The sequence below is a fragment of the Prionailurus viverrinus genome, unplaced genomic scaffold, assembly GCF_022837055.1.
Source record: "Prionailurus viverrinus isolate Anna unplaced genomic scaffold, UM_Priviv_1.0 scaffold_67, whole genome shotgun sequence".
In the NCBI taxonomy this organism is placed as follows: domain Eukaryota; kingdom Metazoa; phylum Chordata; class Mammalia; order Carnivora; family Felidae; genus Prionailurus; species Prionailurus viverrinus.
This window is the reverse complement of record NW_025927629.1, coordinates 557,690-698,739: the sequence shown is the minus strand read 5'-3', so window position 1 is coordinate 698,739 and position 141,050 is coordinate 557,690. Positions and strand designations below refer to the sequence as shown.

The 141,050-nt window shown below is 50.1% G+C and overlaps 4 protein-coding genes and 1 long non-coding RNA gene across 6 annotated transcripts; 3 read left to right on the top strand and 2 right to left on the bottom strand.

The window, feature by feature from the left end:
• Positions 1 to 36,517: 36,517 nt before the first annotated feature.
• Positions 36,518 to 43,629, bottom strand: LOC125159851 (tripartite motif-containing protein 10-like). Its single transcript, XM_047848521.1, has 7 exons — positions 42,824 to 43,629; positions 41,763 to 41,858; positions 41,027 to 41,257; positions 40,487 to 40,509; positions 40,103 to 40,218; positions 38,435 to 38,467; positions 36,518 to 38,081 (listed from the first exon to the last, which is right to left on the bottom strand). The coding sequence occupies exons 1-7, from the start codon at positions 43,250 to 43,252 to the stop codon at positions 37,564 to 37,566; spliced, it is 1,446 nt and encodes a 481-aa protein (XP_047704477.1). The 5' UTR covers positions 43,253 to 43,629; the 3' UTR covers positions 36,518 to 37,563.
• A 2,382-nt stretch (positions 43,630 to 46,011) lies between these two features.
• On the top strand, positions 46,012 to 53,088 carry LOC125159839 (tripartite motif-containing protein 15-like). Its single transcript, XM_047848506.1, has 10 exons — positions 46,012 to 46,329; positions 46,519 to 46,576; positions 46,806 to 46,999; positions 47,498 to 47,593; positions 48,558 to 48,767; positions 49,532 to 49,554; positions 50,586 to 50,698; positions 51,057 to 51,089; positions 52,168 to 52,369; positions 52,926 to 53,088. Exons 1-10 carry the CDS (start codon positions 46,084 to 46,086, stop codon positions 52,966 to 52,968), a joined length of 1,218 nt encoding a protein of 405 aa, XP_047704462.1. The 5' UTR covers positions 46,012 to 46,083; the 3' UTR covers positions 52,969 to 53,088.
• Positions 53,089 to 62,051: 8,963 nt separating this feature from the next.
• Positions 62,052 to 84,491, bottom strand: LOC125159838 (tripartite motif-containing protein 26). Of its 2 annotated transcripts, XM_047848505.1 has the most exons (9): positions 84,311 to 84,491; positions 80,358 to 80,388; positions 74,330 to 74,797; positions 74,137 to 74,232; positions 72,426 to 72,656; positions 69,706 to 69,728; positions 69,191 to 69,306; positions 67,771 to 67,803; positions 62,052 to 67,409 (listed from the first exon to the last, which is right to left on the bottom strand). In XM_047848505.1, the coding sequence occupies exons 3-9, from the start codon at positions 74,765 to 74,767 to the stop codon at positions 66,727 to 66,729; spliced, it is 1,620 nt and encodes a 539-aa protein (XP_047704461.1). In that variant the 5' UTR covers positions 74,768 to 74,797; positions 80,358 to 80,388; positions 84,311 to 84,491; the 3' UTR covers positions 62,052 to 66,726. The 2 variants fall into 2 exon arrangements, with proteins under 2 accessions (XP_047704461.1, XP_047704460.1); XM_047848504.1 differs by lacking the exon at positions 80,358 to 80,388 and having other exon boundaries at positions 84,311 to 84,488.
• A 2,150-nt stretch (positions 84,492 to 86,641) lies between these two features.
• On the top strand, positions 86,642 to 102,195 carry LOC125159842 (uncharacterized). Its single transcript, XR_007149937.1, has 3 exons — positions 86,642 to 86,695; positions 87,801 to 88,222; positions 100,452 to 102,195. It is a non-coding gene; the product is annotated as an uncharacterized LOC125159842 (long non-coding RNA).
• Positions 102,196 to 106,812: 4,617 nt separating this feature from the next.
• Positions 106,813 to 122,457, top strand: LOC125159840 (tripartite motif-containing protein 26-like). Its single transcript, XM_047848507.1, is given in 8 exon segments — positions 106,813 to 107,379; positions 110,540 to 110,634; positions 110,858 to 111,040; positions 116,271 to 116,293; positions 119,425 to 119,483; positions 120,905 to 120,937; positions 121,563 to 121,988; positions 121,991 to 122,457. Coding segments are annotated over 6 exon segments (807 nt in total). The 5' UTR covers positions 106,813 to 107,379; positions 110,540 to 110,634; positions 110,858 to 111,007; the 3' UTR covers positions 122,224 to 122,457.
• The last annotated feature ends 18,593 nt before the right edge of the window (positions 122,458 to 141,050 follow it).

The window sequence follows — 141,050 nt, the reverse complement described above, 5'->3', positions numbered from 1 at the left end:
GGGGCAGGGGCCATGAGTCAGAGACACCAGGCGGAACTGGCAGGGGAAACCAGGAGGGAGGCAGCCGCAGAGGGTGACCCAGAAAAGCCAACCGAGCCGGAGGGGCCCCACGTGACACGCTGTCCCTCCTCTTCCCGGGTGACCTGTCACCAAAACATCACTGGCATGCTGCTGGCACCCGGCCTACCAGTTAGGGCAGGCGCCTCTCCCTCTGACTTCCTGAGGAGCCTCGACGCACCCCGCAGCCCTCCACCCGGCTCTGCACGCACCACCCGCCCGCGGGTCTGGGGGCAGCTGGCCCGGTCCTGCGGCCCCTCCCCGAGCCCCTCCCGGAGCCCCTCCCGGTGCTGAGCGTCCTCGAAACCCAAACTCGGGCTGCGAGGAGGACGCACCTGCACCGCCAAGTCCCGCGCCCGGCTGGGGGGGTGGGGGTGGAGGGAGGGGGGACTCAGGAGGGGTTTTAATCAGGCGCGCAGGTTCACCCCACCTAAGAGGGCGGGAGCTGCAGACAAGTGGGCCCTGAATCAGGGCGCGGCAGGGCTCACCAGACTGGATGGACAGACCCGGACCGCCTGTACAGGGACGGTGGGGGACGGGGTGGAGACAGGGACCTCGGACCGCCTGCACCGGGACGGTGGGGGAGAGTGGGGGACCCTGGACCGCCAGCACGGGGGACAGTGGGGGGATGGGGTGCAGACAGGGACCCTAGACCACCTACACTGGGGACGGTGGGGGACCGTGTTGGACCGGGTGGAGGCAGGGACCCCCGACCACCTGAACCGGGACGGTGGGGGATGGGGTGGAGACAGGGATCCTGGACGCCTGCTCCGGGCCACTGGGGGCCCAGGGGGTTGCCCAGGGTTCTGTGCTGCGAGGGTGGGGGCAGCATTCCCGCAGGAAGTGACGAGTCTGGTCCTGGAGGGACATATTCTCCCAGTGGGTGGCAGGACAGGGTGTGAGAGGGCTTCAGGGTGAGACCCAGCAAGGAGGGTGTGTGCGAGAGCTCCAGGGAGCTGGGTGTGTGACCTGGGTTGTGAAGCTGTGATGGACTTAGTGAGGGGGGAGGGGGCCTTAGGACTAGCGTCTGTCCTGGGTGTCTGTCCTTTGTGCTGGAGGAATAGGAGCTCGAGGGAAGGAAGCAGACATTCCCTGCGTGTTCCCACGTGCCGGGAAGCATGCAGAGTGCTTTTGCATACGTTACCAAATCTAATTCGTGCAGCAGTTAAACACAAGGAAGACCTATTTGACACGAGATAATTTCTAAGACCCATGTTTAAAAGACAAGCAAGTGCAGAATTGTTTTGTGCGCTGAGCTGCGATCCGTATTAAAGACACATACACACGGGGAGGATTTTGTTGAGGGAGCGGGGAGCATGGAGTTGGGAAGGTCCAGGAGGTGTGTCTGCGGCCCGCGGGCAGCTCAGCAAGCTGAGATCCGGGGTGTAGTGAGGCTGGGGTCCTGCCCTCTGCCCTGGGCTGCAGCTCAGACGAATGCTGAGCTGGTCCTTCTAAACTTAATGTTGGCCCGGCTCTCCTGGGTAGGGTTCAGAGGTGGTCTGGCTGCAGGGGTAGTGTGGGACGGGGGAGAGAGGCAGGGAGGTGGGGGGGCTGCACCCGCTGGGCTGTGGGAATGGACTGGAGGAAAGGGGAGGAAGGGAGGGTGTGGTACGCTCTGAGGGAGGGGTGGGCAGCGGGTCTCCATGGGGCTGGCGGGAAAAACAGGAACACAGAACACCAGTTATTTTTCAGGATGTGAATCAAAGTTACACATGCACATAGAAAGTCCACTAACTAGAGGGGCCAGGGAGAAAAACTAGCAGCCCACCCCATCTCCACCACTGTAGCTCTTAGTTGATTTTGCTTTGTGGGGTTTGCCTGTGTGTCTGTAAACGCTGTAAATGGTCTTGCAATTGTAGCATTATCTATTGATTAGTTTTAATAAAAACGACAGCCTTTATTGTTAACCACCAACCTCTCTTGGACCTCTCTCAGGTCCACAAACAGACCTCTTCATCATCTCCACCATACTCATTTTATAGCTATTTCAGTAATACACATATGTAAACTCACACATATTTCCATCATATCTCCATATGTACACAGATAGCTATGTAAATGCACAAATATCCTGAGGGACCACATCAAACGCGGATTCAGGGAGACAGTGGCTGAAAGAGACTTTCATTGTACATGTCTGGTGTAAATTCTTTATAAATGAATGTATACATTAATTGCTTGTTCCGTAAAGAAACAAAACCAGAAAAAGAATCCATACAGCATAGTAAAAAGTAATTATCATTACCCACAGTTTACAGATGCAAAAACAGAAGCCCAGAGACTTAAGTCATTTGTTCAAGATCTTAGAGCAAGTGCAACTGGCAGAACCCAGATCTAACCCTCCAGGAAGAGGAGGAGGAGAACAAGGTCTGGGGCAGGAGAGCCCTGGTGCTGGGAGTGCAGGAGAACCCCAGTGCTGGGGTGGGAGGGGAGGGGGGCAGGAGAGCCCTGGCACTGGGGGGAGGGGACGGGTAGGGGGGCAAGAGAACCCTGGCGCTGGGGGGAGCAGGGGAGGGGGGCAGGAGAGCCCTGGCTCTGGGGGGATCGGGGGAGGGGGGCAGGAGAGCCCTGGCTCTGGGGGGATCAGGGGAGGGGGGCAGGAGAGCCCTGGCACTGGGGGGAGCAGGGGAGGGGGGCAGGAGAGCCCTGGCGCTGGGGGGAGCAGGGGAGGGGGACAGGAGAGCCCTGGTGCTGGGGGGGGGGACGGGTAGGGGGGCAAGAGAACCCTGGCGCTGGGGGGAGCAGGGGAGGGGGACAGGAGAGCCCTGGCTCTGGGGGGATCAGGGGAGGGGGGCAGGAGAGCCCTGGCACTGGGGGGAGCAGGGGAGGGGGGCAGGAGAGCCCTGGCACTGGGTGGGGGGCAGGAACCCGCACTGAAGAGACCCCAGCTCTGGCAGAGAGGGAGAGTGCAGGAGGCAGTCACCAGAAGTGCTGATCTGAAGGAGGCGCGAGTGCTCCCAGATGGAGAAGAATCGCTAACAGGGAGAAGCTCTGGACTGGAGGACGAAAGGTCATGGTCCGTGTCCTTAGACAGCATCCCCAGAGACCTCAGGTGCTGGGCATCTGCGGTGAGTCACTGGATCCCAGAAACTGATGGCAAGGGTGAGGTCATCACCCCAAAAGGCAGGGAGCAGAGACAACAAGGCTCTTGGGGGCCGGGGAGCTGAGCCTGTCTGGTCAGAGGCCACTGTCACAAAACCAACAAAGAATTCATATCTAATAGGTTTCCCTCAGGGCTCAAATGAGTAGCTGTGGGAGTCATTTGGGAGGCTGTGATACCAGGCAGGATGACAAAGAAAGCATTCTGGCCAAGAGGACCGATTGCCTGCAGAGTTTCTGCCCTGGGAGAATGGGAGACGTCTGCAGAGCAAAAATCCTGCCCAGGCTGCAGCCAAGGCAGCTGGCCTCCCTGCTCATGGCCTCCCCTGTCCCCTGTCCCCTCCCATGGCTGTGGTGGTGCTGACCAAGATGGCTGAATGCAGAGGGTCTGGGTTGGGGGTCAGACACTTTGCAGATTCACTTGAGACTTGCTCTACTGGAAAGGTATTTTACCTTGAAAGGAACTCCTCACGGACACGCACACACCCCAGCCGCCCGTATTTGTCCTTTCCCTGCTCCCCACTGAGGAGGAACAGAGGAGCCCCGCCTGACAAGTCCCAACAAAGCCTGGATCCTACAGCCCTGTTGAGGAGGAAGATTCTCCTGTGCCCTTGAAGGTCCTCTGGCTGGACTGAGTCAAACTGACCTGAGACAGATTAACAGGAGAAAACGAAATTCAATCGTGTGCAATGGGCTTCCACACAGACATTCAAACTCCAACGACAATGAGGCAACATGGAGCTTCTGTGAGCTAAGTTGGGGGTCAGGGTCTGAGGATACAAGGTGGGGAAGGACCTCACAGGAAGGTGGTAGATATTTGGAAAACCAAAGTTTGTCTTTTCAAGCAGATAGGTTTCTGAGATAAAGGGAAGTCTCAAGCTCTCCTTTCCCATGTAAATTTAGGCAGGTGAGGACAGGAAGAGAGTTTTTCCTGCATTTTGCTGTGTTTTGATGATTTTTAACTCAAGATAACGTTCGTGCCTCAGCAGCCCACCTAGTGGCGGCCTGCCCTTGGCCCCTGCACTGGAGAGATGCTGGCCAGTTGCCTGTGCTGTGTGTTCTGTCTTGCCGCTAGGAAAAATAAGCCCAGCTTGTTTAACTACGGGTGTGTTTCTGGAGGTCTTTGGCGAGAGGACATTGGTAACGTCCTGGGTTCTGTTCTTCATTCTTGCCCTCTGGGATCCACGTTGAGAGTCTGGACCTAGGCCATGTGGGCGAAGATGGCCAGAAGTGCTGTCACAAGGGACAGAACCAGTTATGCATTCACTCAACAAGTATTTATGGGCCACCCACACACACCACAGACGGTTCCAGGTGCCAAGGACAAGAGGCAAATAAAGTGGGAGTCCTGATTTTGGGGGAACCTCTCAGATGGTTGTGATTCATGGAGATAGTGTGGTGATTGAGGTAAGGCCTGGGGGCTGCTACATGCTCACGAGGAGGTGCCCCTGAGCCGGTCCAGTCAACAACCCTAGCGGGATGTCAGGAAAGGCTTTCTGGGGACGATCTTGTGAGAAGGGACAAGAGCTGGTCAAGGAGACAGCACACAGCATGGGGAGCGGGCACTGTCACATACAGTCGATCTTTTTTGTTTTGTTTTGTTTTTAAAATTATTTTATTTATTTTTTTAGAGAGACAGAAAGAGTGAGTAGGGGAGGGGCAGAGGGGTGGGTGGAGAAAGAATCCCAAGCAGACTCCACACTGTTAGTGTGAAACCTGGTGTGGGGCTTGAACTCATGATCCATGAGATCATGACCTGAGCCAAAACCAAGAGTCGGATGCTTAACCGACTGAGCCACCCAGGCACCCAACAGTCAATTTTACTTCAGTGAAATCTAGGAGGCCAGTTGGGGGGGAGGTCCAAAGTCAAATGCACAAGACAAGGCACAGACGGAAAAGACCGACTTTCATCTCTTCCACCTGCCCTTTCCTCCCCCCACAGGTAACTGTTAGCCTTTCGATTATATTTTCACATATAAAAAAATAAGTGATGAGGGACCGTGGAGAGAGCTGAGGGCAGAGGGCAGGCTAACAGCACCCCCCCCCCCCCAAGGTGGGACATATGTGATATTCCTTGGACACTCCCAGCTACCCAAGAACAGGAAAGGACACACACACACACACACACAGACACACAAATGGTTAAACTGATAAGAGTCTCCACCAGTTTACCAGGAAAAGGCAGTCCCATCACAGCCTGAAGTCCAGGAACCCCCTACTATCTTAATGTTGATGCTTTGCTAGAGGGAGAAACAACCTTAGCTTGACCATAGCTGGGCCTCTGGTAAGTCTTGAGCTTGTGAAAGTCTCTTTGGAAACTTCCCTTTTGACTTTACCTCCCCCAAGTCGTATAACCAGCCCTTCTACAGGACCCAGTGCAGCTCTCCCCGCCCACGGGTCCTGTCCCCGCGCTTTAATAAAATCACCTTTTTGCAGTAAAGACGTTTTCAACAATTCTTTCTTGGCTGTCGGCTCCAAACCCCACGAACCCTCCATCAACCCAAAACCTCATCAATAAGTATAAGCAAACAAATATGTATATTTACATCTACCTAGGGATCTTCCCCCCTCCCCCCCTGCCTAGTTTGTTTCTTTTTCCACTTAATATATCCTGGGGGTCATCCTAGAATAAAGCATAGATACTCTTCATTTGCAAACTGGATAGACGGTGAGGGGCAGCTCAGCCGATTGGCCTGGAGAGATCTTGTTCAGCGTCAGATCCTCAGGAAGGTGGAGATCCAGCTGGGCCAAAGCTGCTTTCAGTGTGGCATGGGGACCTGGGGAAATGAGGTGGAGGAGGAGAGAGCGAGGCCCGGGTCTGCTGTCCAGTCCTCTGCCTGCCAATCAACCAGAATGAGGCAGGATGCTCTCTCTGGGGCGGTGTCTTCACCCGTAACCCCGATTTCCATTTGGGTGGCATCCAGCCTGCGCAGTCCTATTACAAGACACGCTGCAATGAACGGCCTTGTGTGGAGTCTTCGTGCATTTCAGGCTTTCCTGTCGACACAGGCATCGTGGGGAAAAGGGGATCGGAAGGACGAAGCAAAATTTAAGGCCGGTCAGAGACGTCAGGCTTGGCCGGGGAAGCGGGAAGAGTAACCTCCCTTAAGGGGCTCCCGGAAGCCTGGCTTCCACCCTGCCAGCGATGGCACATCCGGAAGTGAGGGGACCGCGGGGAGGAGGCGGAGAAATAACCCTAAGGCTCAGGACTTGGGGACACCGCGAAACAGGAGCCCGCGAACGGGAAGGAGCAGATGCAAGGCCGCCTCCTCGCGCGGGTGATCCGCCCGGACGCCCCGGGAGATCCCCGGAGGGCAGGCCAGGGCGGGAACCTGCGACCCCCGGGCTCCAGCACCAAGAAGCCCCGCCCAGAGCCAGCCAGAGACCACGCCCACCATGCAGGTCCCGCCCCCGGCCCTCGGAGCTCCGCCTCCCCGTCTTGGGGCAGGAGAGCAGCGGCGGGCCTCGAGCGGGGTTGGCAGGTGCATCCGAGACGCGCGAGGACGGAGGTCCTGAGCCACTGTCTTCAGACCCTGGGAACTGACGCGGTCCGGGCGAGCCGAGGTCGCTCCCAGAGTTCTGGGGGCCGCGGCGTGAGGAGGGGGAGAACTGGGGAAGCCCTGGGTCCAGTGGTCCAGTCCCCTGCCTCCGAGCTGCAGCCGGGAGGGGCTCTCCCTTTCCAGTCACGCTCCTCCCCTTCCTTGACATCAGTCCCTAAATTCATCACGGACGGGGGGGGCTCCCCGCTGGTGGGGGGTTCGTTCCAGCGCCCAGAGCTGACCTGTCTCCTGTCTTCTGTTCCTTCCCCTTTTCCGGGGATCCCTGATTCGCACACGTAACACGGTATCTGGGGCTCAGACTTCCTGAACGCCAGTACTTTTCCCAGGTGGAGCCCCGCAGAGACAGGGATGCGTGCAGGGCGGTGCGTCCGCCACTCGGCCGAGCGCGCGGTGATTGCGTTTGAGCGCGGAGTCCGCGTCTGCGTCCACCTTCCTCAGGGCTTGAGCGGCGGGGCTGCAGCCTGGGTTAGGGCGTAGGAACGGGGCCTCGTCGTGCCTCCTGCAGCGACCTCACGCCTTCTCGCTGCAGCATTAATACTCCTCTGCCGGCTGTGAGGGGCGGGGCGGGGGACGCAGGGTGTGACCCGGGCCGTAGGGCTTATGGCCCCAGGCCCGGCTCCACTGCTGCTCGGTAAATCACTGTTTGCACCGAGTGAGGGTTTGGCTAAGCCGCCGGGGCGCACCACCGCCCAAGCAGTGGAGGAGCGCCGGGGTCGTCTTTCCCCGCTGTGCTCAGGCCCCCCCGGGTCCCTGCTCCCTCCCGGCTCCGCAGCCCGGGCTAGTCCCCACCCCCGCACAGCCGGGTCCCCGCTCCGAGTCCTCACGCCCGCCCGGGCTCCGCAGCCTCGGCTTGTTCCTCCCCTCTACCCCCCACGCTCCCTGAGCCCGGGTCCCCTCCCGGAAGGAGCAGGGCTGGAGGGGTGGTCTTCCCAGCAAGGGAGGCCCACCGGAGAGGACGGAACGGGGACTTGAGAGGTGGGGTTTGGTGAGAAGGAAAGGAGGAAAGAGGGGTCGGTGGGAGCAAAGCAGTAGAAATGCTCCAGCGCGGGGAAAGTGCCGCTGAGCTCCACGCGCAGCGCGAGGGACGGAGGTTTCCCGTCTCCGGTGGCGGGACTGTCTCCGATGGTTCGGCAAAAGCTGCTGTTCTGGTGGGTCTCCGTGCCCTGAGCTGTCCTGACTTCACACCCGGAGGGCCTTGTCCAGAAAGCCGGCACGTGCCTGACAGCCACTAATCCTACCGACTCGGAGCTGCCCGCCCCTCCTCCTTGTCCCGCCTTCTCCTCTCTTACCCCAGAGTGAAGGAGTAAATGTATACGTTTCTCGTAAAGTTTGGGATTAGTCACTGTTTGGGGAGTTGCTTAAGTTTCAAACAATAAAGCATATCCGTGTGCCCGTTCTTCCCAGCTGGCTGAGGAAAGCGCACGCACCCAAATCTCGCTTTCCCGGGATCCTCGAGACAGAGTTCTTTCCCCAAATGGCAGAGACAACCACCAGCCCCCAACGCACAGCTCCTGATGTGGTTTCTTCACACTTTTGAAGAGCCTGCCTTTCTCTTTCTTCCTATCAGCGCGGATGTGTGTGTCTGTGGGGAGAGCTGAAATGAGACGGAGACAGTCCCAAGAGGCTGAGCGGGGCACCCAGGACCGCGTAGCAGGGCCATGATTTGCAAAGCTGTGGGCAAATGGGAGCTGGATTTCTCTTCCTTTCGCTCTTAGTGGACCAAGAAGGGAGACAACACTGAGAGATGTCTTCTTTGCTTCTCTGAGTTACCTGTCTAGCCCAGCACTGTCCAGTAGAAATACAATGTAGGCCACAAATATCATGTAGAATTTTTAGTAGTTCTATCAACATAAAGTAAAAAGAAACCGGTTTTGAAATTAAAACTGGGCACCTAGATGGCTCAGTTGGCTAAATGTCCGACTTCGATTCAGGTCATGATCTCACGGTTCGTGGGTTCAAGCCCCGTGACCAGCTCTGTGCTGACAGCTCAGAGCCTGGAGCCTGCTTTGGATTCTGTGTCTCCCTTTCTCTCTGCCACTCCCCACTTGTGCTCTGTCTCTCTCTCTCTCTCTCTCAAAGATGAATAAACATTAAAAAATTTTAATGAAATTAATTTTAACACTTTAAAAATTTATTTTCAGTAATCTCTACACCTAGTGTAGGGCTCAAACCCATGACCCCGAGATCAAGAGTTGCATGCTCTTCTGACTGAGCCAGCCAGGAGCCCCTAAAATTAGTTTTAGTTATATATACTATGTAACCCAATATTTTAAAAATATTGTCATTTCTACAGACAGAGTGAGAAATCATTGTTATATTTTACATTCTAGTTCATACTAATTCTTGTGAAATCTAATGTGCATTCTTCACTAACAGCACACTTGAATTTGGACTGGCCGCGTGTCAAGCACCCACCTGCAATTGTGGCTAGTGGCCACCCAGCTGGTCAGCAGGGACTGGTCCCTTCCTCACCATCTGATAACCAGTGAGAAAGTGCTGAGGACAGAAGTGCTTGGGGGCCTCACTCTTTAGCTTCAAAAGAAGTGGCTAGGAGTGGGGTCTGGTGAGAGAGGGTCCCACCCCTAAAGCCTGGAGGGCAGTCCATGTGGGCCCCCCCCCCCCCCCCCCGACATCCATGGGGGACCACTTTGCCTATAAGGTCCAGCCCCCCCACCCCCACCCCCGCTGGGTTCCCATCCCCCCATCAGGGAGCACTGTGCCTACAAGGTCCAGCCCCTCCTCCCCCCCCCATTTCCCATCCCTGCCTACAAGATCCATCCCCCACCCCCACCCCCTGCTGGGTTCCCATTCCCCCATCAGGGAGCATGGTGCCTGCAAAGTCCAGAACCCCTTCCCCCCATTTCCCATCCCCCAACAAGGAAAACAACCCTCAGACTAGGGGTTGTGGAGCCTGGACCAGGTGAGATCACACCTGGAGGGTGGGCAGAAAAACAAACCTGGCGTCTTGGAGCCTACCGCACCCCCCCCCCCCCAAGTGTGAAGTGGCAGCAGCATTGCCCTGGCCGTCCTTTTCCTCAGGCACGTGGGAAGGCTTTTGTGATATTTCCAGGGAGAAAACCGTCCAGCTGAGCTGGCTCCGGGCTTAGACCAGCACACTCCTTACAGATATTGAACTGGTTACACACCCAGACTAGTTTTTAAAAAAACATCTGACCAAACATCCAAGGCCCAAGGCATCCGCTTCTGTTCTGGCTGATTTCTGTTTTCCTGCAAGGCTGGAAGAGGGATTTCCCCAGATTGTCAGTGACTTTGACTCTATTTTCTCTTTTTCTGTAGGAAGAGACAGAGCTCTGCTGTGCAGCAAGGACGCACATGTCACTTGCTGGAGATCACACAGTCCCCGTCGTCGTCGAGGGTCCTGGGAAGGCAGGGCCCAGCTCCTCTCTGGTCCCCCAAGAGCCACCTGCCCAGGCAAGGGTGCCTCTGTGGCTCTCACAGGAGTCAGGGAGGCAGACAAATACAACATGATGGAGACAGTATGTAAGAATGCCTGAAAGGAAGCAGGGGTGCACTCGGCAGAAAGCTTGGCTTCAGGAGCACCTGTCATTATTACCAGCACATAGGAATCACAGGCCAGTTTCTGTGGGATTCCAGAGGAATCCCCTAGAGGAAGGTGAATGGAGGAGACAGACTCTTCCTTACCTGTGCTCCAGGCTCTCTGTGATAGAGACTGAGTTTTTCTCCAGGTCACAGGAACAGGGTGTCAAGGTGAAAGCCTTTGTTCCTAGGAAGGTGTGGCTAAGCTGGAGGGTGAGATCAGGGGATGGGGCACAGGGGAGGGGAAGGCCGAGGCGACAGGGGTCCTGGGTGGGGAGGTTGTTGGGGGTCAGGAGGCTAGCAATGGGGGGCCATGAGGTGGGGTGCAGGGAGATGGAGAAGGGGGCCAGGAGCCATCCAGGTGAGCAGGAGCCGTGCAGGAGCTGCAGGAAAATAGGGAATTCTCTCTAGCAACCAGCCTACTTGCTGTTATGCTCAGCTTAGGTGCCCCCTCCCGCCCCCCCCCCCCCCCCCCCCCCCAGTATCTGGCTGCCATGTAGGGGATGTTGTGAGGGAGGAGAGTGCACTGGAGGGCCAGCATCCTGCACAAGCCACGTCTCCTATTCCAGAAGAGAGACTGGCAGTACTGGTCTGATGGCTTCAAGGAGGAAGTGCTGGCCCTGGGGGGGGGTGGGCAGTAGAGGGGGAGCCCCCGCCCCTCCACCCACCTGAGAAGATGTGCCAGCGGGAAAGGGCTGAGTGCTGGGGACCAGGTAGGGGTTCGGCATCCAGGGTGGACTCTGTCTCTGGGACTGGACCCGAGGCAACACTGGGGCTGGGTCCGCACGACCCTCTGGGAACAGAGATGGATTTCTGGACTGGTGACAGCGGGGGGCAAATTCTAGAGGGTTCCCAGCTTGATTTGTGCGGCAGGGTGGTAGCCGCGAGCCTGAACACTTGAAGGCATGGTTGCTGTGACGTGGAACCAGATTTGTAATGTTGCCGGATTTTCAGTAACCACCAAAACTGACTCAGTGCCACCCACACACGTCTCCACTAAAGGCCAGCCTACTGATCGGGTAGGACTATATGTAATTGCAATCATTGGATCTGGGTTGAGGTCCGCTGGTGTAAAATATATACCAGGTTTCAAAGACTCGGTACCAAAAAAACCCCCCGAGATCCTAAATATTTCATTAATATCTTAAAAATATTGGTTAACCGGTTGAAATGGTAATATTTGATATAATAGGTTAAATGAAATATTTTGTTACAATTAATTTGGCCTGTTTCTTTTCTATCTTTTTAATGTGGCTACTAGAAAAAAAAATGTTAAATCACATGTGTGGCTTGCAATATAATTCTAAATTACATACATGGCTTGCAATATATTCCTAAATTATATATGTGGTGCTCATTCTACTTGTAAATTGCACACACGGCTCACATATATCTCCTGGGCTGGGCGGGCAGACAGCTGTCCTGCCAGGTGGCCAGAGCTCCCGCCTGTGACCAGGGCTCTCCCAGGAGCAGCGGGCTGGCAGCCAGCCCTTCTGGGCCTTCAGGGAGTCAGTCAGCTTCCTGACAGGGCTCAGCTGCTCCCGTGAAATTACTAGTCTCTTTCCCTTCGCTGCCTCCTGAGCCAGCCAGTTCACCCTGACAGGCGGACATTCTCCTGCCTTAGGACCTGGTGCCTGACAGGCGGACATTCTCCTGCCTTAGGACCTGGTGCCTGACAGGCGGACATTCTCCTCCCTTAGGACCTGATGTGGCAGCCGCTTGTGTCCTGTGACAATTGCTTGCTTCGCGGGTTCCTGGCTGGGCCTGTGCTCAAGGAAGCCGGACACTCAGCAGACGAAGGGGTGGCCTCACAGGTCCCTCCAGCACATGGGTTCCATTTTCCAATTGCATTGAGTTTGCACTGGGGACCGTGCCCATCAGTGTGCTGGGGCGGACCTAGAGGGAAGGAAAGTCAAGGAGGAGGAGGAAGTCATTAAAGGACTTGTTGTGTGCTCGGTTTTACTTTTAGGTTGTTTATATTTTATGATTTTCGCCTTTGAGGACCTCAGTACCCAGTACTTAGTATCTAAGGGTCTAGTGCTCACATTTCCAGAGGATTTTCAGTTTGTAATCTGCTTTCCCACAAACCCACAAACCGCTGGAAAAGAGGCTGGTGGTTTCACAGAGTCCTCATTTTCTAACGGGGGAGCCTCTCTCCAGTTAGTGGGGAGCTGTGAGGGGCAGAGCTGGGTCCTAACGATGGTATTTCTGATTCTATGGCTGGCACCGGTATCCCCGGGGGGAGGAGACTGAGGCAGGAATACAAGACTGGATGTGGAAGGAGCCATACCCTGACCCACTCGGCCACCATTCTCTCTGCCCCTCCCAGCCTGGCCCTCCAACACCGCATCCCGTCCCGGTCTCTGAGTGTCCATTAGGGGGCTTTTCCTATGTGGCCAGTGGGACAAGGGAGCCCCTGGGACAGGGAGACAGGGGGACCCACAGCCAGTTCTTCTACCGTGAAGACCTTAATCCTTTCACCTTCATTGGACCGTGGCTTTTTCCTTTTCCTGCAAGTCCTTGAACTTGTGATATCGGCCCTGTGGGGAGAGAGTTTGGCAGGTGTGCCTGGAGCTCTCTGGGCTTCATTGCAGCATCTGACCTCCCAGGATGGTGCTGAGGCTCACCAGGGGGAGTCCAGGGCCATTGCTAGCAGAGCCCCCTTGACCCACAGGCGACGAATGTTGTCAATTGTAACTAATTCGTTATGGCTAATGTTTGGACGGTGCTTTGGGATTACTTGGAACCTCCACAAACTGCCCTCATTTATCACACCAACAATCTGGAGGGTTGCTCTGGCCCCACGTGCAGGGTGAGGTGCTCCACTCTCGGGGAGGTGAAGCGATTCCATGAAGGTCACACGGTGAACTCAGGAGTCTGAACTCGAGCCCAAACCTTCTGACTCAAAATTCCACGTCCTTCCCATTCTCCATTATGCCTTGATTTCAACAGGTCTCAGTTGTCTAAACTCTGACCTGTGAGCCATGGAACCCTGGTCTGATGGGGGTTGGGGAAGGGCTCACTGGCTTTCCTGTAACACTGACTGCTTCTACCCAAGCTGTGTGGTCCTTGGACACGGCACACCTAACAGAGGAGCTTCTGGTGTTTGCCCAGAGCCTGTTTCTTCCTGGCTGCACGACTGAGGGCTCCAGGGCTTGGATTTGCTCCAGCAGATTCGCCAACAGCATCTTCTCAGAGTCATAGGACTGTCTGAGACTCCCCATTCTGAGGGATGCATCTGAGGAGGAAATGTTTCCCGTTGGAAGGACAAGGGAGCAATCATCTCCTGGTGCAGCAGGTAGAGCAGGGGACTCACCCCGCCCCAGCCCTGGGGGCAGCCTGCCTTCCTTGGGGATTTCCCTCCTTCCCTACTGAGGGTCTGCGCCCCATTTTTGGTTTGGTCTGTGTTTCCTCCTGCTTCTCAGCGCCTCGCTGATCCCCACTGCCCTGCCATGTGGCGTGTCTGGACGAGGAAAATACCAGCCTCACCAACCCTTCTCCTGCCCTCTGTGTTGAGGGAAAAGGGCCCCAATCAGAGCAAGAGCCAGAAGCCGAGGCTTTCAGAAATGTTATGAAAAGGGAGAGAGAGAAGAGACATTTGTTTTCTTTGAGGTTTAACTAAAGCATCTTAACATCTGTATAATATTTTACAGTTGAGACTCACCCTAACTTCTGGCCCCTGGAGGCAGAATTTAACTTTTAGGTAGGTTTTGCTTGACTGGCATCATGATTTTAAAACTAATGATAAGTTGGGGGGTGCCTGAGTGGCTCAATCAGTTAAGCTTCCCACTTGGGCTCAGGTCATGATCTCACAGTTTGTGAGTTCAAGCCCCGTGTCGAGCTCTGTGCTGGCAGTGTGGAGCCTGGAGCCTGCTTTGGATTCTGTGCCTCCCTCACTCTCTGCTCCTTCTCTGCTCATGCTCTGTCTCTCTCTCTCTCTCTCTCTCTCTCAAAAATAGATAAATGCTAAAAAATTTTTTTAACAAAAAATAAGTAAAATAAAAATAAAAATAATGATAATTTTGGGGGCCACGAAGGCCCAGTCCGTTCAGCGTCAGACTCTTGATCTCGGTTCAGGCTGTGAACTCAGGGTCGTGAGTTCGAGCTTCACGTTGGTCCCCACATTGGGTGTAAAGCCACTTAAAAAAATAAATTAAAAAACGATAATTTAAGTGCCTTTAGAGAAGGTGGCTATTTTCCTCATGACTCCCTATTACCTCTTGTCTGCCCAGGCCCTGAAGGCATTTGACTTTTTTTCTCCAGCTTTATTGAGATATAATTGACATATTATATCCTCTACGTTTAAGGTGCACAACGTTACGATTTGATACACGCATATATTGTGAAATGTTTATGACAGATTAATTAATGTTCTTCACCTCACATAATTAGCATTTTGTTATTGTTATGGTCAGAACACTAACAATGTGTTCTTGCAGCAACTTTCAGGTATAAGGTAGATATTGTTGGCTACACTCACCAGCCGTACACACATCCCTGGAATTTACTCATCTTCTTTTCTTTTCTTTCTTTTTTTTTTTTAGTGTTTATTTAGTTTTGGGAGAGAGAGACCGACAGACTACGAGGGGGGAGGGACAGAGAGAGAGGGAGACACAGAATCCGAAGCAGGCTCCAGGCTCTGAGCTGTCAGCACAGAGCCCGATGTGGGGCTCGAACCCATGAACGGTAAGATCATGGCCCGAGCCAAAGTCAGACGCGCAACCGACTGAGTCACCCAGGTGTCCCTACCCATCTTCCAATGGGAGGATTGTACCTTCCCACCGACATCTTCCCATCCCCCAGCCCCCACTCCCACCCACCAACCACTGCCTCTCTGTTTCTCCAAGTGTGATGTTTTTAGGCTCCACATCCAAGTGAGACCATACAGGATTTCTCTTTCTTTGTCTGAAATTTCGCTCAGCACAAAGCCCTCAAGTTCCATCCATGTTGTTGCAAATGGCAGGATTTCCTTCCTTTTTAAAATGGCTGAATAATATTCACATATACACACGCATGTAGATCATTTTTTTCGAGAGTTCTGTACATTTTGCAGTGCTCACCACTCTAGGTATAGTCACCATGTGTCACCACACAACGTTTTTATGGTGTCATTCACTATGTTCCCCATGCTGTACGTCTCGTCCCTGTGACCCACTTACTTTATAACTGGGAGTTCGTGCTTCATAATCCCCTTCACATTTTGTCCATCCCCCCACCTCCCTCCTCACTGGCAACCACGAGTTTGTTCTCTGTATTTACGAGTATGCTTCTGTTTGTTTTATTTTTACAGCGTGTAAGTGAAGTCATATGGTGTTAGTATTTCTCCGACTCCTTTCACTTGATGTGATACCCCTAGGTTCATCCCTGTTGCTGCAAATGGCAAGATCTCATCTTTTTAGTGGCTGGGTAACATTCCATCAAACACACGACATCTTCTTTATCCACTCATCTGTCGTGGACACCTGGGCTGCTTCCGATATCTTTGCTATTGTGAATGATGCTGCAGTAAACGTAAGAGTGTGTATGTCTTTTCCAATGACTGTTTTCATTTTCCTAGGGTAAATACTCAGCAATGGAATTACTGGATTGTATGGTGTTTCTATTTTTAATTCTGTGAGGCACCCCTGTATAGTTTTCCACACTGGCTCCTGCCAACATGGGAGTCTCCTGTAGGCAGCATTGATCACTGGGTCTTATTTATTGATCCAGTAATGCCACTCTGGGCCTTTTGATTGAATAATTTAATCTGTTTCCACTTAAAATGATTGCTGATAGATAAGGAATTAGTATTCCCATCTTGTTAATTGCTTTTTGGCTGCTTGATAGCTCCCCTTTCCCTGTCTTGCTTCCTTCCTCTGTAAACCGATGATTTTCCACAGTGGTACACTCTATTCCCTTCCCTACTACAAGTTTTTGTTCTGTGGCTACACTTAGGCTCACTTGAAACATCTTATAGATGTAACAGTCTAGTCTGTTTCATCTTATAATATCAACTTATTTTTGATATTTTTTAAAAATAACAACTTATTTTTGTTCACACACAAAACTCTACCCTTTACTCCCCCTTCTATGTTTTTTGATGTCACATTTTGCATATTTTAATATTGTGTATCCATTAACCAGTTACTGTAGTTCTAGTTATTCTTCAATACTTTTGTCCTTTTAAAAATTTTTTCAAAATTTTTCTTTTTAATTTTTAAAAATTTACATCCAAATTAGTTAGCATATAGTGCAACATTGATTTCAGGAGCACAGAGCCTGATGCAGGGCTCGAACTCACAATGCGGGGTTTGAACTCACAAATCATGAGATTATGACCTGAGCGGAGGTCAGACACTCAGCCGACTGAGCCACCCAGGTGCCCCAATACTTTTGTCCTTTAGGGGCACCTGGGTGGCTCAGTTGGTTAAGCATCAGACTCTTGGTTTAGACTCAGGTCATGATCTCACAGTTTGTGGGATCCAGCCTCATATCGGGCTCTGTGCTGACAGTGTGGAGCCTGCTTGGGGTTCTTTCTCTTCTCTTTCTTCTCCACCCCAACTTGTGCTCTCTGTCAAAATAGATAAACTTAGAAAATAATACTTTTGTCTTTTAACCTTTATGCTGGCGGTAAGTGGTGAACACACCGCTGTTACATTGTGAGGATATTCCGAATCTGACTATGCCTGCATCTTTCCCAGCGTGCTGTACGCTTTCATATGTCTTCATGTTACTCACTAGTGGTCCTTCCTTTCTGCCCTGGGGGACAAAGCCTCTGGTCAAAAACCTCGGTTCTACATTTATTCATATGGCAGGTCTCAAACAGTAACAAGCATGAGGTCATTTATACACATCTACAAACACACCAAGCACTGCATAGGGCCGTGGTTTCATGTGTACGTGACGGAGGCACAGGTGCATGCCTAGGCAGGCACATGCTCAGTGCGCAGGTGCGTTTCCTCTTGGGGACAGAGGGAGAGGAGCAGAGCCTCCAATTTATCTCTAACATTTCATTTTATTTGACAAAAATCTAAAGCAAATTTGGCAAATGTTTACATTTGTTAATTCTAGCCTATGGTTACAAGGGTGCTTATTACTATTTTCTATTCTTCTCCATATTTTTTTCCAAAATAAAACAATTTAGTTAAAAAAGAAAAAACATAAGAAACGAATACAGGATATAAATATATATTCAAAGCAATTCTTAAATTTTAAAATAAAGAAGTTCAAACTCCCTACTACTCAGGAAAATACAAACAATGAGATACAGACATAATAATGAGATAAAACTTTGTACTCCCCAGATTGGAAATTTTTTTTTTTAAACTTCCAAAGCTGTTAAGGATGTGGGGGTAAAAGAGCCCTTCATACATTGCTGGTAGGAATGTGAATGGTCACTGTCTTATATCAGAAAGCATGAAGGCAAGTGATATAAAATGCAGTCAACTGGCAACTAGAAAGCATGTTATCGGAAAAGTAAAATGTAAGCCAGATTCCGAAAAGGGTTTCAGACTCCAGGTAAGTCAAGGACTGTGGAGGAGTAATAAGGTAAGAGGACAGAGACTCCCTGCACCTGGTTTCCCTAGGAGAGAGAGATTGTGCTTAGTTGAAAATAGGAATTAGAAATTGAAATAAATAAAAACATCTCTGTTTAAAATACATTGATGATTAAAATGACTTGGTAGATTGAGTGAGGTTATCATATGACCCCGCTTAACAGGAGTACAAAGTTTAAAGTCCTCTACAAAAACCAGGCCTGTTAAAACAAACAACAGAGAAAAACAACCCTAAAAATAAATGCATGGAGTAATGAAGACCATTTGTAAGTAATAGTTAATGCATGCTATACAACATGGGCCTGAATTGCTCACAAACAAGATCAATTATGCAATTAAAAAAAATCCAACAAAATGTGATGTTCCTTTTACTCCCTTGAGAGACCCATTAAAAGATATGAGCATAAACGTAGGGGCGGCTGGGCCAGTGCAGGTGGGGAGACACCCTGGCAGGCTCCCTCTTGCTGGGAGAAACACCCAGCTGCCTGAACCCCCTGCCCCAGGTGCAGGAGTGGGGCGGGGGGTGAGGGGGAGAATCCAGAGAGACCTCGTTCTCACTTGACTCATTTGTTCATTTTTTTTTTCAGTTTTTAAAATTAAGTTTTTTATTTTAATTCCAGTTAGTTAACATAGTGTTATGTTATGTAATATTAGTTTCAGGTATACAATACAGTGATTCCACATGTCCATACAACACCCAGTGCTCATCACCAGAGCATCCCCATCACCCATTCCCCCCCATCCCCCCTGGTCCCCCTGGTGACCCCCCTGGTCACCACCAGTATGTTCTCTGCAGTTAAGAGTCTGTTTCTTGGTTTGCCTCTCTCTCTTTTTTTCCCTTTGCTCATTTGTTTTGTTTCTTAAATTCCCCCTATGAGTGAAATCATAAGAGTTAGTATCTAAAATATGTTAAGAACTTATACAACTCAATACCTAAAACCCAAATAATCCAATTAAAAATGGGCAGAAGATGGGGCACTTGGGTGGCTCAGTTGGTTAAGCATCCGACTTCAGCTCAGGTCATGATCTCGCAGTTCGTGGGTTCGAGCCCCGTGTCGGGCTCTGTGCTGACAGCTCACAGCCTGGAGCCTGCTTTGGATTCTGTCTCCCTCTCCCTCTCCCCTGCTTGCACTGTATCTCTGTCCGTCTCAAAAATAAATAAACATAAACATTTTTTAAAATGGGCAGAAGACATGAACAGACATTTCTCCAAAGAAGGAATATAGTGTTTCAGTCATTGGATTGGCCTACATGAGGGCCTGGTTAATTAATTTCGTGTGTCAATTTAGCCAAACTTCAGTACCCAGATATTTGGTCAAGGCTAGTGTAGATGCTGCTGTGAAGATACGTTTAGGTGAGTAAAGCAGATGAGCCTCCCTAGTGTGGGTGGGCTTCATCAATCAGTTGAGGTTCCCCTGGAAAAGAGAATTCTGCCTCCAGGTGCTACATCAACGGGTTCTGGGGGCTCCACCTGCCGGCCGGCCCCACGGAATTCCAGCCTGCCAGCCTCACAGTGGTATGAGCCAGTCTTCTAAAGCTCTCTCTATGCATCCTGTTGGCTCTGTCTCCCCGGAGAACCTGAACACAGTCTGTCTACCCTCCATAATTATGCTATTTGTGCAATATATGACATCAGAGAAAAGTGGTCAGAAATATAAATATGATTGCAGCTGAGGATCTAAACAGACCCCTGTCAGAAGACATCGGACTGTTTTAGCTTTTTGTACCACAGAATTGCTGTGCCTGGATCCCAGCACAGAGACCTTTGTAATTCCCCACTCTGAGAGCCACATCTTGACAAAGACACCCACAGACTGGACAGCCTTCCAGGAGGAACCCAGGACAGTAGCTGGAAAATCCTGTGGTGGGAGGTGTTAGCAGAGGGGACTCAGGTGTGCAGGACACCTGCCTTCTGAACGCTAGGCTGGTGCCGAGGCCTGCCTCTCCCATGGCCTCCACACTTCAGATCTTTTTGGGCTGAAATGCACCTGGTGAAGCCCTAACCCTACTACTTCTCCATGCAGCTGCCATCTGGAGGCATGGTAACACCGCCAGGGTGGGCTCTAATCTGGTCTGACTGGTGTCCTCACGAGCGAGGATTAGGACACAGAGATATCAGAGATGCCCCATACAGAGCAAAGTCCATGTGAGGACATAGCAAGAAACTGGACAGTGGCAAGCCAAGGGGAGGGGCCCCAAACCACACTGATCATGGACTTGTAACTCCCACAGCTGTGAGACAGTAAGTATGCTGCTTGCACTGCCCAGACTAACTCCTGTATGGCTCGGGAGCCGTCCTCTGTCTCACCCCCAGCTCTGAGTTCCCAGGTCCTCACCAGCGTGTGTGTGTGTGTGGGGGGGGGGGGCGTGGGGGGGGGGTTCTCCCCACCTCTTGCACCTCCCTCCAGACACATCACAAACTCTCCATGCAGGCAAATTCACGACCCTCGGGTGGGCGGGGCCCTGGCAATCTCTCTGGGCTGCGTGCTGGCAGCTCGTGAGAACATTCAGAGAAAATGACTGTGCACCTGATCACAGGTGTTCAGCATTTCCACGTGCCAGACGCAGTTCTAAGCACTGGTGACATCACCCACCAGGGACAGCCAGACTGGGCTAACCAGACGCCACGCACGTTAGAAGATAGTATGGATCATGGAGGAAAAGTAGAGCAGGAGGGGGTAGGAGGTAGGGGCCCAGTTTCCAGTAGAGCGTGAATCAGGCCCAGCGGGTACTAACTACGCGACACCCTGTGGACAGTTAACAGTGAGATGTCACAGCTGCCCCTTCTGCTTGGCGGGTGCACAGCTAACCTACACTCTTCTGTGCTGTCCACGTATATTGCAGTTAGCACACTTGCTTTTACAACTAGACAAACCCTCAATATTCCTGAAAAACCAAATCACCTCCTATTTCTTCCAGCACGGAGTCTGAAGTTCTGCTGGTGTTTACAGGCCACCAGGGGCCCCTGCCCTCCACCTGAACTCCCTCTCAGGACACACTGCCTTCTCCAGTCAGACAGATATTCTGGACCCACATTTGACAAGTAGGCTTGCCAGATCTTGCACATAAAAGCGCAGAATGCCCAGCTAGCTCTGAATTTCAGGTGATAGTGCAATTATTTGAGACATACTTATACTAAAAAATTATCTGAAGTTCAAGTTTATCTGAGCATCCTCTCTGTACTTTATCTAGTGACACTAAGTAATCTTCCTTCCCCATTGGCTGGAGTCATCTTCTCCATCTTCCTGAATCTTAGACAAGCTTCTCTGCACGGTTGCCTGGGGGTGGGGTGAGCATGGGGGTAGTTAGGGGGCCTCTCCTGACCTTGGCCTAGGACTTTCCTGTACATAAAGAATGTACCTTTGATCAGACGCCGCTGACCCTGGAGAGTCAGGTAAAAAGGTTAATGTTTCCAAAGGGTCTGAAATTCTCTCCGGAAAAGAAACTCTTCCAGCTATCTTGAGGTCAAATGTCATTTGTCAATTTTGTTTTAACCCAAGTGTCAAAATTTACATTTTATTGGTTTGCTTTACATGTTGGATAACTTAGGGGGGCTTTTAAAATGGACAGCTTCTGTTGCAAACAAGAATGCCTCCCTATTTGTCTAGCTTACTCTTTAAAAAAAATTTTCAATGTTTATTTTTGAGACAGAGCATGAGCAGGGGAGGGGCAGGGAGAGAGGGAGACACAGAATCCAAAGCAGGCTCCAAGCTCTGAGCTGTCAGCACAGAGCCTGATGCGGGGCTCAAACTCACAAACCGTGAGATCATGACTTGCGCCAAAGTTGGACGCGTAACTGCCCGAGCCACCCAGGCGCCCCTGTCTGGCTTACTCTTGGCTTCACAGTGTCCTGGTACCCATTAGCTCCCTAGGGACCTGATTGCCCCTTGCTGCTGGTCCCAGGTCAGTTTCATGGTCCAGTTTATGAAATCAACTTAAGACTTTCTGCTGAGTCTGCAGGGGCAGGTTGACCCTCCCCCTCCCCGGTCTCCAGCGATATCTCTGGCCAAGGTAGCACAGGACAGCTGCTGGCCCTGGCTTCCCAGACACTCCCAACTTAACATCCTGCATCACAACAAAACGTGGGAAAGGTGGCCCGGCAGCTGTCACAGGTGGGGAGGCAGCCACACACCACACACAGGGTGGCAGTGTAACCCTGCCCAGAGCCCAGTCCTGGGAAAGTTCTCCCTTTAACACTGAGCATAAAGGTTCTCACACGACCTTGTTTCCCCATCTGGCCATCGTCAGCACCCAAGCTGGTGCAAAATCGCTAATTTTTGTTGCTATATTAAACTGAGACATTTTATAGAGGGTTAGACAAAAATCTTCAGGCTATATTCTTAAGTAAAAATACAACAGTGTTTACTGTGCAAATTTTCCTTAATAAAAGGGAGAAATACAAATATATACTTGATTCACTCCTTTTATAAAGACACAATGAGAGGACACACAGGAAACTAATAAACGTGTTTCCCTGTGGGGCAGGGAGAGGGTCATGGCAGAGGTGTGAACAGAGGCGGGGTGGTTGTAAATTTTTTGATGTACATCTTTTCATGTACGAATTTTTTAAAACATTTAAAAAGTACTTATTTTGAGAGAGAGAGAGACAGAGGGAGAGAGGAGGGAGGCGCAGAGAGAGAGAGAGAATCCCAAGCAGCCTCTGTGCTGTCAGTGCAGAGCCCAATGTGGGGCTTGAACCCATGAACTGTGATATCGTGACCTAAGCCAAAATCAAGAGTTGGTCACTTAACTGACTCAGCCACCCAGGCGCCCCTTGTGTATTAATGTTTGAATCAAGTGAATGTATATAACCTTTTAAAAATTAAATTACATCGTAAAAATTACATCGTATGTTTCATGTTTTTGGTTATACCATTTTTGTCGTGAGAGAAGCTGAACTGGAAATAGTCAGCGACTCTCTCCACGTGGCTGTGATCTTTCCAATTCCTGGTCACAGATGCACCAGCAAGGCCACCACACTCCGTTCCCATGACTGTATGACGGTTGTGCCCGGCACAGCCTGTCTTGCTCCCCTCGCTAAATCTGCTGTGCATCTTGTAATTCCTAGTTCTCTGCTGGATCTTTCCAGCTTGGCCTTTATTTCCTCCACTATAGCACTGTCCGTGTCCAGTGACCCCAATGTCTGAAGTCCTCTGTGGGTCTCCTTCTCTTCTCTCATTTCTGCTTCCCGTCCTGCTGGTCTCTTCCCCTCTGGGGCCCGGTGATTTCCACCTGTGAGCTAGATATGTGAAAACGTATCTGTAGAAATACTAGGCCTACCACACTGTTTCTTCCCAGAAAGATGTTCGTTTTTGACACTGGCAGTCTAGAGTCGCCTTAAACAAGTTCAACACGACATTTTGGGGCCTGGGACTTCTAGCTCCTTCAAAGGCTGCCGAAAATACAGCCTGGGAAGTCCACAACCTGCAGAACCAGCAAATGTCCCAGAAGCAGGCCCAAGCGCCCGGCTCACCTCTACAGTGCCCTTTCCTTCCCCAAACTTTCCATTTTTGCAGTACTCTGAAAATATTTTATCCAGATTCTTTAGTTGTCTGCACTTACAGGAAGCGGGAGGTGCTCAGTGCACCCCTGGCGGCCGGCGGAAACGGAAACGCTTCTGATCCAGGCCTCAGGTTTTCTGGCGCTTTGTCCTCCTGTGGAGCTTCCTTTGGAAAACCTGTTTTCTTCAGTAGTCAAGTCCGCAGGGACTTTCCTTGTGCACGCTTATAGCCCCACCCCCACCCCGCACCCCCGTCAGGGCTGGGACTCATTTCTCGCTTCCAGAAGAGCTGGGCTCGGAGATGTCCTCCTTCCCAGGCTCAGTGCATAGGCTGGAACCCAAAAATTCTAGCTTCAGTGCAACACCAGCATAAGGGGATGCCCTGTGGCACCAGGGCCCCTGATAGGTCTCAGTTTGCAGACCAGGACGCGACACGGAGATGGGAGCTGAGCCAGCTCTAGAGGCAGAAAGAGGAGCCAAGCAGGACACACGCAGTGGTGCTAATGATGCATTAAAAACCTGTAAGTGAACAAAGATTTCCGCGGGCTTCGTGTCTGAGCAAAGCTTTTCCATTCCATCGGTTTGGGCCCCACGGTTCCTAGGGCTCTTGATAAATGGGCCAGAACCGGGGTGAGTTGAAAGGCTGAGGTCCTGCAGGGCAAAGTTCAGAGGCCCGTTTCTGAGGCTGCCTCTCTTGTGGGAAATCAAGTGTTAATCTTTTCCAGAGTCACTTACGGAACTTGCTTGGTGACCACCCTCAGGGCGCTGGGGGGCGAGTCTCTCTGTCTGGAGGGTGGAGACCCAGGTTCACAGGCCTGCGGCGGGCGTCGGGCGGGCCAGGGGCTGCTGGCCCGTCCGGTGAGCGGCCGAGTGTAGGGTGGCCGGGTGGCCGTGGTCGGGTGACCGTCTGTCGTTGGGGGGCTGTGGTCGGGTGGCAGTTGGGAACGTTGGGGTTGTTGGGGCACGGACCGCCTTTGGGCGCGCGCGCGAATGAGCCAGGAGCGCGCCCTCCGCGCGTAGGGGACTGAGTGCGTTTAAAAAAGCACGACGGATTTGGGGGCAATCCTGATCATATTGCCCCACTTTCAGTGGAGGTAGAGCGTTGCCTGGAACTTGGCAGGTGCGCGGGTAGGACGGCAAACTGCGGGGAGCGCGGGCCGGATCGTGGTGCTGGGGGCGCGCCTGCCTCTGCGGACCCGCCACCTGCCGTCGCACCTGCTGCAGCACCTGCCTCTGCGCACCCCCACTGCACCTACCCGGCCGCGCGGACCCCGCCCCCAGTTCTGCGTTAGGGCCTCGAGTCCGCGGTGCTGGCTGCGTGACACTCACCATCTCCCGACCTTCGTTGGGGCGGGGGGGGGGGGGGGCGCTCCAGGTTTGTGGGCTGGAGCTGACACATCGTTGGGCCTTTTCCAGAAAAAGGATCCAAAAATGAAAATATGTAAAATTAGGAGCTAAAGTACATATTTACTTGCAATGACGACAGATTACAAATATTAAAAAGCTGACTACAAACATCAAAGCATCCACAAAAACGCTTCTAACTGCCGACCATGCCTATATTTTCTGTATATTGTTAACTCTATGCCTTTCGATTCCATCTTTATTTAACAACAGTTTTGTAATACATTTTCCCTGACGATTTCATATAGAAATATCTGAAATGTAATTTCATTTTATGCTCGTCTGTAGGCTGGACGTGGGCCTGACAGCCCCCAGGACTGAGACTATATGGTTCCCCTGGTTGAACTAGACATTTGGTGAGAAATGTCATCAGGCTTTGCATCCCTGATAATTATCCTGCAAATATATGTATATTTTATGAGACTTTTGTAATCATGGTTTTTAAAATTTAAATTCCAGTATAGTCAACAGTGTAGTATCAGTGTCACGTGTACAATGTAGTGTGATTCCACACGTCCACCCGTCACCCAGTGCTCCTCACAACAGGTGCATCCTTCTTCCTCATCACCCACCTCCTCTCTGGGAACCACCAGTATGTTCTCTGCAGTTAAGGGTCTGTTTCTTGGCTTGTCTCTCTCTCTCTTTTTCCTTTGCTCATTTGTTTTGTTTCTTAAATACTGTACATGAGTGAAATAATACAGTATTTGTCTATCCTGCAAATATATCAAAGCCTGGAAATTAGTACATGATTCTGTCTTTCTCTTCCTCCCTCCCTTCCTCCCCCTTCCCTCCCTGCCTTCTTCCCTCCCTTCCTTCCTTCCTTCTCTCCCTCCCTCCCTCCCTTCCTTCCTTCCTTCCTCCCTTCCTTCCTTCCTTCCTTCCTTCCTTCCTTCCTTCTTTCCATCCTTCCTTCCTCCCTTCCTCCCTCCCTTCCTTCCTCCCTTCCTTCCTTCCTTCCCTTCCTTCTCTCCCTTCCTTCCTTCCTTCCTTCTCTCCCTCCCTCCCTTCCTTCCTTCCTTCCTTCTCTCCCTTCCTTCCTTCTCTCCCTTCCTTCCTTCCTTCCTTCCTTCCTTCTCCCCCTCCCTCTCTCCTTTAGTGGTTATTTTTATCCTATTAAATTTGTTTATCATAAAAGTTACATATTCTTGGTGATACATTCAGACAACACTGTAAGGTGTGAAGTAAAAAAAAAAATCTTCCTGTTTCCCAGAGGTAACCATTGTTAGTTTTTTGTGTATCATCTTTCCAGAAAATTGCGTGTGTGAATCTACTCTTTGGAACACACACACACACACACACACACACACACACACACAGATTTTCTAATTTTTTTTCTAACTCATTTTTGTCATCTAAAAGTGCATGTTGGAGGGGTGTCTGGGTAGCTCAGTGAATGTCTGACTTTGGCTCAGGTCATGATCTCACAGTTCGTGGGTTCGAGCCTCATGTCGGGCTCTGTGCTGACAACTTGAAGCCTGGAGCCCGCTTCGGATTCTGTGTCTCCCGCTCTCTCTGCCCCTCCCCTGCTCGTGCTACCTCTCTCTCTCTCTCTCTCTCAAAAAATAAATACAACATTAACAAAATTAAAAGATAAAATAAAAACTAAAAGTACATGTTGGATATTTTCCCATTTTTCTATTAGTACATAAAGATGAATTCTTATGAATTCTTTTTCAACAACCACATGGTATTCACTTCTATGAGTGAACCACGAATTGGCAGACATTGAGTTATTTCCAGGTTACTGCTTTGTTTTGCGGTCACATGGGATGTTTCAGTGAATATCCTCCAACGTACGTCTTGGAACATCCAGGATACATTTTGGTGACAATGTGATGTAACTTCCAAGTTCTGATCATTTTTTCCCACCACCTTTTCTCAAATAACCCAGAGTTCCCCCCTGATTTGAATGCCAGCCTCACAGTATGCTTTATATTTATATAAACGTGCATATTTTCTCAACTTTCTATTCTCCTCTGTTCTTCTGTCTGTTCCTGCCTGTGTGCCAAACCATCTAAACACTGCATCTTTGTAATGTTTTAATGTCAGGTGGGTCTTAGAACCCTCAGAATACTCTTGTTTTTTAGACTTTTCATGGATATCCATTGTGCTTATTTTTCCCATTAGTTTTAGCATTATTTTTACAAACCTGCCCACCCTCCAGCCCCAATCCAGTGAGCACTTGCTTGGATGGAAAATCGACGTATTTTCACTATTGTGCCTTTCTATCCAATAATGAAAGATGAATATCCAAAACCTTTTGCACACTTGACTTGTTGAGAACATGTTATAATTTAGGGTGAGGAGTCCAGATTGCAGGTGAAGGTGGAGAAATCATGCAGAAGCCTGAGGCCAGGTCTTGGCTGCCGACACTATTTCCTGTCCGTGCAGAGCACAGGGAGACCTCTCCCACCTACTGACCAGCCCGGTGCAGGATGGAAAATCTGTTCGCTCACCAGTGGCCCGTTCAGCTCCGTGCTCTGTGCAGCGTGCCGTGCTGGTGTAGGAAGTGCAGACATGATTCAGAATCCTCGCCCTCAGGGTGCCTTTACATTAGGACAGGAAGCCCGAAATAAATAACAATGTTTGTTCACTTGCGAAAGACAAATAAGTTCCTAAAGTGTGTTAAAAATGACAACATATTCTGGGAATAGAGTGAACAAGACAGATGCCGTCCCTGCTGCTGGGGCCCTTGCAGCTTGGGGAGGGAGACAGACACAAAAGCTAGTGTTTTTTGAGCTGTGAGGAAAGCAGACAGGGGTCTGAGATGGAGTCATGGGTGACCCACATTAGCACGGTTGGTGAGGGCCTCCTGGAGAAGGTGACTCCCAGCTGAGACCTAGAAGAAAAGCTGACCAATGGGAAGACCAGGCATGGGTGCAAGTCCGGAAAAGCCTTGTTGTATTTGAAGAATTCGTAATTAGAGTTTGAATTTACAGGATGTCCCAATAGCACGGGGGTGGATGACGGAAGGAGAAGGAACAGAGAGCAGGTGAGAAGGAAGCATCGGGTCATGTAGGACAAGTTGAGTGTAAGCTGGGTGTTAGATTTGGAGTTGGGTATGAGACGCAGGTCTCCAGAGAGCCTGGGGCAGAGTCCCCAGGACCCAGCACGGGATCCACCAAATGAAGGGCAAATTCAAGGAAATTGATGTGATATTCCCCAAGAGTGTCTAGGGAGGAAGAGCCTGCAGGATGAGGTCTTGAGAAGAGTTCCAGATGCTGAGAGAGAGAGAGAGAGAGAGAGAGAGAAGAAGGAGAAGGAGAAGGAGGAGGAGGAGAAGGAGAAGGGGAGAGGAGAGAGAGGGAAGAGAGAGAGAGGGTAGATGTGGCAGAGTGGGTCAGACAATGCTGAGTGCCAGGCAAGGGCAGGAGAGGGTCAGCGTGGGGGTTGTTCTGGGACAAGGTACGCGTGAAGGGTTCACCTCCTTAGTGCCGCAGGGACAGTGTTTGCGGTGTGGGGTGTGCAAGGTGTGCAGAGCAAGGAGGAGGATGTGTGTGTAGCTGAGGGAAGAGATGCCAGGGAGGAGTGAAGGAGGGCTGGCAGGTGTATGGACCCCAGTGTGAGCTGTGAAACCAGGGATTCCGTGTGTTCATAAGGCCAAGTGAGGACGGTTTGTCCAGGGACGGGCTTGTCTGGAAGGGGCAGCCGCAGAGGCGGGATAAGGGATCCCAGCAGGGCCTGGCTGTGTTTGTGGGCGTCCTTGCACAATCCTGAAATCAGGCTTCACTGTGACCTTCACCTGTCTCTGTTTCTTTGAATGACGTTTTGTAAATTAAACAGACGGTGACCGCTTCCCTGTGCGGCGTCCGTGCTTGTTGGAGCCCTTGACGGCCGCCGGACTGTGAATATTGTTGGTGAGGCTTTAATCTCCAGGTCGACACACGGTCTACACTTCACCCTGAAACCAGGGCACCGATGTTACGTGACTGCATCAAAGTCGTTTGTCTTTCGGGTAACAAACTGTATTTGCTATGTCTAACTTCCATTCTTCTTATTCTGGTTATTTCTTTTCTGTTTTATTGCGTTCTGGGGGCAAAAATTTTAGAAATTTGTATTTAAATCAGTTCTATTCTTTTAAAAAAATGTCATCACCATGTCCTATCCAGAAATTTATCTCAATGATTATACTGTTCTGTTTCATTTCATTTTAGAGATTAGTCAACTCCTGGGTTATTTGGAATCCAACATACTGCGTTATGTGACTTCATGTTAATTCTTCTTTGTGCTGGTTTCCAGCTGTCCCCGAATCGTTTCTGCAATAGTGGGTCTTTTCCACATCAATAGTTTGGCATAAATTAAGTTTTTATCGTAGCAGGATAAATTTTTTTTTAACGTTTATTTATTTTTGAGGCAGAGAGAGACAGAGCATGAACGGGGAAGGGGCAGAGAGAGTGGGAGACACAGAACTGGAAGCAGGCTCCAGGCTCTGAGCCATCAGCCCAGAGCTCAACACGGGGCTCGAACTCGTGGACCGCGAGATCGTGACCTGAGCCAAAGTCGGACGCTCAACCGACTGAGCCACCCAGGCGCCCTGGGATATATTTTTTTGTTCCAGCCTGTTGATTTTTTTTCTGTTCTGAAGTGATTATGTAGTTTTGATAATTGTTGCTTTATGGCATTTAAAAAACTTCAGCAGCATCTTTTCGTGTACTCATCTTTCGTAGATGGCTTCCCAGCAGAGGAGTTTTCTGACGCAGGCTGGCAGGTTCACAGAGAGACGCTCACTGCAACTGGCTCTGCATTAACCTGTTTGCATCAAGAATTATGACTTTTGAGGCCTCGTTTCACCTTTGCAACCAATAGCAGAGTATGTTGTGAAGCGTTTTCCTTTACTTTTCTGAATCAGATGTTAAATTGCCTTTATTTAAACCTTATATTGGCAGTACTTGTATATCTTATAAGGTTTATTTTTAGGCAGTTGGTGTTGCAGATTCAAATGAGAGTCTGTTAAGCTCGTATTTCCCGGAAGCTAATTTCCTGACATTTTTCTAGACGCACGACTCTGTGGACATCATCAGGTTTCTTCATCAACACCTTTTCCCTCATAAAACGTAATGAGTGATTCCATTCTTTAAAAAAATTTTTTTTGTGTTTATTTATATTTGAGAGAGAGAGAGACAGAGTGTGAGCAGGGGAGGGGCAGAGAGAGAGAATCCGAAGCAGGCTCCAGGCTCTGAGCTGTCGGCCCACAGCCCAACTCGGAGCTTGAACATCTGAACCATGAGATCATGATCTGAGCCAACGTTGGACGCTTAACTGACTGAGCCACCCAGGTGTCCCCATGGATGATTGCATTCTCATCCATATTTTGGGACACTTTTGGCCTCATAAGGAGCATACTCTTTTTTTTTTTAATTTTTTAATGTTTATTTATTTTTGAGACAGAGAGAGACAGAGCATGAACAGGGGAGGGTCAGAGAGAGAAGGAGACACAGAATCCGAAGCAAGCTCCAGGCTCCGAGCTGTCAGCACAGAGCCCGATGCGGGGCTCGAACTCATGGACCGCGAGATCATGACCTGAGCCGAAGTCGGCTGCTCAACCGACTGAGCCACCCAGGCTCCCCAGGAGCACACTCTTTGAAAGGTGGTAGTTTGTTTTGGCTAGTGTATCAGGAAAATGTACCTTTGGTCTGTTAAGCACTTCTTCTGTTACACATTTTGTGAGTAAACCTGTTGGGAAGGAGGTTCAGTATTGCTAGGTTCTCATTTTTCATTACTATTCAAGGCCCTTTTCAGTCAGTTTTTTACTGTGAAGCCACATTTTATCTGAAATCCGGTAGGATCACAAACCTTTACAAAACATTCATTATGACAAAAGAGGTGTAGCACTAATTCCTCTATTTCAATCTGTCCTTTTCTCTCTGAGGTATTTTTAGGAAAGCAAACGTTTGTACAATTTTGATTTTGATTTTTTTTAAGTTTATTTATTTTGAGAGTGAGTGAGTGCGCAGGGAGGGGCCAAGGGAGAGAGAATCCCAAGCAGCCTCCTCACTGTCAGTGCAGAGCCTGATGCGAGGCTTGAACTCATGAACCGTGAGATTGTGACCTGAGCTGAAATTAAGAGTCGGATGCTTAACTGGCTGAGCCACCCAGGTGCCCTCAATTTTGATTTTTAATGATAATGAATGCATATTCATGTGACATTCACCCACTAAATATTTATTTTTGTTTTTAAAATTTATTTATTTAATTTCAAGTTAAATAGAGTAGTATTGGTTTCTGAAGCAGAACCTAGTGATTCATCACTTAAATATTACTTTAATGTAAAAATTGGATGGTTCCATTAAAAAAAGAGAACTTTACCTTATTCATTTGAACATTATAAATGGTAGGTCTATATTATCTTTGATTATTTCATGCATTTATCTTTATTACTATCTTTGCTTCCTGTTTTCATTCATACAGTGTTTGTATGTGACGTCAGACTCTATTAAATTTAAAGTGCACCAGGAGGAGAGACTGTGGCTTTTTGACCTGGACCTTGGGGACAGTCAGGCGTGATTCCAACAGGGAGGGGCAGATAGCGCTCTTGGCAGAGGGAAGGTGAGGCCACAAGAGTGTGTTTAGGCAGCACACACAGTTCCTGCGGTTGGTGGGGAAGCACTGGGAACGGACGTGGGGGCAGGCAGGTCCCCGAGAGCCAGGCCGCGGGGTTAGGAGCTCTGGCTTATCTTTGGTAACGAGAGGCCCTTTGGAAGAGAGGATAACTCGGGTCAAGATGAAAATGGGACTGAGGTGTCAGGGGCGATGGCAGCAGATGATGAGTCCAGGGACAGAAATACAGAGACCGCACAGCACAGCAGTGGGGGCGATGGCCTGGCCGATCTGAGCCCCCCATGGTGCCTGAGAGACTTAGCTCTCGGCTGGAAACATGGCGTTGACAGTTTGGGGAATCAGGATGAAAATGGAGGGCATAGGCTGGAGATAGAGAAGCCTTAGTGAAGCAGCCCAGGAAAGCCTCCTTTCCCAGAAAGGAGAAGAAGGAGCTGGGCAGTGCTGGGGGGATGGGCGTGTGGGGGCAACCGGGTGGGACAGGGGACAGTCACCTCCATGAGTGGGGAGGCCTGGGAAGGAGCCCCCGGGGCCCTCATTCCCGGGGAGCCCGTGACCTTTGAGGCAGAGGCTTTGAAAGAGCGTCTGAGGAGGTGAGGCCCAGAAGGTGGGCTGCGAGGGTGGCCAGGGGAAGGTCTGTCGGCTTGCTGGAGCTTTCCATTCACACGGACCCCTCCCCACCCACCTCAGCTCCGCTCTGCCATCCGCGGGTGACACCCAGTAGCATCCCGGTCACCTCTGCCCACTGCCATTTTCCGTCTCCCTGTTTGGACATCTCTGCCGACCTCTGGACCTTGACCTCGATTTCACCCACAGACTCTACCTCTGAACTCCCACCCCCACCCGCACATCCCTTCTTCACCAACGCAATGAGAGTTTACAAGAAGAAATGAGGCCAAAAAAAAAACCCCAAAAACAAACAGTAAAGATAAAAGGCATTCCTCATAAACAGGCGACAGGAACAAAAGAATCTAAAATCTATTTTTCTGACCTCGGTGGGAGGATGTGGTAAATGAAGCCACACTCTTCAGTTAGCAGCATACCCTTATCTCCAGCCCACAACTGTCATCTTGTTTTACTTGTTTTTCTGCTTAATTACCGTCCCCTGCCCGTGGCAACTCTTTGCTGGATTTTTACTTGTAGGTGGCTTGGAAAAATGTACTTTTGCGTGGCGTGCTGAATTCACAAAATACTGCCATAGGCTCACCTATCTCTTGTGTTTCCACTCTGCACATTATTAGGGTCAGCCCACGTTCTGCATGTCACATGGTCCCCATGTCCACGAGCATCTGTCACCTTGCCCTCCCCCGTTCCCAGGGCTGGCCTGGACGTGAACCCATGTGCCTGGTACCACAGTGATGCTGCCGTGAGCCTAGGAGCTCCCGGGACATCTACCCAGAAACCAGCCCCTGGGGCACAGAGGAAGGTGTGTGCAGGGCAGTGCCCTCACCAGCACAGCTGTGCCCAGTCTGCTGGGTGGTCCATATGTCACACATGTGTCCCCACGTCCCCCATTATTCAGCTGTCTGCTCTTTGTTAGTTTTGTTGCGTTAGTTCCCATCTGTCTAATCACTGGTGAGTCTGCGTGTCCATTCACATACACGTGGGCATTTCCGGGTGCTCCTCTGTGATTTAACTACTCGTGTTCTTTGCAAACTTTTCTGTCGGGTTCCTGCCTTCTTCCCGATTTGTAGGCTTTCCTTTTTATATTCCACACCCGAGTCTCTTTGGCTTCAGACGTGTGGGTATCATCTCTCAGCCTGGCCTTTCCCTGTTAGCATTGTCCGTGCTGTTGTCACTGGACCGCAGTATTGGATGCTGATGTAATCAAATGACTCCCTCATAGTTTGCGCTTTTGGGGTTCCTTTTCAGACATCTTTCCCTACCCTCAGGCCACAGTTTGTTCTCTAACATTATTTTCTACAAACGTTAAGAGTTTCACTTTTACACTTGGGTCTTTAACCCGTCTAGACGCGACCTTCACATGTGGCTCCAGGGAGGAACTGGCTGGATGTTTCTCTACTGTTGGAAGCCAGTTTTCACAACATGGTCTTGTCCAGATTCCGTCCCTTCTCTCACTGATTTATGTCCTAAATTCAACCTCCTTTGTAAACATAGGTCTGTCTGAAAGCTCTGCCTTCTTCTGTTTTCTGTGTGATCTTGTCCCAGTACCATACAGCATTACCACCACGGTTTTGTGGGTCTTCTGTGCCTTCGGTAACCGATCTAAAAAGGGTTACGAAAAGCATGTTTCCAGAGCCCTCAGTGACACCCCCACCTTCTCCTTCTCCTTTAATTCTTAAAGGCCTATGTCGACATCAGCACCAGACTTCTTCATTTTTGTTTATCAAAAACCTGGAAGCAAACTTTTTTTAGGAACAGAAACCATTGAGTATGTCCCAAGCTTCAGGGACAGAGGGACCCAACGAGATGCTGATTTAAGATTCAGACAGAGGCTGAGCCTCCTCGGGCTGTGGGTCTGTGTCCCACAGAGGCCCTGGTGTACCATCGCCAGGACTGGGGTGGCAGGGGGGGGGGGACCCGGCACCAGAGGCTGCACAGCTGCTAAGTCAGTCCCGCAAGACTGGCTTCCCTGGGGTGAAGAGTCTCGGGAATCAGCACGTGGCATTTAGGTGTTGGGAGAATAACACCCTGAGTCAAGGGGAAAATGTTCTGTTACTAAGTTCTCTTTGTGTAGTAAACACTTTAAAAAATTACCCACTGCTTTTTCACACCGTCCTCCCCTCGGTGAGCTCTGCTCCCTTCACCCCACTGTCCTCCCCTCGGTGAGCTCTGCTCCCTTCACCCCACCGTCCTCCCCTCGGTGAGCTCTGCTCCCTTCACCCCACTGTCCTCCACTCAGTGAGCTCTGGTCCTCTCACCCCACCATCTTTCCTTCAGTGAGCTCTGGTCCTCTCACCCCAAGCTTGGCGCCTCTAGGACTCTCTGGTTTTGGGCAGAATTTTATTCTTCCTCATCCTGGGCTCAGGGCCCCCATATCTGCCCCCTCCAGCAACCTGCCTCTCTGGGGCTGACACACAGGCATGTACATCTCTCTAGAAGTGGTTCCACCACAGGAACCTGAAGCTAGGAAAAGTTATGGCAGAACATCATTGGCTAAGGGCACAGGAAGAGGAGAGACTGTCTGCAGGTCCGGTGAAGTTCGCGGAGTCTGGGGAAGGTTCCCCTCCAAGCATCTGTAGGGGGGGGTCTGGCTTCCTGTTCTGGCCCCTGTGTGTCTCTGGAGCAGCCTGGTGTGTGTGTTGGGAGGGGTGCTGTCCTGGGGCTTGCTGGCTGTGAGACTTGGGTCACCTCATGCCCTCTGACCCTCATGTGGTGTCGAAGCATTTAAGGTAAACCTCTCTGACTCTTGCATGGCATGGAGTGGGGGCAGGGAGTAGGGGACCTGGGGCAGGGGCCTGAGAAGGCTCTGGTGTGGATGTTCAGAAAAGAGAGGGGATAGTGAGTTGGCAGGAAGCTGTAGGAGTCAGAGGAACAGGAGACCTGGAATCAGGGAACAGGACGTTAGCCAAGAGCAGCCCTGCAGGTGACAGCTGAGAACACCTGCATCATGGTTAGGACTAATGTCACACAGAATTGTCCACAAATATCCCACCAGGGCTGGGAAGAGGCTGGAGGCCTCAGGGTCTCATTCCCCCTGCAGGTGACTGCCCGGCTCTCTGTCCTCCACTGGCCCGACCAGCAGAGGCATGGCCAGGCCAGCCTGTGGGGTGAGGGATGATAATTCATTGCACATCAGGTTCTCCTGGAAATTCAAAGTGGGACCATGATGAACATGTCACTAGGCACCGGAGGACCCGTAGCGGAAGAAAGCAGAGCACGCAGCCACGTATTGGAGCAAGTGTGGTGACACGTCCTGCTGAGTGGCCGCAGGGTTGCCCTGTCTCTGGGCCTCATGTCCTTTTCTAGCAATTCCAGACACACAAATGCAGTATTGGGTGGTGGCCCTGAGCGTGGACGTGGAGCCACATCACCTGAGCCCTAGTGTGCGCCATGGGATGTGCCCGCTTGCCCTTAGCCACCTGCCCGTCGGGGACGGTTGTCGGCCGACCCTGCAGGGTTGTGGTGAGAGTCAGCATATAAAATACTCAATGTGGTGACAGGCCAGAGGAGGGCTGCGTGTGTCTGCTATTATTATTATTATTAGCAGTTTAAATTCTCTAGTCCTTGCTCTGAGGCCTGGTTTTGTGCTCCCAGCGCCCCGGCCGTACCTTCCCATGAGGCCTGGGGTGGAAAGTCCCATTTTCCTTATTTGCATGTCTGTTTTCCTAGTATTCTGAACTAACTTGAGAGAGCCTCCATTCTTGGTCGTGGAGTGGAGTGTGAGTTGTGAAAACTCAGGTGCAGACCTGTGGGGTCCTGGAGGAGGTGATGCGGAGCATCAGCCCTTCGAGGGGGGACTCCAAGAGCAGATCTGTGACTAGCAGAGCACGGAGCTTCACGGAGTCACCGTGTTTCAGGATCTACCCTCTTCCCCTGCACGGACACCACCCTCCAGGTCAGGTAAGCATCACCAGCAGGGGTGAGGGGCGGAGCGGCGGCGTGAGCGTTTTCACGCACGAGTGGTTGTGTTGCTCAGCATGAGAAATAGGTCCTGTCGTCCTGAGTCCCAGTCGTCGTGCGGACTGTGGCCGCACCGACTTGCTCACCGGGACCCACCGCACCTGTCTCGGAACAGGGCGGTGCTGTGTATGGGTTAAGACCCGTTAGTCAGACGTGCATTACGGCCCTGGGAGCACCACCTCTGCTGCACACACAGCCCAAACTCACCAGGCCTCGGCTTCCTTCCCTTGAAGACAGGACACGAAGGGGATGCGCCTCGTGGAGTGGCCAAGGTTAGGGGGTGTGATGCGTGTCACGCCCCCCGCAGGTGGGGACCCCGCTAACACCAGTAAAAATAAACAGAAAAACACAATCCGCTTTCTGGTGGAACCCCGGGTGTTGGGGTTTTGGATGTGTATTATCATCATACAGAGACTTGTTATGTGTCCGTTGTTTTGAATATACAACATTTTATATGAAACACTATGAATGTGCCCGGAGGGAGCCATCAGTCCCCCCCGCAGTTCCAGCTCCTGGTGCCCTCGCCTCTTCCACCTGCCGACCTGGGCGCCAGTGAGGAGGTGGCCCAACATTTAGTTGGTGTGGAAGCAGAGTGAACACAGATAACACTAAGAGGTTGTGGTGAGGGCTATGTCCAGGCAGAAAGGAAGACAGTGACTAAAATGCATGAAGACAATGCTTTTATTGCACACAGGAGTTACATTCCACCCGGGGCGACTGAAGTCCTTCTCCACACTCTAGTGCTTGTGCCCGTCCCGGGTCCGCACCGGACGGCATCCCCCGTACCACGCGGCCCCACGCGGCCTGGTCTCTCCTGGTGTCCTGCACGTGCCCTTCCCTGAGCTGGCTCCCTCATCTCCCCCTGATGCCTGGAGCTGCGTGAACTCTGATGCAGTTTACCCAGCACCCCGCCCCCCCCCCCTGCTATTCTGCACCCCTGCATCTTGGCTCCACAGCTAAGCCTCACCCCTGCCCACCCTTTCCAGGCCCCAGGTGGCGATCAGCAGAGTGGAGTAAGATTCTCTGCAGGGGAATGTAGGGTCCGTGGGTTATGGCCTCGCCTCCCAGCAAGGCCCACACCTTGGTCTCAGGCGAAAGAGCCCCCCGGCGGAGGGAGGCCTCAGTGGCGTCAAGGTCTCACAAGGACTGCGGCCCAATATGGCCCGGGGCCACCAGTCAGCCTCCTTCCCCCTCTGAACACACTCATCTCTCAGAGCTGTCCTTTCCAGAAAGCCCTCCTGGGGGGCCAGGGCCCATCCTCTGAGCTCCGCAACCGCCAGGGCAGCCCGTCCCCAGCCTCCATCACTCCCATGTCCTCTGTCTGGTGTGTGAGTTCCTTCAGATCCTGAAGTTTTTCCTTTTCCTTTTCAGACCACCAGAGGTTGCCATCCTGCCTGGTTCACGGTCAGCACACACTAAATGATTCTGGAGGGTGCGAGGGAACGAACCCGATGTTTTTGGGAGAAGACGTGACGTAGGCCTGTGCCCTGCCTGTGATCACACAGCCGGTTGGTCTCAGGCTGGGGTTAGAGCTCCAGACCTGGGACTCGCCAGGGTCCGCCCCCCGCATGCGCTGGCCTCTGCTGGGGGTCCCAGAGAGAGGTGGGTCAGCAGACTGCAGGGCACTCCCCTGGTCCTTACAAAGTCCTCAACCGACACATTTCTGTTCCCCCGGGTGAGCCTGGACTTGGAGGAGGGCGGCCATGCCCTCTCAGGAACTCAGGGAGAAGCTGGAGCCTCGGCCCCAGAGCCCGAAGAAGGGGAGGACCTTCTGGGTGAAGGAGGCAGTGAAGGTGTAGATGGGCTGCTGGCTGACGGCGTTGGCAAAGGTCACCCAGCCCACCTCGTAGTCCAGGGACACCCGCACCTGCCGGGGCTGCTCCTCCAGGGCCAGCCGCGTGGGGAAGGAGCCCAGAGCCGAGACGAAGCCCCAGGCCAGCCTCACGGCCCACACGCCCTCCTCGGGCCGCTGCCTCAGCTCCCCCTTCCGCCGCACATCCTCACGGGCCACACCCACCGTGCAGCTGCCCCCGTGGGCCAGGTCCAGCTTTACCAGCCAAGTGTGCCGCCCCCCCGTGAAGCCACCGCGGGCCAGGACGCAGGTTGCCCGGTCGAAACGCTCCGGGTTGTCCGGCGAGCTCTGCCATTTGTAGGAGAACTGAGCCCGCTGGTGGTCCTCAGACAGCAGGAGCTTCGGGTGCGAGGTCTGGGGGTCCAGAGAGAGGCACGCTGCGGGGAAAGCCCGGAGGGACAGAGATGGCCACTCACTCAGCACCTCCAGAGAAGACCTGAAGGCCCTCCCTCCCACCTGCTGGAGTCACTGTGCACATCAGGCACAGCAGTGTGTGTGTCACTGGGTCACTTGTTAATTGTAGAACCAGATCAGAGTCCCCTCATCCGGGAAGCCTTCCCTGATAAGACCTTCCCTGGGATAAGACCTTGTCCCAGTCCCATATAACCTTTCTCCCCCCTCCTCACGTGTGGGCAGGGGACTCTGGCCGTGCCCAGCGTAGAGCCCTGCAAAATTTTCCGTTTCGATTTCAGATTCCCCATGCCCTCCCGTTCTGATACCCGCTGCTCACCTGGCTCATAGTCCAACTCGAAGCAGAGTTTCTCTGTAGAGAGGACGCGAAACAGGATGAGATTCCCTTAGTCTCACAAAACCACAGAACATTTCACAAAGAGGAAACTTTGAGCCCCAGAGAGAGAAGGGACAAAGGTTTAGTGGTTCAAAACCTGGCCTCAGATCCCTGCAGCGCTTGCCAAAGCCTGACTGCGACTCGGACGGCCGAGGACATGGGCTCCTAGCAGGATCCCAGGGTGAGGTCGTGGGTCACTGGCCTTGCCCTGGGTGGACCTCACTGAGCTCAGGACATGTGAGGTGCTCCGGAAACGTCGACTCCAAGAGCAGATAAGGGGTTAATTTATTTCTTGTTTTCCTTGCAGATGATTTCTGGAATAGGCAACGGCCAGCCTTTGATTAGAGTACAATGCTCTTCATTGCCAGCCCTCTGGGCAGACTCGTAGGATGGACTGAGTGCAGGCCTCTTCCGGGCGGGCCATTCAGAGACCAGGGGCAGCGTTCCTGATGTCCTGTGGGTGTGGGCTGAGAGCCACAGGCCTGACCCGCTTCTGAGCATTCACACCTTTTCTCGTCACCACAACCTTTCTGGGGTCTCCCACCCGTGTGCCCGGCCGTGTGGGAGGAAGGGGAGGGAGACAGGTCAGCCACGCAGGGCAGAGAGAAATAGTGCTGCTGGTTATTAATGAGCAGTGTTCACCATCAAAACCTTATCATGCAGAGGAGCCTGCATGGCTCAGTCAGCTGAGCCTCTGACGCTCACGGTTTGTGAGATCGAGACCCACGTTGGGCTTGGAGCTGACATCTTGGAGCCCGCTTGGGATTCTCTCTCCCTCTCTCTCTGCCCCTCCCCCGCTTGCTCTCTCCCTGTCTCTCTCTCAAAATAAATACGTAAACTTTATATAAGAAAAACTTATGCAGGGCACCCGGGTGGCTCAGTCGGTTAAGTGTCCGACTTCGGCTCAGGTCATGACCTTGCAGCTGGTGACTTCAAGCCCCATGTCAGGCTCTGTGCTGGCAGCTGGGAGCCTGGAGCCTGCTTCGGATTCTCTGTCTCCCTTTCCCTCTGCCCCTCCCCCACTAGTGTTCTGTCTTTCTCTCTCTCAAAAATAAACATGAAGAAAAAAAAATTTATCATGCATTACAAATGCCTCTTTTTTAAAGTATTGAGAATGACAGGTTTTGTTAACCATTATTTTTTATAATGGTTAATGCCAATAGATCAGATTTATTTAATTATTTTTCAAATCAGTTAAATCTTTTCAGAAATCTTCATCTTCATTATCTCTTCTCATTGTCACGTTATCCTGACAAGCATATTTTATTTTTAATTTTTTAACGTTTATTTATTATCGAGAGACCGAGAGAGACAGAGCATGAGCAGGAGAGGGGCAGAGAGGGGGAGACACAGACTCTGAAGCAGGCTCCAGGCTCTGAGCTGTCAGCACAGAGCCCCACGCGGGGCTCGAGCTCACGGACCGTGAGATCATGACCTGAGCCGAAGTCGGACGCTTAACTGACTGAGCCGCCCAGGTGCCGCTGACGAGCATATTTTATAAAGATGTGCGGATAAGACAGGAGAGGGGCATAAGCCTTGCCAGACGTCACTCGAGCATGGGGCAGGGCACGCGGAGGGCATTCCCAGCCCAGGCTTCACGGGTCCTCTTACCCAGAAACAGCTTCACCTTCCTCTGCAGTGGGACGGCCTGCTGCGGGAAGTCCCGAATCCTCTGGCCCAGCTCGGGGGACACAGCCTCTGGTCTCCGGCACTTCCTGGTCTCACATCTAGGGGCACACGAAGGTCGGGATTTGGGAATCGTCCCCCATGGCAATGTCCCCAGACTCAGCCGGCTGCCTGCCGACCAGGCGTGAAGGTGCAGTTCCCATGGGCAGAGCTTCTTCCTCTGGGATGGACCCCACTACCTACTCTCGGCAGCTGCGTGTGGACATGCATTTGAGGGCTTTCGCCCCTGACGTGAGGGTGCCGTGTGCAGACATGGGGTGAAGCGTGCTTGTGCGCAAGCGGGAGTGGGGAGGGCAGCCCACGACTCACCTGAGCAGAGTACTTCTGATGTCCTGTGAGAAAGAGGGGAGAGCAGATCAGTCCCCACTTCCTTAAACCCAGAAAAGACAAACACCGTGTTCCCCGGTAGGCAAAGGGCCCCCGATCCCAGAGTCACAGAGCTCTGGGGTTTACAAGGCATCAGGATCCCAGACACCAAGCCCTGTATCTTATGGATCCATACAGTTCAGCGACCTGGCTGCCGGCTGGAGGCCCAGGCCCCCTGCTTTCTCAGCACCCCCAGCAGGGAGCCGCGTGTCTTCCCTCCTGTGTGCAGAAGTGAAATGCACCGGGAAGAACTTCCTGACCGGTGGGGGTGACATGGCACAGGATGCCCTGGAAAGAGCTCCTGGTGCCTGCAAAGCACTCGATGCTTAGTGCCGCGTTCAGCCGCACTTTCCTGTTGGACCCTCACAAACCACCCGAGAGGTCGGCACTGCCGATGGGCAGTGGGATGAACAGTCAAAGGCCTGTGAGGGAGGGGGTGCAGGTGCAGGGGTTCAGAGGCGAGCACGTGGGACCAGGCCTCACCGTCAGGAGCCCTCGCGCTGGCCTCTCATTCTTCTCCTCCAGTTCTGAGATCAGGCTGCCAAAGCGGCAGATCTCCTCACTGACCAGCACGTCGAACTCCTCCCGTTGCCTCAAGATGTCCGCATCCAGCGCCTCCAGCTGGGCCAGGAGGACGCTTTGCTGTTCCTCCAGGAACTGGCTCAGATGCGCAAACTCGAAAATCACTTTCTGCCTCTTGGTGGCCACCTGCGACTGAAGGGGCAGGAGGAGAGGCCAGGGGGGTCGTTTCTCCCTTCTTTCCCTTCCTTGCTTCACTGCCTTCTCCCTCTGGCCCAGGTTCATGCCCTCCGGGGCTTGGTGGAAACTCAGAGCTCCAACCCCCAGGTCCCTAGACAGTACGGCATCCCTCCCGCCGCTGCACGGATCCCCCAGCACGGCTGTCGCCCCGTCCGCCGGGGCTTCTACGCGCACACGTGCCTGAGGGGAGGTGATGAGGAGGTGATGGGGACACCCAATCCCCTGCCCTTCACAACGTGACTCTATGCACGGCACTGAGCCCATTAAACACACAATCTCATTCAGTTCTATGGCAATTCCGTGAGGTCATGACGACTTTAATCTCACAGGAAGATAAATTCGGGACAGAGATTTGCACGAGGGAGTCAGGGTTCACACGCAGAGTGACTTGGAAGCCCTCCGTGCCAGGCCACCTGGGTCCGGACGGAGGAAAGGGGTCTGGGAAGGGACACGGACCTACCAGCAGGACTTGGGTCCTCTGGTTTTCTCTTGCCTGGATTCTTTGAATCTCTTCTCTCTCTTTTCTTAGACCCTCAAGACACTTCTGTATCTGCTCCTGGAGAGAAAGAGCATGAACCATTTAAGACGGAAACATCGACTTGTAAAGAGGGGTCATCCCATCCAACCCCCTCCCTCCAGGGGTTGGTGGCCTGAGGGGTCTTTTTCTTCTTGCTTCGCTTTCCAAGAATTGTGATCGAAGCTGTCCTCTTCACCTGTGCCAGCACCTGCTGTGCCTTGGTTTCCCCCCCTGAGCCTTCCTGTCTTCAGGATAAGCACCCTGACTTGTTTCACCTTTGGTAAGCTGTCTGTGGGACTGTCCTGAGCTCGACAAGGCCTGCTTTGAAAGTATTCCCACTTTCTCCCTGATCTTGAGGAAACGAATTCAAACAACCTTTTCTTGTGAATACAGTCAATTTCCTGCGTGTGATTCCGGAAGGGAGAAGAAACTCGGATGATGTGAGAATAGTCCGTAATTATTTTAAACATTGCTTGCTCTAGAACAGAGTTGGGTAGAGGTACACACACGTAGGTGTACGTTCAGAAGTACAGTTAGGACCCTCGCCGTCCAATGCGTGCAGACACCCACGTTTGCTGAAACACAGTGTGTGAGTGACTCAAAGGTGCTCAGATTTAATGAAAGATAAAGCTGCACCCCACATACGTGTACCCAACCTGCGTGCAAACATGCATTTACTCATAGACATGACCACTCCCACAGTACACTTACACACTCAGTCAGCCACCCCCCCCCCCACCTTCCCACGCGCACTGGTGAACACGCAAACACTCCTGCCTGTTCCGTACTGTTTGGGCCTCATTCCCTCACATACAAACCCTGTGTCCTGAGGCCCTGTGTGCGGACACACACTCTCACGTCATGGCCACTCCGTCGCTCGGTGCACGTTCACCGAGCTACCTGTCGGCCGTGAGTGAACAGCTCAGAACGTGCGGACGCACAAACACCGACCCTACACCCGGAGCTGCCTGCATGCTGACAGAGTGGGGGAGACAGACTCCTACCCGGTAGGGCCGGGCTGCGTCCTCCAGGAAGCGCACGGTGTGGGCCCGGTGCGCCCAGGCCTCGCGGCACAGCACGCACAGCTGCGTCTCGTCGTCCTCGCAGAAGAAGTAGATCTTCTCCCCGTGCTCCTTGCACACGTCCTCCTCATCCAGGCCCAGCGTGGGCGCCAGCCTGAGGCGCTCGATGTTGTCCACCACGCTGGCCAGCTGCCAGTTGGGCCGCAAGCCCGCCGGGCGGAAGGGCTGCTTGCAGAGCGGGCAGGCGAGGGACTCCTCTGGCTCCGGGCCCGGGACCTCACAGTAGCGGGTCAGGCAGCTGCGGCAGAAGTTGTGGCCGCAGTCGATGGTGACCGGCTCCCTGAGGGTGCCTTGGCAGATGGGGCAGCTGACCTCATCCACCAGACTGCTCACAGAGGCGGCCGAGGCCATGGTGCTGCTGTGCCCACTGGCTCCTCAAGGTCGCCCTCTCTGCTTGGCTGGGGAAGCGGTCAGGACACACGGGCACATCTCACACACGCACGGGCACCCTCATGGTCACCTGCACACACACGTGCCCAGAGGCAAGGCATCCGCCTACACGCCCGGGGTCTTCTGTCCCTGTCCCAAAGCCACAGATGCGACGGTCCAAGACAGACGGACAAGCAGCAGAGGGGAGGGGGGACGAAGAGCCCGCAGCTGCAGAGGTGACCTCGGTTACTCTCTGGGCTGGTGTCCGCAGCCTGGGGCTCAGCGTTCCCTCCTGTTCATCCACACGCATGTCAGTGCTGCTATCTCGGCCGCCCACACTTGACAGATAGGTCCCTCCTTTGGGGGTGGGAGGGAGACTGAGTCAGAGAGCAGAGATGCCAGCCCAGCCCCTGCAACGTGGCCAGCTGTGCCCAGGGAGATTACAGGTATCAGCGGTCCCAGGGCAAGCAGTGGGCAGGCAGGGGGTGTCGGGACCCAGATAAGGCGGTGCTCAGGGCAACACAGCTCAGACGGCTTCCCCAGTGATGCCCCCAGCGGCCTGCCACAGGCTTCCAAGGAGGCTGCACCAAACCCCCCGTGGGGGAGAGAAAAAGAGCAGCGGCCAGCACTCATTTATGGTGACTGCACACCCCACACTCCTACCCCCGAGCCCAATGACACCCATGCTGTCAGCGTGGAGCTTGGGCAAAGCTGGGTTATTCTTGCCCAAGGCAGCAGGAGGAAGGTGGACGGCCATAATATGCACTCAGAGCTGTGTGTCCCACGTAGAAATACAGTGTGAGCCACAGATGCAAGCAAACTTCCTTAGTAGCCATATTCTAAAAAGTGAAATTAATTTTAATGTTTTGTTAACCCCAAATACTATCATTTCAACACGTGATTGGTCTAAAGGTAAGAAATGAGAGATTTTGTGCTCTTTCTAACTGGTGCTAAGTCTTTGAAATCGGGGTGTATTTTACACTGTGGCACATCTCAGCTGGGACTGGCCACACTTCCAGGCCTGGCCATCGCAGGGGACTGACGGCTGCACCCTCCGGAGGGGTGGGCCGGTGGGAAGGGGTGAGCAGTCCGTGTGACAATGGGACTTTTCTTTGGTTTTATCCAAGGACGCAGGGGATCGGATGAAGAACCATGGTTGTTTGTCACCTGGGCCTGGGGCTCAGGAGGAGCACCTGTCTGGAGGCCAGGAGAGGAGGCTGGGAGAGGAGGCCAGGAAAGGAGTCTGGGAGAGGAGGCTGGCACTGGAGGCCGGGAGAGGAGGCCGGGAGAGGAGGCTGGGAGAGGAGGCTGGGACTGGAGGCCGGGAGAGGAGGCTGGGACTGGAGGCCGGGAGAGGAGGCTGGGGCTGGAGGCCGGGAGAGGAGGCTGGGACTGGAGGCTGGGAGAGGAGGCTAGGAGAGGAGGCTGGGACTGGAGGCCGGGAGAGGAGGTTGGGAGAGGAGGCCGGGAAAGGAGGCTGGGACTAGAGGCCGGGAGAGGAGGCTGGGAGAGGAGGCTGGGAGAGGAGGCTGGGACTGGAGGCCAGGAGAGGGGGCTGAGAGAGGAGGCTGGGACTGGAGGCCAGGAGAGGAGGCTGGGAGAGGAGACTGGGACTGGAGGCCAGGAGAGGAGTCCAGGAGAGGAGGCTGGGAGAGGAGGCTGGGACTGGAGGCCGGGAGAGGAGGCTGGGAGAGGAGGCTGGGACTGGAGGTTGGGAGAGGAGGCTGGGAGAGGAGGCCGGGAGAGGAGGCTGGGAGAGGAGGCTGGGACTGGAGGCCAGGAGAGGAGGCCAGGAGAGGAGGCTGGGACTGGAGGCCAGGAGAGAAGGCTGGGAGAGGAGGCCGGGAGAGGAGGCCGGGAGAGGAGGCTGGCACTGGAGGCCGGGAGAGGAGGCCAAGACTGGAGGCTGGGAGAGGAGGCTGGGAGAGGAGGCCAGGAAAGGAGGCCCGAACTGGAGGCCAGGGCTGATCCCAGCCCCACAGTTCCCAGCTTCGTGACTTCACATGTCTTCTTCGGTAAAAAGAGAGTAATCATCCCTGTCCCAAAGGGTTGGTATTAGATTGGACACAATAATATGAGAATACTAAGCCAACACAAATGTCTGTTACCTTTGGGGCTGGGTTTTGCAAATTTTATCAATACAAATCATTCATATTGCAGTTTCTCGCCTTCTCTCGCCTGAAGTTAGAGAGTAAAATTGAAGCACAACGTGACCCAGCGTCATCCTGTTGGGGACACTGGCTCTGGGGCTGGCAGGGCGCACAAGCCAAGGAGGCCAGCCTGGGCAGAGGAGGGGCCCCCGAGAGCACCTCGTGTCCCAGGATGGACTTTGCCGCCCCGGACACACCTCAGAGCCGGAGGTTTATGGCTCCCACCTGCTCTGCTGGACAGGAAGTGGAGTCTCTTCCCAGGTCTCTCCACCCTCCGTGGTCCAGGGAGTGGTTCCAGGAAACCGTGCTCGGCTCCCCAGCCCAGGAACAGAGAGCAGGCTGACCAGGCTGGGAAATGCTGGGTGATTCGAGCCATGCTGGAGTTTGAACCCACTCAGCTGATGGGTGGTTCCGGGGAAGCCCACGTGGCTTCCCCGTCTCAGCCTCCCGTGGTCTTCCCTCAGTGACTCACGCAAACGTGACTCATCTTGGGGAAGGACATTAGTGTGGCCTGAGGCAGAGGCCTCAGTGGACAGGCTGGAGAAGGCACCGTGATGCCCTCAGCCCCTTCCCACGAGGAGGCCACCTGTCCGGCCTGCAAGAGGCCCCACAAAGGACCTGTGGACACACCTCCTGCTGGCCGTGCCTCATCTGCCCTCTGGGATGGGGGCCCAGCCCTCCTGCAAGGTCCTGCTGTGTCCATGGTGCAAGGAGGAGGGGCACACAGACCCTGTCACAGTCCCCGTGCCGCTGGGCACTCTGGAGGAGATGCATTGTGAGGAACACGGGGAGAAGGTATGCTTCTTCTGCGGACATGATGCTCAGCTCCTGTGCACGCGCTGTCGAGAGGGCCCCTCCCACCACACCCACGCCGTGGGCTTCCTGGACGGGGCCTGCCAGCCCAACCAGGTAAGAAGCATGGCTTTACCTCGGGCCTTTGGGGGTGGGACGGTGTCTGGTCACACGTAGTGGAGGGAACGGGATAGGGGTCCAGGTGAAGGCCCTGGCTGCTACATCAGGGGACTCCAGCGTAGGGACACGGGGGACACTTCCAGACGGAGAGGGCCATGGGTCACTTGGATGTGTGGCTGTTCACAGTCTTGCAGGAACTTCAACTCCAGCCTCAGAGGCCCCTCGGTGATGGACGCCAAGAACCGTAAGCATGAGTTGGCTGCCCTTGGGACAATCCACCCACTGTGTGCAGGCTGAGCCAGGCCTCCCGGGACCCAGACTGGAGACTTCACAAAGCCCTGGCTGCTGGACTCAGAGGGATGAGGCGGGAGAGGCCAGCAAGGGTGACTGGCAGGCAGGGCTCCTCCTTGTGAGAGTGGGCATGACCTGGCCCATCCAGTCTCAGGGACGCTGCCCCCTCTGTCTGCCCCCAGATCTCTCTCATCATCCAGTCACCAGGTCTGCAAGCGATTTCTCAGAGGCACCTCTTGGGTCTTTAACTCGGCCTCATCCCCACAACCGCCACCAAGTCCAGGCTCTCAGTGCTTCACCCAGACATTGGACGGCCTCGGACGTGCTCCCTGCCTCCACTCTCTCTGTCTCCGATCACCCTCCAACCCTCCACGAGGTACATCTTCCACAAACACACAGCAGACCACGTTGCTTCCCTGCTCAAAACCCTCCTGTGGCTCCCTCGTGCCCCTCATCTCCCAGCCGCCCCTCCCAGGACCTGAGCATCCAGCTGGACTGGTGGCTGGGCACCTGCTCCTTCCTGCTTCCAGCTCCTTCTCACGTAGCTACTTCCTCCGACACTGCTCTCTCTCCCCCCACTCCTTTTTAAACCATTTCAGCAATTTCTACGTGTGCAGTCCAGGGACACACAGTACACTCCACGCCTCTAGACCCACTGTACGTGCTTTCTGTCTCTGAGATCCCCCCTGTGCCCTTTGTGTTCCCACCTCGGCTGCCAGTGTCGTCGTGACTGACTCATCTCAGGTGCTGGTCTGTTCAGGTCAGCCCTTTCCACCGCTGAATCCCTCAGTGGTCAGCCGTGTGCCTGGGACCCAGCAGACAACTTGTATCTGTGAATTAAGCCACCCCTTTCTGCCCATTCTTCTCCCCACAGGACGGTGTCAGGACTCAGTTGGAAGCCCTGAGGGTGGAGGGAGAAGAGATTGAGGACATAAAGAGTCGGGAAGACCAGAAGTTCCAAATGCTTCTGGTAAAGAGCTTCTGGGCACCTTGTCCTCTGGGGGTTTTCTTAGCAGACTGGGGGCCTGGCAGGTGAGAAGAGGCAAACTGTTCTCATTCACTTCCCTATGTGTGCACAAGGGCACTTGGGGTCAAGGCTTTGGAATCCCAGAGCATCACAGCTGGAAATGGTTGTGATGACTTCTAGCCCAAGATCCACTTATCAGCCACTTTACAGAGCAGAAAGCTGAGGTCCAGGAAAGTGATGCTCCCAAGGCCACACAGCAAAGCCCACGTTCACGCTGACATGGCTGTAGAACCTTGGCCCTCAGCAACCCTTCCCATCCCAGTCTCAGTGCCTGAAAGCATCGCCTTCAGATGGGAAGCTTGGGGCCAGGAAGTGTATACAAGGGTCTGCCCTCTAGTCTGGCCGTGAGGCTAACCCTAGACCATGAGGGTGTCCCTGGGCACGGTAGGTGAATGGTGGGGCTCCCTGCTCCCAGCTACATGGTTATTTATCCAAGAGGAAAGCTGCAGTATGAGAATTTCTGGTACCCTGACCAAGAGACAAGTTTTGGGACAGGAAGGGATCTCCAGCATCCCTGTGCCCCCCTCAGAGTGTGCCCTACAGGAGGCAGTGTCGGAGGCTAAGACCAATGCCACACACTCTGCGTTGCCTGTAACCTCACTTCCTTCGCTTGCGTGGCTCTCCGATTAATGACTACTGCCATCTCCCCTGGGCCCTAGGGGAGGTGGGGTGAGGTTAGTGTGAAAGTTCAGTGTGGCTCGGAGGATATAATGTGTATGACGGGTAGAATCTCCAGGTAGGACAAGAACATAGCCCTCATCACGTTAAGTTTACCCTGAGACCCATCATATTATACAAGAGACTTAGTTAGTCCTTATCACTCTTAACAGTAAGAATACCGATGACCCTCCTGGAACACAGCTTCTGAGCTTCCTCCTGGCCACGTCTGTATTTTTGCCTCTCACAGACTCACATCGAAATCAGGAAGCAGCAGGTAGAAGCCGTGTTTGAGAAGTTGCAGCAGGAGCTGAGGGAACAGCGGGGCCTCCTGCTGGCCAGGCTGAGGGAGCTGGAGGTGCAGGTCTGTGAGGAGCGAGAAGGCTACATCTCCAAGTTCTCCGAGGAGGTTGCCAGGCACAGAGCCGAGGCCGAGGAGCTGGAGAACTGCCAGCAGCTGGCAAGTGTCCTGCTATGTGTGGGGGGCTGTCCACAACCTGCCTCGTGGGATGGGAGAGGGATTTCTTAGGCAGGGACAGCAGCTGAGGTTGGGAGATGCTGCAGAGGGGCAGGAGAGGGGAGCAGAGGTCTTCTGCTAGGAGGGACTGCTAGCTGTCGGGTTTCTTCAGCCCAGAGACGCTACAGAGGGGCAGACCCCGAAAGGCTGGATGACTTGACCCCGCACTGCGGTCGTGTCAAAGACTCTGGAATCAGCCGTTCTTGGGTTTGAGGGCAGGCTCTTCCAGCCGTGTGGCCTCAGCGAGCCTTGCACCCGCCTAAACATGGGGATAACAGTAGCACCTCCTTCCTAGAGCTCCTGCAAAGATGATAATCCATGCCAAATGCCTCGCATGGTCCTGGTTCACAGAGAGAACTCCATAGTGGTGTCTGTTTCGATGGTCCTCACATTATCCTGCGTCACATCAGGTTCGGCTGGTAACTCAAGGCCTGGACCCTGTTCTCCACCATCTCTCAATCACTGGAGGCAGAACACGCTCCCAAGACGAGGCTAAGACAAAGAAGTGAGCTTGAATGATCTGGCCAGAGTCCCACATTAGTAGGAAGGCATAGTGCAAAAGAATAGTCTGATGGGTAGGTCATTAGACACACAGAACTTTCTTCAAGAGGAGAACTTTGAGCCAATGCATTACGAAGAACGGATGTGCAGCCTCTCCGGCGGGAAGGACCTGAGGACACTGAGTGCATGTTCTTTTTCTTTTGTAGGATGTGGGCGTCAGCCAGAGCAGGTAGGGCCTCCTCCCAGTCCTGCTTCCTTCACACATGGGGTGTATACTTTGTGTCCGTCACCTGTGTCCCCTGGGCACGGACATTGGGGGGCACTCTGACCTCGCCCTCCAGCGGGCTGCGCGGAAACGCAAAACTGCTTTGGCAGACACACACACAGGCAGCCTCCACTCAAAGGTTTGTGTTCCAAGAGTTTGTTTTGAAAATTGATTGTTTGGTATCAAAGACACATTTTCCCCTTAAAAGTGAAGAAACAAACAACAATCAGGTTTTTAGGCTGATCCAGGAACATCCATTTAATTCCCGAAATTATTAGTGCTCGAGGCAGCATTAACACCAAAACATAATTCTGAGGGGAACATCTTCTATTAAGTACAGTCAGCATGGAATGTGGAAAGACCAGGCAGCCTGCCTTCAACCATTTCCCCCCTCAACTGCCCCATTTCCTTCAGAATTTACAAACACTACTCTCAAGGGGCAGCCGCTGGAACTGTGAATATTAGCTCCTCTCCCTTCCTCTGCTCCAAGTGCCTGCGCCTTCCCGGTGCTCTGCTAGGGAGCAGCTGTCACAGCCGTGGGTCATGCATCCACAGGGGCCTGAACCCGGGGTGTCTACCCTGGGGGCCCATGAGCCAAGAAGCATCTCCAAACATACTTTTCAAGTTGTGTTAGAGATTCCGATCTAGATGGGCTTTGCAGGCCTTCTGGTCTGCGGAGGAAGCTGAGACCAGGAAGTGGGGGAAGGAGCTTGGGGGGTTGAGGGGTTGGGGGAGGGGGTAGGGGTGCTGTCAAGGTCATGCAGCGGGTGACCCGCAAGGACGCATTTTCTTCCATCCCGCTGTTGTCCCCCATCCCCTTTCCCCTAGTAATGAGCAGCAAACAAGTCACAGAGGAGTTCAAGCGCCTTCTCCTTTTCCTAGTGACCCTGTACTGTCCTCTAGAGGCAAACAGGGTAACGACCTCTTGCAGCCTCCACAAGCCCCAAACATTCTCCTAAAGGACCTTCCTCTAATTCTGGAGGAACTGGTTGTAGGTGTGAGAAGACTTTTGTGAGTCCAGAGACCATTTCTCCTGCCCTTGTCAAGAAGATCCGAGATGTTCACAGGAAAATCCTGCCCCTCCCAGAGATGCTGAGGACCTTCTCAGGTAAAGGGGAAGGGGTAACAGATTTCCCCATGCTGTTCCCTCCCCCCTCCACCGCTTGCCCTTCTGCCCCCCCCCCCCATCCCTCTCCACCTTCCCCTGCCTTCCAAGCCTGGCTCCAGTTGTCTTCCGCCCAAGCCTTCCCTTAGTGACCCTGCTCTGCTCAGAGGGACCGTTCCTCAGAGATCTTCTCTCTCCAGGGACATGCACTGGCAGGTGGGGGCTGCTGTGCCATTAGAGCACAGCAGGAGGCATGGAGCAGATGCCTTCTCCTCCTTCCCCACGGGGTCCCCAGGTCTGCCCTGGGGAGTACCTGTAAGAGATGGCAAGTTACATACCTTTCTATTTCTGCTTCGCTCAGAAAGCCTGGTGCATCATCTGGAAACAGACTCAGGTAAACAGCTGGGGGTTTCGGGAGTCTTTCTCTCATCCACTCACTCAACCCAAGGCAGCAAACAGAGCAATTAAATACACCAAGTCTGGAGCCTGGTTACTGGGCTCTCTGCTCCAGCTCTCGCTGGGTAAGAGGCATCCGGCAAGCCGTTAAGCCTCTTTGTTCCAGTCTCTTCACTGGAAATGGAAAGAGACAATGGAAAACACACTGGTTCTAGCCCCACACGTAGCCACCAGGTAAGTGAGGCAGTAGATGCCTCATTACCACCAGGTAATGAGGCAGTTAGTGTAGCACCTGGCACATAGTGAGGGCTCAATGTTTGTTACTTGTGTAGGCATTATTTCCCCCCAAATATTTATGAAGTTCTTGGTTGTGTGTGTGTGTGTGTGTGTGTGTGTGTGTGTGTAATGCCCGGCACTGTGCCAGACTCTGCTGACTTGAACAGATACTGTATAATTTAAAACCTAGCATTTACTTTGAGATTGGTGCTTAAAGAAGAAACCATTTCCACAAATATCACCACATTCTGCTTCTCACACTTAATGTGCAAGAAAAACCACCCGGGGATCTTGTTAAAATGCAGATTCTGGTTCAGTAGGGATGGGGCCCAAGATTCTGCATCAAAAAAAAAAAAAGTTTATGTATTTATTTTGAGAGAAAGTGGGGGAGGAGAAAAGAGAGAAGGAGAGGGAGAGAGAGATCCCAAGCAGGCTCCACAATGTCAGTGCAGAGCCTGATGTGGGGCTTGATCCCAGGGAGATCATGACCTGGGCTAAAACCAAGAGTCAGACGCCTAACCGAATGAGCCACCCAGGCACCCCCAGGATTCTGCACTTTTACAAGCTCCCTGGCGAGGCCGTTCAGGGGCTGCACTTTGAAAAACAAAATCTCACAGCTGAGCAGCACTTGCCTGTTGGGTAGCATTGCTCCCGCCTCGGTCCTTACAGAACAGAAGGGGAAGCCGAGGTTCAGGACAGAAAGGCGCTGGCAGGTGGCACCTACTGGAGCGCTTTTTGCCCCGCCCCGAGCGGCGCATGCGCCCCAGGGCTCCCCTCCACGCCCTGCTCTCCTCCCCCAGGGGCCGGGACCCGGGACCCTCCGGCCGCCAGCTGGAGCACGGCCCTCTCCGAGGACAGGAAGCCGACGAGGTTCACCCGGGACCAGCAGGACCTGCCTCACTGCCCCTGGAGCTCCGAGGGTGTCCCCTTGGCGCTCGGCTGCCCCGGCGGCACCTCCGGGCGCCCCCGCGGGCATGTGCAAGTGCAGCCCAGAGCCCGCGGGTAGGCGGTGGGCGTGGCGGGCGCGTGGGCGGGCAGCAAGGCGGGGGGGGGGGGGGGTGGGGGGGGGTGGGGGGCGCTTGAGCTCGGCCGCGCGCGCACCGGCACCAGGCCTCTAGGGCTTCGCACCTGCTGCACCCAGCGCGCAAGTGCCCTGCCCCGTCTCGCCCGCCGCGGAGCGCGACCCCGCCTTCGCCACCTCCTTCGGTCGGTCGGTCGGAGCTGTCTGGGAAACAGGCTCCTAACAGAATGAAGGGCCGAGGGGGAAGTCCGAGGGGCGCTGGGGCGGAGAGCGGCCGAGCTTTCGGGAGCCCAGGGGCTGCTCCCGGACACACGCACGGCTCGGGGAGCCAGCGCGAGTTTGAAAAACGAAACCAAACACCAGTACAATAGAAACTGCCAAAGCTTCAAAATAACCGTCGTGGGGAAAAACAACGTCGTTGGGCCTGCATTAATTTGTTCCGTTGACATGCGCGCAGACATGCTCCCGTCTTTGCGGGGCGCAGGGTGGACCCAGACTCCCTTCCATTCTGACATTCGGGTCGTTTCTTTCTCGTAGAGGGCGTCCTAATACAGTGTACGACGAACCAGCCAGACGCTGAAAACTTGAAAGACAACGGAATCTGTGACCGCGACACAAGCCTGTCCCTCCTTGTAACTCCGAGCTTCCTGATTTACCAGACCCCACTGTTCAATAAAGTGACATTTGCTTTCAGGTCCAACTAACCTCTCAAATATGCATTATCATCCCCGTTCCTGTTGGATGATGAGGCTTTGTCTCACTTCCCCTGCACTCAACTCGTGTTCTGGGCAGGCCAGGCGTTTTGGCCGCATATGAAGTTGAGAACACAAATGAGCTGCTTACACTGTATTTCCACGTCTAGTGCTGCTACTCTCATGGTGAGTGTCCAGTGATTTAGGCTGTGGGTATGCATCTAGGGAGGCCCTGGGCCAAAATTAAATTGCCCTGCATAAGGAAGAGAGTAGGATTCAGAGGCTTCAGGGGAGAGTTGAGTCTGAGGACTGGAGCTGCCTTGAGGGAAAGAATCCACTTGGTGGCCCCACTGGAAAACCTGAAAATATTTGTGTTGCAATGTTTGTGGTGTAAAACCGGCCTTTATCGCCTGCACAGGAGCCTCAGCCTAGTTGACCTTGGGCTCCATGCTTCTGCAAGCCTTGCTGGGCTCCGGGAATCTGGAATGTGAGAGGCTGAGCACTGTTCACTACCGGGCAGGAGGCAAACAGAGACTCCACAAAACAAGTGTGTGGCTGCTGGTTTACGTGAGGAGCTGTCACAGACCGGGACGTGCCCCTGAGGACCAGGGCGGCCCAGGTGGAGTCTGTCCAAAGCCCAAGAACAGTAATTACAGCAGGCAGGATGTGACGGACACCCGGGCCAGAGCACTGCCTCTGTGCCCTGGTCGTGCTCCGCAGGCTTGCTGGCTTTCCTCATGCCATTTTCCCCACGCATCTCCGTTCTTTCCTTTTCCTTGGACCCCCAGTGCAGACAGCTGACTCAGTCATACTCCATGGTTCCGGGTGCAAAACTGTGCAGGGTCTTCTTGTTTTATTTATACTTTCTCCCCTGTCTCCAAGTCCCATTCCCATTCTCTTCACCCCGTGGGCAGTGGCTCTCGAATGTTCTCACAAACCCTCGGATACAGAGGGGTCCTTGCACACACAAGTAGTACAGGACTGTTTCTTCCTTCTTTAAACCTAGTACCACGGTTTTGAGATCTAGTCATGTTGCTGTATATACATCTAGTTTATGGCTTCTAATCGTTGAATAGTATTCTATAGAACACGTCAACCATGTTTACTTTGCTTTCTTTTGGCAAAGAATGTCTGGGTTACCTCCGTCTGCCTGTGACAATGAGCAACACTGATGATGAACAGCCTCATGCTTTTCCCTTGTGAACCTAAGATATACCCCAGGAGGGGATGGCTGGCGTTTGCACACTTAATTTCCTTAAGTACCACCAGTTGCTCCCCAAGATGGCTGTACCCACTTATACTTCTGCTGGAGGGGCACAGAGGTTCCTGCTTCCCAGCCCCCCCCACACAAATGGGTGCCATCAAACTTGCTCATTTCTGCAAATCTGATGACTGCAAACTGATAACGTATTTTTAAAATGTTTGTGTTTTTCTTCCTGTAAAGTGTGCGTTTCTTCTGGACTTTTCTATGCTGTTTCCGTATCTTTCAGGTTCCCCTCTTCCTTTCATTGACTTCCAGGAATCTCTTACATATTCTAGATGGTAATCTCTTGCTCATCTTAGGCTTGAAAATATCACTCATTTATTAACTTTGCTGGTGGTGTTATTAATTAGATAGCAATCCTGAACTTTCATGATAAATTTAATACATTTTCACTTTGTGATTTATGTTTTTGAGATCTTTTTCGCCACCACAAGATCATGTGTGTGTTTATATATATTTCCACTAGTTTTATAACTTACTGTGCACATGAAATCTTTGGTTTATCTGGAGTTAGGAGGACGCCGCCTTTCTCCATAGAGTAAGCAGTTCCTCCAACTCCATTTACTTAAATAATCCATCTTAGTCCTACTGACCAGTAGGGCCACTTCTGCTGTACCAGCTTCCCATGAGTGAAAGAGCTGTTTCTGAGCTTTCTACTCTGTTGTCTCAATCTATTTGTCTCCTCCTGGGCCAGTTCATGCTGTTTTTTATTGCGACAACCTTGTAGTGCAAGTTAACGTCTAATAGGACGGCTCTACCCCCTTAGCTTCTTTTTCAGATATATCTCAGTTATCTGTAGACATTTATGCTTCCATATGAACTTAGAATCAATTTGTCAGATTCTTTAAAAAAAAATGCTGGTGCTCTTTTAACTGAACTTACGTTGGCATTGATTGAAATTTTATTGAATTGGAGGATTGAGGGAAATTAATTTGGAGAAAATGGACATTGTCATCCTATCCATACACGTGTTGTCTCCCTCCAGCTGTTTGGATCTTGTTTTGTGTCTTTAATGGGATTTTGAGATTTTCTCCAGAGAACAGTTTGGCAACATCTAGTAACATGCCTGTCCTTTGGCCCGGAAACTTTCCCTCGAGAGAAACGTTCACACAAATGTGCAATGAAACACCTCATGATGGTTTGTCACAGCACAGTTTATTATTTATTTATTTATTTATTTATTTATTTATTTATTTTAAATATATGAAATTTATTGTCAAATTGGTTTCCATACAACACCCAGTGCTCATCCCAACAGGTACCCTCCTCAATACCCATCACCCACCCTCCCCTCCCTCCCACCCCCTCATCAGCTCTCAGTTTGTTCTCAGTTTTTAAGAGTCTCTTATACAGCACAGTTTAAATTACAGAACAGATAATCAGCTGTGGTCTATTCATATAATACAGTACCATACAACAGTGAAAATGAATGAATCATAGCTACACGAATCTGTATGGATACACTTCAAAAGCACACCTGGGCACACACCAAACCCGGCCGGTGGGTCTTTCTGGTCAGGAAGGCAGGCGGCCTGTGATTGGAAAAGGACTGTGCACACAGGGCCTCTCAGCTGTATGTGTAATGTTTTATTTTCTGGGGGGGAAAACTAGATCATGTTCATCAAGGGATAAGAGTTTGATGGAGTTGAGTGGTGACTGTTCCTTAGGTTACTTAGAACACTCTTCTGCAGATCTGAAATACTTCATAAGGAAAACCAAAACTTGCTCTTCCTAAAATTTGTACCTTTTGGGGAAGCTATGATATTCACAAGGCTCGCATTGCTATTATAAAACTTTCCTTTAAAAAATTATAATTTGTATTGGTTATTGCTGATATGAAGGAACAATATTGATATTGATAGTCTTTTTAGTAATTTTGCCACATTCTTATGAATTCTAATAGTTTGTTAATTCATAGGGTCACTTATGTAGAAAATCGTTACTATTTTATCATCTGAAAATAAATTTTGACTCTTTCCTTGTAATCTGTGTAACTCCTACTGCCATTTTGCACCCTGCTGTGTGGGCAGGGGACCTGCAACATGCTGCTGAGCGGTGCTGATAGAGGCCACCCTTGGTCCCTTTTTAACATGAGAATAAGCTCTCTAAGGTTTCTCCGTTAAGTATACTGACTGTGGATTTCTTGGTAGAGAGCCTTCATCAAGTTAAAGAGTGGTTTTCTAGTCCTGGTTTTCTTAGAGTTTTTCAAATAATACCTGGGGTTTAAGCTTTATCAAATACCTCTTTTCACGTTTTGAGATAAGCGTTGTGATTTTTCTGTCTGCCCATGGATGTGGTCATCCCACGTCGGATCTTCTGATGTTAGACTATCATTGCCTGTCAGAGGTGAACTCTATGTGATAACAGTGTAGCCCGTTGTTGAAGTGTTTCACAATCACATACACATTCTTTAACCTGCGCAGGACCCTCTGGGCTGAGCTGCCACCATCTACCCGCCCCTCCCCTGCCCTGCTTTGCAAACTTTAGTGTTTAAACTAAACACTTTAGTGTTGACTTGTTCAAGTGCAAGTTCTGATTCACAGGTATAAGGAGGACTCTACTCTAGTTAGGGCTTTAGATCACAGCTGTCACCGGCAGACCTGAACTTCAAATCCTGAACTCCTGAGAGGCTTTGGACGTCTCTGTACTGACTTTTATGCCAGATTGCAAGTCACTAGCCTGTGAGTGTCCGGTGACCCTTGAAAATGACCTCAGGGCTGATCATGTGGCCGGCAGGACCTGGTATGGTTCATAGCCCTTTGGCTTGGTTATTATGAGTTCAAATCCTAGCTCAGCCAGAAGCAAGTTACTTAATTTTTCTGAATCTTAGTCTCCTCATGTGAAGAAGAGATCAAAATGCCTATTCTATAGGATTATTGTGTGGTTTACATGGATTGATACGTGTAATATGATACTGGAACCCAATCCCAAAGTAGGTACATGGGTTTTCCTGACACCAGCTCCAATTATCTTGACCCCAGCTGGGTGTCCCCCAATTCAGCCCAATTCTGACACTATCTACCCAGATTGCACAGGGTAAGTCAGTGCTGATGGACTGTCCTCCACTGCAGACGCCAATCACAAACCCCGGCTGACACCTATGCTTCTGACTCACTGGCTGTAAATCAGAAGTTCCCAGGGTACCTGGTGGCTTGGTTGGTTAGGCTTCCGACTTCAGCTCAGGTCATGGTCTCGCAGTATGTGAGTTCGAGTCCTGCGTTGGGCTCTGTGCTGACAGCTTGGAGCCTGGAGCCTGCTTCGGATTCTGTGTCTCCCTTTCACTGCCCTTCCCCCAAAGCTCTCTGTTTCTCTCTCTCTCTCTCTCTCTCTCTCTCTCTCAAAAATAAACATTAAAAAAAAAAAGTTGTTCCTATGACCCTCTCCTTGGGCTCAATTAATTTTCTAGAGTGGCTCATAGAACTCAGGAAACCTGTTCACTCACTAGATTATTGATTTATTGCAAAGGATATTAAAAGATCTGAATCAACAGCCAGATGAAGAGCTGTATAAGTCAGGTCTCAAACAAAGGGACTTCTGTCTTTGTGAAGCTTGGGGACCAGTATGGTAGCACGTGGGAGCATAACTGATTAGATCACCGGCCATCGGGGACTGAGTCAGCTTCCAGCCCCTCCCCTCCGCTCCCCAGAAATGAGGTTGCTTCCTGATTCATGGTTCTTCCCTCTGGCAACCAGCTCTCTTCCTTACATGCTTCCCCAAAGTCCCTCATTAACAGAAGCCCACTTGTGGAGGAAAGGGGCCTGTTATCAACCACAGGACATCCATTTCTCCTTTACGACTCTGAAGAGATTTCAGAAACTGAGGATAAGAGAGCCACCATTGTAACAAAAGATGGCTCAGGAAATTGCAAGGTTTGGGGAGCTGTGAGCCAGGAACTGTGGACAAAGACCAAATATATATGAGAACTGTATTTTGGTTGTATGACTGAATCGCATTATCACAACATGTAATGGGCTTGGTACCCTGTTTGGCATTTAGTAAGCATTTAATGCTGGTGTTTGGACTTGGGACAAATTCTTCTAGGATGAGACCCTGCCAGGAGGCTCAGTGAGTGGTCTTCAGAGTCAGGGTCAAACTGGTGGGAACCTTTAAATGTGCACCAAAAAGGACCTATTTAGGAGCAGGGAGATCTCCACTTATCCATTCTTTTTCTTACATGTAACTGAAAAGTCTGTGGTCAAAATGAAAAATCTGGCCTAAGTTAGTCCAGGCAACACTCCAGACGGAGAGAACTGGGTAGCAGAGCTCACAGCCCCACGGAGGAAGGAGAGAATGGGGCCAGGGGTGGCCATGCCCAACTTTCCTGTGTCTCTGGGTCTGGTTATGTCCTGAATTCAAAGAGCGGTGCGGCTTCACTGACTGAGAGTCATAACAGGGAATTAAAAACGTGCTCAAACCTACAGAAGAGCAAAACCACTATAGTGAGAACTGCTGTGTACATTACCTTTGGTTTGGACTACATGGCCTTCGCCAGTGAGTATTATCTTTGTATATTCTCTCCTTCCCGCCCCCTTCAGAAGGAGGACACAGAGCTAATTATCCTCATGACAATAAAGCCGTTGCCACCAGTGTCATCTGCTCACAGAAGTCTCTTTGTATAGATTCCTGAGAGTGGCTGGGTGCCCCCGAGAAGCATGCAGAAGTGACGGTGAGTATGCACACAAACCAGGGTGCCTGCCTGGGGATGTGAGGGCCCTGCTCCGGGCTTGATGATGGTTCAACCTCAGGGATGGATCCTCCCATATGCCCAGGGCCTAACAACTAGAGGGTCCCTCCCATCTGTGAGTCTTAATGCCTATCATGGAGCTGTGCACTTTAGGGCCTGAGGAGTGGGCCTCTACCCCCTAAAGCGTCACCTTGCTTCTCCTAGGACTGGGGACCAAGTTCATGCACTTTCACCCAGGTCCCCTGGCGAAGCAATGACCTCATACCTTTGTGCTCAGTGGAAACCATGGGCTCTAGAAACAGGGAGACCCTGGTTCAAATCCTGACTCACGTTTTACTGGTGTGAGCTTAGGGAGGTTTACTTAATCTCCCTAAACTTCTACTCTCCTTGTCTGAAAACTAGGAACAAATGCCTACGTTAGGGTTGTAATCAGGAGGGAATGAGACGATACATGTGCAATGAGAAATGCAGATTTTTCCTTCTATGAGAGAAGCATGCAGCTTTTCCCTACCGTAAGTCTCCGTCCTACTCACATGTAACAACTCACTTCTGGTCACCGGGTGTGCGGAGAATTCTCCCTGCATCAAACAATTCTCTGCGACACCAGCTGGGTGTCCTATAATTTAACTCAATTCTGATCCTCTCCACCTGGAGACAGCATCGGATTCCCACAGGTTACGGGAGGGCTCAGTCCCGCAAGACTGTCCCTCCACCCCCACTTCAGATGCTGAGATTATCACCTGTGCTTCTGACTGACCACTCCTTGGGTTCCATTAATTTGCTAGAGTGGCTCATAGAACTCGGATAAACACTGATTTGTCTGCTAGTTTATTTAGGGACATGATAAAGGGTTCATATGAACAGCCAGATGAACAGATACAGGGAATGCATGGGGTCCTGAGCATGGGAGCTTCTGTCCCCATGGACTTGGGGTGCAGCACCCTCCAGGTGTGGGTGTATTCACCAGCCTGGAAGCTTCCTCAACCCTGTACTACTGGGGTTTTATGGAGACTCCCTCATGCGGGTAGGATGAATTATTAACTCCATTTCCAGTCCTTCTTCCCTTTCTGGAGAGTACGGGATGGGGTCGCGGATTCCAAGCTTCTAATCATGGTTTGGCCTTTCTGGTGACCAGCCCCCACCCAGAAGCCCACCCAGAGTCCCCTCATCAGAACAAGAGGTGCTCCTAATGCTCCTTGCACTTAGGAAATTGCGAGGGTTTTAGGAGCTCTGCACCAGGAACTGGGGGCAGAGACCTGTATATATGTGTCTTACTATCTCACCACACGTGATGGTGCTGGGCACACTGCCTGGCTCAGGGTAAGACTCGGCGATGCTGCTGCTGCTGCTGCCAATGTTGTCTGGCAGCTCAGAACCGGTAAACATGAGCAAATATAAAGAAGCATTAATTCTATAGACCAGCGGTAACAGGGACTACTTGGAGGCATTCAAAACAAAGAGTGCACACGACGGTTTTCAGGTAAGGTACACATCAAAGTGTGAGGGAAATGCTGTAAAACGTTTACAAGGTAAGACAGGAGAATATCCCCAGGAGCTGGGGGTAAGGGAAGATCTCATAAGACCAGTAAGTAAATAAGTGAATAAAGCACTCACCACAAACGTACAGATCTATCAATTCCTCAGCATTACAGTTAAGGACTTCTGATCGTGACAGCAGATGAGAGTGAAGAGGTCAGTCACAAACTAGGAAAAGACACTGACTGTATACATGTAACTGACAAAAGACTAGAATCCAGAGTATATGGAAACTGCATGTCAAGCTGCAAGCGAACTGCAGAGAAAAATACAAAAGATGTGAGCAGGCAGAACCCAGAGAGGAAACCCAAAGCCGCCATCGTTAGCAACCCAGGAAACGCAAACGGCAACCACAGTGAGCTTGTTACACCTGCCGCTGGGCACAGGCTTCCAGGGCTGATGCTACCAAACACGAAGAGCAGTGAGGAGGTTCAGATACCAGCGTGAGTGTGAACTAATGCAACCACTTTCAAAACCAGTTTGGCATCACCTTGGTAAAGCCAACATACACCTGGTAAAGAAAACATACCACATTACGGCCCAAATTCCACTTACGTGCATATCCAGATAAACCCTTGCATATACATCAGGAGGGATGCAGAAATATACTTAGCGGCAGTGGTTTTTTATTTTATTTTATTTTTGAGAGAGAGAGAGAGAGAGAGACAGAGCCTGAGCGGGGGAGGGACAGAGAGAGGGAGACACAGAATCTGAAGCAGGCTCCAGGCTCTGAGCTGTCAGCACAGAGTGGAACGCGGGGCTTGAACCCACGAACTGCAAGATCATGACCTGAGCCAAAGTCAGACACTTAACCGAGTGAGCCACCAAGGCGCCCTTTTGTTTGTTTTGTCTTGAGAGAGAAAGACAGGGTGTAAGTGAGCGAGGGGTAGAGAGAGAAAGAGAGAGAGGGAGACAGAGAGTCTCACAAGGGGGGGGGGGAGAGAAAGTTGGGCTCACACATGGCTCCTGTTTTACCAGAAATGGGGCTCCAGCTCACCCAACGCAGGGCTCGAACTCACAAACTTGCAAGATCATGACCTGAGCGAAAGTCAGGTGCCCACTTAGCAGCACTGTTGTCACAGTGCGAGACTGGAAACAACACAGATGTGGGACAAAGCTGTGAATAATAGCATCATGTAGATGAAGGTGTGTTCCCAGTTAAAACTTTCCAAGGTCTTCTGTTGCTGGAAGGACAGAGGGACATTGATATGCTTTATTTTTTGTTAATTCAAGTATGCATGTAAAATTTTATAGATAAAGAGAAAGAAAATATGTAACTTCCAAACCAGGAGAGGAGAACAATGGAATAAAGAAAACTTAACCAACCCAACAAAGATAAAAAAAAAAAAAAAAAGTACAAAAAAAGATTAAAAATAATATACTGGGCAATGATAGTGATGGGAAAGTTGATGTAACTGTATTACTATCAGAGAAAACATACTTCAATGCAAGAAGTATTATTTGGTGCAAGAAACAGGGACACTACATTCTGGTAAAAGGAACAATTTATCTGGAAACAATTCTAAGCCCTAACACATCTAATAATTCATGGTCAGTTACAAAAAGAACTTAATAGCAGATTTTAAAACATATTTCTTTCAGTCACTGATACTCAAAGGCAAAAAAAATTGTAAAGATATATAGAATATTTGAGGCACAAAATAAGATTTTCAGAATAAAGATACAGTGTATTGGAATAACAAAATAAAGTTCATCTAACGATCACATGTGGAACCATAGACTTAACAGGAAACAGTCTTTTTGAACATTCATGGAACATTAGGAAAAGAGTGACCAGGACCTAGGTACCAAAGCCAGACATGAGTGTCATTGTCAGAGCAAAACATTGCATGCCTGCCCCCGCCCCACCCCCACCCCCCTATTTGTTTCAAACTTTTTTCCATGTCTAAGTTGTGACCTTCTCTTTCTGCCCTGTTCCCCTGCTCCTAACCTGTGGAATCCTCGTGCTAGGGCCTGGGGACCTCTCCTGCTTGTTCTGAGGGGGGTCTGGCCATGGGTGTCCACGGCAACATCACCATTCAGGGTGTGGGGCTGCAGGGAAGCCTCTAACCACGACCACGCGCTCTGTGCTCTGCTGTCATAGAGCTGATCTTGCCAATGTTAGTCGTAACAAGGCTTTCTTCCAGGGTTCCTCAGCTCCAGCTGTTAACGACTGCAGTCTGTAGAATCTGGTAACTTTTAGTCTGTACAGTGCCTGCTTTATTACATGATTTTCTTGCCAGACAATAACTGCTCAGGTAATAATAACTGAATAATCATGTTTTCTAAAAGTATAAATGCCTGAAAGGTTTATTTATTAATCCGAAGCATCTAACCTCTCCAGTTCCACCTGCTGCTTCGCTGGGCTCCTTCTCACCTGGCTAGCTGCTGCGTCCTTCCTCTGCCTGGCCCTCTGGCAGGTGCTGGGGCACCCCAGGGGCCAGCACGGCCCTCCCCCATGCTGACTTCACTCTCACCCAGGGGTCAGCTCACCCTAGGGTCAGCACGGCCCTCCCACGTGCTGACGTCACACTCACCCCAGGGGTCAGCACAGCCCCTCCCCAGTGCTGACTTCAGGCTCACATGGTCTGACATGAGTTGCCTCTGCTGACCTCTCCCTGCTCTCCAATATCACACTCCAGACACCCCATCTTCCTGTGCCCAGCTTGTCCCTGCCTTGTGACTCTGGCTGCTGCCATCCTAGAATTCCTTCTCGGAATTTGGATTTCAGCTTTAATGCCACCTTCTGAGAGAGGCGCTGACCATCTGGCTTACTACACATCCTCCTCCTATCTTAGGTCTCTGCAGGGTGCTAACTGCTGTTGTATTTTCTACTCTCACTCACTGCCCATTACCCTCCACTAGAATATCAACTCCATGCAGGGACTTTGTTTACTTTATTGCTATTGTAACCTAGACACATCCTGGCTTCTCACAGGCAGTCAGTAAACGAATTCAGGAGCTATACGAAGGCGGCAAAGAATAGACTTGAGAGAACAGAGAAACTGAAGGAGAGAAAAACCATCAAGAAATAATTCAGTAATGTTTCCCAGAACCGAAAGCTTATGAATTTCTAGAATGACAGGGTCCACTGAGTTAATTAGCACCATGGTGGGGGAAGGTTGGACACATACATCCTGATGTTTACAAATTCAAAAACTCGACTTACATGCCCCATTTCTCAGGAAGCTAGGGGGTGATGTTTCACCAGAAGGAAGTAAATGAAGAAGAGGGAAAAAATAGGATAAGAAAACGAAACCAAAGCCAGGGTTCCAATACGGCAGAGAAGGGAGAGCCAGGAGGCTGGGCACAGGTGAGGGGCACAGGTGAGGGGCAGCCGTCCCAGACTGAAGGTCAGGAGGCGGCAGAGACGGCACTGAGAAGAGAACCTGGGAGGTGAGCACCCTGAGGGACCCTGACTCCCAGCCAAGTCTTTGGGGTTCAGTTAGTACCAAGGATGTAGGAGATGAAGCAAAAGGGGAGAAAGGGGCAATTACAGCAGGGAAGACGAAGCCGCACAGGAAGGAAAAGCAGCCACGTTTGCCAGTGGTCCAGGTGTGAACTGCTTCCACAGACACCGGACTCAGCTGCCTGAGCTCAGGGTGGGTGGGGATGGGAGCCCAGAGCTCGACCCCCTCCCGCCGTGGGGGGTGGGAGGGCAGGCAGTGTTCTTTCTCCTTTGTGGGAACACGGAAGGTAGACTGGACCATATGTGTAGCTGCAGCTCACGTATAAAAACTACTTACAAAATAGAAAGGTTCCAGAGAACTTGCTGAGTAAGTACCCTGCTGCTAACTTTCTGTTCTAAGATGGTGTCACCCAGTATGCAGTTTTGTTTATGACTTTGCAAGGCCGTTTTATGCTGACACTTGCTCGTCTACAGATTATCCTGGGAGCATGACCCTTGTGAGACTCGGTAAAGCAACAATGACCTGAAGGCATTCATATTTTGTTCAAATGGAAATGTTCCCTATTTAATAGCTATGAGCTTTTAATTATACAATGATCACCTTAAAACATTTCAGAAACCTCATTATATAAAAATTCTTTCCAAGAAAGGAGAAAAGGCATTTTGAGAATTATGAAAATTTTCCATAAATAAAAGATTAGTAGAGTATAATTTCAGGGAACAATTCACATCAACCAACAAAATAAATTTTCAAGAATTTCAAGCATATGCTGGTGATTATTGTCTCTCAGGACTCAAATGCAGATTAACTGACCTTATTATAACTGATAACACACATTGTATGTCTATAATTGACACATTTTGCATATCTGTATTTGGAAAGAAAAGTAAAAAGAAAAATTAAATAAAAAGGGAGAACCTAAATGAGTCATAAACGAGATCTTGAAGGGGCTTTACCCCACTCTTCCGTTTCCACCTTTAATATGGCAGTTTAAAAAAATCAGAAAGAGGCCAGAACCAGAGAGTTGAATGTGTCACACAGCAGGACAGAGTCTCTGCTGTTTTTCCTTTGGGCACTGCTTATTTTCTGAGGAAAGATTCTGGGAGTGCCACCAATGTCACCTTCTCACGGCCCCATCATGCACTCTGCGGATGCTGGGGCTCAACCAAGGGCTGGCCCCGTGGGAAGGGAGGTAAGGGGGCTTTTGTCTGGGGGAGCAGAAATGACAGCACGTGTGCAACAGCGTGAGCAAGCAGTGTGTGCGCAAACAGCATGAGAGCAAAGTGTGTGCAGACAGCGTGTGAGCAAACAGCGTATGTGCAAAGAATGTGTGTGCAGACAACAGCGTGTGTGCCAACAGCCTGTGAACAAAGAGTGTGTGTACAGAGGACAGCGTTATGTGCAAAGAGTGTGTGAGCAGAGCTGCAGGTACACGTCCCAGAAGGGGTGGGGGAGCAAAGCCTGGGGCCACTTTCCGTGGAACCTCTCTGTAGCCAGACTAAGAAGGTCTGGGGGTATCTGAGTTATAATAAAATATGTGTAAACCCAGGCTGCTCATTCATCGAGTTTTTATTAAGCACCTACTATGTGCCCACACTGCAGGCGGTGCCGCAGGGAGTGCAGAGGAGAAGACACGGTCTCCACCCTCCAGGACCTTACAAACCTAGAGGCAGGATCAGGTGGATGTGTGACCCGGCAGCACGGGACACATGCACGGGGCAAGTCCCAGACAGTGTGGAGGCCAGTGGCTGGGCCTGGGCGTACGAGGCCAGGCTCTAACCTTCTCCTGACCCGAGGACCCAGTGACCTCTCCTGTGCCCACCACCGCCCTTCTCCCAGGAGAACAGACTGTGTGTGTGGAGTCAGGCGCGACACAGACTTCCTGCTTCGTAGCCTGCAGCAGACTTGTCCAGGCTGCCAGGGAGGGGACCGGATTCCAGGTGTGGCTTCAGCGGTATTTGCCCTGGTGCTTTCAGAGGACTGGTCAAGAGCAGGATATTCTGGACGCCCTGGACAATCTGCCTCCTGTGGCCACACCCACGGGTTATATTGATCACTGGTCACAAGTGGTGAACCAAAGCCACACGTACACAGATCCTTCCCCCAAGTCCACAGGTCCTCCAGGGGGTCCCGCCTTCTTCAATGCACACACATCAGACGCTCAGCTCTCTCCTGGAGAAGCATGGAGCCCATGCTGACCCCTGACTCCGCGGCACTCCAGGAGGCTTATTACGCAGCCCGGAAACCGTGGTGGGCTTTTGCCCTGTCCACTAGCGTGCGTGTGGGTGCTTGAGACTCTTGAGCTGGGGGGCAGTGCGGCTGTCTCAAGTGCTGGGGAACGCAGGCAGCAGAGAGGGTCTGGGCAAGCGGGAAGCATGTGGATTGGGCCTCACAGTCACCTGCTTTTTCCTAGGAAGAGTCAGCGTGGGATGCTGGACGGGGCAGCAAAACACTGCTTCTCCTCTAACTCAGCATGGAGAGTGCAGAGCTGGGTCAAAGGCAGTGGGCAGAAGAGGGGTCCCGTGGCCCTCGGGTTGGAAGTGTGCATGGGGAGCCCCGGGGGCTGGGGGAAGAGCCTGACTACAGCTGTATGGCACAGCAGCAGCACTGAGTGAGCCTCCACGGGCCCCGGCCATGGGGACGGGGGCCCACCTGCTCCAGGTGCGATGGCCAGACACCCCGTTCCCAGCACAGTCCAGGGCTCCCAGGGGAGGGGGGCATCCGGGGTCATGGGCTGGGGGTGGCATGGGGCTCAGGGTCTCAGCAGGAGGCGTGTCCCAGGCCACTTGAGCCACAGGAAGGGCACCAGGCGCCGGGTGAAGGTGGCCGTGAACGTGTAGATGAGCTCTTGTGACTCGGCGTTGGTGAAGGTCACGGTGCCCCCCTCGTAGTCCAGGGCGATGCCCACCCTCCGCGGCCGCAGCGCAGGGAAGAGCTCAGCCTCGGGGTCAGTATTGGCCCAGATGCCCGCAGACGAGAGGCGCAGGGCCCATACCCCGTCCTCTGGCCGCAGGGACACGTCTCCCTTCCTCTTCACAGAGTCTCTGGCCACCCCCACCATGCAGCTTTCCAGGACCTCCTCCCCCTCCTCCTCCTCCTCCTCCTCCTCCTCCCCCAAAGACTCTTCGTCCTCATCTGTCTCCCAGTCTTCGTACCCGTCCCCGTAGCCGGCCTCCTCCTCCTCCTCCTCCTCCTCCCCCTCCTCCTCCTCCTCCCCCTCCTCCTCCTCCTCGGACCAGCCCTCCCTGTCCACCTCCACCTCCCAGTACACCTTGCCCCAGGTGAAGCCCTTACTTCCCAGCACACCCGGCTCACAGTCAAACTGATGCGGGTGCAGGTAAGTGCTCTGGTACAGGCCGCTGTACGTCACACACTTCCAGTCCTCTGACAGCTGCAGGTACCCGCTGGCCGACTGCGGGTCCAAGGTGACACTCACTGCGGGGACAGCAGAACCAGGAGTCATTGGTAGGTGGGAGGCAGGTCTCCAGGGCTGCCCACTGAATAAGCCCAGGGGGACCAATCCCAGCTCAGGGGCATGCAGGACATGACCCGACAGCAGGGCCTGGGGCACACACGGCCTCTGGCCAGTTGCATGTCTTGCAGAGGAGGGTCAGACGATCAAGTACAGGCCTCTGTGGCTGATTACAGACACAACACGGGGGCTCAGACCAGCAGCTGGGAAATCTCGCTTCAAGAGGGAGGGGCCAGGGACAGCAGGGACCAGGGTGCCTCTCTGGGGGGAGGGCGTTCTTTTTCTCTACAGGAGGTGAACTGGGACAGCCCTTCGGACACTTACCCGTCTTGTATTCCAAGTCTCTAAGCAGCTTCCCTGGGGAGGAAAAACACAGCAGTGACCCTCGAGCCCCACACACGTATGGGCCTGTGTCCTACTAGGACAGGAATCATTTCCTGACAGGCCCCCATCCCTGAGACCCAAGAAGAGAAAACAACCAGCAGACCCAGGAGTAAGGCCGAACAAGGTGACAGCAAGGAGCTGATTCCACTCCTCCAAACAGAGCCCTGGCTCCGGACTCGATCCGCGACTCCCAGCTCCTGACCCCCCACCCCAGTGCCCTCCCTGCCCAGCTCCTGATCCCCACCCCAGTGCCCTCCCTGCCCAGCTCCTGATCCCCACCCCCGTGCCCTCCCTGCCTGGCTCCTCTCACCCCCGTGCCCTCCCTGCCTGGCTCCTGACTCTCACCCCCGTGCCCTCCCTGCCTGGCTCCCGACTCTCACCCCCGTGCCCTCCCTGCCTGGCTCCCGACTCTCACCCCCGTGCCCTCCCTGCCTGGCTCCCGACTCTCACCCCAGTGCCCTCCCTGTCCGGCTCCTGACTCTCATGCCAGTGCCCTCCCTGTCCGGCTCCCAACTCGATCCGCAACTCCCAGCTCCTGACCCCCCACCCTGTGCCCTCCCTGCCCAGCTCCTGATCCCCACCCCCGTGCCCTCCCTGCCTGGCTCCTCTCACCCCTGTGCCCTCCCTGCCTGGCTCCCGACTCTCACCCCCGTGCCCTCCCTGCCTGGCTCCCGACTCTCACCCCCGTGCCCTCCCTGCCTGGCTCCCGACTCTCACCCCCGTGCCCTCCCTGCCTGGCTCCCGACTCTCACCCCAGTGCCCTCCCTGTCTGGCTCCTGACTCTCACGCCAGTGCCCTCCCTGTCCGGCTCCTGACTCTCATGCCAGTGCCCTCCCTGTCCGGCTCCCAACTCGATCCGCAACTTCCAGCTCCTGACCCCCCACCCCGTGCCCTCTCTGCCCAGCTCCTGACCCCCACCCCAGTGCCCTCCCTGCCCAGCTCCTGAACCCCACCCCCGTGCCTTCCCTGCCCGGCTCCCGACTCGATTCACAACTCCCAGCTCCTGACCCCCCACCCCCATGCCCTCCCTGCCCGGCTCCTGACTCGATCCGCAACTCCCAGCTCCTGACCCCCCACCCCAGTGCCCTCCCTGCCCAGCTCCTGATCCCCACCCCCATGCCCTTCCTGCCCAGCTCCCAACTCGATTCACGACTCCTAGCTCCTGACCCCCCCATGCCAGTGCCCTCCCTGCCCGGCTCCTGACGCTCACCCCCGTGCCCTCCCTGCCTGGCTCCCGACTCGATTCGCGACTCCCAGCTCCTGACCCCCCACGCCAGTGCCCTCCCTGCCTGGCTTCTGACCCCCGACCTCAATGCCTCCCGGCCTGACTCCTACCCTAGTGCCCCACCCTGGCCCTCACCTTGGAACTCTCTTAGTCCTCGCTGCAGAGACAGCACTTTTTCTGAGAATTCTCCTGTCTTTTTTTTTACCACTCGAGCAATGGGTTTCCCAATCCAGAACTTCTTCCGCGGATACCTAGGGAAATGACACAGGGATGCTGTTACTTAGGTCCCCCTGCATTTCTTTCAATTCTCACAACAATTATGAAGCGGGAAGGACAGGTATGACCATCCCCACTCAAATGACAGAAAACCAGGGGCTCAGAGGCAGAGGGGACTGCCTGCAGCTGAACCAGGACTTGAGACCACCTACAGACTGGACATCCGTGCTGCTGTGCACTGGGCCCCTGGTCACCTGTCCTGTCTCCACCCAGCATAGCTGGGCCCACGCAGAACCCGCAAGCCTGCACTTCTCAAGGATGTGCTCTTGCTCCCCAGCAGGGAAGTGGTGGGAAGAGCCACAGCACACGGACACCATCAATTCAAACAGGTCAGGTTAGTAGAAGGGCAGGGGGGACACAGGGAGCTCTCTTACCTGTTCAAGAAGTCCCTGCTGTCCTGGAAGGAGAAAGCACAGCATCAGTGGGGCTCGATCAGACCCCACTCACAGGTCACAGGTCACAGGTCTGTTAGGAGCCAGGGCACCCATGCACAGTCCCTTCCCCATGGCTCTGGCACCCAGTGGCATGGCTGGGTCAAGAGGTTGTGGCTCATGATGTGTGTGGTGCCTCCTCCCCTTCTTCCTTTATTTTTGTTTTGTGTTTTTAGTTTTTAAAAAATGTTTATTTTTGAGAGAGAGCACGAGCAGGGGTGGGGCAGAGAGAGAGGGAGACACAGAATCCGAAGCAGGCTCCAGGCTCTGAGCAGTCAGCACAGAGCCCGATGCGGGGCTCGAACTCATGGACCTCAAGATCATGACCTGAGCTGAAGTTGGACGTTTAACCGACTGAGCCACCCAGGCACCCCCTGCCCCTATTTCCTTTGAAGAGCAGAAGCCCTGGGATCACAGTGGGCAGACTGCCACCCAGCAGACTACACTTCCCAGATGACTTTGTGGTCAGGCCTGGTCACATGACCAAGTGCAGCCAATGGGATGTGAAAGGAAGCAGAGAGGAAATTTTGGGGTGCTGTCCTAGCTGAGACCCACACCCCTTGAAGCAGGTGGAACCAGCAGGTAGAGGCACCCAGCCTCCAGGATAACCTCACGGTTGGCCGCCCGGTTCCTGGAAGAAGGGAAAGTGTTCTCTCTGAGCCAGGGTACTGGGTTTGACACTGCAGCTGCCCTAATGCCCCAGTCCTGCAGACTGGGGCAGAGGGGGCAACGGGGACACAGATGGGTACACAGACAGGACACTGATGGCAGGCAGGGGAGGCCGGGCCCTGTCCTTGAAGCGCTTGTCTAGAGACTAGCTGTGAGTGTCCAGTAAATCCTTCTAATCTGCCCCCCCCCTCCCCGACACATACACCACGGCCAGCTCAGAGAGGCCACGAATGCACCCGCGTGGCCAGCAGGTGTGCCAGCATGTGGGCACAGGGCCGCGGGTCCAGATTCATGGGGCAGAATCCTCAGCAGCACAGAGGCTGGCCAAGGCCATCTCTTCATACACCTGGAGGGCCTGCCTTGCTGTCTCTCCCTGAGGCTGCTGGCCCGGAACAGACAGCATTTTCCTGGAGGAGACCCTGGGGGCTCCACCGCAGACAAACAGGCCCAACTGCACACCAGCAAGTGAGACCATCCCAGGCCTCCTCCTGACTCGGGGAGGGGGAGGAAGATCAAGCACATCCTTCCAGAGGCCGCTGAACCCTGGTCAATGGGTGGGACTCCTCAAAGAGGCTCTGAGCCCTGATCAGGGAGGCGGGACACCTCAGAGAGGCTGTGAGCCTTGATCAGGGAGGGGGCACTCCTCGGAGAGGCTTGAGCCCTGATCAGGGAGGTGGGACTCCTCAGAGAGGCACTGAGCCCTGATCAGGGAGGGGGCACTCCTCAGACAGGCTCAGGAGCAGGGAGTCACAGAGTTGTTTCAGGTCAGGACTCTCCCCCTGACAGCATCCAAGCTGCCTCCTCCAGGAAGTGCTCCAGAGGCTCCCTGCCTGCTCTCTGACTTTTCCTCTGGGGGTAACTACAGTTGCAGAAAAAACCTCACCCATCTCAGTCTCCTTCCCCAGCTGCCCATATCCTCTAGTCCTTCAGGTGCCTGAGAGGAGCTGCCATTCAGCTCGTGCTCAGCCCCCCACCCAGGCTGCGTCTGCTCCAAACCACAAGAATCAGCCCCCACTGGACTGGCTAGCAGGCAGACTTGTGAACGATAGAGTTGAGGACAGGAGCAGTCATGGAAAGAGCAATGACCTTCCCTTCCACTTCTACAGCACTTTCTAAAATTCTTACAGTTTTTTTGGTAGAAAATTTGCTTTTTGAAGTGACAGCATATGCCAGTCATGTCATCTTACACTCACCTGACTGCTGGAATACGTGGAGGCAGTGGGGTTATCTTGCTCACGTCTCGGGAGAGAAAACCCAGGCCTTAGAATCAGTGAGTGTCTCAGGTACCCCAGGTAAGCGGTAGGGCAGAGACCCAGTGGTGAGTGTCCCAGGTCCCGCAGGTGAGCAGTGGGGCAGAGACCTAGTGGTGAGTGTCCCAGGTCCCGCAGGTGAGCGGTGGGTCAGAGACCCAGTGGTGAGTGTCCCAGGTCCCGCAGGTGAGCGGTGGGGTAGGGACCTAGTGGGTGCGTATCCCCAGGTCCCCCAGGTGAGCGGTGGGGCAGAGACCTAGTGGGTGAGTGTCCCCAGGTCCCCCAGGTGAGCGGTGGGGCAGAGACCTAGTTGGTGCGTGTCCCCAGGTCCCCCAGGTGAGCGGTGGGGCAGAGACCTAGTGGTGAGTGTCCCCAGGACCCGCAGGTGAGCGGTGGGGCAGAGACCTAGTGGGTGCGTGTCCCCAGGTCCTGCAGGTGAGCGGTGGGGCAGAGACCTAGTGGGTGCGTGTCCCCAGGTCCCGCAGGTGAGCGGTGGGGCAGAGACCTAGTGGGTGCGTGTCCCCAGGTCCCCCAGGTGAGTGGTGGGGCAGAGACCCAGTGGTGAGTGCCCCAGGTCCTGCAGGTGAGTGGTGGGGCAGAGACCTAGTGGTGAGTGTCCCTAGGTCCCCCAGGTGAGCGGTGGGGCAGAGACCCAGTGGTGAGTGTCCCAGGTCCCGCAGGTGAGCGGTGGGGTAGGGACCCAGCGCCCTGGCCTCCCGCCCCTACCCTGGGAAGGTTGCTCACCTGCATGAGCTCTGCTGCTGGCTGCTGGGCCTTGCCCTCCAGCTCAGAGATGAGCAGCGCTAGCCGGGCCAGCTCCGAGACACCCTTGGTCTTGTACTTCTCTCTACCCTCCGTGAGCTCCTGCTCCAGTTTCGCCAGTTGGTCCAGCAAGTGCCGCTCCCGCTCCCTCAGGAACTGGTGGCTCTGCTCAAACTCAGCCACTATGTCTTGCCTCTGGTCCTGTAGCTTCTTCTGCAGGCACAAGAAAGGGAGAAGGGCATGACTCCTCTGCTGTGGAGTGGAGAATCCCCGCAGGCTCTGCTCCTGCCCCCATCCAGGCCCCCCCCCCCCCCCCCCAGCTTATGTCTGACGTACAAAATATGTCCCGGAGCTCTGCCTCATTGGACTATTCCCTCAGTGAAACCATGGAATATCTGTGTTCAGGGACCGTGTCCTCTCCTGCCTCCACATCTCCCTGCTTAGTGCAGGCTGGAGTCTGGCCAGAGTTAGAACCCCTGTTGACTGATGTCCATGCACAGTGAGGGCACAGGGGCTCCTTGGACTTGGGCCAGCTCCTGCCTCACTCTTCTCCCCCAGGGTCTCATCATTCGCTGTGGGGCCTCCATATCCCTGCAGCACACAGCTCCCTGACACTGACGCTCCCCCAGGAACCTGGAACATGTCCTCCTGACCTGTTCCTAATCATGCACGTGCTGTGCTGCTTCTGCATTGACTGTGGGCGACGGTCCTGGGACAGGACTCAGCATCCACAGTGTTCTCAGAGCCGCTCAGGCCGTCCCTGGCCTCCTCCCTCTTCCCAAACCCTCTGGCTCCCCTCCACCGTCAGAATCTCATCTCCCTCCCCCTCTGACAGGAAGGACTCAGCCAGGACCTCGTTGGTCCCTTACACTCTGGCCATCCCTAGCACAACAGCGGCAGCTGCCAGACGGGACCCACAACTATGGTGAGTCACACAGAAGGAACCTTAGCTGACACAGGGCCACCATTCCTGCAGCAGATGAGGACGCTAGCCCAAAGCCACCCTCCCGGCACAGCCTCCACTGTTCACCCTCCCCTGCTCACCCTCCCCTGCTTAGCCTCTGAACAGGGCCTCCCCTGCTCAGCCTTCCCAGCACAGCCTCCCCTGCTCAGCCTCTCCTGTTTGGCCTCCACTGCTCAGCCTCCCAGGCAGGGTCTCTACTACTCAGCCTCCCAGCACAGCCTCTCCTGCTTGGCTACCACTGCTCAGCCTCCCCTGCTCAGCCTTCCAGCACAGCTTTCCCTGGTCAGCCTCCTGGCAGGGCCTCCCCTGCTTGGCCTCTACTGCTCAGCCTCCCAGCAGAGTCTCCCCTGCTCAGCCTCCCAGCACAGCCTCTCCTGCTCGGCCTCCACTGCTCAGCCTCCCCTGCTCGGCCTCCCGGCAGAGCCTCCCCTGCTCGGCCTCCCGGCAGAGCCTCCCCTGCTCGGCCTCCCGGCACAGCCTCCCCTGCTCGGCCTCCCGGCAGAGCCTCCCCTGCTCGGCCTCCCGGCAGAGCCTCCCCTGCTCGGCCTCCCGGCAGAGCCTCCCCTGCTCGGCCTCCCGGCACAGCCTCTCCTGCTTGGCCTCTACTGCTCAGCCTCCCAGCAGGGTCTTCCCTGCTCGGCCTCCCGGCACAGCCTCCCCTGCACGGCCTCCCAGCTCCCCCTCCGCACAGCCAGCTGCCTCAGGCTTTGTGCTGACAGCCTCACTTACCAGGGCGGTGAGGATGTCGGCTTCTCCCTTTGCCTGAAAGCCCTGAATCTTGTCTCTGTCTCTCCTGAGGGTGCTCAGGTGGTTCAGGATCTTCTCCTGTGGGGAGACGGGCGGTGGGGACAGGTGGGTGCTCCGGGTTGGGGAGGGAGGTGGGGCTGCGGGGCGTGTGGGGGGAGGGGCGTGGAGGGCTCACCCTGTGGGGCTGGGCAGCCTTCTCCACGAGGACGGCCGAGTGGGGCCGGTGCTCCCGAGACTCGCGGCACATGACGCACAGAAGCTTGCCGTCGTCCTGGCAGTAATAGTGCAGCTTCTCGCGGTGCCGCTCGCACAGCCTGCTGTCCGCCTGCTCCCGGGCCCCCTCTCCGGGCTGCCTGTCCTTGTCCACCTGCAGCCGCTCGATGTTCTCCACCAGGCTGGCCAGCTGCCACACGGGCCGGATACTCTCCTTCCTGAAGGGCTTCTTGCAGAGTGGGCAGACGGGCCGGCCGCCCGGGGCCGGGCGCACGTCGCTGGTGCAGACGCGGCAGAACACGTGGCCACAGTCGATGGTAACGGGGTCCCGCAGGTAGTCCAGGCAGATGGAGCAGGTCACCTCCTCCTCCAGGCTGCGCAGTGGGGCCGACGTGGCCATGGCGTCCTCGGCTCACGGGGGCTTCTTTGCCTTGGGGACCAGACACGGTGTCAAGAGTGGGCGGGGCTGGGGCGCAGAGTGGCAGCCCACACTGCTGGGGACATTCAGCAGAGGCTTACCAGAGCCCACAGCATGCGGGCGAGAGGACCTCACCCACCCTCCAGGCCAGCCCCACATCGTGCACATGAGGAAAGGGAGGCCCAGAGAGGGCACTCTGGTGGGCTGGGGAGCACAGCACCAGCAGCCCAGGCCATGCTGCTGGGGCAGCGCTCCGGCCTAAGACCCTCTCCATCCCTTAGTGTTAGGAAAGTGCTCTGACATACCGAGTGCGACAGAGTAAGACGCGTGTTAACTATGTGGTGGAAGTGTGTTGTAACACACAGAGGCCTGTGGTGTCTCCGGTGTGCACGGTGCTCCCTCAGCTGTGCACCGGCTGCACAACCATTCCCTAATACCTTTCTTGCTTGTAGCATCCCGTGAGCTCACGGGAAAGAACAGACGTCTGTGTCTGGGGTGTCAGCGAGGCTGCGATAGACCCTGGGAACTGCTGGTCCCTCACCAAGAGGAAGCTGGCCGGTGCCGGGCTCTGGCAAGGGGCACCGTTACTGTTACTGCTGCTGAGGACGGAATGTGCTGTCCTTGGGGCTGGGACGTACGGCTGCAGCTTGCTTTGAGAACAGCAGACAGCAGGGAGCTTGGTGACAGCACCACCTGCGCACCTGACCATGGTCACAGCCAGGCCCCATGCCGACACTACATGAAAATGCCCACACATGTAGCAGATGCATGAGGCTGTCCGGGGGTAACAGAAGACCACCACGTTGCAACCCGCATTATCAGTGGATGCTACAAGCAAGAAAGGTATTAGGGAACACGGTAAGTCCCATGGTGCTGAAGGCCCTCCCGGTGGATGACCTCCCAATGTGCCCTGATGAGGGGAGGATCTGGTGATCACCCCAAGCAGTGACCAAACCCAGCATCGCTCAGAGAGGTACAGACTGGCACTGGCTTCCCAGTATGGCACCATATGGAACACTCGACATCCCCTGTGAAGGAATCCTGCCAAAAATGTTTGACCTGAAAGGATCTGATGAAGCCTGTAGACCTAGCTTCCAACATACAGAAAAGATGAGGGACAGAGAAATGAGCTAACCCACAGGATGAGGAAACAATCAGATAAACTCAGACTAAACCACAGTATTAGGAAACAATCAGATAAATTCAGAATATAGGACCTTCCACAGGACAACTGGCCCAGCCTTTAAATCAGTCAATGTCATGGGGAAAAAAACAAAAAACAAAAAACTGTTCTTGACGTAGACCGAAGAGAAATAACAGCCAAATGCAAATACCTTGACTGGATCCTGTTTGTTTGTTAAAAAAAAAAATTTTTTTTTTAACATTTATTTATTTTTGAGAGACAGAGAGAGACAGAGTGTGAATGTGGGGATGGGGGGGGGGGGGAGCAGAGAGAGAGGGAGACCCAGAAGCAGAAGCAGGCTCCAGGCTCTGAGCTGTCAGCACAGAGCCCGATGTGAGGCTCGAATCCACAAACCATGAGATCGTGACCTGAGGCGAAGTCTCAAACCCACAGACCGTGAGATCATGACTTGGGGTGCAGTCAGACGCTTAACCGACTGAGCCTCCTAGGCACCTGTTTTGTTTTGTTTTTTTTTTAATGCTACAAAAATAGTTTTGGGACAACTAGAGGAACTCTGACAAAACACAGTACTAGGGGCACCTGGGTGGCTCAGCCGGTTAAGTGACTGACTCTTGAAGTCGGCTCAGGGCATGATCTCATGGTTCATGGGTTTGAGCCCTGGGTCAGGCTCTGAGCTGACAGCATGGAGCCTGCTTGGAATTCTCTCTCTCTCCTTTTCTCTCTGTCCCTTCCCCATTTGTGCTCTCTCTCTCTCTCTCAAAATAAATAAACATTAAAAAAAGCCTGGGTTCTGGATCATAAAAAATCATCATTAATTTTTAACAGTGTTTACTGAGGTGATGAAGGGGAACATCCACGTTTAGGTGATTCATCCTGCCGTATTTGGGGCTAAGGACTATCACTTTTAAATGGTTCAACAAAACATCATACAAAGTTAGAACCATTTCCTGAGGAGGGCGTTCTGGTTTTCTATCACTTTTAAAGGAATGCGTACAAGGGTCTGGAATGACCAAGGCCGCTGCCCCCTTGTGGATGCTCAGTGTGGGCACACAGGCGGTGGGCCCGGGGAAACCAAAGGTGACGTGAATTGTGTGAACCCCATGTCTGTGAGCCTGGCCTGAGCAGGCAATTGAGGCTCGGTGTCTCCATGCACCGTCCCACACCCGGTTACACGGATTCCATCCCAAACACACAGCTCACGCTGCCGGTTGCACACACGACTGGATGTGTAAACTGGTCAGTCCAACAACCAAGGGTCACGTCTGGGGCCCCAGAGGCGGGTGACCAGCTTCTCCGGACACTCTTCTGGGAAACTGAGGCTCAGTGAGGTCAAGCAGTGTGCCCAGGGGCACAGGGCTACGGCGGCTCGACTGGCTCCTCCTCCTCGGCTGGCTCTCTGGGAAACGCCAGGAGCTCAGGTGAGGCCATCCACATGGAAGCGCTTTGTGAGCTGCCCAGTGTGTGCACTGACCAAAAGCACAGCAGCTCAGATTCGGAGAGGGCTCCAGTGCAGGAGCCTTGGCAGGCTGGACCTGCTCACGCCAGCGAGACTCTGCCCTTTGTCTTGTGCAATGCCTCTGGAACATTCTATGCCATTGGATTCCACAGTATGGAGGGGCAATGGTCCTGCTCTGGGGCAGAAGGAACCACGGAAAGAGCTGGAAACCCTTCCAGGCCATACCATCCACCCAGTCCCCATTACCCTCAGTGAGAATTCTGACACTTGAGATCATTTCGTGGCCTGCCTGGTACCAGCGGCCACGCACCACTGCTCTGGGGTGGCAGGCACACCCCTCGCTCTGCCCCTGCCCTGGCCCAACTGCCCCTTGTTTCTTCATGGAAACTGTCTTCCGCCCCCGCAGGTCCTAACTTCCCCTTCAGCTGTCTGTAGTTCAGCTGCCCCACACTGTCCTCCCTGCCTCCCGCTGCCTTGGGCTCCCGGATGCCACTGAAAGGGACCTGTAAGGCACCGAGTCCCAGCTGTGGGCTTCACGGCCCAGAGCTGCCAGTGGCCTCCAGACTGCTTGCCAAGCCCACGCGTGGGGTGTAAACAGGAGCCCCTTCTTGCTGGTAATCACAAAGCACTCAGCTGATGGCTCTCCATTCCCCATGAGAATCCCATTTAAGGGCTCCTGGGGCCCCAGGCTAAGCCCCAATTCTTCATCCGAAATAAGCAAAATCTCCTAGAAGTAAACACCTGTGATGCCTTATAAATCTAGAGACGACAGAATTCAGGGCAAAACCCAAGTGATCTGGATCTGGCTGCAGAGAAGTGGCCGCATCTTGGCTGACGATGGAACTCTCAGGTCCTGCAGCCCTGGCTGTGGCTGGCGGGTGGGCCACAGCGTTGGGGGACACAGGTTGTGTGGCCAGTGTACTCCTGAGGTCACACGTGGGCTACTGTCCCCACAGGACCGGCGTCTGTGGTGTTCTGACACGCAGTGGGGCTGGGCCGAGTTGCGCTATGAGCAGTGGAAACCCCAGGGCTCAGGGGCTGTGGCAGCCATGGTGGTGGATGGGACAGGCTTTGACGTGCCACTGCAGGCGGTAGGTAGCAGGCTGTCACGCTTCCCCCATGTCCCGGACACCTGCTACGTGCCAGGCACCGAGGATACGGCACAGGACAAACGTGGCAAAGTCCCTGCCCTCCCAGAGCTCCAACCAAGTGATGCACGTGCGTGACCCTTGGGAAGCTGAGACTGGAGCTGATTGATACACAGCCCTCCAGGGTTTCCCAACACCTCCTGCCTCCGCTGCCTGTGTTCTGGTCCCCCAGGCCGGCCTCCCGTCCAGCACGCACATTCCACCGCATGTTCAGATGCAGGTGTGCCCACGCGACCAGCCCGGTTAGCACCCTTCGGTGGCTTTCTTCTGGTGCCCCAGGGATCAAGTCAAAACCCCTTCCAGTCCTCCCTGAGGCCAAGGAACCGAGGCCCAGCCCTTGTCTGCAGTCTCATTTCCTGCCACCCCCACCCTAACCCAACCGCATAGCCAACTCAAAACCCTCTCCATGTCCCCCAAAATGCTATGCTCCCTCCTGCCTGAGCCCTTAGAAAATGCTACTCTCTCTGCATTGAACACTATTCCTTTCCCGCTTAGCTGAATGCCACCTCCTGTGGCCATTCTTTCCTGACCAGACAGACTGAGACCACAGGCTCTTTCCCTTACAAAGCCTGAGAGCGTCCCACGCTGTGCCCTGCACTTCTTTGCAGTGCTGAGTCCTGGCTAATGAGCCTCATTACATCTGGACAGAGACTGTCTGCCTTATGCCCAGAATCCAGCCCAGTGCCAGCACCTCCTAGCCAGGAGGTGAAGAAGCACAGGCACAGGGCATCTGATGCGCACAGATGCTTCCCACATGTCTGTACAAGGGCAAGCAATCGCAGCCACCTGTCCTTTCCCCTCCGCCCAGACGGCGAAGTAGCAGAGGGAGACAGGGGTGATTTCTCCACATTCTCCACAGCAAGACCAGCAAGACCACATCACCAGCACCCTCCTGTCACGGTGCCTGGGTCTGGCTGCAGGGATGCAGACACTGGGGGAGGAGGGAGAGCCACGTCTGGGGAGACAGACACCGTGGCATATGTGACACAGGTGACAAATCACTCCCCTCTCATCCTACAGCTGGTACCTCTTCTTGCAGGGGTGGGTATCATCAGCATGTTTGTAAGGTGCATTCATGTGATTGTGAGCTGAGGTCATTCATGTTCATTGCTTTTTGACACTATATCTCTACCTCTGACGAACAGGCACACCTTGGAGATTTGGGGGTTCAGTCATACACTCCCACAGTAAAGTGAAGATCACAATAAAGCAAGTCAAAGCAATCGTTTTGTTCTCCGGTGCATGAAAAAGTTGTGTTTAATAAGTCATACAGAGAAAGACAGATACCATATGTTTTCACTCTTATGTGGATCCTGAGAAACTTAACAGAAGACCAGGGGGGAGGGGAAGGGAAAAAAAAAGTTAGAGAGGGAGAGTGTTAAACCATAAGAGACTCTTAAAAACTGAGAACAAACTGAGGGTTGATGGGAGGTGGGAGGGAGGGAAGGGTGGGTGATGGGTATTGAGGAGGGCACCTGTTGGGAGAAGCACTGGGTGTTGTATGGAAACCAATTTGACAATAAATTTCCTATTAAAAAAAAAAGTTGTGTTTACACTATACTGTTGTTTATGAGGTGTGCAGTCACATTATGTCTAAGAAGCAACGTACATTCCCTAATTAAAAATACCGTATGTAAACAATTCCAACTGTTGTCTGAGCTTTCAGGGTAAGTGTCCCCGCTGGTCACAGATCACCATAACAACTGTAATCATAATGCAAAGGTTGGAAATACTGTGAGGATTGCCAAAATGTGATGCCAACATACGACGCAAGAAAAGGCCGATGGGAAGTGGCACTAAGAGCCTTGCCTGATGTGGGCTTACCTCAAACTTTCCGTTTGTGATAATGCAGTATCTGCAAATGCAAAGAAAACAGGTATGCATGTAGTCTGCTTCTGATGGCCACCTGGACCGTTTCCTGCTCGGGACAGTTACAAACACGGTTCTGTGAACGTTTCTGCACCCGTGTCCTGGTACACACAAGCAAGCAAACACATCCTTAAGCAGATCAAGCCACACTGTTTCCACACTGACTGTACCACTGTATGCTGCCACCAGCAGGCTACAGGCATCCATGCTGCCCCACGGCCCTGTCAACACCGGGTACTATCAGCTTCTAAACTGTTGCCAGTGTGGAGGATGGGAAACAGGATGTGTGCATATATGTGCGTGATGTGTGCATATGTGTGTGATATGTGTATATATGCGAGTGACGCTCAAGGCAGAGGGAGGAAGCAAGACGGAGCGCAAGGGAAGCAGCATGAGAGAGGCCGAGCACTGGCTGAGGAGTCCCACCGCAGCAGATGAGAGCAGACGACGGCACGGTGCTCCCTGGTCCCGGCGGTAAGTGCTGCAAGAGCTCGGTCTTTGGGCGAGCGGTCCCCCTAACTTCCATTCTTCCTTCCTTTGCTAACTCTTCCCAGTTCCCTTCTGGGGATTATGTGCTTAGGGCAGAGCTCTCCCTCAGCTCAAGGGTGGAGCGAGAGAGTGCATGTGATGCCGCCTTGGCCACGGTGCCTGCTTCAGAGGTGAGAACATGACTCAAGGACTGATAGTCACAAGGAGACCTAGTTTAGATGGGGAAAAGATTCTGTGGTTTCTCGAGAACGTGCAAGAGGTGAGGTCATATGGTTTGGAGCTACATGAGCAATTTTGCTAAGCCTGTTTGAGAGTGAAGCCAACCCAGAGAGGAGGTATGAGAAACTGGTTCCTGATGACATCCTGTAAAACCCTGTATCAAGCTGTGCCTGAAGCCAGATTGACCCTTGAGTTCTGCCATCACGTGAGCCAATAAATGCCCTTTATGCCCAGCCAGATTGGACTTGTGTGTCATTTGGAAAAAAAAAAAAAGGAATCCTGACTGATACAGCACAGGAAGTTGCTGAAGGTTACTAGGCTGAACTGTACAAAGCATTTGTGAAGAAAAAAAAGAACAACCAAAAAAACAGCCTATTCATCCAGAGAAGGGCAGACACTGGGCAGCAGTTCCCTCTCTGGCCCCACAGGTGGAATACAACCTGCCAGGACAGCCAGGTCTCCAGCCTGCTCTGGCCCACCACGGCCCTTTCCCACGGCTCCTGGATGGTGCGAGGAAACACCATCAAAACCTTCTTTCACCCCGGGCTGTCCTTCTAACCAAAGCCGACAGTGAGGACTCCTGGGTCAGCACGCAAACCGGGATTTTCACCCAGCTGCAGTCACTCAGATGTAGAGCTTGCGGCTACATTCTTGACCTCTACACAGCTCGGTATCACCAGGAAGACATGGGGGTCGGGGGGGGGGACATCCAGGCCTCTCACAGGGCAAACTGAAAGAGACGTTGGCCGAGCACAGCAGCATATCTGATGTGCCACACAAAGTCATGGCCGTTAACAGGAGCAAGCAACACAGAATAAGCACAGATGAAAGATGGAGGCCAGGCGTCCCCTGTGCTGGTTTTCCACAATTTGGCTATCAGGCAGGAAAGAGCCAGTGACGGGTTAGTGAGATGGAGATATCCTGACTGTTCGCTTCCCAGACGACGGAGGGATCTGAGCAACTGGTGAGTGATTTACAACTTTCCGTCAAATTTCAGATGCCCATGGCATCACATTTCAGTCTCTCAAGTGTGATCAGCAGCACATCCTGATTCAGCTGGCAGGATGTGTGTTCTGTGTGGAACATACCTAAACTGACGGCACTGACGATTTGGTGGAACGTAGCAGATGTCCTACAAAGGGCCACCAGGGCCATCCTAACACAGCTCTCGACCTGGGGCTCTCCCGCACTGCATGGCAAACAAAGCCTCCTGCAAGCTGGCCCCCTGCCCTGAGCCAGGAACACAGCTGTGTCCTCAGGGCCCCTGCTCCCCACCCCTGGTCCTTGTACCCACTCTTGTCTCTGCTCCTGCTCATCCCTGAGGACTTGACACAGGCCAGCCCCTCGTGAGACCTTCCCCGTGCTCAGAGCTTAATGGCTCTGCCCAAGGACCACTCCTCGCTGACCCTCTCAGCTCCAGCACTGGGCAGGCAGGAGGTCTGTCAACTGTCTCCCGAGCACCATCCTCTTCATGCTCCCCCCACACTTGCCCGCCCCTCCCTCCCCCTCAGATGAGACGCTCTGACCACAAACACTTCCCAGATTGCTCCTCGCCTCCCTCGACACACACCGGCTTGGGGGGAAGGTCAACCTTTCATGTCTACCGATCTGGCAGGTGGTACTTCCTCCTGGATGCCACTCAAATTAAGCCTTTATTTTCCAAAACCATTATCTTTCCATTCTCCATCTTTTCTGTTCTGATCCTGGGGCCTAAGGCTGAAGTTGCCCCAAGAAACCTCAGCTTGGACTACGGACTTCCTTCTGCGGTTTGCAGGGTTTTCTGGGGTGGTCAGCCCTTGTCTGAGACCAGTCTGTCGCTCCCTTGCAGGGAAGTGACATCTAAGAAGTCATTCACTGCTCCTGGGCCTCAGTTTCCTTACCTCTTCATGAGGAGAATAATAATGTCTTGTCAAGTTCACTGCACTGTGTGAAGTTCAAGTGAAGCCACATAAAGTGCTTTCAACAGCAAGACGCTCTATAAACACATGCTAGCAAGGACACAGGAGCCAACTTGACAGGGCACCCAAAAGCCAAAGCTGCAACAATTTGAGCATCAAAATAAAGCAGTATTGGATTATAACCCAAAGTATAAAACAAATATCCACGAGTCCATGCTGATACAAATAAATGACTGAGTTAATAAATAAGGAACACGAGAGACTAAACTCCCCTGCAGAATTCCAAGTAATATATGTAGATACTTGTCCTCAGGGAGGAGGAGCACGCCCCCCTCCTTGGAAGTGGGCTGCACACAGTTGCTCATTGCCAGAGAGTTCAGTATGAAATGTAGTAGAGTGACTTTACACCTGAGAGGCCTGGCTATATGATGCCAACGGGTCACAATCAACAGCACGTCATACATCGTGTTGACACTGTGGGCGGCCTTCCTCTGGGGTCCTCCACCCAATCACCTGCAGCTGGTCTTAGGAGAAACACATCACAGGGATTCCAGTGGAGGGGCGCCCAGAACACAGATCACCGGGAGGCAGTGAAACTGTCAACATCATCACAAACAAGTCTGAGAAACTGCCACAGCCAAGGGGGCTTAGGGAGCCATGCTGACCAAATGTCACCTCGTGACCTGGATGGGATCATGACACAGAACAAGTGCTTAGGTGAAAACTCAGTCACTCGGAGTAACTATGGACTCTGGCCAATAAGGTATCAATATTGGTTCATCAGCAGTAACAAATGTGCCACATGTAAGATGTTAATAGACGGGGAGAAAGGGTTAGGACCCGTGGGAAGTCACAAACGGGCGCACAGGCGGAGCGTGCAGTGTCACAATCCGGGGCGCACACGGGGAGCTTGCGGTGTCACAAGCCGGGGCGTACACGCAGAGCGTGCGGTGTCACACACAACCCGGGGCGCACCGGGAATCTGGAAGCGCCTGCCCCCCCCCCCCCCCCCCCCCCCCCGCCACTTGCTCCTCCAGGATGAACTGACACAGCCTGTTCTCTGAGGCGAACGAGGCATGAAGTCAACCGGGCAGCGCGAACCGGCTGCAGGATGGAGTGAACGTGTAGCTCCAAGCCCGGCGCCTAACCTGGTTCATTCCGACTAAACCCTCCCCCGCCTGGCGGACGAGCAGACGTAAGCAGCCTCGACGCGGGCCCCGGGCCACCTGCCGGCTCCAAGAGGGCCGGGGAGGGCAGTGGCCCCGCACTCAGGCGCACCGCCCCCCCTCCCCGCCGACTCACCCCACCGCCGATCTCCACGCCGCGAGCCCCGGGCCGGGGGCGCTGCTCTCGCTCGGCGGACGGTTCCGGATCGCGATCCCCGCGCGTCCCCGCCGCGCGGTCTCCGGGATCCGCCGGGCGCGGCTCCGAGATTTCTCGGATCAGCGCCCGGATTGGCTGCTGCCAAACTCCGCCTCCCAATGGGAGCCCGCAGCTCTGCTACGTCACTGATCACTGGGCAAATCCGCGGGTCTCTGCAGGGGGCGGGGCATCGGCGGCCCAGCCCGGCGGGGGAGGGGAAAGCCTGCGCCCGGGCGGAGCCCAGGTACGCGGGGCGCGCTCCCGGCGGCGGGATGGCTGGACCCGGTTCCGAAACCTGGGGGCTGGTTTGCAGGATTCCGACTGGATCCCTTGTCTCCCCCTGCGCTGGGTCGGCGTCGGAGGGGGCTCTGCGGCGGGGTGGCGCGCACCAGGCGCTCGGCCTCAACTAGGCCTCCTCGCCCCCAACGTGGCCTAAATTCGCCTCCGGAACCCGGAAGGCCCTTAGCAAGCACAGACTTAATGGGCGCTGTTTACAAAAATTAACTGCTGTTTTCGAAGCGCCTGCGACGAGTGAGGGGCCGTACACAGAATACCCTTGAACAGGACGGCGTTACTGTTCCCACTGGACAGAAGGGAACACCGAGTTTCCCAGAGCTCGGGTGCCCGGGCCCCGCTCAGGGCGGCTGTCTTCCTCCTCGGGGCTGGATGCGGGCCGGTGGGGAGGGTCCGTGGCGGCTCCGGCGCGTGCGCCCAGGCTCCGCGCCAGCCGCCAACGTGTCTCCGCCTCTAAGGGCGCCGGAAGGTCAGGGTAGGGGTAAGAGGGTGGCTGGCGGGGTCCTAAACCCTAGCACCTGCCCGCCCCTGGCCCTCTCGCGGTGGGCCATTCAGACCTACGCGCCCTTGTTTCTCGACCTCCGTGTGCGCCCCCACCCCCACCCCCACGCCAGGCAGTCTTCTCTCCCTTTCTGCCGCGGTGCCACTCGAAGCCCCTCTCTGGGGTGGAGGGGTGTTGTCCTCACCCTCTGAACAGGACGCAGGCCGGCCTGGGCTCTGGGTGTGGTCTCAGCACAGCCTGGAAACTGCTGCCACCTGGTCTTGTGGTGGGTGTTGTGGGAGAAAGCGTACGTAAAATGCTCCTTAAGTGATTCCGTGCTACTGGTGTGTCCTCTCCCTGTCCCTGACCCTTGCCCCACTCAGAGGCCATTCTGTAGCCATAGAGGTCCCCTGCCCGGCTTCAAATTATATGATACCTTCCCTGCCCACTTAGAGATGCAGGAAGACCCTACTTATCTCTCTGAGCCACTTCTGTCTCTGTCCCTGCGCTTCAACCCGTCTGGCCTGAAACACTCTGCCCCTGCCCCTCACACAGCTGCTCTCTTCTTGTTAGCAGCTCAGGTGGCGTCTTAGACCGGCCTTCATTCTGTCACTGTCTTCATGCAAGTGTCAGCATTGGAAAGCATCTTACTCTCCTGTCGGTGTCTCTGCCCGCCTGGCTTGTGTGTCCCATGAGAGTGGACACGTTCCCTGCCTCCTTCCGGGCACCTGCCTGCCACTCAGCAAATGTATGTTGAATGAATGATCTCTGCTTGGGCGTTTCTGGAAGCTTTCTGAAGCTGTGTCAACCGGCCTGGCTGCAGTATTGGTCATGCACTTCAGCACACCATACCTTCTCAGGTCTGAGTTACAGCAGTGGAAATGCTGACTCCAGGCCTTGTTTTGTGGTTAGAGATGGATTTGTAGCAGCATAGGGTAGTACTATCCTCTCTGGCTGCTGCATGTTCAGACTTACCGGCCTCCCGCCTTTCTTGGAACACAGCCAAAATTCCTTCTTCCAGTTCTCTGGTCCGGTGCTCACACCAGATGGAGTCCAGTGCAGTAAATGCGGCTGATTAGATGTCTGACTTTGGAGTCAAGTCTCTGTTTGGCTCTACATGCGCTTGAATCCTACTCTCAGCTACTTTTGGTGTGACTTTGGAGAGTTGCTCAAACTATGTGCCACAGGCTCTTTCTCTGCAAAATAGAGATGGTAATTCACAGAGCTGCTGTGAGGGTTAAGTAAGATAATACATATTTTACCCACTTCACAGAGCTGCTGTGAAGATTAAATAAGATAGTACATATAAAACTTCTGAAACGGTGAGTGTTGGGAGGCCAAAGGGTGTAGTATAATTACTTCCATTTGAAATGAGAATTTTTTTTTTTTTTTTTTTTTTTAAGTAGGCTTTATACCCAGCACAGAGCCCACTTCAGGGCTTGAACTCAAGACCCTGAGATTATGACCTGAGCTGAAATCAAGAGTCGGAAGTTTAACTGAAAGAGCCACCCATGCGCCCCTGAAATGAGAATCTTAAGCAACAGGATGTTGTAAGTATGTTCCTGGAGCAACCCAGGCTTAACCTCAGGAAGAACTAGGGGGTCCCCTCTAAAACTGACTTTGCACAGTATAAATATATTGAGTTAAAATGTGGCATCTGTAAATCTCAAGGCTTTAAGAATATTAGAGTGCTTGCAAAGAGGCCTCCAAACAAAAGTCCTTGAAAATATGAGGTTTCCATTGGTAAAGATGCAAAGCATTTGTCTGAATCTTTCATATGAAGGATGCCTTTGCATCAGGACCAGAATAAATGACTATCTTAAAAAGCTAGAAAAAGCTATCTAAAAAAGCTTAGAAAAAGCTAAAAGTTAGCTCTTTTAACCACAGGGATTTCATTTGCTTACATCACCAAAATGCCACCATCTCACCAAGTAAAAGTATTCACGTAATCAATATTTTCATAATAGCTTTTAGCACCCAGACTATATTCAAACCTCCTGATTTTCTCAAAGATGTCTTTTTACAATTAAGTTGTCTCAATCCAGATGCAAATAAGGGCCACACTATTAAGGAAAAAAAACCCAAACTTGGAAATGGGCAAAATGATGACTGTGTATGCTTTCTGAGCAACACTGGAGCATTTTCCAACAGGCCCACAAAGCAACGATCTAATTCTCTAGCACAACCCTGTTGGACTTACCATGGCAGGATTTTTGGAGGACTCTCTCTGGGCAGATGTTAGCTTATGGAAAGTGATGTAGATGCAAGTGATTCTTGGTCAGTAGCAATGCCAATGAATATTGTTCAGTAGAGATATAAAATACGTGCACTCAATGTGCACATGTGCTCTGATTTTTGAAATGTCTTTGGAATAGTTCTTTTTTTACTGGTCCCCATGTTAATATAATTTTGATACATGCTCAGTTTATATTTGTATAGGACCATTGTTTTTTTTTTTTTAATTTTTTTTTTTGGGGGGACCATTGTTTTTAACTTTTTGAAAATTATCCTTTGACAATATATGGCATTTTATTATCATGTCTTTTAATGTTCTTTTTATCTATAATAATTCTTTAGTTTCACAATATTAATTTGTTGGAGAAACCAGTTTATTTATTCTGTGTTTGAAGGAAGAAAATGATTTTTGCTTCCTAGTTCTGGTGTCCTCCATGCCAGGCTCCTGCAGCTGGCACCTGGCTTTCCCAGCACCAGCTCCCAAAGCACCAGAAACTTCCCTAACATCCAGTGTCTGCAATGCATGATGGTCAGCAACACACAGCCACCAGCAGCTTCTTGGCACCCCGCTTGGGTGGCTTTATATTGGAGTGTTCCTGGTGTGAACGGCTTTCTCCTGCACCCAAGACGGTGGATTTCTGGGAAGTTCCAGCAACTTCCCCTGCAGCAGAACCTCTGTGACTATTGTGCCATCCTGGGAAACACCACACAGACAAGGCTGGAGCCATCTTGGGAGACACCACCACAGACAAGGCTAGATCCCATCCCCTCTGTTTTCTGAGATTCTGCATCCACAAATATCCCATCTCCTGCTCCAGCATTTTCTACCTTTTCACTAACTCGTGAGCATAAACATATAATATCTCCCGTTAAGAGAAACATTCCTTGATATCTAAGTTTTTCAGTCATTTTTCCTCAGCCAGCCCTTCTCTCGTGTCTGTTCCTTATAACTTGAAAATCTTGTCTGTACCTGCTCTCTGCATTTCCTTTCCTCTCAGTCTGTTAAAAACTGTGAAATATACCATGTGTTCAAGAGTATACCTAATACGTTATAGGTTTTAAAGCGTTAATGGTAAGGTAATAAAGTAGGCTCTGGCATTCATCTCTCATTTAAGAAATCAGACATTCCCAGTACCTTTCACTGTGTGTCCCTAAGCAGTATTTCACTCGTGGTCTCCCCCAGACATAAGGATCAATCTGCACTTGTGTGATCATCATTCCTTGGTTTTTGTTTATGCTTCTTTTTTTACATGTTTGTAACTCTAAATAGTACCTTGTCTGGTTTTGCCTGTTTGTGAACTTTCTGTACTTGGAAATCCCCCTGCACGTGTTCTTCTGTGACTTGTCTTTGTTTTTGAGATTCACCATCTTGATGCATTTAGGTTTGATGCCTTCATTTTCATTGCTGTGTAGTATTTCAGATATGAACAATTTGCATTTTTTTCTTCTTCATTCTACTGTTCCTGGAATTTGGTCTGTCCCCCCATCTTTTTGCTATTATGGTCAACACTGCTATAAACATTATCTCACATGTATCCTGGCACATGTACCCATGTGTCCATCAGTTTTGGACCTCTCCCCCATTCATGTATTCACACAATGGAATCCTATTCAATGAAAAACTAATCTCAGCGCAGTTCTCTGTGTACTTTTGGTAAGATCTCCAAGTACATTCCTAAGTGAAAGCAGCAAGATGAGGAACAGTGTATGATAGGCTACCTTTGTATTAAAAAAGAGGATGGAACAAAGACTCTATTGATATTCTCATAAACTAGAAGATACACAAGAAACTAAAGAAAGTTGCTATGTGTCTGAGGACGAGAAGTGAACTGCACAAATGGTGGACAGGAGCAGGGGCAGGACACTTTCCTGTCCCTACTGAGGCAGTGAGTGTTCCTTACAGCAAATGAGTAAGTAGGGGAGTGTCAGCAAAGTATGGAAGCCGCACTGTGCCACACGCAAGCGTCCCAGCTCAGCAAAGTACCAAACACAACTGAACAGAGCCGGCCACGGAAGAACAGGGCTGTGTGTGATGCTGTTCACCCCTCCTCCATCCTCCTCCACTCTTTTTGGACACAGTCCCTGTTTAAAAAGTTTTTAAATGTTTATTTAGTTTTGAGAGCGAGAGAGACAGGCACAGAGCATGAGCAGAGGAGGGGCAGGGAGAAAGGAGACAGAATCTGAAGCAGGCTCCAGGCTCTGAGCTGTCAGCACAGAGCCTGACGTGGGGCTCCAACTCATGAACTGTGAGATCATGACCCGAGCTGAAGTCAGACACTTAGCCAACTGAGCCACCCAGGAGCCCTGATACATCCTCCATTTTGAAATGCTTACTACATCCCCCCCCCCAATCATCATGCACCTTTTTTGGGAATGATAGTATTAATATGCTGCTGCAGACCCTTCCTGCATGAGAGCAGCCACAACTGAGTCTGTGCGGGCCCTCAAAAGTGCAGCAGGAAGTCTTCATTAGGCTGCCCCCCAGGAGCTCTCCCTGCTGTCTTCCACGGGAAATGTGCACAGGACGTGTGTGCACTGGAAGAAGTGACCGCTGCTGGGCAGACTGCACTTCTGGGGTAAGGTTGTGTTTGGAGCTCTCTAAGCTGCTTCTTAAGGAGAGAAGGTAGCAGGACAGCAAAATGAACCCAGATGTCTTTTTTTTTTTTTTTTTTTAATTTTTTTTTTCAACTTTTATTTATTTTTGGGACAGAGAGAGACAGAGCATGAGCAGGGGAGGGGCAGAGAGAGAGGGAGACACAGAATCGGAAATAGGCTCCAGGCTCTGAGCCATCAGCCCAGATGCGGGGCTCGAACTCACAGACCGTGAGATCGTGACCTGGCTGAAGTCGGATGCTTAACCGACTGCGCCACCCAGGCGCCCCCCCCAGATGTCTTTTTTAAGCCAAACAGAAACAAGCACAAGGCGGTGAGCCAGAGCCTACCATCACTGGCAAAACCTCAACTGCTTATCCCAGAGCTGTATTTTTTTAAATTTTTTTAATGTTTTATTTATTTTTGAGACAGGGAGAGACAGAGCATGAACAGGGGAGGGTCAGAGAGAGGGAGACACAGAATCTGAAGCGGGCTCCAGGCTCTGAGCGGTCAGCACAGAGCCCGATGCGGGGCTCGAACTCATGGACCGCGAGATTGTGACCTGAGCCGAAGTCGGCTGCTCAACCGATGGAGCCACCCAGGCGCCCCAAAGAGCTGTTTTTTTAAAGGAGGCTTCACACTGGGGACAGAGCCTGGCTTGGAGCCCACCTCATCACCCTGAGATAACACCTCAGCTGAGACAAGAGTCACTTAACCCATTGAACCACCCAGATACCCCTGTCCTGAAACACAAGTGGTAATGTCCCTCTGCCTGTCTCCATGAACCAGTAGCTTCCTTCTTCCCTCATACTCTCAAGAGATCTTTACTTTTGCCTTTTATATCAGTAAAGCCCTTTATTTCATGTTATAATCTTTATCTATTAGGAGTTTAACACGTCTTTCCCAAACTGTGCTGGGAATTGTTATCATTTTGTTGGTATTGTGGTCACAGAGGTGTGTAGATTTTGAGTTGGCTGCCAAAACACTATTTTCCACTAAAAACCCTATTATTTCTGTGGACGTTTTGCAACTTGTGAATTTCTTTCCCCCAGGGATACATACATAACATTAGGGCAGAAGTATCTGTAAAACTTTTTACTGTTTGTAGAATCATGTGACTGCCTTGTACTAAAATTTTTTAAGACAAATTTTAATAAAATCTCCTGAAGTGGGAGGCACCTGGGTGACTCAGTCGGTTAGGTGTCCGACTTCAGCTCAGGTCACGATCTCACAGTTTGTGAGTTTGAGCCCCGCGTCAGGCTCTGTGCCGACAGCTCAGAGCCTGGAGCCTGCTTCAGATTCTGTGTCTCCTTCTCTCTCTGACCCTCCCCCACTCACACTCTGTCTCTCTCTCAAGAATAAATAAACATTAAATTTTTTTTTTTTTTAGATCTCCTGAAGGAGACAGGGACCCCAATGGCAGCCTTGTTTTACAGCAGCTTGAGCACCTCCAAAGCTTTTTGTCACCAGGGTCCTGTTCAAATGTTGCTTGCTAGGCATTTGGTGCAGATTCATGGGATGTTTTACCTCTAATATCCAAAGAGGTTAGTCAGGTTAATCAGGAGGGTGGGGGCACTTTTTCTTTCTGATTGGAGGCTATAAGGCTAACCGTCTAGCCTGTCTACATTGTGCAACATCTCTGTGGGCTCTATCTGCATGGTTCCTAAGAAAGACACAGGGCCCTGGATATTATCCTCCCTCAAGGACTACCCAGCTTTAAACAGGTATGCAATGTGATCTTAGTGGGTTCTTCACGGGGGCTACTTCATGATCGTACCAGTAGCTCACATTGTGCTGAGGTTTATTTAATCCACTCTTGGCATATTACAGACTACTTTGAAACCCTGAGGAAGTAGGGCAAGAGGACATTGCATGACTAGTAACTAAAGGAGCACTAACCCTGATGAGTAGTCTGTAGAAAAGCAGGTGTTAGGAACGTCCAAGGCTGCATCCCAAGTGTCAGAAAGGCAGCACCCACAGCAATGATATGAGGATCTGCAGGAATAAAGTTGTCCTCTGCTTGTGTGAGCTTCTCAGTCTGCTTTCCCTGGCCAGATGGGGTGGGGGCTGGGTTGTGTAATATCTCATCCACTCTAATTGAATGAAAAGGAGAATTCCCTTTTCACCTTTGGGTTCACAAATCAGTTTCTTTGTTTAAGTTTTTCTTTAAATTCTAGTTAGTTAACTTATAGTATAGTATTGGTTTCAAGAGTAGAGCCCAGGGGTTCATCACTTACATATAACACCCGGTGCTCCTCCCAGTAAGTGCCCTCCTTAATGTCCATCATCCATCTAGCCCATCCCCCATCCACCTCCCTCCATCGTCCCTCAGTTTGTTTTCCGTCTTTAAGAATCTCTTATGGTATCTTTCCCTGTCCTTCCCCACCCTTCCCCTATGTTCATCAATTTTGTTTCTTAAATTCCACATAGTAAAATCACATGGTATTTGTCTTTCTATGCCTGACTTATTTCACTTAGCATAATACACTCTAGTTCCATCCATGTCACTGCAAATGGCAAGATTTCATTCTTTTTTATGGCTGAGTATATATGATTCCTGTGTGTGTGTGTGTGTGTGTGTGTGTGTGTGTGTACACACACACATATACCTTCTTCAGTTGATTCATTAGTCAATGGACATTTGGGCTCTATTCATAACGTGACTATTGTTGGTAGTGCTGCTATAAACATTGGGGTGCATGTGCCCCTTCGAAGCAGGATATTTGCATTCCTTGGATAAATATCTAGTAGTGCAATTGCTGGGTTGTGGGGTAGTTCTATTTTTAGTTTTCCGACAAAACTCCATACTGTTTTCCAGAGCAGCCGCACCAGTTTGCATTCCCAACAGTGCAAGAGGTTCCCCTTTCTCTGCATCTTCACCAACATCCGTTGTTTCCTGAGTTGTGAATTTTAGCCATTCTGACAGGTGTGGTGGTATCTCATTGTGGTTTTGATTTTTATTTCCCTGATGATGGGTGATGTTGAGCATCTTTTTATGTGTCTGTTTGCCATCTGAATGTCTTCTTTGGAAAAGTGTCTGTTAAAGTCTTTTGCCCATTTCTTAACTGGATTATTTGGTTTTTTTGGTTATTATGTTTAATAAGTTCTTTATAGATTTTGGATACTAACCTTTTATCTGATATGTCATGTGCAAATATCTTCTCCCATCTGTCATTTGTCTTTTAGTTTTGCTGATTGTTTCCTTCTCTGTGCAGAAGTTTTTATCTCGATAGTTCATTTTCGCTTTTGTTTCCCTTGTCTCTGGAGACAATGTCTAGTTAGAATTGCTGCGGCCAAGGTCAAAGAGATTTTTGCTTGCTCTCTCTTCTAGGATTTTGATGGCTTCCTGTCTTATGTTTAGGTCTTTCCTCCATTTTGAGTTTATTTTTGTGTATGGTGTAAGAAAGTGGTCCAGGTTCATTCTTCTGCTGTCCAGCTCTCCCAACACCGATTGCTGAAGGCTGTCTTTATTCCATTGGATATTCTTGATCTAAGTGTCTGTTTTTGTGCCAGTACCATACTATCTTGATGAATACACCTTTGTAATACATCTTGAAGTCTGTAATTGTGATGCTTCCAGCTATGGTTCTCTTTTTTTTTTTTTAAAGCTTCCTTAAGTTTTTTTTTTTTTTTAATTTTTATTAACGTTTTTTATTTATTTTTGAGACAGAGAGAGACAGAGCATGAATGGGGGAGGGGCAGAGAGAAGGAGACACAGAATCAGAAGCAGGCTCCAGGCTCTGAGCCATCAGCCCAGAGCCCGACGCGGGGCTTGAACTCACAGACTGTGAGATCGTGACCTGAGCCGAAGTCGGATGCTTAACCGACTGAGCCACCCAGGCGCCCCCATAGTTTTCTTTTTCAAGATTGCTTTGGCTATTCGAGGTCTTTTCTGGTTCCATACAAATTTTAGGATTGTTTGTTTTAGCTCTGTGAAGAATGCTGGTTTTATCTTGATGGGAATTGCATTGAATATGTAGATTGCTTTGGGTAGTATAGATATTTTAACAGTATTTGTTCTTCCAATCCATGAGTCTGGAATGCTTTTCCATTTCTTTCTGTTTTCTTCAATTTCTTTCATAAATGCTTTATAGTTTTGAGAGTACAGGTCCTTTACATCTTTGGTTAGGTTTATTCCTAGGTATATTATGTTTTTTGGTGCAATTGTAAATGGATTGGTTCCTTGATTTCTCTTTCTGCTGCTTCATTATTGGTGTATAAAAATGCAACAGATTTCTGTATGTTGATTTTGTATCCTGTGACTTTACTGAATTCATGTATCAATTCTAGCAATTTTTTGATGGAGTCTTTTGGGTTTTCTACATAGAGTATCATGTCATCTGCAAATAGTGAATATTTAACTTCTTCCTTGCTGGTTTGGATGCCTTTTATTTGTTTTTGTTGTCTGATTGCTGAGGCTAGACTTCCAACACTATGTTGAACAACAGTAGTGAGAGTGGACATCCCTGTTGTGTTCCTGACCTTAGGGGGAAAGCTCTCAGTTTTTCCCCATTGAGGATGATATTAGCTGTGGGGTTTTTGTATATGGCTTTTATGATGTTAAGGCATGTTCCCTCCAATCCTCAAAGGTTTTTATTATGAATAGATGGTGTACTTTGTCAAATGCTTCTTCTGCATCTATTGAAAGGATCATGTAGTTCTTATACTTTCTTTTATTAATGTAGTGTATCACATTGATTGATTGTGAATATTGAATCACTCTTGCAGCTCAGGGATAAATCCCACTTGATCATGGTGAATGATATTTTTAATGTACTGTTGGATTCAGTATGTTAGTATTTTATTGAGAATCTTTGCATCCATGTTCATCAGGGATATTGGCTTATAGTTATCTTTTTTAGTGGAGACTCTGTCTGGTTTTGGTATCAGGATAATGCTGACCTCAGAGAATGAAATTGGAAGTTTTCCTTCTTTTTCTATATTATGGAACAATTTGAGAAGAATAGGTATTAACTCTTCTTTAAGTGTTTGGCCGAATTCCCCTGTGAAGCTATGTGGTCCTGGACTTTGTTGGGAGATACTTGATGACTGATTAAATTTCTTTGCTGGTTATTGGTCTGTTCAAGTTTTCTGTTTCTTCCTGTTTCAGATTTGGTAGTTTATATGTTTCTAGGAATTTATCCGTTTCTTCCAGCTTGCCCAATTTGTTGGCATATAGTTTTTCATAATATTCTCTTATAATTGTATGTCTGTGGTGTTGGTTGTGATCTCTCCTCTCTCACCTGTGATTTTACTTATGTGGGTCCTTTCTCTTTTCTTTTTGATAAGTCTGGCTAGGGGTGTATCAATTGCATTAATTCTTTCAAAAAAACAGCTCCTGGTTTCATTGACCTATTCTGTTGTTTTTGTTTCTATATTGTTTATTTCTTCTCAAATCTTTATTATCCCCCTTCTGCTGACTTTAGGTGTTGTTTTTCCTTTTCCTAGCTACTTTAGGTGTAAGGTTAGGTTGTGTATTTGGGACCTTTCTTACTGCTTAAGATAGGCCTGAATTGCAATGTACTTTCCTCTGAGACGGCCTTTGCTGCATCCCAAAGGTTTTGGGCTTTTGTGTTTTCATTTTAATTTACATCCATGCATTTTTAAATTTCTTCTTTAATTTCCTGGTTAACCCATTCATTATTTAGTAGGATGTTCTTTAACCTACATGTATTTGTGGTCTTTCCAGATTATTTCTTGTGGTTGATTTCAAGTTTCACAGCATTGTAGTCAGAAAATATGCATGGTATGATCTCAATCTTTTTTAATTGTTGAGGGCTGTTTTGTGTCCCAGTATGTGATCTATTCTGGAGAATGTCCCATGTGCACTCGAGAAGAATGTATATTTTGCTGCTTTAGGATGAAATGTTCTGCATATATCTATTAAGTCCATTTGGTCCAGTGTGCCACTCAAAACCATTGTTTCCTTATTGATTTTCCTTTTAGATGATCTGTCCACTGCTGTCAGTGGGGTGTTAAAGTCTCCTAGTATTATTGTACATAGTATATTGTATATTGTAATCCATATATATATATATATATATATATATATATATATATGGATTTTTCCAAGTTGGGGGCATAAATATTTACAATTGTTAGATCTTCTTGATGGATAGATCCTTTTATGATTTATGATTGTATAGTGTCCTTCTTGGGAAGGATACTTCTTTGTCTCTTTTTATGGTATTTGTTTTATTTTTATTTTTTAATATGAAATTTATTGTCAAATTGGTTTCCATACAACACCCAGTGCTCATCCCAACAGGTGCCCTCCTCAATGCCCATCACCCACTTTCCCCCCCCTCCCACCCCTCATCAACCCTCAGTTTATTCTCAGTTTTTAAGAGTCTCTTATGGTTTGGCTCTCTCCCTCTCTAACTTTTTTTCCTCTTCCCCTCCCCTGTGGTCTTCTGTTAAGTTTCTCAGGATCCACATAAGAGTGAAAACATATGGTATCTGTCTTTCTCTCTATGACTAATTTCACTTAGCATAACACTCTCCAGTTCCATTCACGTTGCTACAAAAGGCCATATTTCATTCTTTCTCATTGCCACGTAGTATTCCATTGTGTATATAAACCACAATTTCTTTATCCATTCATCAGTTGATGGACATTTAGGCTCTTTCCACAATTTGGCTATTGTTGACAGTGCTGCTATAAACATTGGGGTACAGGTGCCCCTACGCATCAACACTCCTGTATCCCTTGGGTAAATTCCTAGCAGTCCTATTGCTGGGTCATAGGGTAGGTCTATTTTTAATTTTTTGACAACTTCCACACTGTTTTCTGGAGTGGCTGCACCAGTTTGCATTCCCACCAACAGTGCAAGAGGGTTCCCGTTTCTCCACATCCTCTCCAGCATCTATAGTCTCCTGATTTGTTCATTTTAGCCACTCTGACTGGCATGAGATGGTAGCTCAGTGTAGATTTGATTAGTATTTCCCTGATGAGGAGTGACATTGAGCATTGTTTCATGTGCCTGTTGGCCATCTGAATGTCTTCTTTGGAAAAGTATCTATTCATGTTTTCTGCCCATTTCTTCACTGGATTATTTGTTTTGGGGTGTGGAGTTTGGTGAGTTCTTTATAGATTTTTGATACTAGCCCTTTGTCTGATATGTCATTTGCAAATATCTTTTCCCATTCCATTGGTTGCCTTTTAGTTTTGTTGATTGTTTCCTTTGCAGTGCAGAAACTTTTTATCTTCATGAGGTCCCAATGGTTCATTTTTGTTTTTAATTCGCTTGCCTTTGGAGATGTGTCAAGTAAGAAATTGCTGCAGCTGAGGTCAGAGAGGTTTTTTCCTGCTTTCTCCTCTAGGGTTTTGATGGTTTCCTGTCTCACATTCAGGTCCTTTATCCATTTTGAGTTTATTTTTGTGAATGGTGTCAGAAAATGATCTAGCTTCATTCTTCTGCATGTTGCTGTCCAGTTCTGCCAGTACCATTTGTTAAAGAGACTGTCTTTTTTTCCATTGGATATTCTTTCCTGCTTTGTCAAAGATTAGTTGGCCTTATTTTTGTGGGTCTAGTTCTGGGGTTTCTATTCTATTCCAATTGTTCTATGTGTCTGTTTTTGTGCCAATACCATGCTGTCTTGATGATTACAGCTTTGTAGTCGAAGCTAAAGCTGGGATTGTGATGCCTCCTGCTTTGGTCTTCTTCTTCAAAATTACTTTGGCTATTCGGGGCCTTTTGTGGTTCCATACAAATTTTAGGATTGCTTATTCTAGCTTCAAGAAGAATGCTAGTACAGGTTTGACTGGGATTGCATTGAATGTGTAGATAGTTTTGGGTAGTATTGACATTTTAACAATATTTATTCTTCCAATCCATGAGCATGGAATGTTTTTCCATTTCTGGTATTTGTTTTAAAATTCATTTTGTGTGATATAAGTATTTCTACTCCAGCTTTCTTTTGACTTAATTTGCGTGACATATTTCTCCATCTCCTCACTTTCAGTCTGCAGGTGTCTTTAGGTCTAAACTGAGTCTGTTGTAGGTAGCATATAGATGGATCTTAATTTTTTATCCACTCTGTCACCCTATGTCTTTTTTTAAATTTAAATTTAAATTCCAGTTAGTTAATATGCAATATAATATTAGTTTTACGTGTACAATTTAGTGATTCATCACTTAAATACAACATCCGTGTCCTCCTTAATACCCTTATCATAACACGTGTCCTCCTTAATACGCTTCACCTCTGTTTTTTGATTGGAGTGTTTAGTCCATTTACATTCAAAGCAATTATTGATAGATATGTATTTATTGCCATTTTATTATTACTTTTGTTTTTGCTTCTGAATTTTTCTCTGATTCTTTCTTTCTTTTATGTTTTGCTTTCTTTAGTGATGTATTTGGATTTCTTTGTCTTTATTTTTTGCATGTTTATTAGTGGTTTTTGATTTGTAGTTACCATTAGGTTTGTATATAACATCTGCATATAGCAGTCTATATTACGTTGATGATCATTTAAGTTCGAATCCATTCTTTATTCCTCTCCTCCCCAGGTTTCAGGTATGTGGTGTCATACTTTACATTCTCTTATTTTGTGAGTTTCTTGACTGAATTTTTTTTTTAACGTTTATTTATTTTTGAGACAGAGAGAGACAGAGCATGAACGGGGGAGGGTCAGAGAGAGGGAGACACAGAATCTGAAACAGGCTCCGGGCTCTGAGCTGTCAGCACAGGGGCCCGATGCAGGGCTCGAACTCACGGACTGCGAGATCGTGACCTGAGCCAAAGTCAGCGCTCAACCGACTGAGCCACCCAGGCGCCCCTTAACTGAATTTTTTAAATAGAAATATTCATTTTACTGCTTTTGTGTTTCCTACTGTTGTATTGTGACTTTTGGTTTTTCCACTCAAAGAGTCCATCTTCAAATTTCTTGCATACTGGTTTAGTGGTCACTAAATTAGTGGTTTTTCTTTGGTAAACTCTTGATCTCTCCCATTCTGAATGACAGACTTGTTGGATAAAAGATTCTTGGCTACAGTTTTTTCCCATTCAGCACGTTGAATACATCCTGCTATTCCCTTCTGGCCTGCCAAGTTTCTGTGTAGAGATCTGCTGCTAACCTGATGTTTTCTTTTGTAAGTTAGGGCCTTCTTTTGTCTTGCTGCTTTTAGGACTTTTTTATCACTATATTTTGCCAGTTTAAGCAAAATATGTTTTGCTGTGGGTCTGCTTTTGTTGGTTTTGATGGACATTTGATGTGCCTCCTGGATCTGATGTCTGTTTCCTTCTCCAGATTAAAGAAGTTTTTAGCTATTATTTCCTGAAATAAATATTCTGCCCATCCCCCCTTCTCTCTCTTCTTCTTCTGGGACTCCTATGGTATGAATGTTATTATGTTGGATGGAGTCACTGAGGTCCCTAAATCTATTCACGTTTTGCATAATTATTTTTTTCCTCTCTTTTCCTCGGCTTGATTACTTTTCATTACTCTGTCTCCTAGGTCATTAAGTCATTCCTTTTCTTCTTCTTTGCTGCTGTTCATTCTATCAGGTGTGTTTCTCATTTTGTTTATTGAGCCCTTTATCTCTGGTATGTTGGTCCTTATCTCTGTGTTAAGGGACTCACTCATATTCTTCACTCTTTTCTCAAGCCCAATGAGTATCCTTATGATCATTGCTTTACATTTTCTATCAAGCAGGTTTCTTAGATCTGTTTTGCCTAGATCTCTGGCTGTGGCCTTGTTCCTTTCTTTCATTTGGGGTAAATTTCTCCCTCACCCTGTGTGGTTTGCCTCTCTCTGTCTGTTCATGTGTATGAACTCACTAAGCTGTGTCTCCTGCTTTTGGAAGTAGTGACTCAGTGAGGAAGAGGTCCTGGAGTGCCTGCAGTGCAGTGTCTCTGTTCACCATGACCTGGACAGCTTTGGTCTCTATCCCATGGTGTTGCTCCTGCCCCGCTGTTTTGTCTGACACACTTTTCCTTTCTGCCTATTGTGGGCTGTGCTTCCTGTCTGTGGTGTGAGCGGGACCCAGGCAGGCCAGCCCTAAGGGGATGTGCTCACCAGAGATCTTATATTGGGCCACGAATCCTATGCTGGATCCCCTGAAGTGCTGGGTGGCTGGAGGCTGCACACCAGGGTGTCTGGGGGCAGGCAGCTGGGCACAGTGTGGTGGCTGGGAGTGGCCTCCACTCAGCTGTGTTTCTGACATCTGGGCCTTACACTTGATGGTGCCTGGGGGTGCATGACTGAATGTGGCTCTGGGGCTGGGTGGGCTGCATGGACTGCTTTAGCAACATTTTCCCAGAGCCCTGGACAAAGGTGAATAGTGTATGTGCATTCCTGCCTCCCCCAGGTAGTCCTGTGTTAATGGGGGGGGGGGTGGGGCGGGTGGGAAGGGAGAGGAAAATGGCACCTGCCAGCTTCCTTGATTTTAGAGAAATCAGTACTAGCAGATATGTCTCTTGTTTGCCCCTGGCATTGTGTAAACTGCTCTTTGCATATTGTCTCTCTGTGCAGGCTGCTGTCTCCTCTAGGGCGATGACCCAGCTATCACTCACCCTCCAGGCTTGCCTAGTGATGAGTCAGCTGACTTTTAAAGCTCCAGGATCCAAGTCCCACTGGCTTTAAAAACTCAGCCTGTCTGGTTTTTAAAGCCAAACATTATGGGGACTAGTTTTCCCCATATGAGCTTCCTCCTGCAAGAACCAGTTTCTCTGCCCTCCTCGTGTGCACAAGGCCCTCCATCTGCCTCCATCTCCAACCTTCCAAAACCTTCAGGTGCAGCTTCTTCTCTAATTTAGTTGTGGACTTTGTTCTCTCAGTGTTTGCATTGTGCTCTGATTTATTGACTTGGGTGTGCATGATACCTGGCTGTAAACGTGGGATGGGGTTACCTCAGGGTCCTCCTACTCTGCCATCTTCCCAAGCTCCCCAGAGTGGACTTGTGATCCAGGGTGGTCATATCCAGAGACCACTGATACCAGCTTTCATGATTTAGATTATGACAGTTGGGTCTTTGGAGCTGATGATATAGAGATGAGATTTTGAACTTGAGTCGATGATGTAAGGGCTTGAGACTTTTAGGAATGTTAGGATTGGGTGAATATATTTTGCATATGGAGTGGACATAAATTTTGGGGAGCCAGAGGGTAGAGTGTGGTAGGTTGAATAATGGGCTTCAAAGGTATCAGTGTCCTAATCCCCAGAACCCGTGACTGTTTTCTTCGATGACAAAAAGGACTTTGTGGATGTGATTAAGTCAATGATCTGAAGATGAGGAGAATGGCCTGGATTGTCCAGATGGGCGCTGGATGCAACCACAAGCGTCATTGTAAGAAGAATGAAATTTGACTGAGGAAGAGAAGACTTGAGTGGTGTGAGCATGGGAGGAGCCATAAGCTGAGGGACACAGGTAGTCCTTGGACTCTGAAAAAGGTAAAGAAATGGATGCTCCCCTCAGAATCTCTAGAAGGAAGCAGCTCTACTGACATCTTGCTGTCAGTCCTGTAAGACTCATTGTTATGACTTTAAAGTTAACTGCAACACAGAATGCCACACGATGAGCTGTGGTTTAACAGACCCCAAGAGTAATGGAGATAGAGACGTTCACTACTCATAAGCCCTGGAGGAGGTGCATGGCAAACCTCAGGGAGCCACAGGGGGAGGTCAAGTTAGAGTGAAGATGGAGAAGGAGGCAGGATCTGGGGAGCCCACCTTTGTTAGGGCTCAGGCGTGGATGCTTTGGGCGTTCCCAGGCTAAGGCTGGATTTTCAAACCAGATCAGTTGCATACTGGTAATCCCCATGGTGGTCTTGCCTATGAGGCACGGAGTGTCATGGTCCTGGGAGGCAGGAAAGACTATTGATCATGAGCACTGTTGAGGAAGTCATGGCAGAAATTTACATTTGCTGCAACTCTGCAGGCTGCTGTGGAGGGCATGCACATGTATGAGGGCCGAGTGTCACTTTGCCGTCCCTGCAGGCTTTGGCCAAAGACAACGGATGCTGAGGCAGCAATACCTGGATAGCTTAGCTACAGTCTTGACACTAACTTAGATTTCTGGCACCCAGAGAGAATAAATTTCATGTTGTTTTAAGCCATAAAGTTTGTGGTAGCTTGTGACAGCACCAGGAGATGAATATAGCTGACCACTGTTTTTTTTTAAACTTTTTTTTTTTTTACATTTATTTATATTTGAGAGATAGAGAGCATGACCTGGGGAGAGGCAGAAAGAGAGGGAGACACAGAATATGAAGCAGGGTCCAGGCTCCGAGCTGTCAGCACAGAGCCCGATGCGGGGCTCAAACCCATGGACTGAGAGATCATGACCTGAGCCAAAGTCAGATGCTTAACCAACTGAGCCACCCAGGCACCCCTGCTGACCACTGGTTTAATGGGAACCTTGCTTCCAGTGGGGCAGCCCTCGGGGCCCGTCTTCCAGTTGGTGCTGTGTGTGAGCCTCAAAGTAGGCATTGCACCATTTTATGAAGCCAGCTTCTTCTAGGTGATGGGACATGTGTTAAGGTCAGTGAATTCAATGGACATGAGTCTGTTTGCACATTTCCTTTGTTCCAAAATATGTCCCTTGTCAGATGAGATGCTGTTTAGAGTACCATGGTGATGGTAAATTTACAATTGTAAAGCTTGTGGACCAGTCATAAAAGGAAAATACCTTATAAAGTAGGTATATCTGCTGGAAACAGTTAATACGACTGAGATGCTCAACCCCTGCACGTTTCAGAGAAAGACCTGTTTTCATGAGCTCCTGGGAACCGAGCTCTTGGGATGTCCTGACTGATAAAACATTTTCCATGCCATTGTATAAGATCTAAACCTATGTGTTTAATATCATACAGTTATTATGAGCTTAAACTACATGCTGCCTTGACATTGGGAGAGCTCCAAATGGCCTCTCTGCATGTTCCCATCCCCTCTGCTCCTGTGGGGAGCATTCCAGCCAAACCACCCTCCTTATCAAAAGGACCAAGCATAGTTCCTGCTTACCCCTGAGTAGTGAGTTTCAACTCCTGATAGCCTAAAGAATTATTCAAACAAGTCAAGCACATTTTCCTTGGAGAACCAGGGGCCTTCTCAGCCTCTTGATACCACAACGTTGAGCACAGAGGTGCTCACAAAAGAGGGATGGTCCAATGCCCCATGTATAGTACAAGATCCTGCCTACTGTCTCTGTTAATAATCTTTGGGTGGGTGGTGTCCTCGGAACTGTGAGGACCTGTGGCTGTTACCTGCTCTTGAACTCTTCTGTCCAGTTTCGGGGTGTCTTCTGTCTGCCCACCCCATAACCATAGGGGAGGATCCCCTCACTCACCAACAATGTGAGGATTGAAACACATGCTGGGTTTTCGAGCAGCATTGTACCAGTTTTTCTAGATGGGTTATATGAACAGGCATGTATTTTGTGGTGAATACCTATTTTTGCCTGGATATTCACTGTGTGCCCCTATGACTGACTCCCAATGAAACCCTGAACTCCTGGGCTCGGATAAGTTTCCTTGGTTGACACTCATGTGGGTTGTCACACATTGCTGCTGGAGGAATTAAGCATGTCCTATGTGACTTCATGTGGGGCCTGGACTTCTCATTTCCTCTGGACTTTACCCCGTGTGCTTACTTCTTTTGTGGATTTTACTTTATATACTTATGTTACACTGTGTTATGTTATGTAATGAGTCATAAGTGTGAGTATAACAATCTCTTCATTACTCTCCAAACCTGGGAGTGTGATGGGTTTACTCTCATCCATCCCTGTGAGGTCTGAAGTGATACCCTTCCCTGAAGGAAGGGGCCAGAGAAAATGAACCTGTCATTAGGTAGCTAGCTGGGCTCTCTCAGGAATGATGCTATGCTGGGAGCTAAGAGTTGACCTACAGTTTGAGGGCTCATCAATAGTGGAAGTTTTCAGGTGTGCAAGTCTGTTTCTATGGAACCATGCATAGCCTCCAACCTTTGTCACTTTGTATATGGGCCCATTGAGCAAGCAGCAGGGTGATTGAATGGATCAGTGTAATGCATGTTGAGACGTTCTGCCCAGAATTTCCCCCCATCAGAGCCAAGGACTACTCCTCCAGCTGCTGAGAGTCCTGGCCTGGTGCCTCTACCTCCAAGGATTGCCCTATGCCTGAGTCAGCTGCCTTGCTCAAGGTTATGCCCCCTTCCCAATGGCTGCCTACGTGTGCTCTGGTTAATATGGGATTATAAAGACCTAGCCTCTTTGCCCCAGTGTGGGGAGATGCTGCAGGGCCCTCTTAGCCCTGTAGCTCCTCATACAATAGCCTGAGGCCCTTGCTGTGACTGTATCACACCTGACCTTCTGTTTCTGCTCAACCCTTCCACCTTTCCTTCCTGCAGGTACTGATCCCAAGAGTGCTCCCTAATATCTTCCTTCACACTAATCTCTGTCTCAAAATCTGCTACTCAAGGAATCCTATATGTGACAGAGGTTACCAGAAGTGGGGTCTGAGAAAGTAGCCTCTCAAATGGAGTTGTGGGACTGTGCTAACCCCCGGCTGGCTGTTGCTATTACTAGTCGTAGGTGGAGCACTGGTAGCCCCTAGCGTAGATGGGATACAGTTGTTAAAGCTTGCAGGATGAGTGAACCAGATGGAGGGCCAGTGAAGGGAAATGCACTGGTGGATACAGGGTATGAGTCATTTGAGAAATATGGGAAAAAGAGAATTCTCAAAAATGCAGTTGGATGGCTGCATCTGAGAGTAGTCATTGCACTGGGAAGAGATAACAAAGGGCTGAAGGTAATAAATCAGTGGTTAAAGACTAAGTGTGAAAGCCACATGATCAACCTCCTTGCAGCATTTAAAGAGGCTCCTATCTCCTGCAACCAGAAGGTAGGAAATGCTGAGGACCAGGCCCAGCATGTAATCATAAGGGGGCCGAGCTCCAGAGCAGATGTTCTCAGCACTACCAGGTCTATTATGCCGAGGTTGAGGCCTTGTTTGGGAAAGAATAGAATCCTAAGGGATGGGGCACACGTGGGTAAATGCACTAAAAACTCTTGACTCCTCAGACTCCCCTGCATTCTCCAGGCCTGGAGCCACGGCCACTCTTTCCTCTTGTGGACTGTATTACAAAGGTGTATTCATCAAGACAGTATGGAACTGGCACAAAAACAGACACTTAGAACAATGGAGCAGAATAGAGAACCCAGAAATGGCCCCACAAATGTATGGCCAACTTATCTTTGACAAAGCAGGAAAGAATATCCAATGGAATGAAGACAGTCTCTTCAGCAAGTGGTGCTGGGAAAACTGGACAACTGCATGTGGAAGAATGAACCTGGACCACTTTCTTACACCATACACAAAAATAAACTCAAAATGGATGGAAAACCTAAACATATACAGGAAGCCATCAAAATCCTAGAGGAGAAAGCAGGCAAAAACCTCTTTGACCTCAGGTGCAGCATTCTAACTAGACATGTCTCCAGAGCCAAGGGAAACAAAAGCAAAAATGAACTATTGGGACCTCATCAAGATAAAAAGCTTCAGAATGGTGAAGGAAATAATCAGCAAAACTAAAAGGCAACTGACAGAATGGGAGAAGATATTTGCAAATGACATATCAGATAAAGGGTTAGTATCCAAAATCTGTAAAGAACTTCTCAAACTCAATACCCAAAGAACAAATATTCCAGTGAAGAAATGGACAGAAGACATGAACAGACACTTTTATGAAAAATACATCCCGATGGCTAACAGAGCATTCAAAAAGTGCTCAACATCACTCACCATTAGGGAAATCCAAATCAAAACCACGATGAGATATCAACTCACACCTGTCAGAATGGCTGAAATTAACAACTCAGGCAGCAACAGATGTTGGCGAAGATGTGGAGAAAGAGGATCTCTTTTGCATTGTTGGTGGGGATGCAAACTGGTGCAGCCACTCCAGAAAATAGTATGGAGGTTCCTCAAAAAACTAAAAATAGAACTATTCTACGACCCAGCAACTGCACTACTAGGTATTTATTCAAAGGATACAGGTGTGCTGTTTTGAAGGGACACATGCACCCCAATGTTTATAGCAGCCCTATTGACAATAGCCAAAGTGTGGAAGGAGCCCAAATGTCCATCGATGGATGAATGGATAAAGAAGATGCGGTATATATATATACAATGGAGTATTACTCGGCAATCAAAAGGAATGAAATCTTGCCATTTACAACTACGTGGATGGAACTGGTGGGTATTACGCTAAGTGAAATTAGTCAGAGAAAGACAAAAATCATATGACTTCACTCATATGAGGACTTTAAGAGACAAAACAGATGAACATAAGGGAAGGGAAACAAAAATAATATAAAAACAGGGAGGGGACAAGACAGAAGAGACTCATAAATATGGAGAACAAACTGAGGGTTACTGGAGGGGTTGTGGGGGTGATGGGCTAAATGGACAAGGGGCATTAAGGAGGGCACTTGTTGGGAGGAGCACTGGGTGTTATGTGTAGGGGGTGAATCACTGGATCCTGCTCCTGAAATCATTATTGCACTATATGCTAACTAACCTGGATGTAAACTAAAAAAAAGAAAAACAAAATTTAAAAATAATAAAATACTAAAGAAATGTTGAAAATATAAAAGTGGAAAAAGGGATACTAGATAAAAAAATGTAGAGAATATAAGATAATGTAGAATTTACAGTAAAAACACTAAAAATATAGAGGTAATTTTGTAATGAAAAAGACCTAGTGCTTTGTTTTTTTTTTCTTTTTAAATTTTTGTAATGTTTATTTATTTTTGAGAGAGAGAGACAGACAGAGTGTGAGCAGGGGAGGGGCAGAGAGAGAGAGGGAGACACAGAATCCGAATCAGGCTCCAGGCTCTGAGCTGTCAGCACAGAGCTTGATGTGGGTTTCAAACCCACCAACCGAGATCATGACCTGAGCTGAAGCCAGACGCTTAACTGACTGAGCCACCCAGGTGCCCCAAGGCCTAGTACTTTCTGGTAGTCTATCTTTCATGTTCTCAATGAGTTTTGAGATACAGACCTACATTTTTAAAATTCTAATTTTCTACTATTGAATTATTTACAGCAAATATTTTTTACTGAGCTGATGTACTAAGAGTGAAGCAAACCCCTTAGACTGCACTGGAGATTTACTTTCCACCATCTTCTGGAATGCCCCACTTAAACCCATGTTGGTAACACACGAAACAGAAAACCTTTGTCACAGATTCTATCTTGATGTTGGTTAAACTCACAATTTATCTTTTCCTTCATGTCTTCTTATAAAGTAATTGCTTGCCTTGAGAAGGAGGTCTGTGCAGGGTCTGGGTCACTCTCATGGCTGCTGTCTCCCTTTGAGGGAGCTGGAGGGCGAGGTGCTCCGGTCCATCTGCCTCAACTACTTGAGAGACCCCGTAGCCATCAGCTGCGATCACGTCTTCTGCTACCGCTGCATCATTCAGGTCTGTGACTCTACTGGGCTGCCGTTGCACTGTTCTCTGCAAGCCAGCCTTCAGGGAAGAGTATTCGCCATGTGTGGCAGATGGCCAGCCTAGTGGGAAACATCTGGAGGGTGAAGGTAGATGAGGAGAGACAGCCCAGAGAGGATGCACCACTTCAGCGAAAAGCAGAGAAGCTGTGTGGGCTGCATTTGGAGAAGCTCCATTATTACTGCGAGGATGACCAGCAAATACTGTGTGTTATGTGTCGGGAGTCCCAGGAGCGCAGACATCACCCTGAGGTTCTCCCAGAGAAGGCTGCACACTCTTATCAGGGAAGAGTTCTGCCAGACCCTAGCTTCACTCTCATCGCCAAAAAGGTTCTATTATGGTGCCTTCGGGACAAGGTCCAAATTCTTTTTCTATTTAAAAGTATTATCTTGGGAGCCTGGGTGGTTCAGTCAGGCGTCTGGCTCTTGATTTCAGCTCAGGTCATGATCTCACTGTTGGTGAGTTTGAGCCCCATATCAGGCTCTGCACTGACAGCGCAGGGCTTGCTTGGGATTCTCTCTGCTGATGCTCACTCTCTCTCTCCCTCAAAATAAATAAATGAATTTTTAAAAATAAAAAAAACATTATATTGAAATGTGACTGACATGTGAAAAGCTGTACATATAAGGGGCACCTGGGTGGCTCAGTTGGTTGAGCGGCCACCTTCGGCTCAGGTCATGATCTCGCGGTTCACAAGTTCAAATCCCGCATCCCATGTCGGGCTCTGTGCTGACAGCTAGGAGCCTGGAGCCTCTTCAGATTCTATGTTTCCCTCTCTCTCTGCCCCTCACCCACTCATGCTCTCTCTCAAAAATAAATTAAAAAAGCATTAAAAAATTAAAAGAAAAGCTGTACATATTAATGTACACTCTTAGTGAGTTTGGAGATAGGCATACACCTGTGAAGCCACCACTATCATCAAGACCACAGACGAATCTCTGACCTCCCTAAGTTTCCTCCTGCCCTGTTTATTATTGTCATTATTTATGTGCATAACAAGACCACTTAACATAAGATCCTTAAGATACATCCTCTGGGTGCCTGGGTGGCTCAGTCTGTGGTGACAGCTCAGAGCCTGGAGCCTGCTTCGGATTCTGTGTCTCCCTCTCTCTCTGCCCCTCCTCACTTGTGCACATGCTCTCTCTGTCTCAAAAATAAATAAACAAATTTAAAAAAATCTATCCTCTTAGCAAGTTTCAAGTATACAATACAGTATTGTTGGCTGTAGGTACAATGACCTAGACAGTGTCTCCAGAACTTATCTGTCTTGTGTAACTGAAATTTTGTAGCCTTGGACCACTGCCTCCAGTTTCCTCCCCTCCAGCGCTGGCACCCACCTTTCTACTCTCTGCTTCTATGAGTTTGATAAGATTATACAATATTTGTGTTTTGGTGTCTGGCTTCTTTAACTTAGCATAATGTCCTCCAGGATTTCCTTCTTCTTTAAGGCTGAGTAATATTCCATTGTTTGTATGCACCATGTTTTCTTTAGCCAGTCATTCACTGATGGACAGTTAGATTGTTTTCATATCTTGGCTGTTGTGGATAATGCTGTAACACAGTATTATCACACAGGAGTGCAGATACCTTTTTGAGATCCAGATTTTCTTTTCTTTTCTTTTTTTTTTTTTGAGAGAGAGCATGCACACATGTGTGCAGGTGAGCAAGCAGGGGAGGGACAGAGGGAGGGAGGGAGGGAGGGAGGGAGAGAGAGAGAGAGAGAGAGAGAGAGAGAGAGAGAGAGAATCCCAAGCAGACTTCACTCTCAGTGTGGAGCTCAACATGGGGCTTGATCTTATGACCCTGGGATCATGACCTGAGCCAAAATCAAGAGTCAGATGCTTAACCGTCTGAGCCACCCAGGTGCCCCCAGACCCTGACTGCAATTCCTTTGGGTAAATATTTAGAAGTAAGATTGCTGGATCATGTGGCAGTTATATTTTTTAACCTTTTTAAGGAACATCCACAGTGTTTTCTGTAGTGGCTGCACCAGCTAACAATTTTACCCAGAGTGCAGTAAGTCTCCCTTTTCTGTACATCTTCATCAATACTTATTATCTTTTTGTTTAATGGTAGCCATCCTAACAGGTATGAGGTGAAGGTACAAGGTCTTTAGTGTGGGAAGTTCTTGGTAAAGTGTTACCCTTTGAATTTTGAAAATAAACCTCATTTGTTTCCATATCTGTTTATAATAGTAAGTCTGTCCTGTTGCCTTGTTGTTTTGTTTTTGGAGGCATTTGGATCAGGTCTCAGCTAACAGAATAGTATCTTGCCCTCTTGATAGCATTCCTGGTATGCACCTTCAAACTGTGGTACTCTAGCACGTAGCTGTATAGATGTCTTTCAGAACGTAATCTCAGGGAAAATATTATTGCCTTAGAGGTGCTGGTATGTTTCCTCCTGTTTGCTAAGGAAGGATTATGCAATCAGTTCTCTTTTCTCCTTGGCTGACAGGAATCTTAAAACCAATTTTGTCATCCTCTCAATAATTTGTAGTTACTGTATATGCTTTCGTTCACTTTTTGTTTCAATTTTCTGTTCTATTTATAGGTTATTAATTAGTTTATTTTTTAATTAAAACAATTTTTTAAATGCTTATTTTATTTTATTTTTTGAGAGACAGAGAAAGAGACAGAGTGTGAGCACGGGAGGGGCAGAGACAGAAACGGACACAGAATCCAAAGCAGGCTCCAGGCTCTGGGCTGTCAGCACAGAGCCTGATGTGAGGATTGAACTCATGGACCGTGTGATCATGACCCGAGCCAAAGTCAGGTGCTTAACTGACTGAGCCACCCAGGTGCCACTGTTAATAATTAGTTTAAATATAAATTGTCTATGTTTTTGATGGAAAGGGACTATAAGTATAAATAAGAAGCACACTGTAAGTTGTAGTATTAATGAAAATAAATTATTGTTTTATGTCAATTCTAAGAAACTGCTCTAAGCTAGCATAGCAGTGATGTTGCTTCTCGTTCGTTAACTACGACAGAAAGCATTCTGCATCCACATGACCATTATTATGCTGCTGAAGGTCCAACGTGTCTGACTTCACTTGGGAATCACTTTGTATCTCTCTTTTCTCATTGAGGGCATTTTCATCTTCATCTTGAGGCCATCTGTGTTAATTTCATAGGTAAAATTTTAAATAATCTGAGGATTCTGAAGGGGGACTGAGACAGGATCCAGAATTTTCAGTCAACAGGAGAAGATGAGGTTCAGGCCCTGCTGGTGAGAGAAGTCTCTGTGGCATTAGGGTGGTGGCAATGTGGGGGGATATTGAGGATAGGGGAGGGCGTGACCACGGGAATCCCTTTTGTGGACTCGTCCCCAGAAGACCTCACACATGTCCTCATAACCCCTCCCTCCCAGAAGAAGTCCTTTCCTCTCTCTGCCTTTACTGTAGACAGAATTCCAGAGTCAGAGGCAGGACATCATGTCAGTGTTTGAACAGGGCCACCAGTTCCTGAGAGAAAGGGAGCTGTACCTACTGGACCTGCTGGAAAGGATAGAGTAAGAGCTCGTCCACGGGAGGAACAGCCATGTCACCAAGAGCTCAGAGGACGCCGTCCGGCTTGGAACCCTCATTTCTGAGTTGGAAAAAATGGCTCAGCAGCCTGCAGTTGAGCTTTTGCAGGTGAGGAGCAAACTACATTATACTTGCATCTTCTTGCTGTAAGCTGCGATTTGGCCCTAGTTAGCATGAGATTTGGACCAGAAGTCAAGAGAGAAGAAAGTTTTACTATCATTTTTTGAGGACTTTCATAACCCGTAATCAGCTAATCAATAGGTTTTAAGTCCTAAATTGAGTGGGCAGGGGAGAGTAATACACACAGACCACACAGTAGATAGTAACCTGTAGCTTACAATGACAACAAAAAATCAAGTGTGAACTCTTGTGGTCAGAATGGAGCCCACGGAGACAGAGGTTTAGCAGGGAGGCTTTTGTGAAAGAAGACGTGTTTAATGTTGGCCTTGAAAAAAATGCAAACATTTGGGTTGGCAGAAAGGAGGAGCTGAAGCTCAGTGAGGGAGCACTGGTGAGGGTTAGTTCGTGGGCTGTTATCACATGCTGCTGCAGGTACTGAGAGAGCACTGTTGACGGTTAGTACACGGTCTGTGATCACACGGTGGTGAAGATACTGAGGGAGTACTTTTTAGGGTTAGTACGCCGGATGTGATCACAGGCTGTGCAGGGACTGAGGGAGCACTGGTGGGGGTTAGTACACCGGATGTGGTCACACGGTGGTGAAGATACCGAGGGAGTACTTTTTAGGGTTAGTACGTGGGCTGTGATCACATGTTGTTCAGGTAACAGAGACCACTGCTGAGGGTTAGTATGCAGGCTGTGATCACATAGTGGTGAAGGTACTGAGGGAGTACTTTTGAGGGTTAGTACGCAGGCTGTGATCACACGCTGTGCATGAACTGAGGGAGCACTGGTGAGGGTTAGTACGCCAGATGTGATCACACGCTGTGCATGAACTGAGGGAGCACTGGTGGGGGTTAGTACACCGGATGTGATCACACGGTGGTGAAGATACTGAGGGAGTACTTTTTAGGGTTAGTACGCAGGCTGTGATCACACGCTGTGCATGAACTGAGGGAGCACTGGTGAGGGTTAGTACGCCAGATGTGATCACAGGCTGTGCAGGGACTGAGGGAGCACTGGTGGGGGTTAGTACACCAGATGTGATCACACGGTGGTGAAGATACTGAGGGAGTACTTTTTAGGGTTAGTACGCAGGCTGTGATCACAGGCTGTGCAGGGACTGAGGGAGCATGGTGGGGGTTAGTTCATTGGCTGTGATCACATGCTGGTACGGGTACTGAGAGAGCACTGTTGAGGGTTAGTACGCGGTCTGTGATCACATGGTGGTGAAGATACTGAGGGAGTACTTTTTAGGGTTAGTACGCAGGCTGTGATCACAGGCTGTGCAGGGACTGAGGGAGCACTGGTGGGGGTTAGTACGTGGGCTTTGATCACAAGCTGGTGCAGGTAATGGGGAGCACCCATCAGGGTTAGTTCATGGGCTGTGATCATGGGCTGTGCAGGGACTGAGGGAGCACTGGTGGGGGTTAGTACGCAGGCTTTGACCACACGCTGTGCATGAACTGAGGGAGCACTGGTGGGGGTTAGTACGCCGGCTGTGATCACAGGCTGTGCAGGGACTGAGGGAGCACTGGTGAGGGTTAGGTATGCGGGCTGTGATCACACGCTGTGCATGTAACAGGGAGCACTGGTGAGGGTTAGTACGCAGACTGTGATCACACGCTGTGCATGTAACAGGGAACACTGCTGAAGGTTAGTAGGCAGGCTGTGATCACATAGTGGTGAAGGTACTGAGGGAGTACTTTTGAGGGGTAGTACGCCGGATGTGATCACAGGCTGCGCAGGGACTGAGGGAGCTGTGGTGAGGGTTAGTCTGCAGGCTGTGATCACAGGCTGTGCAGGGACTGTGGGAGCACTGGTGGGGGTTAGTACGCGGGCTTTGATCACATGCTGGTGTAGGTAATGGGGAGCATCGATCAGGGTTAGTACGCCGGCTGTGATCACAGGCTGTGCAGGGACTGAGGGAACACTGGTGGGGGTTAGTTCGTGGGCTGTGATCACATGCTGTGCACGAACTGAGGGAGCACTGCTGAGGGTTAGCACGCCGGATGTGATCACAGGCTGTGCAGGGACTGAGGGAGCAATGGTGAGGGTTAGTTTTCAGGCTGTGATCACAGGCTGTGCAGGGACTGAGGGAGCGTTGGTGAGGGTTGTTACGCGGGCTGTGATCAATAGTGGTGAAGGTACTGAGGGAGTCCTTTTGAGGGTTGGTACGCAGGCTGTGATCACATGCTGTGCATGAACTGAGGGAGCACTGCTGAGGGTTAGTACGCAGGCTGTGATCACAGGCTGTGCAGGGACTGAGGGAGCTCTGGTGAGGGTTAGTATGCAGGCTGTTATCACATGCTGGTGCGGGTACTGAGAGAGGACTGTTGAGGGTTAGTACACGGTCTGCTATCACATGGTGGTGATGATGCTGAGGGAGTACTTCTTAGGGTTAGTACTAAGGCTGTGATCACAGGCTTTGCAGGGACTGAGGGAGCAATGGTGAGGGTTAGTATGCAGGCTGTGGTCACAGGCTGTGCAGGGACTGAGGGAGCATTGGTGAGGGTTAGTACGCGGGCTGTGATCACATAGTGGTGAAGGTACTGAGGGAGTACTTTTGAGGGTTAGTACGCAGGCTGTGATCACACGCTGTGCAGGGACTCAGGGAGTACTGGTGGGGGTTAGTACACAGGCTGTGATCACAGGCTGTGCAGGGACTGAGGGAGGCTGTGATCACACGCTGTGCATGAACTGAGGGAGCACTGCTGAGGGTTAGTACGCCGGATGTGATCACAGGCTGTGCAGGGACTGAGGGAGCACTGGTGAGGGTAGTACGCAGGCTGTGTTCGCACGCTGTGCAGGGACTGAGGGAGCACTGGTGAGGGTAGTACGCAGGCTGTGATCACACGCTGTGCAGGGACTGATGGAGCACTGGTGAGGGTTAGTTTGCAGGCTGTGATCACAGGCTGTGCAGGGACTGAGGGAGCTCTGGTGAGGGTTAGTTTGCAGGCAGTGATCACACGCTGTGCAGGGACTGAGGGAGCATTGGTGGGGGTTAATTCATTGGCTGTGATCACATGCTGTGCAGGGACTGAGGGAGCACTGGTGAGGGTTAGTACGCAGGCTGTGATCACATGCTGTGCAGGGACTGAGGGAGCACTGGTGAGGGTTAGTACGCAGGCTGTGATCACAGGCTGTGCAGGGACTGAGGGAGCATTGGTGAGGGTTAGTACGCGGGCTGTGATCACATGCTGTTCAGGTAACAGAGACCACTGCTGAGGGTTAGTATGCAGGCTGTGATCACATAGTGGTGAAGGTACTGAGGGAGTACTTTTGAGGGTTAGTACGCAGGCTGTGATCACACGCTGTGCATGAACTGAGGGAGCACTGGTGAGGGTTAGTACGCCAGATGTGATCACAGGCTGTGCAGGGACTGAGGGAGCATTGGTGGGGGTTAATTCATTGGCTGTGATCACACGCTGTGCATGAACTGAGGGAGCACTGCTGAGGGTTAGTACGCCGGATGTGATCACAGGCTGTGCAGGGACTGAGGGAGCACTGGTGGGGGTTAGTACACAGGCTGTGATCACACGCTGTGCAGGGACTGAGGGAGCATTGCTGAGGGTTAGTACGCAGGCTGTGATCACACGCTGTGCAGGGACTGAGGGAGCACTGGTGAGGGTTAGTTTGCAGGCTGTGATCACAGGCTGTGCAGGGACTGAGGGAGCACTGGTGGGGGTTAGTACACCAGATGTGATCACACGGTGGTGAAGATACTGAGGGAGTACTTTTTAGGGTTAGTACGCAGGCTGCGATCACAGGCTGTGCAGGGACTGAGGGAGCATGGTGGGGGTTAGTTCATTGGCTGTGATCACATGCTGGTACGGGTACTGAGAGAGCACTGTTGAGGGTTAGTACGCGGTCTGTGATCACATGGTGGTGAAGATACTGAGGGAGTACTTTTTAGGGTTAGTACTCAGGCTGTGATCACAGGCTGTGCAGGGACTGAGGGAGCACTGGTGGGGGTTAGTACGTGGGCTTTGATCACAAGCTGGTGCAGGTAATGGGGAGCACCCATCAGGATTAGTTCATGGGCTGTGATCACGGGCTGTGCAGGGACTGAGGGAGCACTGGTGGGGGTTAGTACGCCGGATGTGATCACAGGCTGTGCAGGGACTGAGGGAGCACTGGTGAGGGTAGTACGCAGGCTGTGATCACCGGCTGTGCAGGGGCTGAGGGAGCATTGGTGGGGGTTAGTACACAGGCTGTGATCACAGGCTGTGCAGGGACTGAGGGAGCACTGGTGAGGGTTAGTACGCAGGCTGTGATCACAGGCTGTGCAGGGACTGAGGGAGCATTGGTGGGGGTTAATTCATTGGCTGTGATCACACGCTGTGCATGAACTGAGGGAGCACTGCTGAGGGTTAGTACGCCGGATGTGATCACAGGCTGTGCAGGGACTGAGGGAGCATTGGTGGGGGTTAGTACACAGGCTGTGATCACACGCTGTACAGGGACTGAGGGAGCACTGGTGAGGGTTAGTACGCAGGCTGTGATCACACGCTGTGCAGGGACTGAGGGAGCACTGGTGAGGGTTAGTACGCAGGCTGTGATCACAGGCTGTGCAGGGACTGAGGGAGCATTGGTGGGGGTTAGTACACAGGCTGTGATCACACGCTGTACAGGGACTGAGGGAGCACTGGTGAGGGTTAGTACGCAGGCTGTGATCACACGCTGTGCAGGGACTGAGGGAGCACTGGTGAGGGTTAGTACGCAGGCTGTGATCACAGGCTGTGCAGGGACTGAGGGAGCATTGTTGAGGGTTAGTACGCGGGCTGTGATCACACGCTGGGGCAGGTACCAAGGACCACAGGACTAGGAAGACAGGACCAGCACACAGACACCAGGGAGCCGAACTTTCTCCGGTGTCCGGTTCACTGAGGGGACATTAATTGGAGAATGAGCTGGGTAGAATGCGGTTCCTTGTGCAGAGGTTTTCCTACATAGGCTGAGACTTGGATGGGACCCTTAACAGATGAAGTGAAGTTCCCTGGATGGAAGATTCTGGAGCTCAGGGAAAAAGGCAGTGGGAGGCTTTTGTGCCTCTAAACCGATAGCATCCATGGGGACAGAGCAGGGGTGGGCCCATGAGAATGGCTTGTACCTGGATGTCGTGCACCTGCTCCCTGATGTGCCCCCCAGGTGGGAATGGCACCCCCTCCTGGGAGGCTGTTGTCCATGTCAGTGTCTGTTTTCTCTTTCCTTCCAGGACCTGAGTGACGTCATAAGCAAGTAAGTACTGATTGCCTTTTTTGTTGTTGTTGTCTTTAAACAACTCAGATGTCGTTTGTTTTCTCTCTTTCTCAAATTATTGAAATTTGACAAGGGTAGAAGGAGGATTATTTGAAGAAACCTCTAGTGAGGTGGGCGGAGGATGTCCAGGGAAGGCGGAGGGACTTCTGCACAAATTCCTGTTGTGGAGCTCATGTTAGGGCCGTGGGGGGCTGAGAGACGTGGCGTGGGGGGCGTACGGGGGTACATTCGAGAGGTTTCAGGATCCATGTTTGCTTCCAAAGCCCAGTTTTCACTTCCTCCGGTTCGTGCCTGGTTCCCTGCATCCTGTAGGGCACATTTACGCAGGACACTGTCCCCTGCTCTCCGCTGGCGCAGAGGGGGACACTCCCACAGGCCTGGGGGCAGTGATTCCTCTGCAGTGCCTGCCAGATGCGCCACACTGACAGCTTCCAAGTCCCACCCACACCAGACGCAGGAGCTTTGAACAGACAGACTCTAAACTGAGAATTCGCTGCTGCACAGGTGGTATCCAGGGACGCCTGGGTCTCTGGGCTTCTCTGCGTATGTTCTGTGGGCTGCACGCTGGGCCAGCAGGAGGAAATCCCAGCAGGTGGCCAGATTGTGGCTGGGGACACAGGGCACACACATCAGGGACGAGCAATGACATAAGAAATGAGTGTAATAGTTTTGCCCTGAAGGATTTTGTCTGCTATCAGTCAAATTATTCCAGCTTTCTTTTTGATTAGTCGAGGCAGGGCATTTCCTTCTTTCTTTCTTTTATAATCTTCATTTATTTGAGAGAGAGAGAGAGAGAGAGAGAGAGAGAGGAGAGAGAGTGCATAAGTGGGGGAGGGGCAGAGACAGAGGGAGATACAGAATCCGAAGTAGGCTCCAGGATGTGAGCTGTTGGCACAGAGCCTGTCGGGGCTCAAACCCACAAACTGTGAGATCATGACCTAAGCAGAAGTCCGGTGTTTAACTGACTGAACCACTCAGGTGCCCCTGTTATTTTTTTTAAGTTTGTATTTAAATTTCAGTTAGTTAACATACAATGTGATAGTAGTTTCAGGAATACAATAGAGTCACTTAGTAAAGTCAGAGGGTACAAAATCAGTGTACAGAAATCAGTTGCATTTGTATACACCCATAACAGAGGAGCAGAACGAGAAATCACGGAATTGATCCCATTTACAATTGCAAGAAAAACCATAAGATACCTAGGAATAAACCTAATCAAAAAGATGAAGAACTTGTGCTCTGAAAACAGTTTTTTTTAAATTTCTCTTATAAGGAACAATTTTATTTTAGAATAAATCCACTCTATTTTTTATTAGAAAATTTAGTTTTTATATATTCTACTTTTTTCAAAAGCATTTGCATAGGTGGTCAAAATAATGTCCTTAAATTTAATTTCCTTTTTATATCTAAATATTTTTTATTTATTTTTTTTTGAGAGAGAGAGCATGAGAGAGAGAGAGAGGGAGGGAGAGAGAGAGAATCCTAAGCAGGCTCCATGCTGCAGTGCAGATCTTGAAGTGGGGCTTGATCCCACAACCCCGGGATCATGACCTGAGCTGAAATCAAGAGTCAGATGCTCAACCAACTGAGCCACCCAGGTGCTCCTGAATATTTTTCATTTCTTATTTGGTGTATTTGTACTTTGGTCTCCTCTATTACCTGCTTTCCCCCCCTATAGTTAATGATTTTTTTTTGTCTATGAGCCCCACTTTTGACATACACCACAATTTCCAGTGTATAGTATTTTATTATTATTGTTTTCTAGATATTTTAAAATTCTGACTTTGATTTACTCTTTAACATAAGATTTGTTTAAGAAAGAGGATATTTGTTGAAAGGGGGGGGGGGCGACTCCATCTTGTTCTGTGTCCTTCACCTTGACCACGCCTCCCCCCCTCACCTGCCTAACAGGACTGGGACCCTTCCCCAGCCAATCAGCTGAGGCCACAGCCATTACCTCACCAACTGCCCCTAGGCCCCAATAAAACCTTTGTCCTTTTGAAACTCGCTCTCTCTCCCTGGTATCTCACCGCTGCGTCGGTGCAGGTAGGGGATTGAGCTCGAGCTAGCTCAAATAAAGGCTCTTTTGCTTTTACATCGGACTCGGCTCCCTGGCGGTATTTGGGGATCACGAATTCGGGGCATAACATTTGTCAGTGGCATTAGTCTTGTTTTTCTTTTGTTTTGTTTGTGTTTCATAGTTTTTAAATCTCATGAACAGACAAGGTTGTTGATCTTTCCACCTTTTGGACTTTGTTGAGGCATTCTGTGTTTGCATGTTGTAAATTTTTGTGACAGTTCCAAACACTTGAAAAGAAGATGCATCTTGCATGTGCTTGGAACAGGATTTGATTTATCTCCAGGAGGGTTCCCTTAGTAAATTTGTTATTAAGGTGTTTTGTATCGATACTTATTTTTTGACTTCTCAATATGTCATGGACTAAGAGAGGTCAAAGATTCCTACTAGCAATGAGTTCTTACCCATTTTTTAATTATGATAGTTTTTGCTTTTCTACATTTTGATGCTTTTTTTCTCCTGTGGGACGTTTGATGGGAGTTCTATCTTAATTGTGGATTATAATATTCTTAGTAACATAAAAATACTTTCTGTTGTCTTATTTAATATATTTCCACCTTGAATTCAATCCTTTCTGATAATAAGGTCAAGATCTCGTGTTTCTTTCATTTTGTATTTAGCTTATATATTTCTGCTCAGCTATCTATATGTCTTAAATTGAAAGACTTTTTAAAATGAAAATTTAAAGTTCTGTTTTAATTTTAACTTATCTGGTGTGTATCCTCAGGTAATTTCTTTAGAAGTTGAAATATTAGTAGCATGTTTCAAAGAACTTCCAAGACAGGAAGTGGCTTTCTCTCTCTTTAACATGATACACAACTGGTACAGTGGTGCGTACAGAGTACCTGGTTATGGCCCTTTCTTCAGAGCTCTGGACATCACACTGTTGGGCTCTGATGCGGGGCTGGCCTCCTGGAGGTGCCACTTTGCTCCCAACCCTGTGGTGCGTGGTTGTTGTGTGTGCATGAGTGTACATGGATGTAGGAGACCCTCCTTTCGTCAGGAGTTCCTGCAGTGCCTCTGTCTTTTCCAGATACTCCTGGAAGAAGCTCTGGATTGAAAAGTGCTGTCAGTGCTGCAATCAAAAGGCAGGTAGAAGACTTTTCAGATAAACTTCTTTCTTTAGAGAAAGGACTCAGAAGATTCAATGATAAGGGAATGGGTGGAGGAAGAAGTTCTGAGCCTAGAAAATCCCTTTTCTTTCTCTGTAGTGCTTATCCTTAGGATTCAGCTCTGGCCTTGGGTCCTCATAGCTCCTTGCTTGTATCCAGGCCATTCACACCAGGCGGGGACACTGGAGAGGGAGAGTCAATCTGTCCAAACCAGGGAGTCTGTCCACATGGCAGTGTAAGGGTGTTACCTGGATTGAGGGAGAGTCAGAGTAGGTCCCAAAGCAGATAAAAAGGTGTTTTGCACCTAGAAATGAAGAAAAAGAATTTCGGGAAGCTATGGATAACACACGATGCAGTTTTGGAGTGGTGGGGGTCCAGAGCTCATGGCCAAGAAAGAATTCTTGAGATGTCTTTGGTGAAAAAGGTGATTTTATTAAAGCGCGGGGACAGGACCTGTGGGCAGAAAGAGCTGTCCCAGGACCATGAGAGAGACTTCTTATATACTTGGGAGTTGGGGGAGGTAAAGTCAGGGTGAAGTTTCCAAAGTGATTTTCATATGTTAAAGAAGACTCATGGGATCTGGGAGACCCAGCTGTCCTCAAGCTAAGATTGTTTCCCTTTAGCAAAGCATCAGCATTAAGACAGTAGGGGGTTCCTGGAGGAATGTTATACTCTGCCTGCCTCAAGTATTTGTCAAAGGGCTGCAGGTTCTAAGGAAACTTACTTTTATCTGCCATTTCCCACATTAACATGGATGCATGGATAACCCTCAGGGACATTATGCTGAGTGAAATAAGATGGTTACAAAATGCCAAGTCATGTATGATTCTACTTCTAGGAATTCCCTAAAGTGATCAAATCCTTAGGAATGGAGAGTAGGGTGGCTGCCAGGGGTCAGGAGGAGGGGGAATGAAGGTTGTGGTTTTATGGGTATAGAGTTTTGGTTTTGCAGGATGAAAACATTCTGAAAACTGGTTGCACAACAATGTAACTACACTTAACCCTGCTGAACCATGCACCTAAAATGCTAAAGATGGTGAATTTTATGTTATTTTATCATATTAAAAAATAAAACAGTAAAAAGAATACTGGGGGAATTCATCTCCAAGAGGTCTCTTAGCAAGTGGGAAGAGGTAGTGTGATTTAGGCCGAGAAGTTTAAGAGCACAGAGAACATGCTTTAAGACTGCGTGATGAAGCAGCAGGTGTGAGCAGCAGAGGTACGTGCATGAGTCATGGGGTCTGGACAACTCCGTGTGTCTCCTGCACCGACTTCTCTATGTTGCTTGGGCTTCATTGTGCCTGGCCAGCTTTTACAGTAGTGTCAGCTGGCGGTAAGAGAACTGGACCTAGAAGATGTGATGTCAGGATTGCTTACTATCTTTTTCTTCTTTCACTCTAGGAAAATTGAGGAGGGATCTGGAGTATAAGACCAGTGAGTATCTGGAGGGGATAATGACTGATGTTCACCCCAGAGTAAACTCTCCTTCTCCAAATTACAGTTTTCCTGTAAAGCTTCCCTTATGGATCAGCTCTTTATTTTTTTTTAAACGTTTATTTATTATTAAGAGACAGAGACAGAGCATGTGCATGGGAAGGGCAGAAAGAGGGAGACACAGAATCCAAAGCAGGCTTCAGGCTCTGAGCTGTCAGCACAGAGCCTGATGTGGGGTTTGAACTCACAAACTGCAAGATCATGACCTGAGCTGAAGTCGAACGCTTAACAGACGGAGCCACCCAGGCGCCCCTGGATCAGCTCTTTAAACAGGAATGTCTTTGTGGTAGCTAATGTACCTGAATTCTTTGTCCTGAGGTCTCAGAGTTCATCCTTCCCCAGCGTTTCTCAGCCATAAAGATCCCAGCCCCTTCCTTCTTTTCCTCCCTGGAATTCTCTCCCTGGCTTCTCCCCACCCTCTGGAAGGTATGAGCACAAAGTCTAAGATTTCTGTCCTGGTCCCTGAAGGGAGTCTCCTACCTTTGTCAGAAAGGCCTCAGAACCCACAGGGAAAATTTCCTTTGATATCTTATGACGCCATAACTTTATCCCCGTGTCCCCACAGCGAGGATCGTCCTGAATTCCCAGCCAGCCAATGGCTGCCTCTCAGTGTCTCCCAATGAGAAAAGCCTGATATTCACTGGTTTGTGGATGAACAAATACCAACATGGTTGGAGATTTGACCCTGAGCCTGGAGTGCTTGTCAGTAGGGGCTTCACGTGGGGCAAAGTGTACTGGGAGGTGAGGGTGGACAGGATATGGTGGGGGGCAGAGGAGGAAGATGCAGTGTGTTACTGGGGTGGAGCCAGAGACATGTTTGGCACTAGCTACCTGGGTGGGTTAGTGGGCACCCCTGGTGGTTACAGTCCCACCGGGTACAGAAATGAGAATGAAAATGGAATATGGCTGAAATTCTGCCTGGTGGGGATGGCCAGAGAGTCGGTGGTGAGGAGAGGGTGTCTCGCCTTCACCCCTGAGGAGGGGTTCTGGACCTGCAGCTCTCCTCAGCTGGGGTGTATGTAGGTACCAGTCTCGAGCCTTTCCAGATCCTGTCATGTTGTCCAAGGCAGACTGGAGTTGCTCTGGATTATCATGGTGGGAAGGTGACCTTTACCAATGCCAGGACTCAGGAGTTAATCTACAAGTTCTTCTCTTCCTTCACGGGGAGAGTTTTCCCTTTCCTGTGGCTTGACTGTATGAGAGGCAGACTCATGCTGAGGCTCTAAGACAAGGTCTCATTTGGCCTGTATTCCTCTGTGTCATTCCCAACTTCCCACTCAGCTAGACTGTCTGTCTGGGCTTCCAAACACCCTTAGATCATGGGACCAGCACGGTGGAGGCAGGAGTCCCTGATCCTTTCCACTTGGTCTCTAAAATAGGGATGACACTCATCTGCCCTCTCTGCAGAGTTAGGGTTGGAATGTCTTCAAAGCACTTATTAAAATATGTGTTCTTGTTAATGTTTTTCTTCTGTTGCCTTTGATTTGGTCCTTCATCCGCCACTGAGATAAAGGTATGAGAATGAGTGTGAGTGTCCTAGGGTTGCATTCTCTGCCCCTAAGAATAGTGGTCACAACATCCCTATCAGTTCTAAATCATAAATATTTTGATGAAATTCATGCCTGATTGACAGTTGATGTATTCTGAGGTTTGAAATATCTGGGGTCAGTATGGGCTCATTTACTTCTATGTTCTTAACCATTTTCTCAACAGAAAGTGGGGAGGGGAAACCCTGAGGTTCAGGAAGGTATGAGTTTTTGGAAGCAAGTCTTAGTTGGATTTTGAGATTGTAGAAACAGATATTAAGGTAAAATTATTAGTCTTAGCTATAAGCAGAAAACAAATCTGGCTGTTTTTAGAGGAAGGGAAATCTATTAAATGATATGAGGGGGTGCCAAGAGGGAAGGAGACCCTGTCTACTGGCTTTCACATTCTGGAGGCAGTACCGTGTTACCAGGAAGAGCCTGGGTAAGAGACAGTATGGTAGCTGCAGCCAGAGGGAGTAAGGCAGAGGGGTCATGAGAGCCTGAGGTGATTGTCATGTTGTCAGGATGTGAATGGGATGCACAGTGCTTTAGTGCAAGCTGGCAGATAGTGGGTAGGATACAGGGAGAGCAGTGGAGGAAAAAGAAGCAATGAATATGGAGCTGGAGACGTGTTTAGGAGTGGCTATCTTAGTGGATTCATAGGCATTACTGATGAGTATACAGAAATGAGAATGAAGAGTTGAGGAAGAAATGGTCTCAGGGAATTAGTGGGTACTTTTTCATGTAATTAACTCCTACACCATAATCTGGCAGAAGTGCACCAGATTGCCAGGTATAGAGTACCTGCCTTTGCCCCAGCAACAAGGGATATTGGGCAAGCATTTTCAGCTTCTGCAGTAGGAGGTGGTCTCATTGGGACTCATGGAGGTTAGCATTCTCAAGACATGGGAGCAGAGGCTGATTGCCTAAGTGACAACTTAAACTTCCAGGTTTGGGAGATGTGAGGAAATCTGCTATGATAGTTCAGCTGTGTAAGAACATTGTGTTGAAAAATATGACCAAACAACACAAGATTCCTATATTCTGCATCTGTATCTACAAGCAGAATTCTGTATTCTGCATCTGTATCCGTATGTACGAGCAGGTGCAGACAGACTACCAACAGTGTACACGGAAGTTCTTCATATGGAAGAGACAAACCAATTTCTTCTGTATGAGGAGTGGCCAAGGGTTATAACCAGTATACTCTATCCTGTGTTCCTAATTTGTGTTTAACAATGTACAGGATCCAAGAGAACAGATTTTATGAGTTAAGGATATAGAGAATGTTCCATTGGTTAGAAATAAATGCAAACCAAAATATGAGTAAGTAATTACCAAAGAACAAGTTCAGAAAGTTAGCAAGACAGTGGAGAAACTGTTCCTATTCTTTTTTTCTTATTTTATCTTATTAAAATTAAAGTATACTTTAATATACAGTTTTATATTAGGTTTAGGTATACAAGATAATGATTCAACAATTCTATCCATTTCTCAGTGCTCATCATAAGTGCAGTCCCTGCCCATCACCACACAATATTATCACAATATTATCGACTATATCCCCTATGCTGCACTTTTCATTGCCATGACTTATTAATTTTATAACTGGAACTTTGCATCTCTTAATCCTCTTTATCTATACCCTCCTCCTCCCCCTCCCTTCTGGCAACCACCAGTTTGTTCAATATATTTAAGAGTCTGGGCTTTTTTTTTTTTTTTGTCCCTTTTTTTGTTTGTTCATTTGTTTTGTTCCTTAAATTCGACATAGGAGTGAAATCATATGGTATGTCTTTCTCTGATTTATTTCACTTAACACTAAATCCTCTATGTCCATCCACATTGTTGCAAATAGCAAGATTTCATTCTTTTTCATATATATATATACACCATTCTTCTTTATCCATCCATCAGTCAATGGACATCTGGGCTTTTTCCATAGTTTGGCTATTGTTGATAGTACTGGTATAAACATAGGGGTGCATGTATCTTTTCAAATTAGTGTTTGTTTTTTATGGGAAAATACCTTGTAGTGGAATTACTGGATCATAGGGTAGTTCTATTTTTAACTTTTTGAGGAACCTTCCTACTGTTTTCCAGAGTGGCTGCACCAGTTTGCATTCCCACCAACAGTGTGTGAGTGTCCCTTTTTCTCTACATCCTCACCAACACCTGTTGCTTCTGTGTTTTTGATTTTTGCCATTCTGAAAGATACATAGTGATATCCCATTGTGGTTTCAATTTGCATTTCCCAGATGATCAGTAACGTTGAGCATCTTTTTATGTGTCTGTTGGCCATTTGTTTGTCTTCTTTGGAAAATGTCCATTCAGGTCCTTTGCCCACTTTAATTGGATTATTTGGGTTTCGTGTGTGTGTGTGTGTGTGTGTGTGTGTGTGTGAGGAGTGGTGTAAATTCTTAACATATTTCAGATATTAACCTCTCATTGGACACATCATGTGCAAATATCTCCTCCCATTCCGTTGGTTGCCTTTTTGTTTTGTTGACTGTTTCCTTCGCTGTGCAGAAGCTTTTATTTTGATGAGATCCCAGTAGTTTATTTTGCTTTTGTTTCCCTTGCTTCCGGAGACATGTCTAGAAAAACATTGTTATGGCCTATGTCAGAAAAATTACTGCTTCTTCTAGGAATTGTATGGTTTCAGGTCTCATATTTGGGTCTTTAACCCATTTGTGGTTTATTTTTGTGTATGGTGTGAGACAGTGGTCCAGTTTCATTCTTTTGCACGTAACTTTTCATGTCTAGTTTTCCCAACACCATTTGTTGAAGAGACCTTTTTCCACAGTATATCCTTGCCTACTTTTGTCATAGATTAATTGGCCAGGAAACTGTGGGTTTATTTCTGGACTCTCTATTTTGTTCCATTGATCTATATGTCTATTTTTGTGCTCAAACTGCTTCTCTTTAGAATAATTTTTAAATTCAAAGGGTAATGTTAATGAGATATTTATTAGACAGATAAATAGAAAACAAACACTAGCAGGAAAAATGAAGCCTAGTCCCCTGAGGGACTCCCAGCATGGTCTTCTGCAGATGCACTGCAGCTCCCCCAAAACCCATGGACTGGGTGGAAGGCAGGGCCATCACAGGCACCCCACTCAATTATAGTTACTGTGCAACCTGGCTGCTAGGGAAACCTTTGTAGCCAGAGCCCCAGCTTAGACTGGCCTCTTTGGGCTGGGCCACTGCTGTGGGGGCAGTATTCACAGTTGACCACTTCTCTTTGTCCCCCCCCCCCCCTAAAAAAAACTGAGTAGGAGTGGGCACTGTCAGGCTATTGGCCTGTACATGGAGGGGCCCCAGCCCTGGGAGACAACACTGGGAATGACAGGTGGAACCACAGTGCCATGGGGACTGCGAGGAAACGGGAGTGTCTACGACTCAATGGGGAGAATTGTGGTACCTACCTGTGTGTGTCAAGTGAATTTTCATTCAAAACAGCACTTCCCAACCTCTTCCTTCTTTTCCATAAAATAAAATTCCTCTCCTTTGTTTGTTGGATTTGCTAACAGTTTCATCATAGCTCGCTTGTCCTGAGTTGCCGTTCTCTGTTATTCCCAAATAAACCCATTTTTTGCTGGTAAAACAACTAACTTTTATTTTTAAGGTTAGCATTATTCTGTTAAAGCAGGGTTTTGTTTGTTTGTTTTGATTTTTGGTTGAAAAAATGTTACAAGAGCTGTAAGTAAAATAACTCCTATCCTTCAGTGTCTTCCTGGAAAATTCATTTTCATTCAGAATACCAAGAAGTAAATCCAGCCCACATCTCCTCCTCTTCCTGACCCATGTCCCATGCAGGTCTGCTTCACACAAAGTTGTACCTGAAATCAGGGTGATGGCAGGTGAAACGTAAGAATGTATTCATTGCAGTTGGTTCAAAGTGGGGCTTTGTGGTCCTTCCGAAGGATGCACAGTGACGCCGGCCTGTCTGGGGGCCCGCATGCCACTGCAAGCTCCAGCCCCCCTGAACCCCTGGCGGAGAGTCACAGCTGGTCCCGTCCAGCACCGTGACACCTGCAGGCACCGTGACACTCTGCAGAGGTGATCCCTGCCTACATCTTCCTGCCCCGGAGAGACTTCCTATTCTAAACCAGAGGTGCACCTGTGACCACCTGGGACCCAGCCGGCTCAAGGCTGCTTTGTTACACCTTATGCTCTGAGCCACTTAGACATTCCAGGACAGTGCTGTGCGGGTACTTTCAGATGGAAGCATTGTATCCGACACTGTCACAAATCTTTCTCCTCCACCTGCATTCGACCATTACCCACAAGAGGAGAAAACAATACTTCCTTTTGTTGTCACAACTCTGTCAAAACCCTAAAGAAGTTTCCTTGCCCGTAAAGGAACTTGCCCACAACTGCTACACAGCCCAGTCAGACCATCACTCAGTGGGAAAGCGCTTTGCACAACCAGCAAAAGCAGCCGAGGAACAAAATCCCGTCAAAACAAATGCCATTCCTCCCGGATTCCTGCAGCCACGCCGGAAAAGAGAACAAGGTATTGACCGTCCCGTGAGCTGAGACTGTGCCGCGTGCTCTCGCACTGGCAGGTGCAGGTGGTAGGTGGGCAGGTGAAGGTGCCAGGTGGGCACCAGGGGGCAGGTACCAGGTGGCAAGGAGACAGGTGCAGGGGCAGGTGCTTGGTGGGCGCCAGGGGGCAGGTGGCAATGAGGCAGGTGGCAGGGGAATGGAGCTCGGGTGTAGCAGCTTTTAGGGCCTCCTGGGCCCATGCCGCGCCACCTGGGACACTCTGTCCGTGCCCGTCACCCGCCCCCAGCCTCCTTGCCACCCCGGGACAGACCGCCCATGCCCACCTGTCGTTTTTTCTGTCAATCCTCAGCCTTCATTGCACAAAAAGGCTCCTCCCCTCAATCTGGGGCCCTGTCCTGCATTTTCTGCCCTTTCTGTTGACCCATGGCTGTTCCCGCTGTCACTCGGTCCTCTCCGTCAGTACTAGGCCCTCTCCATCCATAGTCAGCCCTCCCCGCCAGCACTCGGCCTGCTCTGTCAGTACTCGGCACTGCACACCTCCTTCAGCATCTCCAACGCTTGCTTCTTCCCGCCTTTCTGTGCTCTTGGCCTCGATCCCACGATCTCCCCAACACTTGGGGCCTGTGGGATCCCCTGCATGTGCCATGCGAAGTCTGTGCCTCAGGAAGCCCCAGCAGAGGCTCGGGGTCAGGGTCAGGGGCTAGGGGTCAGGGTCAGGATCAGGGTTGGAGGCCCAGGGTGAGGGTTAGTGTTAGAGGTGACCTGCCAGTGATCACACAGGACCGTTGTCCACTGCCCTGGGCTGTGACAGCAGACAGGGACAGTCCACGCACTCGGGCGCATCTATGCAGGCTCGAGTGCCACCTCCTGGCAGTGGCGGGGACCCCCGTCCAGACCCCCCAGCGTGGACAGGCCGGTGTCCGGAGTCCAGGGTTCTCCGGCCCGCCTGCGTCCTTACAAGGCCACGGCTGAGCTCCTGTGCCTGGGGGTGCACCAGGTCCGTGGGCCGTGTAGACGACTGAGTCTTGGGCAGTTGGGACGACACGTCCTCGCTCACAGCCCAGCCTGACCCTCCAACTGCCGCGCGTGGCCCCGACCCTCCCATAGCCCAGGCCCTGCGGTCCTTTCCCTCCAGCTGAGACACACCTCCGACATTTGTGCAGAATCAGAGACGCGGAAGGGAGCCCTGTTCCTCCCCGAGGCTGCTGGGGCTGGGGAACCATGTGCACCGTGTGCAGGGTCCCTGGACAGGTGGCCTCCAGACAGACACGGTGGACTCTCTGAATGCACAGTGTTCCGCAGGGGATTCACTGGTTTTCTGTTTGCTCCGTTTGCTTTTTGCCTGCTTAGACTGGGATCATGGGTCTTGAGGGAGCAGCTCAGAGAAGCTTATCCCTACTCATGTTGCTGTTGTTACCTGGCTGAGGAAGTAGTGGTCAGGTTCCACACTGTGAAGTGATTTCCTGTCGTGTGTATACTTTGTGTCTTCTTTAGGAGGAGGCCACTATGTGGGGTTCACACCTCAGGAGCAGGGAGTTAGCTCCATGTCCCTAGTGGATGGCTGAGTGACTACATCAATTATTTAGAAACCATGTGCATACATTGCTAGTCATTGAACAAAAACTCTCTGGAAGCATTTCTTTTTTACCAGTGTGAACACATGGATAATTACCACAGGCTTCTGGATATACCCCCGCACTACAGTTTTCGGTTGCTCAGATTATTCCCGCTTTTGCTATTGATAACTCTCCCCTTGGCTTCTGTTTTCCTTTGCCATATTACATCTCTGTGTTTTTATTTTTTGTGGGTTTTTTATTGGGACGCTCTTACTTTCTGATATTTCAAGATCATACTTGCTCTTCTATTTACTCACTCAGTCCTAGCATTTGTGTGTTCTTTAAAGAGCTCTGTTTTGGGGCGCCTGGGTGGCTCAGTTGGTTAAGCGTCCGACTTCAGCTCAGGTCATGATCTCACGGTCCGTGAGTTCGAGCCCCGCGTCGGGCTCTGTGCTGACAGCTCAGAGCCTGGAGCCCATTTCGGATTCTGTGTCTCCCTCTCTCTCTGACCCTCCCCTGTTCATGCTCTGTCTCTCTCTGTCTCAAAAATAAATAAATGTTAAAAAAAAAATTAAAGAGCTCTGTTTAAAACTTACATGTGGGGGGAACCTGGGTGGCTCAGTCAGTTAAGCATTTGACTCTTGATTTGGGCTTAGGTCATGATCTCATGGTTCGTAAACTTGAACCTGGAGTGTGGCTCCACGCCAACACTGGGGAGCATGCTTGGGATTCTCTCCCTGTCTCTCTGCCCCCTCCCCCTGCTCTCTCTCTTCCTCTCAAAATAAATAAATAAACTTTATTTTTTTTTTTTAATTTTTTTTTTCAACGTTTATTTATTTTTGGGATAGAGAGAGACAGAGCATGAACGGGGGAAGGGCAGAGAGAGAGGGAGACACAGAATCGGAAACAGGCTCCAGTCTCTGAGCCATCAGCCCAGAGCCCGACGCGGGGCTCGAACTCACGGACCGCAAGATCGTGACCTGGCTGAAGTCGGACGCTTAACCGACTGCGCCACCCAGGCGCCCCTAAATAAATAAACTTTAAAAGAAACTGTACATGTTGTAGCTAAATTTGCTCAGCAGACAATGGAAGAAGGGGCGCCTGGGTGGCTCAGTCGGTTGAGCATCCTACTTCCACTCAGGTCATGATACCACACTCCATGAGTTCAAGCCCCGCATCGGGCTCTGAGCTGACAGCTCAGAGCCTGGAGCCTACTTTGGATTCTCTTTCTCCCTCTTTTTCTGCCCTCACCCTGCTCATGCTCTGTCTCTGCCTCAAAAATAAATTTAAAAAATTTAAAAAAATTTAAAAAGACAATGGAAGGAAATCAATGCATTTATTACAACCCACATATACACACCTCATTTTCTGTGGAGCTATCTGTATCCATGTTAAGCTAAAGGTAAGTTTGTACTGGAGAGGCCAAGGACAGGCTGCCTCCAAATGTGCCACTTTGGCGTATTGAGTATTTTAAATAAAAGTTACTTAAGAAACAACCAGTGCAAGAACATTCAAACCATGTCCTCCAGAAAGTGGAAAACAATCTCCCATAGGAGAAAAAAAATCCTCCTTATGCTAAGAAGTAAAAAGATATCTTTATCACCAGAGATAAGGACCATAACGTTGAGAAAACTGTAAAAACAAGTCTTATTACTTTTTTTTTTAATTTTTTTTAACGTTTATTTATTTTTGAGACAGAGAGAGACAGAGCATGAACAGGGGAGGGGCAGAGAGAGAGGGAGACACAGAATCTGAAACAGGCTCCAGGCTCTGAGCTGTCAGCACAGAGCCCGACGCGGGGCTTGAACTCACGGACCGTGAGATCATGACCTGAGCCGAAGTCTGACGCTTAACCGACCAAGCCACCCAGGCGCCCCTACTTTTTTACTAATCTACTAACTCAGCCCAAATTCTGCTTAGAATACCTTACTAATTAAAGCTCCCAAACACCGATTTTCCTTATTCTTTAAATTCCTCACAAATTTATTGTCTCTTTGTCTAAAATGTATAAAACCTTCCCACCTTGGTCATTCTTTAGGTCCAATTTCATTATTGGGCCTCTGTGTGCATGTATTAAAACTCTGGGTTTTTCCTCCTCTTAATGCATCTCATGTAGATGGAATTCTTAGTCCAGCTCTAAGGCCTTGAGGGAAGAAGAGTCTTCCCTCTCCAGCAGCACCATTGTCTCCAAACTGATCTGTTGCCACAGGGATATTGAAATCATCTCCATTTGACTACCTATTACTTCCCACTCCATCAGTGGTAAACCTGTGTTACAAAAAGAAAACTCATCTGAGTGAATTCAAAGATAAAACTGACTATTCAATGAGGTATGACTCTGGAAGCATCCTACCTAGCAAATAGAAAGCAGCTCCAATTGGGCTATAGAAAATTAAAGGTTTTTAAAAGCAGAGAGGGAATGCAATAAGGAAATTATTAGCAATGAATGCATTGTTTTAGGTAGGGTCTCATCCTAAAGGAAACAAAATGGGTCAATCAGTAAATTTCCTAGTGAGTACCTTTCAAGTCTGTGGTTTTAACACCTGGCTCACATCATCTGCCATTTATTTATTTCATTGCTGTATTCCACATAAGAAATACAGTGGTTCCAGAGCCGTTAGCTAGTATCCCCACAGGAAATAACTTTATAAAATTGAATCTATGGTTTACATATAGTACAATTTTCCTTCAGTCTATAGGTTTCATTCATTTCCAAAGTCATCTAGGTCAGTATCTTTTGCCCTACCACATTCATTGAGGTGGGTTTTTTTCATACGTTTCTGGTACTGTTAGATTATTTTTCACAATTTCTACTTCATTCATCAACACTCCCACATCCTAAATAACCTAATTTTAATAGATTGTGATTCAATCTTTGGACTGTAAATGTTTGTGTTTTTAAAAACGCAGACTGGTAGATATCCATCACTGTAGTATCCTATGGAATATTTCAACCCCTCATGATCTGTTTATCATCTTTGTTGTTTTGCCCTTTCCAGAATGTCCTATAAATAGGGTCGTGCCTTGTGTACCCTTTTCAGACTATAGATTCTTTCAACTAAGAATATATATGTAAGATTAACCCATGCCTTTTATATGCACTCATGGTTCATTTCTGTTGATGAAATGTGTTAAATTGTATGTGTAGGGGAGGAAAAATAATTTTCTGTTTCTTTCTGTGTTCTTGGTGGATATGCCTTTTATGAAGAAAACTACAGGGCCAAACTGGGTCACCTATGCAGAATCAGGAAACCAAGACTTAATACCTACTCTGTGTTTTCAATTCCCCAGGAATGCAACCTGTAACCAGGCAACGTTGTGTTTCCTGGTCTATAGTTGGCAATTTATGGATAGACCTCATCCACTCCTGTTGGGAGAACAACCTTACCTAAACACTGCATTCTTTGTCAATAAGTTCCTTTCTTTCTTCCTTGTTTCCTCCCTCTTTCCTTCTCCCTCCTTCCCTTCCTTCTTTCATTCTGCTCTCCCTCCTTTCCTCCCTCCCTCCTTTCCTCCCTCCCTCCTTTCCTTCCTTCCTTCCTTCCTTCCTACCTTCTTTCCCTTCTTCTTTTTCTTCTCCTTGTTATTATTTATTTATTTATTAATTATTATTCCTTCTCTTGGCCTGTAAAGAAGCTTTCTTTTGTTTAGGTCAGTAGAGCTCTCTTGTTTGTGTTACATGGGATGCTGCACGATTCATGAATCATTTAATAAAACCAGTTAGGTCTTTAAGTTTACTCATTTGGAATTTCTTTTGTTAACAACCCGCCCCCCATCCCACCCCCATAATAAAGGACAAATGGAGAAGGAAAAGCAGAAGTTTAATAATGTGGGTTTTTCTTGCATACATGGTAGAGAGCCAGGAAAACTGAGTAATACCCCGAAATGGCTAAAGCCACCTCCTTACAGGCCATTACCTGGTAAAGACAAAACATGTTTGGGGAGGGGAGTGAGTTAAGGGAGGTTATCAGGCAAGCAAAGTAAACCAGGTATGGTTATAATGTCCCTTCTCCATTGATAAGAGTTTCTGAAAATTCAGAGTCATCCCCCTCTTCCTAGCACAAATGGAAATGTTCCTCTCCAAAGGGCAACTTCTTGGTTTTCAGAGGTTTTCTTGTGTCTGCTGTTCCTTAAAATTAATCAGGTCTGCTAACCTTAAAAATAAAACTGCCAGTTATTTTACCAGTAAAAGATAGGTTTATTCAGACATAGCAGAGAAGTGCCATACCACATGAACAAGACACTGCAAAACCATAGGCAAGTGCTGAGAACAAAGTAGAGGAGGGTCTTTTATAGTGGCTTCTCATTGGATGAGCTATGACTGTCTCTCATTTGCTGGGCTGTGACTCTCTCATTGGCTGCATTGCAACTATCTCTCATTGGCTGGGCTGTAAATGTCTTTTATTGGCTGAGCTGTGACTGTCTCATTGACTGGGATGTGACTGTCTCTCATTGGCTGGGTTGTGACTGTCTCCTGGATTTTAATATGTGTGTGTGTGTGTGTGTGTGTGTGTGTGTGTGTGTAACATAATATCCTTTCATTGCTAGTGCCTGTGTTTTTCCAGTGTTATTTACTGAAGACACTGTCCTTTCACTACTAGATTCTGGTTTCAAAGTTCTTCCCAACTTTGCAAAGTAATTGACCACATGTGGGTGTTTTGTTTTGTTTTGTTTTGTTTTGTTCGTTTGGCTATAGTGATGCTTGTGCCAGTTTTTGTTTCAATACAAGACATTTGTTTACTACAGCTTCCAAATATGGTTTGAAGTCAGGAAGGTGATGTCTCCAGCTTTGTTCTTTCTCAAGATGGATTTGGCTATTCAGGGTCCTTTGTGATTTCATTCATACACATATCAGGATTGTTTGTTCTAGTTTTGTGAAAAATGCTTTTGGGATTTTGGTCATGATTGCACTGAATCTATAGATTACTTTAAGTGCAGTAGAAAATTTTACAATATTAATCCATGAGGATTACACTTTACAATCCATGAGGATGGAGTATTTTTCCATTTGTTGGTCTTTTCTTCGGTTTCTTTATCAATGTCCTATAATTTTGATGTTACAGGATTTTCACATTGCTTCAAAACTTTTTTTCCGAGATATTTTATCATTTTTGATGAAATTGTTAACAATATTTTCAAATTGTGTGTGTGTGTGTGTGTGGTAGTTCATTATGAATATGTTGGGAGCAAGAATATCCTGTTTCCTTGAGGTCCTATTTGCCAGACTAAGAATCATATTGACATTGGACAGATTAATAGGAGAAAGTCAAATTTAATTTTAAATGTATGGGGAATCCACACAGACATGGAAATTCCAAAGACAGTCAAGCAAAATGAAGCATATATGTCATTCTAAACTAATGAGAAGGAGACAGGAGTCTGGTACTACAAAGATAATGTAACAGCCCTCCAACCGGTCTTAAGGGTTAATTTGCTTCAAGCTAACACACCACTTACTTGCTGACCCAAGGCCCTTCATTGTAACAGAACTAATTTACTCTCTGAGATTTGCAGACCACTGGCCTTGAGGAAAGACCAGAATGTTCCCAGGCCAAGGAGTCCAGCAAGCATGTCTGAGTCCACCTCTGCTTTCTGATTAGCCTAGCAATTTTTTTTAGCAAAATGTTTTTCTTTTTCTGGTCACACAAATGATTTTACTAATCTTCCTTTGGGTTTCTATAGACCTTGTCCTCCTTTGCAGAAAGAACAGAGTCCTCCTACATATTATGAAACATGAACCGAACTCCCTCACATATCCCAGCACTGAGATAACATTAGCGGCTGGCACCATGGGGTCTGCGCATAATCAAGAAATGTTGCAGGCCCCTTTACTTCCTTTGCTGATTACCCCCTAAGTCCCCTTAAAAACCCCTGGGCCAGGCAGAAACCTGGGAGTTGGCTTTTGGGCAAGAGTCTGCCTTCTCCTCAGTTTGCTGGGCTCCTGAATAAAGGTGAAATTCCTTTCCAATCAAAGCTTGTCTCTTGAGTATTGGTCTTCTCTAAAAAAAAAAAAAAAAAGTAATCAGAGGCACCTGGGTGGCTCAGTTGGTTAAGCGGCCAACTTTGGCTCAGTTCATGATCTCACGGTCTGTGCGTATGAGCCCCATGTTGGGCTCTGTGCTGATAGCTTGGAACCTGGACTCTGCTTCGGATTCTGTATCTCTCTCATTTAAATAAATATTAAAATTTTTTTTAATACTAATTATTTCTTTATTTTTGAGAAAGAGAGCATGAGCAGGAGAGAGGCAGAGAGAGAGGGAGAGAGAGAATATTAAGCAGGATCCACACTCAGTGCAGAACCCAACATGGGCTTGAACTCACGAACTGTTAAATCATGACTTGAGCTGAAATCAAGAGTCAGATGCTAAACCGTCTGAGCCACCCAGGCGCCCAAGTATTGGTATTTCAAGCAATGTGACTGGCAGCCAGTAAGCAATACAATTCACAGGAAGATGAAAAGGAGTAAATGTCTGTCTGGTAAACAAATGTTTTTATGGCCACTCAGAAATTATGGGACACAGAGGGCCTTTATCAAACAGGTCTTCGCAGGCTCCTCCCTGCCCACCTTGCCTAGTTCATACCATAGTGTAATTATCCATAGTGACAGCTCTCTTCCTAGAGCAGGTTCTCTACCAAAATTCTTTTTAGGCAGTTGAGGGGGAGGTAAAGAGGTTTTCTAGAACTTGCTGGGATTCAATTGCTTTTTAACTCAAAGTAAACTTGATGCCAAAGTGGCCCATCTTGGGGCAGCCTGCCCTTGGCTCGTTGGGTTAGGGTTAGGGTTTAGGGTTAGGGTTAGGGTTTGGTCCCAGGAGGCTCCAGGAGCTGAATCCCCAGTGGTGCAGTGGTCTCCCCGGATGGATGAGTGGAGGTCCCATGGGAGGCTGCCGGTCAGGCTTAGCCTTTGGGTTCTATGGCCAGGCTCCGGTGTGGGCCACTCTTCGGCTGGGCCTTAGGGACCCCCTTGTGCACATTCAATTGGGTTTTGGAAATGACATGTGTATGTTCCACGTTCCATGCAGATGACGGTGCACTGCTAGTGGGCCCCATGTGCATGGTGTTTTCAGAGTTAAGGAATGGGTCGTCATTGCGAGACAGCCTTATCTAGGGTTAGGGTTCGGTGCAGGGACGTTGCAAGGGCCAAAGTGACACCAGTCTCATGAATTCCATGGAGGGCTGAAGTGAGGGCCCTTGCGCAGGTGTGGGTCTGGTGTAGGGTTAGTGTGAGAGATAAGGTTACAGTTAGGTTGAGGGTTCTGGTTAGGGTTAGGGTTTGGTCCCAGGAGGCTCCAGGCACAAATACCTAGTGGTGCAGTGGTCTCCCTGCATGGATGATTGGAGGTCGCATGGGAGGCGACCCGGCAGGCTTAGCCATTGGGTTCCAGGGCTAGCCTCCAGGGTGGGCCACTCTTCGGCTTGGCCTCAGGAACCCCTCGTGAGCATCCAATTGGGCTTGGGAAATGACATGGTGATGTTCCAGGTTCCCTGTAGAGTTGTCATGCACTGCTACTGGGCCCCAGGTGCCTGCTGTTTTCAGAGTTAAGGAATGGGTCCTCATTGGGAGACAGCCTGAGCTAGGGTTAGGTTTCTGGCAAAGGTCACCGCCAGGACCAAAGCGACTCCAGTCCCTTGATTTCCCTCGAGGCCTGAAGTGTGGATCTATGTTCGGGTGCGGGTCAAATGAAGGGTTAGGGTTAGAGATAGGGTTACGGATAGGTGGAGGGTTATGTTTAGGGTTACGGTTAGGGTTAGGTCCTAGGAGGCTCCAGGTGCTGAACCCAGAGCAATGCAGTTGTGTCCCTGAAGGCCTGAGTGGAGTACTCAAGGGAGGGTGCTGTTCTGCATTAGTCTTTGGGTTCCAAGGCCAGACAACGGTATGGGCCACTCTTCAGGTAGGCCTCAGGAATTCACTCATGCAGCTGCAGCCGGGCTTTGGAAATGGCATGGTGATGGTCCATGTTCTAGGCTGAGTGATCTTGCACCGCTTATGGACCCTATATGCGTGGTGTTGTCAGACTTTGGAATTGGGTCCTCATGGGGACAGAGCCTTAGCTACGGTTAGGGTTTGGTCCAGGGAAGTTGCCAGGGATGTAGCGACACCAGTCTCGTGAATTCCATGGAGGGCTGAATTGAGGGCCCTTGTGCAGGTGTGGGTCTTGTGTAGGGTTAGTATGGGAGATAGGGTTAGGTTAGATAGGGTTAGTATGGGAGATAGGGTTGAGTGTTATGGTTATGGTTAGGGTTAGGGTTTGGTCTCAGGAGGCTCTACTTGCTGAATCCCCACTGATGCAGTGGTCTCCCCGAAAAAATGAGGGTGGTCGCATGGGAGGCTGCCAGTCAGGCTTAGCCTTTGGGTTCCTGGGCCAGCCTCTTGTGTGGGCCAATCTTCGGCTGGCCCTCAGGAACTTCCTCGTGCACATCCAATTGGGCTTTGGAAATGCCATGATGAGGTCTATGTTCCCTGCAGAGTTGTCACGACCGCTACAGGGCCCCATGTGCATTGTGTTTTCAGAGTTAAGTAATTGGTCCTTTTCAGGAGACAGCCCTAGCTAGGGTTAGGTTTCAGTCCAGGGATGTGGCCTGGGCCGAAGTGACACCAGCATTGTGAATCCATGGCGGGCTGAAGTGCGGGCCCTTGCGTGGGTGTGTGTCTGGTGTAGGGTTAGGGTTAGGGATAGGTTTAAGGTTAGGTAGAGGTTTATGTTAGGTTTATGGTTAGGTTTAGGTCCCAGCAGGTTCCAGGCACTGAAACCACAGCAGTGTAGTTGTCTCCCTGAAGGGTTGAATAGAGTGTACAAAGGAGGGTGCTGCTCAGGATTAATCTATGGGTTCCAAGGCCAGACAGCTGTATGAGCCATACTTCGGGTAGGACTCAGGAATCCTCTCATGCAGCTGCAGCCAGGTTTTGGAAATGACATGATGATCTTCCACGTTCCATGTCGAGTGATCCTTCACCGCTTCTGGACCCCATGTGCATGGTGTTGCCAGAGTTTGGAATTGGGTCCCCATGGGGAGAGAGCCTTAGCTAGGGTTAGGGTTGGTGCAGGGACGATGCCAGGGTCGAAGTGAAACCAGTCTCGTGAATTCCATGAAGAGTTGAAGTGAGGGCCCTTGAGTGGGTGTGGGTCTGATGTATGGTTATTGTGAAAGATAGGGTTAGGTTAGTTTGAGGGTTAGGGTTAGGGTTCTGGTTAGGGTTGGTTTGGTCCAAGGGCACTCCAGGTGTTGAATATCTCGTGGTGTAGTGGTGTCCCAAGATGGATGAGTGCAGTTTCATGGGAGGTTGCTGGTAATGGGTAGCCTTTGGGTTCCAGAGCCAGCCTCTGGTATGGACCACTTGTTAGCTGGGTCAGGACAACCCTCGTGCACAATCAATTGGGCTTTGGAAATGACATGATCATCCTATATATTCCCTGTAGAATTCGGCACTGAAGATTTCATGCACTGCTGCTGGGCCCCACCTGCATGGCGTTATCATAGTTAAGGAATTGGTATTTATCCAGAGACAGCCTTATGGTTAGGGTTAGGCCTAGGGCCTCGCCAGGGCTTAAGTGACTCCAGTCTTGTGATCACCCTTGGGGCTCAAGTGAGGATCCATACATGGGTGTGAGTCAAGGGTAGGATTATAGTTAGACATACTCTTGGTGTTAGATTGAGCGTTATGTTTAGGGTTACTGATAGGGATAGGCTCAGGTCCCAGGAAGCTCCAGGCACTGAACCAATAGCAGTGCAGTTGTCTCCCTGAAGGGCTAAGTGGAATGCACATCGGAGGGTGCTGGTCAGGATTAGTCTTTGGGTTCCAAAGCAAGACAAATATATGGGCTGCTCTTCGGCTAGGCTTCAGGAATCCTCTTGGGCAGCTGCAGCCGCAGTTTGGAAATGACATGGTCATGTTCCATGTTCCATGCTGAGTATTCCTGCACCACTTCTGGACTCCATTCGCGTGGTCTTGTCAGACTTTGGAATTGGGTCTCCATGGGGAGAGAGCCTTAGCTAGGGATAGGGTTCAGTCCTGGGACATCGGCAGGGCTGAAGCGACACCAATCTCGTGAATTCTGTGGAGGGCTGAAGGGAGGGCACATGCATGGGTGCAGGTCTGGTGTAGAGTCAGTTTGAGAGATAGGGTTAGGTTTAGGTTGAGGGTTAGGGTTAGGTTTCTGGTTAAGGCTTGGCTTAGGTCCCAGGAGATTCCAGGCGCTGAACCCACAGCAAGCCAGTTGTTTCCCTGAATAGCTGAGTGGAGTGCACAACAGAGGCTAGCTGTCAGGATTAGTCTTTGGGTTCCAAGGCCAGACAACGGTATGGGCCACTCGTTGGGTAGACTTCAGGAATCCTCTCCTGCAGGTGCAGCCATAGTTTGGAAATGACATGGTGATGTTCCAGGTTCTATGCCGAGTGATCCTGAACCGCTTCTGGACCCCATTTGCCTGGTGTTGTTAGACTTTGGTATTGGGTCCCCATGGGGAGAGAGACTTAGCTAGGGTTAGTGTTAGGTGCAGGGACATCACCAGGGCTGAAGCGACTCCAGTCTCGTGATCTCCCTCGAGCGCTGACGTGAGGGCGCACACGAGGGTGCGGGTCAAGTGTAGGGTTAGGTTTAGGTTGAGGGTTATGGTTAGTGTCACGGTTCAGCTTAGCCTTGGTCCCTGGAGGCTCCAGGCACCGAATCAGAGCAGTGCAGTCGTCTCCCCAAAGGGCTGAGTGGAGTGCACAAGAGAGGGTGCCAGTCAGCATTACTCTTTGGATTCCAAGCCAGAAAACTGTATGGGCCCCTCTTCAGGTAGCCTCAGGAATCATCTCGGCCAGCTGCAGCTGTGATTTCGTAATGACATGGTGATGTCCCTTGTTCCATGCCGAGTATTCCTGCACCAATTCTTGACCCCATGTGCGTGCTGTTGTCAGACTTTGGAATTGGGTGCCCATGGAGAGAGAGCCTTACTAGGGTTAGGGTTCAGTCCAGAGACATCACCAGGGCTGAAGCGACACGATTCTCCTGAATTCCTTGGAGGCCTGAAGTGAGAGCACATTCACGGGTCCGGGTCTGGTGTAGAGTTAGTGTGAGAGATAGGGTTAGGTTTAGGTTGAGGTTTAGGGTTAGGGTTAGGTCCCAGGAGGCTCCAGGTGCTGAACCCACAGCAGTGCAGTTGTCTCCCCGAAGGGCTGAGTGGAGTGCACAATGGAGGCTGCCGGACAGTTTTAGTCTTTGGGTTCCAAGGCCAGACAACTGTATGGGACACTCTTCAGGTAGGCCTCAGGAATCCTCTCATGCAGTGGCAGCTGGGCTTGGAAATCACATGATGATGTGCCATGTTCCCCTCGGAGTGATCCAGCACCGCTTCTCTAACCAATTTGCATGTAGTTGTTAGACTTTGGAACTAGGTTCCCATGAGGAGGGAGCATTAGCTAGGGTTAGGTTTTGGTGCTGGGATGCCGCCAGGGCCGAAGCGACTCCAGTCTCGTGATCTCCCTTGAGGGCTGAAGTGAGGGCCCATGCTAGGGTGCAGGTCAAGTGTAGGGTTGGGGTTAGAGATAAGGTTAGGTTATGTTTGAGGGTTACGGTTAGGGTTGCGATTAGGTTTACGGTTATGTCCAGGAGACTCCAGGCACTGAACCCAAAGCCGTGCAGTTGTCTCCCAAAGGGCGGAGTGGAGTGCAGAAGGCATGGTGCTGGTCAGCATTAGTTTTTGGTTCCAAGGTCAGACAACTGTATGGGCCACTCTTTGGGTAGGCCTCAGGAATCCAGGCAATAGCTGCAGCCTCATTTTGAAATGACATGGTGATGTTTCACGTGCCATGCTGAGTATTCCCGCACTGCTTCTGGACCCCATGTGCATGCTGCTGTCAGACTTTGGAATTGAGTCTCCATTGGGAGAGAGCCTTAGCTAGCTAGGGTTAGGGTTTGGTCCAGGGTTGTCACCAGGGATGAAGCGACACCAGTCTTGTGAATTCCATGGAGTGCTTAAATGAGGGTACTTGCATGAGTGCGGGTCTGGTGTAGACTTAGTGTGAGAGATAGGGTTAGGTTTAGGTTGAGGGTTAGGGTTAGGTTTCTGGTTAAGGTTTGGCTTAGGTCCCAGGAGATTCCAGGTGCTGAACCCACAGCAAGCCAGTTGCTTCCCTGAATAGCTGAGTGGAGTGCACAACAGAGGCTAGCTGTCAGGATTAGTCTTCTGGTTCCAAGGCCAGAAAACTGTATGGGCAGAAAATTGTATGGGCAATTCTTTGGGTAGGCTTCAGGAATCCTCTCCTGCAACTGCAGGCATGCTTTGGAAATGACATGGTGATGTTCCATGTTCCATGCTGAGTATTCATGTACCGTGTCGGTACCTCATTTGCGTGATGTTGTCAGAGATTAGAATTGGTCCCTGTGGGAAGAGAGCCTTAGCTAGGGTTATGGTTTGGTGCAGGGACATCACCAAGGTTTAAAGTTAGAGATAGGGTAGGATTAGGTCGAGGGTTACG

Excerpts from the sequence above, each read along its gene's own strand:
- LOC125159851 (XM_047848521.1), bottom strand. The coding sequence starts at position 43,252 with ATGGCCTCGGCCGCCTCTGTGAGCAGTCTGGTGGATGAGGTCAGCTGC. Across the intron at positions 40,219-40,486 it reads ATCAGAAGTACTCTGCTCAG|ATGTGAGACCAGGAAGTGCC; the intron begins GTGAGTCGTGGG and ends GTGTGCCCCTAG. Across the intron at positions 38,468-40,102 it reads GAAGGTGAAGCTGTTTCTGG|AGAAACTCTGCTTCGAGTTG; the intron begins GTAAGAGGACCC and ends TCCTCTCTACAG.
- LOC125159838 (XM_047848505.1), bottom strand. The coding sequence starts at position 74,767 with ATGGCCACGTCGGCCCCACTGCGCAGCCTGGAGGAGGAGGTGACCTGC. Across the intron at positions 67,804-69,190 it reads AGGACTAAGAGAGTTCCAAG|GGAAGCTGCTTAGAGACTTG; the intron begins GTGAGGGCCAGG and ends TTTCCTCCCCAG. Across the intron at positions 67,410-67,770 it reads AGACTTGGAATACAAGACGG|TGAGTGTCACCTTGGACCCG; the intron begins GTAAGTGTCCGA and ends CTGTCCCCGCAG.
- LOC125159839 (XM_047848506.1), top strand. The coding sequence starts at position 46,084 with ATGGGGGCCCAGCCCTCCTGCAAGGTCCTGCTGTGTCCATGGTGCAAG. Across the intron at positions 46,577-46,805 it reads GGTGATGGACGCCAAGAACC|ATCTCTCTCATCATCCAGTC; the intron begins GTAAGCATGAGT and ends GTCTGCCCCCAG. Across the intron at positions 47,594-48,557 it reads AGAAGTTCCAAATGCTTCTG|ACTCACATCGAAATCAGGAA; the intron begins GTAAAGAGCTTC and ends TGCCTCTCACAG.